General features: G+C 41.9%; 2 protein-coding genes and 1 long non-coding RNA gene across 7 annotated transcripts; 1 reads left to right on the top strand and 2 right to left on the bottom strand.

Moving 5' to 3' along the window:
- Positions 1–40,429: 40,429 nt before the first annotated feature.
- Positions 40,430–72,712, bottom strand: TFAP2B (transcription factor AP-2 beta). Of its 4 annotated transcripts, none has more exons than XM_085057085.1 (9): positions 72,533–72,712; positions 66,981–67,439; positions 61,801–61,861; positions 54,107–54,181; positions 53,623–53,842; positions 50,959–51,077; positions 48,155–48,296; positions 45,907–46,166; positions 40,430–44,517 (listed from the first exon to the last, which is right to left on the bottom strand). In XM_085057085.1, the coding sequence occupies exons 1-9, from the start codon at positions 72,611–72,613 to the stop codon at positions 44,477–44,479; spliced, it is 1,458 nt and encodes a 485-aa protein (XP_084913211.1). In that variant the 5' UTR covers positions 72,614–72,712; the 3' UTR covers positions 40,430–44,476. The 4 variants fall into 4 exon arrangements, with proteins under 4 accessions (XP_084913211.1, XP_084913212.1, XP_084913213.1 ...); XM_085057086.1 differs by lacking the exon at positions 72,533–72,712 and adding an exon at positions 68,720–70,181; XM_085057087.1 differs by lacking the exons at positions 40,430–44,517; positions 54,107–54,181 and having other exon boundaries at positions 44,531–46,166; positions 72,533–72,707.
- On the top strand, positions 58,290–66,276 carry LOC146440420 (uncharacterized). The gene is made up of 3 exons (XR_014851144.1): positions 58,290–58,631; positions 63,429–63,507; positions 64,580–66,276. It is a non-coding gene; the product is annotated as an uncharacterized LOC146440420 (long non-coding RNA).
- A 16,371-nt stretch (positions 72,713–89,083) lies between the features above and the next one.
- TFAP2D (transcription factor AP-2 delta) lies at positions 89,084–142,350 on the bottom strand. Of its 2 annotated transcripts, XM_085057084.1 has the most exons (8): positions 141,604–142,348; positions 140,946–141,443; positions 137,363–137,423; positions 125,773–125,938; positions 122,925–123,043; positions 115,201–115,342; positions 108,823–108,936; positions 89,084–94,372 (listed from the first exon to the last, which is right to left on the bottom strand). In XM_085057084.1, exons 2-8 carry the CDS (start codon positions 141,408–141,410, stop codon positions 94,153–94,155), a joined length of 1,287 nt encoding a protein of 428 aa, XP_084913210.1. In that variant the 5' UTR covers positions 141,411–141,443; positions 141,604–142,348; the 3' UTR covers positions 89,084–94,152. The 2 variants fall into 2 exon arrangements, with proteins under 2 accessions (XP_084913210.1, XP_084913209.1); XM_085057083.1 differs by having other exon boundaries at positions 140,946–142,350.
- Positions 142,351–144,179: the final 1,829 nt, after the last annotated feature.

Raw genomic sequence — 144,179 nt, 5'->3', positions numbered from 1 at the left:
GAAAAGGATGAGTCCCACCAGCTGGATATAACTAGATCTCATGGTCCCAGGATCTCATTTACTCATATTATTATACTGCTTAGGAGCACAACAGGACATCAACCAGGATTCACATTGTCTAAGTTGAGTGTGTAGTTAAGAAACTAGTTTAAACATCTTGTTTAAACTAAGGCGCTCTCTTTAGTCAATGGAGACTGTGTAATAAGTAAAAGCAATTACCATCCTGATAGCAATTCTCCACAGCAAAGAGATTTGTGTGTTGCCTGTAGCACAAATGGAAGATGATGTGCATGCAGGAGGACTTTGGAGAGCAACACAGGGGGTGACCCACAGAGGCAAGAGAAAGCCACCAATGACCAATAACAATGATGTAAATACATTATAAAACAATCTTGCAGCAGTGAACTTACACCAGTAAGTTATTTGGGATCTTACCCCATTCCTGGATCACAGCCTAAGACACCAGAAGTGGCAACATGAAACAAATTACAATTGTGCAATACAAGAAAGCAACAAGGACACAAACAAAACTGCAATGTTAAGGAAATTTTCAGACTGTACCAAATGTATATTCACTGAGAAATAGAAAAATTTTTGTCAAGGCTGAATAAAGTGGATTGAATACATTCAAAAGTTAGATAGTTGGGGATACTAGTTTACAGTGGGCAGTAAGTCCACAATGGGCAGTAAACCTGTTAATCCCAGTTACCATGACCTTTGAGGATTAAAGATGACAGATCTTATGTTGAGAATATGTCAGTCTATGTCCTCAGACTCTCATAGCTCAGAGAAGGTTGGGAACATGATACTAGAGCTCGCATCTGCAACAGGAAAGGAGGTTAATCACAAATCAGAGAACTTTCATAGGGCTGGAGCACTTCTATGGAGACAGGCTGGGTCAGCTGGAGCTGTTCAGCTTGGAGAAGGCTTTGGGATGACCTCATTGTGGCTTTCCAGTACTTTAATAGGCTTATAAAAGAGGGAGAGAGACTTTTTACATGGACAAATAGAGACAGGACAAGGGGGATTGGGTTTAAAACTATTATCTCTCCAAAAAGACTAGAGATTTAGATTAGATGTTAGGAAGAAGTTTTTTACTCAAAGGGTTGTGAGGCAATGGAACAGGTTTCCCAGAGAAGTTGTCTATATCCCATCCCTGGAAGTGTTCAAGGCCAGGCTGTACAGGGCTTGGAGCAACCTGGGATAGTGGGAGATATCCCTGCCCATGGCAGGAGGTTGAATGAGATGGGCTTTAAGGTCTCTTCCAACACAAACCATTCTCTGAGTCTATGTTTGTTTCATCTACTCTTGAAACTTTTCACTGATGGAGATTCCACCCCCTGCCCAGGCAGAGAAAGTTTATCTAATGACTAACTGTGTTGGTTTGAAAACAAACCAGTGGGAGACCACAAGTCCAGACTGAAATTAAAAATAAGTGAAATAATACAAGGAAAAGCACTTACAAAGTCAGATACAAACTGACACCACGTTAGGGTGGTGGTAGCAGTCCAACTGAAGTAGTCCAGTTGAAGCAATGATCCTATGAAGGTCTAGTCTCCAGCTGAAGATCCAGTAGTAGCTCTGGTCCTCTGGGAACCCAGTAGACAGGGCTAGCTCAGGCAGTTCCAAGGCCAGGTTATATCCAGGTGGGAACACCTGGTTCCTCCCTCCTGGGCAGAGCATCTCACAATGGGATGAGATAAGTCCATGAGTCACACGGTGGGTCCCTGATGGCCCATTGTCTGTCAGCTGGGGTGGGTCATTAGCAGGTGATAGCAGCTAATGGCCCACAGCTGGTGGTAATAGAATACTTAACTACATCTATATTGCAACCTAGGACACTAACCTAAATCTTCCTTGCTACAGTTTAAGACTCTTGTTTCCCATTCTGTCCCCAGTGGATATGGAGAGCTAGTTATTTCCTTCATTTTTGCAACAAACTTCTCCTTAGCTGCAGCCCATTTTCCTCTCTCATTTCTATTTTCTTTGCTCATAAAATTTAAAATAATCCTAAAATATGAGATAAAATATTTAATATACACACTGATTCCACAGGCATTATAATAAGCAGGTTATTTGCAAGGGTAAAAATTGTATATGTGAGATTTTGAAGCTGTGTGCTTGCTTTAAATGCATATTTTTAATTTTCATTCAGGATTGTTTGAGTTATGAGGCTTGTTTTAAGACTATTCAGGTCAACTTGTCTTTCCCCCCAACTCTCAAAGGGTTAAGTCCCTGGCTGATAATTCCCTTTGCAAGTCAGAGCCTTCATTACAAGTAGAATCCTTACTTAGAAGAGGACATATTTCATTTTTTAACTGGAGCATATCTAATGATCCGGGGGAAAGCCCTGTCTCGTAACATTTGATGTAGCCTCAGACAAGAAGAGCAAGGTGGCATCAGCCTCTTCCTATTTAGTCATGAGCCAAGGAGCTGCACCAGTGTACAAGTGACACGCAGAACACATGCATCAAAGTAGCAGCTCAATCTGTACGGCAAATAACCCTCTTTCGTGGCTCAGCATGGTTGCTGGCCCTGAGCTGTACTTCCAGTAATTGACATAGTTGCCCAATGCTAGAAAACAAACTCGGAAACTATTCTCATTAGACGTCCCCCTGGTTTGCTACTCCGTTATTGTAAAACCCAAACACTGAGCTTCCTACCAGCGTGGCTCTGTTTTTAATTAGTTCTGATGGCACTGGGCGACGCGCCAAGGAAAAAAATGAACTTCCTGTGATTGAGGCTTGTTGCTCAGTATGTTGCTTCCTCCACACAGAGATTGTTTTCACAACATCTTCTGAAAAGGAGCTACTGACAGAAATAATATAAGTTTTTACTGCTTTTGATTTTTTTTTTATTCTGCCTTCCATGCTTATAAAAGAAGGCTCAAAGTCAAGGTTCCCTAAAGTTCCTGTGCCATTATTTTGCCTTTGTGTGACTCGGCTGATTAAAGACATCCTAGCAGATTAATTTTTCAATAAAATAAGCACAGGCTCCTGTTAAAAAAAATTAAGACCAAGGTCTTTTTATTGGCTTAAATAAATTAATTTGGATATGTTCAGGCATGGGGTGGGGAGGGACTTGAGGCTTATATTCAACAGCATAAGTTGTCACAGTGTGAGTAGGGGTGAGGGAAATGGCAGATAAATGTGATTCAAAAGCAGAATTAGTGTCTCCATGTGGGAATGTGATGAGTCTTAGCAGTCTCCTTCATTTCTTCTTACAAGGCTTCTCAAGCTAATTTAATACGAAAGCTTCAAACACAATCACTTTGTTCCAGTGACTGTAGGTGGGATTCACAGCCAGACAACTACATTTAAAGGTCTCATAAGGGCACGTCTGTGTTTGTGCTGTCCCTGTGTTTGTGCTGTCCCTGATTTGAGTCAGAGAAGATGAAGATGGAGTTGATACCATCACTGAAGTCCAGAGAGCAGCTGACCTGACCAAATGCAGGTAGGTACTTCTTGTGTGAACTGTTTTCTTTCCAGGCTCCATTGACTTGTCTGGACAGGATCTCCACTAAATCACGATAAGTTAGACAGCTGGAGCAGATGAACACATCCAAATTTCTGATTCCTGACTGCAGACCTACATAAGAGTAGGCATCTGCCTTCAGGTGTGTGTAACTGCTCTTCTAGACTCCCATTGAGAACTCTGAAAAGTACTTAACCACCCCCACACAGGTCTCCAGTGCTGTCTGAGATGCCCCCAAGCCCCATCTTGCATCCAGCTGTCTCTCTAGAAGAGCGTGGCTCACCTGTAAGTGCAGGGTTATATCTGTCAATCCCATATGGGTTTCTCAAAGGCCCTTGAACATCTCAAGTGGGCACCAAAAAACTATGTGAAGTCAGATTTGAGCTCTCGATTTTCCATGACAGCAAAGAGAGCTTGGACACCAAGCACACATACAAATTCCCATGCTACAATTATCAAAATGAGACAGTGAAAGCAGGGGAGGAATCTCACCTGCCATGTGACTTTCTCTGGATTGATACTATTTTATTTGACACACTGGTAATCCTTTCATGACTAATTCTGTGCTTTATAAATTTCATTTTAAAAGATGGTTTCGGAGAAAAGAGACAAACTCATCATGAAATCTTCTGAACCTGGTTTGTACAGCTGGATGTCAGCTATGACAGCCTGCTTGCCATTGCTCAACTGCTTTGTGGCAGCCTCATTTTTAGAGATATATAAAGAGATAAAAGGAGCAATCCAGCCAATTCAATTATTATGTCAGTCAAGTCAGAATGAAAACAGAAACAGTGTTTTTCTTTGTCTTCATACTTCTGGAATTACTTGTTTTACTTTTCAAAATAGGAGTATGAGGTACATCAAAGCACATTGATGAGTAAGGATCACTCTGATGGCATTTGGGAGCACAACATGCCAGATTTCAGAAAGGACTGTTATCAAATGGCATCTACAGACCATGCAAATAATTGGAGTAGTAAACAGGATAACTGGTCTTTATACTGTTCTTTAGTTCTGCTTATATTTATTTAATTAATTCCTTTATAGGTAGGAGACAGTGTCTCTGAAATACATCTGTAAATATAAAATATTATCACCACTTCAAGTGAATTTTCTCCTCTGTTAAAAAAAAAAATATATAGAAAAGGATATTGAGACAGGTACAAAACAGTAGAAATTTCTACCAACAAGTATAAGACAGAAAGACTCCAGAGATTCTTGAGCCATGGATCACCAGAGGGAGGAGGAACTCCCTAGGAATTAGTGCCATGAACTTAGCACCTTATACAAATCCTTATATTATATATGAGCACCCTTTATTAAGCTCAGTCAAACACAGGACACTTGACCAGCAGACCTGCTTTGCACTCAGCCCATACTGAGCTGATATTTTCCTCATGTTCCTTGGAAATATTTCCATACCTGATTTTGAGTAATGGCAGCTATAGCTAAGACAACTGATGCTTCCCTGCTGCCTTTGGTTGTTTGGAAAATATTGCCAGTCAGAATTGAATGGAAAACTAAAATCCTTCATCTCAGAGCACTGATTTTGGATTCTGGAGAAGCTTAAGAAGATGGAAAGTCTTGAGAGAAATTTCTTTGAGAAGATTTTTATATGCTTCAGTATTCCAGGTTCTACAAACACCAATACAATTGGTCTATCCACCACATTCCAAAATATGGTTCCACCTTACATGTAAGGTTCATCCTTATAAAAAAGCATGAGCTCAGCTCCCAGCCACTCTTACAGAAGAAAGTTTGAGGTCACAGAATCACGGAATTGTTGAGATTGGAACATCTGGAGATCATCTTGTCCCACACCTCTGTTCAAGCAGTCACCTACAGCAGGCTGCATATTATCAAAACCACTCAAAAACTAGGTGGCTCTGGCTGCGAGCAGTAATGGGACACATTGGCATTCCACATCCAAGGCAAGACTTTGAGTGCAGGAATCTGAGTCACAGCATGGAGTTGCTTCTGGACTCAACACCAGCATGTTGGCTTGTCTTGGCACAAGCACCGAGATGTAACTAAAAACAGATGCGAGGCCAGCTGCTCTTTTCATAGTTTCATTCATTTATGGGCAAAGTTAAGGAAGCTCTCTGGGGTTGGAAAATACAACTTAAGTCCTACCTGGAAAAGCAAATGCAAACTAGGCAGGATACTGATACCTTATTTATCTCAAAAGCTTCTGGCTCTGTGTATGGACAACTGAAGTGCGCCCAGAGGGTTCATAAAATCACAGAATAGCAGAGTTTGGAAGGGATGTCTCAAGATCATCTAACCCAGGCCCCTTGCACAGAGCATGGTCATCTTGAACAGGTTGCTCAGTGCTATGTCCAGTCAGCTTCTGAGAAGAGTTTGCTTTTGTCTTATTTGCCCTCACCCAGGAGCTTTCTCCAACCTGAATAATCCCAGCTCTATTCCTCTATGTGAGAAGAGAACTTTATGAGTTCACATCTTACTATGTGCCATAGCTATGTCTTGAGTTTGGTCTAAACATGAAATCCAGGCAGTGATGGATGGGACACACCAAGGTCCTGATCACCATTGAGCCTGATTTTCTCTCCCAGCATAACTCTGGCCATTATTTACCATTTCTTTATGTTGTGAAATGGTTCCTCAGTTCTACCTAAACTGCAGCTCCAGTCAGGAATCAACCATAATGGTATTTCAAGAGCAGAAGGCTCCAGGGAGACCTTAGAATGACTTCTAACACCTAAAGAAGCTCCAAGAGAGCTGGAGAGGGTCTTTGGACAAGGGCTTGGACTGACAGGATGAGGAGGAATGGCCTTAAACTGAAAGAGAACAGGGCTCGATTAAATATAAGGAAGAAATTTTCCACTGTGAAGGTAGTGAGAATCTGGAACAGATTTCTCAGAGAAGCTTTGGATTTCCCATCCTTGGAAGTGTTCAAGGCCAGGCTGGACAAGGCTTGGAGCAGCCTGGCCTGGTGGAAGGTGTCCCTGCCCATGGCAGGAGGGCTAGTATGAGATGAGCTTGAATATCTCATCCAATCCAAACAATTCTATGGGGTTTTTTTTCTGTATTTTTTAAAGGAAACACTTCTCAGCAAAAGAAATCCAACAAAAAAATCTTTATGAATTTTTGACTAAAATCTCCTGCCTTTGTTCTTTTATTTTTCATTTTCCTACCCAAGTCTTGGCTCATTTTCCTACAAGAATTTCACAGGAAGGCCCTTTCAAATCATGCTTTTTCTTAGTTCACCAAGGACTTTGCTGAAGGGTGGTATTTTGTCTTCCTGATGGTATTTTAGGTGCCTAACCCCAAAAAGCACATAACTCTATCAGCCTTTTTTAATAAATCTCAATTTTCAAATGGTTTTGCAGGAGCTATACAGGCTGGCTGGCTTTACAAGGTTCCCCCCTGACTGAACAGGGTGTCAGAGTCTGCTCCTTAAAACCTGTGCATTTAGACTGAGCTTACACATTTGAAGGCAGAGCAGGGCACAATCTTCAGTGCTGAAATTCCACAGCAGGCACTGGAGTTACACCAGGGATTCATTTGATTCTGTATTTAGATTAACAGTACTTGTATAAATACTGAGTTAGAGCTGATGTCAATCTTTTATGCTAATTGCTAGTTAGACCCATACAAAGACAAGCTTTGCTTGGACCACTTTTGTAAGATTGCTATCTATCTACTGTGGAGAGATTTACATTTGCTTTCCATTAACATTAATAGGAGCTGTCCACATAAATCACTCATCACCCGTAAGAAAAGATAAAGTCCTACTAAGTTCAGAGAACACAGGCTTTCCCAATTGAAAAGTCTATTAATAATAAAACCCCTACCATGTAAATATCTGACATCTGAACTGTATAGTAAATAAAGTGGTCCATGAAGTGATTGCTGCAAGGGGAAGCAATGCTTGGCTAGTTCCAAACCATTTTTAAAATCTCATATAAATCCTCTGGTATTGGTAAAAACATAAATAAAGCAAATAGCTGCAGAGGAATGAGGAGGAGCAGGAGCATAGTAATTTCAATTGTTGTTTTTATTGGCCTTTATTTTGTTCTACGAGGTAGTGACAGATCCAATAAAACACCTTGTTTTACACACAGAGAGGACAAAGATTACTAGAAATGATACAAAAACCTCTTAGCTAATCCAGATGTAACCAGGCATGAGCTCATTTAGGCTGAGAAGTTAAAAGGTGACCAGATGCAATGCTTGCTGCTTTTCTCCTTGTTTCTGCTCCTTACAAAATTGATGCAATTTATCTCACTAGGCCAGGAAAACACAGAGATCACTGGCCAGGACTCCCTGGTACTTGGCACTGGGCCAGCCTCCACTGTGATCTCTGTAACTCCATGATGTGATGACACACAAAAAACAAAAGCAGAATTGTTTTCTCCTTCCTGGTGATGTAAACCCAGATTGATTCTAGTGGAGTTACAATAAAGTATCAGTGAATAATCAAAAGAACCAAGTTTCATCCATTATGTTGCCATCATTTCATCCTCCCTGTAGCACTGAGTGCTGTTTTTCCAAGGAATTCTGTAAATGGGTTGCCAAAAGCTTTTATCCGTATTTTAAAATACATGCACACACCTATTGTTTTGTCTTTCCTTCTGTACTGAAAAGGACAACACAGAGCATTAATTAGAAGTGATTGGTACAGCACTGTGCCATTAAAAGTCACCTATTAGAAAGCAAACTGGACCCAATGTTACATTTTGCAGTTAATGCCTAATCACTTGACACTAATGAAATGAGCAAAGTGAACATTATGGGCATACCTGGTGTGTGAGAGAGGGGAGTAGTTGCTGTTCAGAAAACACCATTTTGCCTGAATTAAAACATCTCATGGGAATATAAATATTTAAAAATATATTTTTTCGGTTTCACAGGTGAGTGTCTAACAAAATTATTCTGGTTATTTATAATTAATTTATTACAGAGAATGCATAGTTTTGGCTTTCTAATGCCAGAATATTCTGTGCCATTGATCATATTTTATTTAGCTTCGAGACATCCCAAATAAACTCCTGCCATGACCCCAAGATCCTGTGGTAGAATGCAAATATCTTCTTAGGAAAGGTAAACAACCTTAAAGAAATAAAATTTTTAGAAGAAGCTGCTTCCCCTGAAAAGCCATCCTGATGGATGCAGTGAGCTCTTGGCTTGAAAACTGAGGTTTCAATATATTCAACCACAAGATCTCTGAATCTAATGTCTCTGTCTGTTTGTTAAATAAGGAGCCTTCCAATGTGGCACTTAACCTCCCTGGAGAGGCAATTGGGGTTGTGCTGATACAGTCCATGAACTGATTTACTCCATTTGGGGTCTGGCCAAGGTTTTACCACTGGCCTTGGTTATTAGGCAGAGAGGAACAATTCCTCTGTCTTAAGGAACACTGTGGCAGCCAAAGGTTAGATTGATTTTGGCTGCCACACAGCAACATCTTTCCACTTTATCAAACGCCTGATAAGCTTGGATTCATGCTTGGTACTCAGTCCAAACATCCAATGGATTGGTGTAGAAAGTTGGTTGGAAAAAAACATCCATATGTGTGAGAACTTAGACAAACTTTGACACCTGCAGGAATGGCGGGGCAAGGTGAGAGTGGAGTGCTGCACTTGGCAAGGAAATGGGAGGAAAAAAGGAAGAATAACAATAAAAACTGGTAAATTCTCACACATTGTGACTTGCAGTGTCATATTCTGGATAAACTTCTGAATTGTATTCGTTATAATTTTAGGGTTTTCTGAGATCTGCACAGATGAGGCATTGCTTGGTTTTTGTCTGTTCAGGACCCATCATAAGGAAATAAAGATGGGCAGGCAGGTAAACAGACAGGCAGATACTGAGAATATCTTTGTGGTCTTCCTTTTAGCACAGTACCACAATGGGATTTATAGCACAGTTGTCAGAGTGCAGAGCCCTAGATGCTATTTATGCAGCTAAATTACAAATTTAAAGAAATCACAGTGTAAATGCAAAGAACGTGGAACTATTCCTCATCTAAGCAGTAATATATTAATGCATTTCTGGTGATGATAATTTAATTAGAAAGCTTTATTTGCTACAGACACAGGTCATTCTTAGGGTGCACAAAAGGATTCAGCAGACCAAAAATAATAAAAATAATAAAAATTATTATTAGAATGAACCTACCAAACCACAAGAGGCTGACAATGAATAAGAAAGCTTTGTCCTGTGAGTGCTAAGAATAACAATAGACAGCACCTTTAGTAAAAGTGCAGCATTGATATTTTACATCTAAACACTTTCAACTGACAATGTTGAGACCTTCCATTAACAATAAACAAAATCCTCCAAAAAAAAAAAATACAGTGATTACACATCTATGTAGACAGACAAGTGTGTTGAAAGAAGAGATGCTGTGATAGAAGAAAATCAAAAAAGAATGGAAATGGCTGATTCTTTCTTTGTGACATATTTTCTCTCTCATCCTTGCATATTTGCATTAAAGTGATTGTGAATAATGTACATTTGACCAGTGCTGTCTGCGGAACTAATGCCTATTAAAGTAATGGGAAGTAGCATATGTTGTGCCTTGGGCAGAGAAAGTCCAATCACCCCCACTGTGTGCAAGTCTCCAACTAAAATGCAGGACAGCCTGGGTTTTATCCTAAATGAACCCAGCAGGGAGAAACAGGACATAGTCTCTCATACCACATTTAAGCTTCTAAAGTGAGGCTTAAAGAGTTAGATTTGGAAAAAAGGGAACTGTAACATCCATCATTTAATTTACTCACGGAGCTAATGTTATTTTATCTTTTCCTGGTGCTAGGAATACAAAGGCTAGCAGTGAGGCAGGGGAAGTGGACATGTATGCAGGTTGTTTCAAGAACTGAGATGCATTTGCTTTATTTGTAACAAGGGAAAGAAAAAAGGAAGGGGGGAAAAGGACAAAAAAGAAAGGAGAGGGGGGAAAAAAACCTTCTCCACTCCTGTTATGCTTTCACATTTTCTGCCAGTGCACTATTTTGTCAGTAATTGTAAAACCGTTTGGGTTTGTTTGGTTTCACTTTTATGTTCCTGCACTGTACTAGAAATGTTCTGCTATTTGAACAGTTTGTAAAGCTTTTTTTGAGTCGTATTACATAATCTTCCCAACGACCTCCAGCATCAAGTTCAGATCTAAAGCAGTCTTTCTTCTACCTGTGTGAACTTGATAGCTGGGGAAAATAAAAAGGCAATTACAGAGCTGTATGAGAATAACAAATTCAGCTGAACCAGGGAAATAAAAATTGCCGAATTGTCATGTTTAGATCTGTAGCAACAAATTTTGCTTCATTACTATCAGTGTTACAAAAAGGAGAGGGGGCAGGGGGTAGAAGGGAAAGGAGGCAAAGCCTTTTTTTTTTTTTTAACATATAGTATTCATAGGAGGACTTCATTTCCCTTTCCCATGAAATGAATCTGTCTTAAATAGAAGTGTATCTCTTAGTGATGTGGAAAAACATTTGCTGCCAATGTAAATCAGGAGCAGTGGCAGTGAAATGAATGGATTGGCATGGGATCCCAATCACAGCAGTGCAAGGTCTGTCTGTCCCATCCAATCCAGGTTAGTGCACAGAAGAGAGACGGAAACTTCCTCTTTTTTTTCAGCATAAAGATAAACTGAGTAGTTAACTTATTTTGTACTCTTGACAGCAGATTATTAGCATGTCTTAAACATTAATTATCACTGGGTAAGAGTCTTGGCGTTGGTACTTTCCACTGTCTCTTCATAGGGTCTAAACTTTAAATTCTGACACCAGCTAGAGTCAAACCATGTCTTAGAGCTACCACTGAAATTCAGGTGCAGATCTGTAGTCTGAAATTCAATTACATGCCAGCTTCAAAATCCAAAGTGAGCTGCTTATTTGCACTTCTGCTCAGTTAGTGACTGTAGACAGAAAATATCTCCATTTTTTCCTATTTATTGCTGATGCTATTTAATGTTAAAAGGTAATGGGTAAATAGAAAAAAAAAAGAGAGAGAATGTATTGCTGAGATAATTACAAGAAGAGGCTATTCTCATTAACAGAGTTTAAATTATATGATTAGACTTCCATTATTTCCCTCACTGTTGCCTAGGAAATGTACACATGACTTTGAAGGAACTATTTTCATTTTATTTCCTCCTTTTTCTTATCTCCCCTGAATAATTCCTTAATACCAGCAATAATAAAAGCCCTATTGAATTGTCAGAGACTCAGCTGTATTCCACCACAGTGAGCATCCTAAATCCACACTCTGTGCCACTCCAAGCACATTTACCCACAAAAACTGGCTGTGTCACCCAAGGCTCCTCTGCCCCTTCCCTTGCTGTTATCATTTGGGACAATGGAATTCCTGGATCCCCAAGCTGTGGAACTTCACTCTGAGCTGCATCCCCAAACTGATCTTGCTAAACGGGAGGAAGGAAGGGAGAAAATGAAAGTTCAGGCAAATCATTCAGATGATTGCTCAGTGAAAAACAACAATAATCACAACAAAAGAGCACAAAACCAACCAACCAAAAGCATGAAAGAGAGGAGGGAGATGTGTGGCTTCAGGTGAAGAGTCTTCACACTGCAATACAGAGAGCAGTTTAGTCAATGAAGAGCAACTGTGAGATCACAGCTCTGACAAACAAATATCTTATTCAAGCATCTGACAGACTGAACAGGTCAATAAAAGTGCTGTTTTACCCTTGACAGGACCTGAAGCACATGCAGCCCTGCCTGGCTGTGTCTAACCCTGGTTACACTCACTGGACCTGATCCTGACCCTGACTCCAGCTCACAGGCTCTCATCCCCATCCCCACAGAGGTGCCTGACTGTCTGGGCTGCAGGCTCCTTCTGCAGAGGTGGGATTCAGTTCAAGATTAAGAGACTCAACTTTGATGTCTCCACGCAGTGTCTAAGCAGGCAAGAGAGGTTTCTGCTCCTATCATCAGTGGAGATATAAACAGCACAGTCAATAAAGTCATGCCAGGCTCATTTTGCCAAGAGATACAGTTTAGCCAGATTATTATTTAAATTCTCCTGGACTCCAAAATGAGATTGGAAGATTCAAATGCTCTGTTTGGAAGATTTCTTGGTCTGTGCTAATTCAGCCAAAACCATTGCTACCCCTGAGTCCTGGCAGTGTTTTATTTCCTGGAATAGATGTTGCTTAGATGTCTGCCTTAAGAGAAGATGAATTGTTCTCCAAGTTCTATTGACTGTGTTAACTAAGAGTTGCATTCAAGTACTCAGCCATAGGTGTCTAGCACCACTTGTGATAATGTAGAATATTCAATCAGAAGAGCTCAGGTCTCTTATATATTCTTTAGGATATACCATAGGATCATAGACTAGTTTGGGTTGGAAGGGGCCTTAAAGACCATCTAGTTCCAATCCCCCTGCCATGGACAGGAAACCTTCCACTCAATCAGGTTTCTCAGTATCTAATCACCTGGAGGTCTTGGATACTTAGTAGTAGCCAGAAAATCAACAGCATCCCAGACTCAGTTGACTCAGTAAAGATTGTCTGGGGATTTAGTCATCTAGGCTAAATTTATACCTGTTATTCAGAAAGGGAATCCCACACTAGAATTCCTGAGTTCACCATTCCCTCCACCACCTAAAGAAGATGGCAATGAAGACACACCAGCTCCTGATGAAGTTGGTGAGAGTAAACTTGCAATGGAAGCTTTGCTGGAGTGAGAAATTCAACACTGTAAAAATTTTTCTCCTTTTACTGCATGGTGAGCAGGGCTTGATCCTTCAGAGCTACTAGTAGTCTGAATCAAATCATTATTTTAAGTTGATATGTTGTCATAGTCAGGTTAGAGACCCACAAGAGGCCATTTGAATACATCCATCTCTTTCTCTTGCTTATTCCCACACAAAACAAATCTAAACATGTTCCTATTCATCTTCTGCAGCTGAAACTAGTAGAGAACAAGCAGCAAAGTCCAGAACCAAAGGTGGATGAAATCTAAATAATTCTAGGCATCAACTTTGACCCACTTAGAGGGCAGCCATCCTTCCCCTGCAGCAGTGGCTGCTCATGCTAGATGCAGACTGTGGCTACTCAAACCCATGATATCATGTTAATGTATCTTAAATAAAAACTTGATTCAGGTATTCAAAGCATAGTATTGAAGACTCTTCTCACTGCAAAAGCCAAGAGGGAGAAGATTTCAAGGGTCCTGAGTGGTGGGAACAAAAGATCACTGGCCTCTCACAAAATTGCATCAGTTTCTATGGGCCTGTGCCATTTCTATATTTGAGTTTAGCCTTGATGCTTTAAGTGGCCTCATTCCCTGGTTTATTTTGACTGTCTCTTTCCAGTCTTTGCTTTTATATACTTACCCACTTCTAGTTCACTTCTCATAATTATGGCTCCACTTTGGGTGGAATGTTTTATCTGCTCCCCTGACACTGGAGCTCAAGCATGAAATAGTCTCTGGGCACCCTCTTTGGTGTGTGTCCTCCTTAAGTGTTTTTCCCAAGTTCTGAGATGAGCTCCCTGCTGTTTGCATTATGTTTCCATCATGTTTGTGTCTTTTCCTCATTCTGTAGACTTTGTAGTTCACATTTAAGAAACTGGGACAGGAAGAAAAAAAGAAGGAGGATGGGTGTGAATCACAGCCTTAAACAAAGAGATGGTTAAGGCAATAAAAAATCCTTCCAATTATCCAGTCTGACTTTACACACACATCTGAAAGTTATGTAACATGAGCGCTTATGATAACCTTCCCCAGACCTATGAAGCAATGTAAAGATGAAAACAAGATTATTAAACCAAGATGAAGGGTTGTGAACCAAATCTGGTTCAAAATTTCTACTCATGCTCAACCCTAACATAACTGAGCTTTCTAAACACCAAATTGACAGGGTTTAGGTGCTTCAATTCCATTCATTATTGCAAAAACTGTTCACAAATGCATACCAAAAGTGGAGACAACCTCAGAGCTGTGTTCACTGAATGAACTCTTGTCATTTTTTGAAGTCAAAGAGACTTTCACCATTAACTTCTTTTCTTTCATGGTGCTTTTTCCACAAGCAATGATATGCTTTTGAAGAAAGGTAACTATTCTGTGACAAACTGAGCTTATAGCTTGGTAGTACTTTTACCCCATGGGAAAATTGTACCTCACTGCTAAAAAGCTTTATAATAAGATGTAGGAGATGGTATAAATAGACTCAGTGATGCCACTAGGTCAGTCAAAAAATAACTGATTCTTTCAAAGATGGCTGGACAGTACCACATCTTGCTTGGTTTTTTTTGGTCTTGTTTATTGCTCATTTCAAAATGCATCTATTTGTCCTGTGAGTGGATGTGTTTGGCAAAGAAATTACCAGCAGCTACCACTGAGCACAGATGTTCATTGTCATCATTGATAGCAACAAATATCATCAGTCCAAAGCAAGATCACTCCTCTAAGGGGAAAGTACATATAGCTATCATTCAAAAACCTCAGCCTCAGATCCTTGATAGTTCAGTAACTCACAGTTTTGCCAGTGGGGTTGATAGAAGTTTCTTTGTTGTGATGGATGTATTTGCCATTACTCACCATACCGGTTCTCCCCTCCCCTCCAGCTGTTTTACTGTGGTACAATATCCAAAACCCATGAATCTTGCAGTATCCTAGCAGCCTGCTCTGTAACATTCCAGCCCGGCAAAATTAGAGCTAATAATTCAAACAAGCTAAAACATCAAATGGGAAAAAGTCAAAGGAGCCTTTTTATTAAAGGCATTGACTACTGGGGAACTGGGAGATAAATGGTGATCCAGCAACCATCCTTGTCAAATCAGAAAGTGTCAATATATTGATTGCCTCATTATCACTGAATTAATTACAGTTGTATCTCTCTAGATATTTCACTTATAGCTGGATATTAGGACTTGCTTTTCTTGACAAAATGATGAGGTTTTTTTTCAAGACTCTCTGAAGTTTGGAGGTGTTTTAGGTTTGGATTTTTTCTTTGGTTTTTTCTTTTTTTTACATCATGAATTGTATGTTTTGCAAAAGGATGGTGACCTGGAAAATTAATCTCTGCTTATCCATGCAAACAGACACAATATCTCTGCAAATTTCCAGTTTGCCAGCTCCTTCTGAGATATTTCTGTGAACCTATAGCTAGAAGAAAAAGGTCCTTGCATCTATTTCACTGCAATCAGTATGACTTAATATTCCACAGTGTGATGGAGTCCAATGACTGTGCCTGTGATGTGCCTGTTGGTAAGCAAGGGACTGCACTGTGAAAGTCAATTTTGACAACTTGATCGAGTGGGTGGTCACAGCTCTATAGAAAAATGGATTTCAATGATCTCCAAATCAAGCACCAACTTCCTGTTTACATATCTACCCAGTAACTACAAGATCAGCTGCCTTTCCAGTTCAGGGATCTACCTGAGATCATTGTCTGAATGGTTCCCATCTAAAGCCAACAGCAAACTGCTCAAAGTCTAGAACAGGCTGCCCAGGGCAGTGGCAGAGTCGCCATCCCTGGAAGGACTTAAAAGATGTGTAGATGTGGCACTTGGGGGCAGGTGGTGAATTTGGCAGTGCTGGAGGAAGGCTTGGACTCAATGACCTTAGAGGTCTTTTTCAGCCTAAACAATTCTATGTTTCTATGAGCTAATAGTGCACTGCATTAAATGTAGCATTTCAGAGCAAAGGCCCCTTGTGAAATAAGGGTTTGTGAGTTCTGCTGTTTTAGCAAATATTTTATTTACTTGGTTAGCATTCTTATGTTTGATAGAGGTGATCAGATGTATCATCTCGCCATTCATTTATTTCCAAGTGCCCTCTTATACATATGTGGAAATAAATTCATGGGAAGAGTAGGCATCTTTACTAATTTATTTCAGGAAAATAACCATAGGTGCAAACCAACTTGGGTGTCTGAATAGACAGGGCAGCTTGTTTTTAAGTAAGCTCTTTTCTCTTTCTGTGATATTACCAAAACATCACTTAGGTATCTTATTTATGTTCATATTTAAAAGTGATTTATTATGTACTTTGATCTTTGAAGGTGTCATAATGAATCCGGAGTAAATGGGATGAAATCTAATATTGGATCATATCTGCAGGTACATCAGAGCAATCGTTAAGAAATCCAATGCTGTTAGACTTTGCAGGCTAATTTATCTTTGTTTTAATGATGCAAAGAAACACGTGGAGAAGATACAAAAATACATTATTTTCCAATGTGGGAAGGTGTAGGACTTCCACAGGTGCTTATCATTTTGATTGTTTTTACACAAGGGATGCAATTAACAGGTGATTAGTACTTTTTTTTTTTCTTTTTTTTTTTATGGCTTGGTGGCTTTTTAAGGTAAAAGTGTTTTCAGTGTTTGATTTCAGGTCCAGAGTGAAAGACAAAAAGATCAAGGGAACAAACATCTTTACTTGATGGGTTCAGCTGTGGAAATCATGCTGCTGAGGCAGAACCAAAGAGAGTCACATTGGTAAAGTGTCTCAAATCACTCCTTAGCTCCACATTCCCTCATCTGGGTTTCATTCACAACTCCTTCCACCTCAAGTAAATTTACAGCTTTTGGAGGCTGAATCCTGTTAAATTGCACCATTGGTAGCTCCTTCACATCAGAAACCATACTTGATCTTAGCTGTGTGCTGCCTGAGTGAACAAACCACAAAGTCTAAATTGAAAAAACATCCCTTTCTTCCCAGTTTTAATGCCGGACAATCCTGCTCACTGGCAGAGGAAGAGAAGGATTATTATCCTTTGAAGGAAGCAGCCTAAGAAAGCATGGCCATACAGTCTGAGAGCAGACAGACGCTTGTTGGCTGTGCTGAATTTGTATCTACAACCTGCATTAGGCATTGTCTGTTACAGTAAGGGAGACACTTCTGAATCCAGATCTTTACAATAACACCTCCCATCACTTTCATCCATCTCTTAATATCCGTGGGTTTTTTTCTTTTTTCATAATAAAGTACAACTTGTAAAATAATAATTATTACCTCACAAGACAGATATGAAGCTTAATTAAATAAAGGCTGATTATCAGACTCTTGGAGCATGTGCAGAGCCTGTTTGCTGTAGCTTTTCTGTTGTTAAGCTTTTCTGCAGATCAAGCCTGGGCTGTACAAGAAGTGATATGAATCATCTGTATCAAAAGAAATATGACTCATTCAAGGCAGAGCCATCCAAGACCACAAATGAGACATTATTTTGATAATGAGAGATTTATAGAGGAGACACAGGGAGAAGGATCTCCTGCTTCTTTTAACCCAACCCCTATTCTAGGCCCCTACACAATCTCCTTAAAAATGTAATAATCTTCACTTGAACATCTTGACTGAGAAGGACTAGCCAGCAATTCATAGAAGATAGAAAGCAGATGAGCCTCCGTCATTTTTACACCTAAACTCAAACCAGACTTCATCAAGTTCCTCTGTTCTTTTACTGCTGGTTGCAAGCTGAGACTGGAAGTGGAAATGCCAAAGCATCCCAAAGATGGGCAGCATTTGTGATGGGATGAGAAGCAGATGTTGAAAAAAATCTCTGAAGAGATGATCTTCTCCCAGAAATATTGGTGTTTTTTGCACAGTTCAAGACCAAGACTTTAATAAACAGGTGTATGCAGCCTCCACTCCCAAAGAGCTCTGTTTAAAGTATCTTTTGGGGCAAATCCAACAGCTCCATAGTCATTGGAAGTATCCTGGAGCATCTCAAAGGGATCAAGTCAGTAACTCAAGTCATCCATGTGCCTTGATTTTTACTGCCCAACTGAAGATAAGTTAAACCCAATAAGTTAAACCTTCCAATGAAGGTGCCCTGCCCACATCAGGGACTTGGAACAAGATAATCCTTAAGGTTCCTTCCAACTCAAAGCCTTATCCAACCTAGCCTTGAACACTTTCAGGGATGGGGATGTATCTGGAGGAACAAACCAAAATCCATACCTCTCCTGTACCAATGCCTTTTTTGTTATATCAAATTGGATGTTGGACCAAAATTCTTAATACATTTTAATTTCCATGGAATTTAATTGACTTATTAGCCTCATCTAGTTCTGAAGTTAACTACACTGAAGATTTTTCAGCTTCTGTGCTGAGAAGATTTAACTGATTGTGAATAAACCATGGTCAAATAGAGAAATCCATTTTATTGTCTCATTTTAAAAAATGAAAGCCATAAGTGGGTTTCATCTTACCTGAGTGTGTTTCAAGTCTTGAGGACTTTAGTCATACTAACACACTTAAAGGTATAGTGAGCACCTGCAATTAAAACTGTAAGTTTCCCAGCTAAAAAAAATAGACTCTTTCAGCAAGTCTTTCATCTCAGCTATGTTAAATTAATATTTTAGGTCTATTGATCTCAGAATTACCTGACTTCCCCACTGCATACAAAGGGAATCCATAACAACCTCCTTAAATTTAGACTTTTAACCTATAAACACCTAAATTCCATCTGAAAAAAGCACTGAGGCATAATTTAACACCTTAACTCTAACCAGAAACCTGGCTGCAACTATCTTCTGACAGAATATTTACAATAAGATATTTGTTCATGGAAAACTACTTTAAAAAAAAGGAAAAAAATTAGGAATGAATGAGTTATGTTGAAAGTTTTATGGGTCTACAAGGAGCCAACAGAACATAACATTTTGACTCAAGAGGTTTTTTTAAGAGCAATCAAACGAAATGGGTATTAAGTGAGGATACTGTAAACACATTCATAAAATATTATTTTTTTCTATGTGTGCATTATCTTTATGTTTGCCATATACCTGAGTATTGGCATTTTTGCCTTGAATTCTTGCAGAATCTCAGACTGCTATATATTGATTGATTAATTAATTAATTATAGCTCAAACTCATTCTCTTGGATAGAAAACTACCCGATGGGTTCCCTGAGGCACAGAGTCCCTTAAAGGAAATATTTTTGCTTCCTGCTTTGCCCCCAGGAAGACACTTTCACAGTGTACCACAGAGCTCAGGCTACAGTTTTTAATCCCAACCCTTTTGAGCAATCACCTGTGGATATCTGAGACTGATGATGGAAAGGTTCATGAAATGAAGAACGACTTCACACTCCACCAAACACATGGGTTTGAAATAAATAAATACTTTACTCCCATTTATTAAAGCCAAGAGGGATTTGGAAACAAATTTAATCTCTTAAACAACTGCAGATTTCTCAGTAGATTTGAGGTGTTTTGTCTCTGGAGGACACATGAAGCTCATCTCACTAACACTTATTAGTGGTGGCACTTGAGTCAGTGTTAAGCACTTGGACCAAACCAGTCTTCCAGTTTCTGTGTATGGATTCAATACAAAAGAAGTAGGAACCTCCAGACAGAGATTCACTCAGTCCTAAAGCAGGTTGCTTGTTGATTAACCAGGACTAGAAGTCTGGTCTATACACAACCAGCATGAAGTGAGCTTAATCCCTTCAGAAACAATCAGCTACTGATATAATGCAAGTCTTACCCAAATTAAATCAGGCTCTTTTAGTACCAAGTCAACCAGACCACTTGTTTCAAGCCCAAATAAACATCTCTAGTAACAACCAAAACCAAATGTGAGAATTACCAACATAAACACTCGTTTCGATGAAAAAATAAATCCCTGTATTCTAAGGGTATTTGGCTTAAATCAAACAACCAGCTAACCTTTGAACCAACACTGGGAAGTTTCCATTCCAATGAGAGCTTTAGGAATCCATGCCAACAACCTACACTCCATCCCCAGTTGGCAGGAGGTTGGCAGGGATACAAAAAAACATGTTAACAATGCTGCTTTTTTTCTATATATACAGTAAACCTTATGTGTATCAACACACTTGTTTAAACAGCTTTTTGAATCTGACTCACAATCTTCATGAATACATAAAAAGTTCCAGATGTTAAAATGTCCCAGGACGTGCATTTTAACCAACTTTGTTCTGCATTTGCAGCCTGACATGCAAAGAGGGCATATTGATTAGAATTACTGGCATACTTACTGCTTCAGCTTTCCTGCTTCCTACTGAGTGGTATTTGCCATGGAATGACTTGTCTTTGTGCTCTTTATTCCTAGCACGCTGCTCTTGGGATCCTGGATGCTTTGGAAATTCCCTTTTCAGCAGCAGCTGGAGAGTTGAAAAGGGAAGAAAGAAAAAATAAACGGGAAAAGCAGTCTGAGACTTCACAGGTGCAATGAGGGTGAGGTTGAGGGGAGGAAGAGATGAGGGTGAGAAGAAAATCTGTTTTCCTTTCTCTGGCTCTACAGGAACTGACCAGATAATGCCCAGGTCTGTGCTCAGCTCAGCTCACCGTTGGCATGTCCATGGCAGAGCCTTTGCACCACTGCAGAGTCACTGTTTACTTTAACTCTTACCCGTTATTAAATTTAAGACTTGGAATCCCCTGTAGCCATTTGCTTTCATTAACAGTGAGCATGTGTGCACAGCCAGAAAATCCAGGGCCTGAGAGAAACACACTGCAGAATGTTACAGCTTCAGCAAAAGCCTCATAGAAGCAAGGTATCTTGGATGATTTGCATGGGAATTATCATAAAAGCTTAGTGGAGCTTAAAATCAGATTTTGTGGCTTTTTCTGACCTTGCTTGCATGGATGTCATGCCAGTGCCACATTTCTGAATTTGGTTTAGCTACTTCTGAACTTGAATAAATGAAGTTTAGGTGGATCTTTTTGAAGTGCCCTAATTATTCTGTTATTAAAAAGGGTGAAGCACTTAGCTCCAGGTCTGTAAAGGGCTGATGGAGCCTGTGCTCCTCTGTACTTGGAGTGACATCTTAGAATGCTATCCAATTCATTTATTGCAAACACCCAAAACAGGCACTACAGAAAGCAGCAGGTTCTCACTCGATGGAGTAACCCAAATGATGGTATTTCAGCTCCCTGATGAGTCAGTTGGCACCATCAGGACTGACAAAGAGCTCTCCAGGGACTATGTGCATGTTTTACTCAGAGACTTTTCAGTGAACAGTGCATACATGATGACAGGAGCAGGAGTCTCCTATCCCAGCGCACAAGCCAGCTGCAAAGCAATTTTCCCTCTTTTTCCCCTGATCCCATAAAATTTGCATTTCTCCCTGCAGAACAGCCTCTGCCTGGTGTTAGGAACGAAGGATAAGTCCCTATTTCCTTCGTTTTCCTCCTTTGCCCCAAATCTCCTGCTATAGACTAGATTTTGATGTGGAAGATGCCTTCTGGGCAAGGCAAACCATGTGTTCTTCAGGACCATGATGTTTTAGCTGAACTCACTCTGGCAGAGTTAGGAACAGCCTGGGCAAGCCTGGCTTGGGCACCTGACACCAGGGACCAGGCACAGCTGACTCAGCAGGGACACACACAGCTCCAGGGACCATTTAGGGATAAATGAGAGGTGGGCAGGGGGGAGGAGCTTCACAAATTTGGCTACAGCTATGAGCGCAGAGTCAGGGGTGGGACAAAATAACCTACATTTGACCTATCAACTCAAGCTTCTGGAGTTTCTGATTAAAATTAAATATAAGTGTGATCTGGCACCCTCTCTCTGCTCTGCTGACAGTGTTGGCTACTTCCCATAGCAGGATATTTAATACTTGGAGAGCTACAGCCATCTATATGCTGAAAACAATTCTGAAGTGCCTTTGCCTCTAACTGAATCCCTCCTCCCTTTATCTCTGAATGATGCTTTATGTGTTTACTTCTTCATCTTCTTCATCTGGCAGTGACAAAATACAGGCATAGGACTGAGGTGTTATCCAAGCGGTTAGAATGTGGCCTTATGCTCCATGAATTTGCCTAATAGTGGCAGCAAAAGGGCAGATGAAGGACAGATGATGGAGGACGCTGTAGCAATATAATTAATGCTGAAGGACTAGAGATGTACTAAAGCTTGAGTAGGTCAAAGCCTTTGGTTTTTTAATATTTAGATCAACAATCTAAAGTAATGAATCTCAAACACTGCAGCAATTTATTTGGGTTGGAAGCGTTAACCACAGGCAGAGTGAATCCACCTCACCTAATTTTAACCATCAGAAAGTCAGACATCTGCCTACACTGTTTAATCAGTTCTTCTTACAGCCAGTGGAGAAAGACACAAACCTCTAGAAATGGCCTGATCCATCCCAGTACAAGAGATGAGCTGCTCTCTGCAGGATCCTGTCTGCTTCCATTGACTATTGAGATGTTCAACACCTTAGACAAGCTTGGATTAGGAATTTGCCTAATTGCAGATAGCCATGTGACATTCTGGGAGACTCATCTACCCCACCAGATATTCAGGATCACTTCAGAAATCTCATTAGTGTTCTTGCAGTAACAAATACTGCTTTTTCATATTTATGCTTCCCAAAAGCAAGTTTTGATTTCAAAGGTATCTCTTTTTCTCCAACGATTCATTGTCATTCTCCTCTTCCCCTGTTTAAACACATGTATGTGTACATGTGTATTCACAAACACATCATATAGGTGGACTAACTGTATCTGCATGTGCAATACAGTGTGCATGTATTTTATGGCATTTGATTTCCTGTGAACAGAGAAATCTGACAAAGTCTCCAAATTTCTGCACTGAATTCCAGGCATAGAATACTTTCTGTATTAACTGTTCATGGAATCATGGAATGGTTTAAGTTGGAAGGGACGTTAAAGCTCATTGAGTTCCAAATTCCCTGCCTTGGGCAGCGACACCTTCCACTTGTATAGGTGGCTCAGACCAGGAGAAACTGCTGGAAATTAAAAGTCTTACCAAATTATTATTAATTTTATATGCTTAAGGGTTCTTTTTAAACCACCTTCTCCCAGGTGCTGTAGTTGGCTTGTTTGGGGATACTTAAGTAGTGTAAAACCTTGAACCTGTCTCATCTCTTCTTCCAAACTGAAGTCAGCTGAGGCTTTTAAAGTTCACACTTAAAATGAACTTCTTGTCTGTTGAGTCTTATAAATGTTCTGATCTACAGCTTGTGCTTCTGACTTACAGACAGTGGCTGTCAGATGCACAGTTTAAATAGTCATCTTTTATCATCATTTGAAACCAGAAAAAAAAAAAACCAACAAACATAAAAAACAAAATTCACACAAAAACAAACAAAACCAAAACACAACCAAAAAAACACCAAAAAAAATACATACAGAGTCTGTTTATATCCTAATAATATCAGATGGCCTTTTTTTTTGCAGAAAAATAAATTACCAGATAAATAGCTTGCTTGGATACTAAACAGATTAGCCCTTCATGCCATTTAAAGGGAGAAAACTACTTTGTAACAGGCAAATTATTTTTATATCTCCTATCTCACCTGGTGCATTTCCCTTCCATTCTACTGATAATCCAAACATACTTTTTGTTAAGAGCAGTTCCAGACCCCATTATTGTTCCAAGTTCTGACATTCACATAGGAAATGAAAAACTGCTCTAACCTTCCTTCCTGCTCATAAAGTCCTGGAAGAGGTGGATAAGACCACAGAATCTTTTGACTTAGGGTAGATTTTTTTTCTGCATTTGCATAAATCCCCCAGGCAAGCAGGAAGAGACAATATTTCAAACCCAATCCCAAATATTTCATTTGGAGCGGTTATCTCATAATTACAGAGCTGCAGCCAATTAGCAAAAATAGAAACTTGTGGAATAATTTTGTGCTGTTAGAGATGGAGGAAGGGATGGGGCTGAAGGGCTTCAACATGTATTATATGCAGATACACAGTTCTGGACTAAACCAGTCAGTCCCACAAAGTGACCAATGATTCCTTTGCCTGGAGGATTCACACACCCTGGACACATTGATCCAAACACCTTTTCCTTGTGAAGACGTGTTTTGTTGTGGTACAACCATTGCTGCCACGGAGATTTAGTAGAACAATGTTATATTGTGGGCAATCTGAGGCACAGGATTTATTTGCCCACACAAAATGCATTGAGAATTTGGAGAGAATATAATTGGCTTTGGGAGGGGATTAATGTCCACATGCAGAACTTCCCTGGCAGCCTGATAACTGCAGGGGGAAAAACCCCCTTTTCTTTAACATCACTTGACCAATAGAATCTGCAACAGCAAGAACCCCCAGCATCATGTGGGCCCAGAACACAGTGAGGTGAAGATGGACCTCTGGATATCTGCAACTCCTGTGGGAAACTACCTTTGAAAACCCCTCAAACTCCCTATTCCCTCACCATCAGATTGGACTTGGTGATTCAAGGTTATTCCTGCTTCATGTCTTATTCTTGAAGGTTTCCAACCCACTCATTTGCTACTCTGTCACATTCTACTTCTGTTTGTGGGACACAGACTGCTTGAGTATTTTACAGGTGAACACTGGAGGCCCTGGTGAGGAGGGGATGGAGCAGGAGGCACTGGAAGAACTTTTCCACCTTCATGATATATTTACCATTTATGAACCAGATATGTCCTGTGGTAGCCCTCTAAATAAACAAACCTTAGAATTTGGACTCTATAATCCTTGTAAATCACTTCCAACTCAGGATATTCTATGATTCCAACCCCTGCAGCATTTTCTGCAAGTGAAAAATTAGGTATGTTTTTTCTCACCTTAAGATCAGACCCTGTCCATGGATATAACATATTTCCATTGTGAAAAAGTAATTAATAGCCTTTTGGCCAAACAAAAATGTAAAGAATTATCTCATACAGTCCAAAAGGTCTCCTCACCACTTCCCAGTCTCAGGAATGAGGAACACAGTCTCAAAGCTGTGTCTACAGCAGGTTACAAACAGAGCTGCCACAAGATCAGGTTCTTCCTATTCTCTGTGCCACACAAGGAGCTCCACTGCAAATTTCTTATAGACACTTACAAAGTCTATGGGGAGAACTTGAAGCACATTTCAGTGCCTAAAGGGACTCCAAGAGAGCTGGAGAGGGACTTTGGACAAGGGCATGGAGTGACAGGACAAGGGGAAATGGCTTCCCACTGACAGAGGGCAGAGTTAGATTAAATATTTTGGAAGAAATTCTTCCCTGTGAGGCTGGTGAGACCCTGGCACAGGTTGCCAAGAGAAGCTGTGGCTGCTCCACCCTTGGAAGTGTCCAAGGCCAACTTGGACAGGGTTAGGAGCAACCTGGGCTAGTGAAAGGTGTTTGGATCAACGTGATCCAAACCCCATGGCAGGAGTTTGGAATGAGATGATCTTTAGTGTCCCTTCCAACACAAACCATCCTGTGATGCCACGACTATGTATTCCTAAATCACATGCATGCAAGCACATGGATCCCAGCTTTGCAGGGAGATTCAGTGTCAAAGAATGAGGAAATTTAACCTTCAGTGTCAGCTCAAGGCCAGCTGGAAGGAACAATCCAAATTATCAATTCTTTCTGTATGAGATCCCTGATGCAGAAGAAGTGCCATGTCACCACTGCTGGCTGTCAATCTCATGTCCCTGTCCCCTTGAAATGAGCTGGACCTCTGGATGTAGCTGGATAAGAGGCAGGGAAAGTCTGTATTTTCTTGGATAGTGCACAGTGTAGGACTAAGTAGGTTCATTCCTGAAATGGGAGTGGATGTGGATGGTCATGTCCAGCCAAACAACATGTCAGAACAGGGAGGTTAAATTGCTCCTGCCCATCAGCTTTCCCAAACTACAGGAAGTCCACCTGGGGGTGTTTCCAGCCTTTCCTACACTGATGGTGTTTCTGCCTGCTGATAAATTGGCCCTGTGTGGTTATCATCAGAATTTGACTTGCTTACTGCCAAAACTTCCTTTTCTTTCCACATGTGTACCACAAGGAAAGTTATTTACACAAAGCTGATAAAATCACATCCTTGAAGGAGATCCTGTGTCACACTGGTTCTAGACTTTCTCAAACAGCACGAGTGGGTGCTTTGCTATGGAAATTTAAAGAATATTCTCTCTTGCATCAAAAGGCCAAAAATGTGACTCAATTACATTACAGTGGACAGCACTGAAGAAATTAAGGCCAGGCCCTGTTTCTACTGAATCAATTATGATTTTGCCCCTGATTCAAATGAAAGCTGAATCAGACTTCATAACTACTTTCCTGAGTACTTTAATAGTCAACCCTGTGTCTTTATAATGCCTGTATTTATATGGCTTATTCATTTAACAACATCCTTTCCCCTTCATTTATGTTACAAATAAACAGAAATTGTTGAGCTGATGCCTAAAAGAAAAAAATAATGTAAATATTTTCTACAGTAACAACTGAAAAATAGGATTCTCCTCTAGCCCTGCATTTGTTAAGGATAAATTGGGTCCAGTAATTTTTATTGCACTCATTATAAAACAGACCACACACCAGTTTCTTTTAGAAATGTTTAATCAGGGTTTTAAAATTATTAGCATGGCTCCTAGGACCTATAGCACCTAGGGATGTTCAGAGGGTATCTATTGAAGGATCTCACCACACTCCCTCCTGATTTGTTAAAAAAAAATACATTTACTGGTGTGATTGCAAAGAGGTGGATATGGCAGCATTGTCTACTGCAGCCTGACACCAGAAGGTGAGATATTGTCTATTTTTGCATCAAAGTCACCCAAATGAAGAATAATCTGCCCCATATGGATACTGATATGACTCGATTGTGCCATTTGGGCCAGATGCCAAGGAAGTGGGGTCTAATAGCTCCAAGCTGTCTGCGGTGGAGGATGGACTTATAACTCCTTATGTTAGAAATATTTGAGTTTCCCACTGTTTGAATATTTACTTTTTTTCCCATCATTTTCTGAAGTCCAGGAAGGCTCACCAGAATGGACAAAACCTGGCATATTTTTCATTTTTCTTGTGAAGCTTTTCTGATGTTTCCACATCTTCAAGCAAAATGACAGTTGGCTAAATGCCATCGTGCTTTTTTTAAAGAAAAAATAGAATGTGAAAGGAAAAAAAAAAAGTGGGTTTAAAAAAAAAAAGGAAGAACAATGAAAATGAGGAAATTAAGATCTAGAATAATATAATTAACAAACAGTGAGAAGATTAGGAAATTATTAAAACAGCCTGTAATTTTTTTCATGTTTCATTTCAAGTTAGTAGAAAGACAGAGGAATCAAGACAGAAAGGCTAAGGAATTCTTACAGCTGACCTGACTGGTTCTTTTCCTCAAATCCAGGTCACACTTCAACTCTTTCTTGTGCACTGCATCGTGTAATTCTGCTACCTGGCAGAGCGATGAGTGAGTTGATGTTGAAAAGCCAAAAAGTTGTTGTTCTATACAAATGCTAAATATTGTTGCTATCATGTGAAAACTGCTGCTCCACCGATTTACACAATGAAAAGGAAGCCTGGTGTGCCTCTGACTGAGGGCACAGCCAGATCAGGCTGAAGTCACACACAAACTGTTGCATAGGTGCTTCAGGACCCTGCCAAAACAGGGTCTATAAATGCAATATATGGTTTCAAACCACGGATCATGGCCAGCCTGTGGAAAACTTGCTCACATTTCAGCCTGCAGGTTAACCAGGGAGACCTGGGGGAAGGAGGGATTCCTGTCCCTATTTCTGGTGTGGCTGCCAGAAGCTCCTGCTGCATTTTACACCTTGGGGAAACCATGGGGAAAGGAAAAACCACCTCACAAATGTTCAGCTGGTGAGTGCATCAGGAAAGCCTCTCCCTCTCTCACTGCCACCATTCACACCCACAGTTACAGTCTCTAATAACCTTTCACATGGCCTGAGAAACGGCCTGGGCAGTTCCTCTCTTTTCCCCATAATAAGAAAGAGCAGAAGAAACTTTGCAGTTTATGGACACAATAATCTCATTAAAGCTTCACCATGGCTTCCAGAAGTTTTAATAAACCAGCTGGTTAATCACAATAATCTCCCTCCCCCCCTCCACTTTATGGAAAGATCCTGTGGTCAGGAAATATAAAACTCTCAACACTTTGACCACAGCAAGGATTACAGCCTCATGCAGTGACACTTTTCCAACTGGAGATCTTGTGTGCTGCACAAACCTCAAACAACCTCATAAACAAGTTTGAAGCAGACCTAACGCCAGGCTTGCCAAGGAGAACATCAAGAGTGATTCTGTTAATGAGGTCTGGCTGGAGCTGAAACACCTCTCCTAAGTGTGTTATTTTTAATCAAGTCATTTCCAACAGGAACCTTTATAGGAGTGTGCACTGATTCATTCCTTAAAATTTGCACTTGAAGGTCCCAGTCTTGGGCCACTGATGTCACTGAAGGCTTTGGCAGTGACAGATGGGTGTTGAAGCAGACATCAAGCTCAGTGACTCAATGCCCACAGCTCAGACCTGAATCTTTGTCCTCAGACACTCATAGCTCACACTAGGCTGGGAACATGATCCAAGAGCTCACCTCTACCGCAGCAAAGGAAGTTAATCACAAATCAGAGAATTATCAAAGAGCTGGAGCACTTCTGTGGAGACAGGCTGAGAGAGTTGGGGTTGTTCACTCAGGAGAAGGGAAAGCTTTGGGATGAGCTCATTGTGGCTTCCAGTATATGAGGGGGTCTTATAAAAGAGGGAGAGAGACTTTTAACATGGGCAGGTAGTGACAGGATAAAGGGAAATTATTTTAAAACTGTTCTCTCTCCTAAAAGATGAGGGATAATAGTGGTATCACTTCCAGCCCATGACGACTTCTATTCAAAATGTAACTGAAGTAAGAGTTGGTATTTCCCAGGAAAAAGGAGATTTGAGGTTAGCATCTTGCTCCACTTGTAAAACTTCAGGCCCTTGTTTCCCAACAAAGCCTCTTAAAGCACCAGGCTACTTAAGGAAAAAAAGAATCTCACCACCTCATAGGGGAATTAAGTGACTGTGAAACCAGGAGTGAGGAAACAGGGGAGTCTGATTTCCCTTTGGACAGCTAGTTTGCCCCCTGGACCTGTCTTTGTATCACAAACAGTGGCAAGTGGTGAATGTGGAGACCACATCCAAAGACCCTCTGCTGCTGGTGGGCACTGTGTGTTCCTCCTGTGGCAGCAGGGCAAAGCCAAACACCTGCAGTGGTGTCAGAACAGAGTGGATGTGGTGACTCTAAAGATACTGTGAAACTTGAGCTCCTGTCTTCCCTATTGGGCCTCAAAAGCTGAATCCTCCTAGGTCAAACAAGCTAAATCCACCTGCACGAAAAAAGCACAGTGCAAGGAAGGAGGAAATTCTGCAGTAGTGATGAGGCTGCTGGTGAAGTGCAATTCTTTATGTCTGAAGACCTGAAAGTGCTTCTCAGCATAAATTACCCAGCAAAAATCATCTTTTTGCCACTTATCTCTGCCTAGTTGTGCAACTTATCAAATGTGTCCTCTCAGTTCATTGAAGGCATTACTAAGTATTTATGTAAATCATAACATCTTCTTTGAGTCCTTGGTGTCTGTAAAGTCTACCAAGAAAAAAAAGCTGTATAAATGATGTTCATCCAGCCCATCTAGATATTCAGGTCAGAGTGATACCAGCCATCCCCTGAAAGTTCTCTCTCTCCATGTAGAGGGAACCTTTTACAATTTATACAGGTGTTTCCTTATAGTCCAGTGAAATCTAGTGAGATTAACTTCAGTCCTTAGAAAACAACCAAAATATGCCTCTTTATCCCAATTTATGAACATTAAAAATGAGGGTTAAAGCAGCTGTTCCAGTGGAGCTGAGAAAATATGGCATTTTTTCCTCATTCCTATGCCATGTCTCTCACTCAGCCATATTGTTTCTCTAAAGGCTTTCTTCTCCCGGAAATTTACTATTTCTGGATAATGGTTCCCAAGTAGTTGCTTAATTAAAGCCCCCATGTAGCCAGTTTTATTCCAGAATTCTGAAATAGCTATTCTGGTAAATTCTGAAGTGTCAAGAAGCCCTAAGGCATGTGAAGAGAAGTGTGTGCCTGTCTCAATGAGAAGCTGTTAAAAGGAAGGTGAAAATAATAGGAAACTTTCGTATATTGGTAAAAGGCAACGAGTGTGTTGCTGGTAGCATCACTTTAAATCATTCTGGCACACAAACAACTGGAGCTGCACAACTAGTTTGGAGGGGGAAAGAAGGACTGAATTAATGCACCTTCTTTTTTGATTCACACATGGTCTTCAAGGTTACAGTTTAGTCACTATTTAAATTAACATTGCAAATAATTTCTTGGAGGCATCTCAGTCTCAGGTCTATGAGCTGTTGATTGCATGTGTTTGATACATGAAAATCAAGCTGTGCTAATTAGTTTTGATTTTACATATAGTTTATGATGTGTTAGCTCCTTGCCTTGATTGGATTAATGCAGCTTTTAGAAACACATGTTATACACGAAAAAAAGGTATTTTCAAATACCTCTGCCACAAATATCCTCTAAAAGTCATTGGAAGTTCCTCGTTTGTGCAAATTTTCCTTCAGTAAACTTGCAAGTCAAACTATATGTTAAAAAAATTTATGCACTGGAAGTATGAACAGGGAAAAAAAAATGTGTGCAGTATTTTATTTGAGCAGGTAGTCGATGTTTTGTAGCCTAGCCCAGCACTGTTCACTATTGGGTCCATTAATTGCATCCACTAATTTTGCAGCCCTTGTTGCTGGCACTGAGAGTCCTCTGCTCACACACCATCCCCATCACACACACAACACACTCAGCCACGCTGACCTTCAGCTTCAATCATGCCCTCCTGCCTGCTCTAACATGAACTCACTCAGACACTTTCACATTGGGTTACGTGCCCAACTCCTGGCACTCACATCCAGTTATGTCCAGAGTGTTACACCCACCCTTAATTACAATCACACCCTCACACTCCCCATTCACTTACACCACCAGTGCTGCCCACCTCCCCCCACGTTCAATTATCATCACATGTGATTAAACCTGCAGTTCTGCACCTTTAATCCTCCACTGGCATTCGCATCCACTTATGCTCAACAGCCCTCCCTGGGATGCACGTCTGCTCGTCACATCCATGCATGCATGGAAACACAGCATTTCTTCCTTCATTCTGACAGTGCAGTGGGTTTGTTTTTTTTTTTTTTATTTTTCCTTTCAGTGGCATAAAGAGCGCCTATTTCTTACTGAGGAACAGAAAGACCTGCTGTTCCTGTGGGTTGTTGCCTTCCCAGAAAATCACCTTGAATCCTTATTTTATACCTCCTGAGGAATGTATGCTGTGGTGGTTTTTGTTTTAGTTCCTGGCGGGACTTTAAATCAAGGCACCATTTTGCAAAATGATGTGGGCTTGAAACAAAAGGCAGTTCCAGCACTGTAGATTGGGGATGTATCTATCTTTCATCTGGAGAGAGTGATGGAGTTTTTTTATGGAGGAATATAATCACCTCCTCAGTCCCCTATTGCATCCATGTGAACGTTATGAAAGCAAATTCCTGATGTTCCCTGACACAAAATCTTTTTTCAGAGACCACAGACCTGGAGGTGTCCAAGGCCAGGTTGGATGGAGCTCCAAACAACATGATCTGGTGGAAGGTTCCCTGTCCATGGCAGGGGAATTGGAACAATAAAACCTTCAAGGCCACTTCCATGATTGGTATTCAAACCATTCCCAAACCATTCCATGATTCCATGCCCTCAACCCCATCATGTCTTTATAAAGACAAGACCCACCCCAGAGGTGTATGAAGCCCAAACAAACATTAACAAGAAATCTGGGACTGGTTTCACCTGATGTATTCAATTCCAGGAACACTAACCAGAGACATGAATCTTAACAAAAAAGTCAGTAAGAAAAGAGGATATAAAAAATGTTGTGTACAGACTCTTTAGAGGCATAAACAGAGAAGTCTCATCTGTACCAACCCATATGCACCCATATGCACACACGTTGCATTATTTTTTCCAGAATTTAAAACCCACAGTCAGTCTGAACCAGACTTAAGAGGAAGCTCTTGAGAATCTGAAGTAATTTCTAAAGGAGGTTTTGATTTAGGAAGATAAGGAAAAGCTCAGTCTAAGAAGCCAAATTTCCAGTTGTATATTCCTGACAGAGACTTGGACCTGGGTTTATATTAATCAAGACAAGATCCCAACAAAATTCACTCCTAGGAGTAGTGGCAGGTGGTGGAGAAAGAATAAAAAAAGAAAAGAAGCAAAATCAAAACCATCCAAATCTAAAAAATAACCCTGCAGGACGAGACAGAGTCTATGGATAAGTGCCTGCCACCACAATAGGATACACATGGCCTGTTCAAAAATGCCTTTGCAGGAAGCCAGGCCACAAATAAAACAAGACATGTGGTGTGGGGTTGAATTGGCCACTTTTTTATTAAATAAACAATTGATCCGCATCAAGTAACTCTAAATCTTTTAGGAGTTCTTTGTTGATCCTGACCAGAACTAATATGTGCAGATAACCTGCACTTGGCATTATGATTATCATTCCCTGCACATCTACCACCCATCAGAAATCCCAGTTCTGTGTGTCTCAGATGGGCAGGACAGCAGAGGGGAGAGAAGACAGGAAGGGACACAAACAGGAGGAACAATCTCTTTTCATCACCCAAACATCTTCAGAACTGTCCAAGTCTGAAGAGATGCAAACCACAGAGGGAGGACACACCAGTGTCAGTGTTTTGGGGGTGGCACCCCCATTCTGTGCCCACTGCTGTGTGTTCTGCCCAGCATTCCAGACTGAAATACTGTGACTGCTCCTGCCATAATTCTTGGCAAAGTCAACAGAAGGCAGTTAGAAAAGTGCAAAGGGCAAAATGCATCCTGCCATCTCCTCATGGAAAAATTAAAAGCCAGATTTTTGCCACAACCTGATGACATTAAAGATATTTCTAACAGAACTATAATACAACACAGAAAAATTAGAAAGTATTTCACAGCAACGTTGTCATAATCAACAAATAGCACAATGGCAACACAGAAAGAACATTTTAACCAAATTCCTTGCAAAACTCTTGTATTTGAAAAAGGTGAGATTCAGGCTCTGCTTCTGTGAATATCCCAGGTTCACTCCTGTGATTACAGTGGCTTCAGATAAGTTATCTTGCTCTAATGTACTTGTATGACTTTTATAAGTCAGAGATATTTTGCCCAACATTTTCCTAAGCTGCTGTTGGCTGCTTGCTCCTCATTCTTTTACAGGACATCATCTTTTAACCACCATTTTTTAAAAAGCCATGCCAAGTGTCACAACTCCACAGTCACCACTCTTATGCGTCCCACAAAAATGGAAGCACTTGGGAAAATACAGTTTGACCCTGATGTAACTGAGAAAACATCTGTGAGTTTCTGCCATGCATAAGGCAAGGATTAGGACCAAAATGGCAAAGATCTGGGTTCAAAAGGGTGAAAAGCATGATGGTGACAGTAAGGATTACAATGAAATCATCTGCTAGTGTCATGAAAAAAAAAATAATATTGTCACTCTAGGAGTTGTATTCTGCTTTTCTGTTGATGATCCATCACTGCCTATTTTGATTTTTCATTAAAATAGGAAAAATACCTTCAGAGTAGTATTTTTCTGGAGGCTTGATCCTGAAAGACCAGACCCAGCCCTGAGGGTCCACCAGGATCTCAGCAGAGTTTCTGTGGCACCACTGGCATCCCAGTACCCAGTTAACCTTCTGTTGAGAGTGTTTTTGTGGATTTGCACCCAAAATGATCCAGATCTGATGTTTGTAGTGGGCTCATTTCCTGTGGAGTAAAGGAAGGGAGAAAAATCGTGCAGCACAACATATCCCATGATTAAAACCAAAACGATGATCACGATAGAGCAGGGAGAGCAATAAAAAAAAGATCTCAATCCACATTTTGGGTTCACACCTCCCAAACAGCTTGTGGGAAAATAGTAACAGCAACAACAATAAACACAGAAGCAACAAAAATGTGGAATCCCAATGCCTGTGCCCACAGTGAGAATAAAAAATGCAAAGCCTGGGCCACCTCGCCTTTAATTTCCTAACTGCTGTTTTGTAAGGCTGTGTCATGCTTCTCAGTTCAAACACGCTTTGGCTCTTTATTATTCATGGGCCTTTTTCTCAGTCAGTGGTGTTGAATAATAAAACAGCCCAGGATCAAATGGGCCAATTCTCCACGCCTGACACCAACTGCTACTGTTCGCTGGGCTCTGCCAAGCGTTGCCTCTGATAATGAGTGGGATTTGGTTAAACAGTAAATTAATGAATAATGAAATATCCAGGTTGATCAGTTAGAGAGCACGCTTGCTTTGCCCCCGGCCAAGTGCTCGGGGCAGAAATTACTCTCAAACGGCACTTGCCTGTGTGCTGGGCTGGATAACTATTTTACAGCCTATTGCTTGACAGGATGTTGGGAAGGGGGCGAGGGGAAGGGGGGAAGTCGGGGAAGCGGAGCGGGCAGGGCAATCTCCTTATCACCCCGCATGGAGGGGAGAAGGGGCCGCTTTGGGGTTGTGCAGACCCCTCTAGAAAGGGGAGAGCGTTGCAGGGTTGAAGGAAGTCGTGATGAAACTGGAAAAAGGATGAACTCCCTCTTAGGTCTTCCTGTCTCTTCTACCTACTACATTATTATTATATCGGTGGTAGCATGACCATCGTCATCACTATTATTATCATTATTATTATTATTATATATTCCTAGTCAGGATTACCGATATCACTGGGGTTAACCCAAACTTCTCCCCTTCCCCATCACTGGCAATTCTCGCCTTCCATCAGCCCTGTCCGAGCGTGCTTCAGAGCGGAGCCATCCCTCCTGGCAGGGCTTGGACCCCAGACTGCAGAAAGAGCCTCCCGGAGCTGTGTGTCAGGTGTTTTTGGCAAATAAAAGAGCATGTGAAAGGCTCTGCCGGCACGGGATGGGGCACAGAGAGAGAGAGACGGAAAAAGCAAGTGCAGAAAGGAGAAAACAGCGCTGAATCCTTCGTTTTAATAACACCGGACCCTTCATTTTCTGCATCGGGAGAAATAAGTAGCTGTGAAATATTTCCCGCAGGTCAGTAACACAAGCACATGTATGTACACAAACACAGGCACGATTTTTACCGCTGGAGAAGGGGGAAAAGCCCTGCTTGATTCTCACACCCGTCATCCGGAATTGCACCCCAGCCCAGGGTGCTTATTTGGGGTGCTTCTATTGCTCTACAGCAGCGAGAAAACCGCTACAATTATCACTTTTTATCCAGAAGGGAAACTCTCTGTAACCAACTCACCCAATTTTTTTTTAATGGTTATTCTTTCCAAACTTTCCAAACAAGCCCAAACTTCCTAAGCCAGAGCAAAGAGGGTGAGGAAAAACAATATACACATCTTAAAAATAAAGAAAGGAGCAGAAAACCCATCTCTTTCCAAAATGCGAATTTTCAGGTCGAGGCTCAGTTACTTTCGCTCGTCTCATGTCACTCCTAAGTTAAAGTTTAAAGAAAGCTGTGAAGCGTAAGGAGAAGGAGGTCTCTGCTCTGCCTCGGCCATCGCCCCCGTCCTCCCCCGGCAGCTGTCGGGAGCAAGGAAAAGCCTCCAGGCTCAGGCTGCGATGGCAAGGTCCCGGGAAAGCAGGGTTGGAGGGGTTTAACGAGAGCCTCCTTCACTTTCTCATCTTCATTCCTCTGTGTTCGCGGCGTTGTGTGAGTTTAGGGATGAACAGGCAGCTCTGGGGCAGGTTAAAGTCTGTATTTACTTTATTTCTCGAGCAGAAGCACCTCTCACGTTCACCTTCTCATCTTAATATCAAAATCCAGAACTTTTCGTTTTCAAGTATTTCACCTCGTTCCTTCTTGCTCGCTGGTTTAAAATGCTTTTTTTATTATTATTATTATTATTCCAGACTATTCCCGTGAAAACCATTTACCCAAAAATATGTTATCTAGCCCCATTTGCAGCTCTTCCACCACCACCCCCACCCTCTTCCCATCATTATCAGTTGTTGTACTGTGATTTTCCATTCAGAGCTGGAAACAGGCTCCCTTTTCCCCAGCCAAAACAGGATCCACTCCGCACTGGAATTAAGAGGAATTTAGGGGTGACCGGGGCTGATCTCGTCCTCATCTTTGCTCACAGCTTTTGGGGAAAACTGAGGTTTTCGGTTAAGGTACTGAAAATTTCACAGGAGCAAAAAAACTGCCAGGTGATGCTTTGTGCTCGGAGATAAACTACTGTTAGCGCTGATTTCAAGAGGCAAAAGATCTTCCCTGATACTTTGACGGATTTTTACACGAAAAATAAATGCCCACGTGCATTTCATTCACATTGGTGTTTTAAACGAGTAAAACTATGGATATAGTTGCAATTGTAGAGAATGATCTTAGTAAATCTCAACACGCACTGATTTATCAGCTGGAAAGAACCAAAGGTTTTTGTTTTGAATGAAATGTTCTTCTGGACCTGAGCAAAGCATCCTCCTCTCATGCCGTCAGCAGATGCAGACGATTTCACTGTGTACTTCACAGGACTAATAATCACCGGCACAGCATTTCCCCACGCTGGGGAACCGTGCAGGTCCTCAGTTTTTGCCTTTGTATTAAAAACACCTTGCAAATGTTAGATTTGGGTCATTTGGGGGGTCTTTTTGGTAGCGGAATGTTTTTATACATTTGTCCCATTCGGAGCCGGAGGGAGTAAAAATATTCTGAAAACTCGGATGAGAAATACACGGGCAACACACATACATTCTTATTTTAGTGTTGTTCAGGGGAAGCTCCGAAGTAATTGCGGTCATTTCGTAATTGCGTGAGGTTCTGGGGTTTTTTCGTGTTTGTATTAAGCAGAGAGCACAGAGACACTCTTAACTCCTAAACCCCCAGAGATTTATCCCTCCCTGCCCCAGGAGGCGTTCACAGGCAGCGGGGGAATTTGGCTGGAAGGGTGATGGGGGCAGCCCTCCCTCCGCCGGGACACCGGGATGTGCGGGAAGCAGCAGAGCCCAGCCCCGAGGGGAGAGCGCCGGGAAGGACCTGCGCCTTGCACCGGCTGGGCTCTGCCGCAAGGGTTAAATTCCGAAAACAAAGACAAGGAGCATTTTTGGTTTTGCCTTAACTCCCAAAAGCCGGTAATGGAACAGACTCTGGAGCTACGCGCAGTTGTGACACAAAGTGTAACACAATGTCCTGTACAGCTGTGCACAGACACAGACACCCTTCCAGGGGGGAAATATGTGTCTATGCCTGTTTATGGGAGAGAGACAGAGAAGACGAAGGAATTCGGTGAATATATTGGTCCTGGGGATTATTTAAGACATTTGACTAGTTCTGTCATAGGGACACCAGATGTTATTTATGAGGTCTCGTATAAATGTGGGCCATACCATGCAGGTGGGGAGGGAAAAATTGGAAAAAAAGCCAAAGGAAGAAAAGAAAGGAGTTCACCCCAAAGGGATGAAAGATAAAACTGATGTTTACAACTATATAAATCACGTTGAAGTTTTGTAATGGAAACTAGAACTACCTGGAGTTTAAAGGAAGAGAATGGGGCAAGGCAAGAGAGGCAGAGGGAGGGAGGGAAGGTCCCTGCTGGTCATGGCTGGGAAAGCAGATGAGAGCCCAGAGGCGTGGGGAGGAGAGGTGGTTTTGGGCTGGGGTACGGCTGGCTGTGCTGGGGTCACTGCGGCTACTGGCTGGTTTTATCCCTAGCTGGGGAAGTTGCTGGAAGAGGAGGAAGACCAGGAGATAGGCAGGTAGGTAGGTAGGTAGGCAGAGAAAAAGAGAGAGACAGAAATAGAGAGAGAGAAAGAGAGAGAAAGAGAAAGAAAGAGAGAGAGAGAAAGAGAAAGAGAGATAGAAAGAGAGAAAGAAAGAGAGAAAGAAAGAAAGAAAGAGAAAGAGAGAGAAAGAGAGGAAGAGAAAGAAAGAAAGAAAGAAAGAAAGAAAGAAAGAAAGAAAGAAAGAAAGAAAGAAAGAAAGAAAGAAAGAGAAAGAAAGAAAGAAAGGAAGAAAGAAAGAGAGAGAAAGAAAAAGAAAGAAAGAAAAGAAAAGAAAGAAAGAATCTGATCTTGTTTGAGATCGCTTGGAAAATGTAGTGAAGAAGGGGAGATCAGGAGGTCAGCAGGAATATTCTTGCTTTCCTAACACCACGTTTCCAGAGCCCAGTGTTCCAGTGTCCGAGCCCAGCCCTGGCTGCAGGGCCAGGGGAGCAGAGGACACCCCAGCCCCGGGGGAGGCAGGACACACCACTGCCTCCCGAAGCAGCGAACTGCACTTTATTAGAAACACATCCATAGATGTGCTTTGCATTTGCAACCTTGACACTGTCGCCGGGAGCCTGGGAATCTCGGGGTGAGCCCTTCCTCGTCTCGTCGGGTCCCGTTTTAAAGGGAGCCCTCGGTTTCCACAAGCCGGTGCTTCCGCTGGGTTACAAGAGAGCTTTTCCCGGTGCACTTGTTTTTGTTTGTTTTTTTTTTTTTTTTTAATCTCCTTTTTACATAACTGTTGCACAGTTCTTGAACAACAGAGAAACTTCCTGGCTACCCCCCTCTCCCTCCAAACAACCTCCCCCCAGACTCCGCTGAGAACGGCGAGGGCTGTTTTGAAAGGTTTCATGCAAAACATGTGCTCTACTAAAAATAATACCATCGGTGCGATTAAAACAAAAGCAAACCAAACAAACTAGAAAAGCGTGGCATGCAGCCTGGCTTTGGGGAATCAGCTCCAGCACCGCTGGTATTCCCAGCCCACCGGCATCCTTGTCCCCACACACCTGCCCACAGCTGGATCAGAGGAACTGAGCAGAAAAGGTTTGGGGTTCCCCACTCCCCGGTAAAAATTAGGAAAGGGAAAGCGGGGGTGATTCCCTTTGCTCTTTCTCTCCACCTCGTTTTCCCCCTGCTCGGACCCCGGGCGCTGCTGTCGCCGTCCCCCCATCCATCCATCCACCCACCCACCCGCCTCCTCCATCCCGGGCCCCACAAACTTGCTCCGGGCGTTTTTGCCATCACACCACGGAGAGAAAGTAGGTCACGGCTGAGTCCAAGCCTGGCTGAAGCCGAGGCAGCCGAGCCTCGAAAGCTTTCCCATAGAACACACTTTGGGCTCGTCGTTTGCAATGTTGTTTGGTTTTGGTTTTTTTTTATTGTGATGAAGATGATGGTTTATTTTGGACACCATGGGCGATCAGCTGAGCCGGCTCCTGTAGTCCAAGCTGGAAGGAGAGGGAGAAGGGAGGTAGTTTGGGAGATGGAGGTGGGGATGGATTTATTTTTTGCTATTCCCCCATCCCCTCCGACAGAAATATTAAGTTGCAAAAACCGATCCACCGCCTGTCAGGGCTCTCCGTCTGCCCTCTCCAACCACCGACCGCTCTCCCTAAAAACCAACAGATAAACCCCAACCCAGAGGAGCCTTCAGAGCGGGTTTTTTACTGGAATAGTTCACCGCAGTAAAAACGAGCCTTTAAACCGGTTTCCCACCCTCAGGGCTCCGTTCGAGCACACGTGTGTGTTTGTTTTCAGGGTGACTGTGCGGACGGTTAAATTGACAGTCCTTTCCAGGAAAAAAAAAAAAAAAAAAAGAAAGAAAAGAAAAAAAGAAAAAAGAAAAACAGGGGAGAAAAAAGAGGTGTTTTCTATAATACCAGTAAAAAAGCAATCAATTAAAAAATCCTGAGGCCCTAATCTGCTCTCCCTCCTCCTTTTCCCGACCGCAGGGCAAACCCCGAGTCACTCCGGAGTGGCTCTGGGTTCGCCCTGGGGATCCGGATCTCCCCTCAGCTCTGCGGCGATTACAAACCTAAATAAAGCCGATTGGGGAACGGAGGGGAAGGGAAGGGGGAAGGTGGAGAAAGAGGTTTTCGTTTGAATATTTCCTTTTGCTAATTGCTGGTGCTGCGAGTGTAGACCCAAAGTAGAAAACAAACCCGCATTGTGAACATGAACATCACCCCCGATCTCTGTAGGAGTATATGTAAATATTCATCTATATACACATAGCCAGGTATTCATAAAGGAAATGTACAGTAACAGTAACACAGCAGTAGGAGCGAAAAAAAGTTTGCTGATATTGCAGGCTTACATAAAATTTTCTTTTAACGACTCATACTTTAGAAAGAAAAAGGAGATTTATTCCTAATTCAGCTGGTTAAAGCAAAATGAAACAAAAGCTCACGTTAACATGACATGAGGTTTATTATAGGTCTGCTTAGAATGAGGAGGTAAGAGTGGGAAAGATATGGACACTTTTGAGTCAGACAGAAATAAAATACCAACATTTCTGAGAAGCAATATTTATTGTCTTTTTTTTTTTTTTTTTTTTTTTTTTTTTTTAGAGACTTGTCCTGAATTTCCCCAAAGCCTAGATTGGGAAAATAAAGACTTCTTGGCATTTTAAGTAAATCCGTCTGCAGAATCAAAGCAGCACCAACATTCAAAAAAACTGAAGAGGAAAATACAACAAAACACAACAATCTCTTTTTTTTTTATTCTTATTCTTATTATTTATGTAAATCAGGTCATCACTGGACAAGAAACCAATTTCTACCCATTACCATAACAGCTTGTCTATAAAGAACAGAAAAGATCAGATAGGATACTATCTAGTCAAGCGGGATTTTTTTTTTGTTGGTTTTATTTTTTCTTTCTTTTTTGTTTGTTTTTTTTATACTTTTCATTTTTAAATTCCCCCACCCATTCACAGAGGTATAGAGTCACAGATAAATAACCCAAAAACTACTTGCTCGCCATATTTACACATTCCCATTAAATTAAGCATAAATAAATATATACAAACTCAATACTGAATGCCTCTCCGCATTTCTTCTCAGGAAGAGTCGATAAACTGATATTTCTCACTGCATGGTCAGATTTTTCAGGAAGAGGAGGTGAAAGGGATCGTTTGGGGCATAAAAGGAGAATTCTCTTTTTTCTGTCATCTTTTCAGTTTCTCATTCGCTTTTTCAGAGCTTTGCATTTGTTTGGGTCTTTTTTCTTTTTTTTTGCCTTTATTTCTCGCTGGCACACAGTGTTTCGTCTCTCTCGAAAAGTTCAGGCGTTTGCCAGTGTGTTTGGGGATGTTTTCTTTTATTTTTTTTTCCCTTTGTATAAGAAAATATACTATTTGTAAAAAGCCTACGGTCTCTCTCACACAGGGAAGCCAGAGGGGAAGGGGAGGTTGGCTGGATCGATCTGGTAAATGCTTACGGCAGCTGAAACAAGCACCAAATTCTCCGAGAAATGCATTAAAACAGAGCCGGACAGGTCTGTGTGATAACCCGGTCAGAAAGAGAGGAGCAGGGGAAGGGAAAAAGCCCTTTGGGCAAAGCTAAAGGTCTTAAAACCATCCTTCCCCCTCTCCCTCCCAGCCCCAAATGCAAATTTGGGGATTTGGGGAGAGATTGGTCTGGGATGCAAAGGGACTATGAACAGCTTCTCACAGAGAATTTCTATTAGGTGGGACAAGACACGACCCGGTTTTAAAGAAACCATTGGGTTATAAAAGGATTCCCATAAAATTAGCTTCTTGTTTCCATCACATCTTGTGTGAATAACAACCAGGGGGGAAAAAAAGTCAGGGAGCATACAAAAATAAAGATCTTTCCAACAGCAAATAAAGAATTGTTATTTAAAAAAAAAAGTGAGTCTAGGAATGAAATAAAATTTACAGCAACCCACCTGTTTGGTTTGAAAACAAACTTTTCACGATCTCTCCTCAAACTTTTCCCTTGAGTTACAAAGCAAAGCTGCCGTGTTAATCCTCCTGTTTATTGATTTATGATCCCGAGGAAACCAAATCTTTTAATAACTCAATTATCAGATAAACATCTGAGGTGCCCCGCCAACAAGTAGTCAGGCTGGGAAAGTGGAGGGGAGCAGGAAAATACCTTCCAGAGGGAGGATGAGTTTTTTGGGGGGACTTCTGATAGGTAGCACTGATAAGAGCCACCAAGCAATGGATAATTCCCTCTGGGACCAACACTGGGCTAGGGGGAAGGACAGAGAGATGTGCTCCTATCCTAAGTTTTGTGCCTGATTGCATTAAATCATAAACCTAGTGCATTTTGTCTCCACACCTTGGGGAGCAAATGGGGGAGGGCATCCCACTGCAGTCAAGGGGGATTTGGCTTTATTTTGCCTGAGCAATGCACAGCCTGGCATTTGCAGTTTGTCTCCCCCAGCTAGAAGGCACGAGGGACAGACTGAAACTTCCCTCAACCTGCTCAAGGTTTAGGTGTTGCTCCAGGTGACCAAACACATGTCTAGGAGAGATTTCAGCAGCAGCAGGATCAGGCCTGTGAGCAGATGAGGTCACACATGGGAGCAGATCTATCCCCAAGAAGCTCCAGAGGTTCCCTCTCCCCATTAACTCACAGTGGTGGTGGGATACTCTCTTCTGCAGTTAAAAGGAACATCCCTTACATTTCCCCAAACAAAAGGAAAGGCCATTCCCAACATTTCCCCAAAGCTGGATGCTCTGGGGTGGCAGGGATTGGGTTCCCATGGCCCTGCATGAGCAACTGGGGAGGTGGAAGCCTGAGAGCTAATTTGGGGTCTCTCCACACCCAAAAAGCCCCACTGGGCTGGGTGATGCTGGAGAGCTGAACCCACAGGCTCCTCACAAATCCTGTTTGCAGAGGTCAGGCAAGGCAACACCCAACACTTGGTGCTCTGCTCCAATAAACAGGATATTCCCATCAGGCAGAGAAGGGAGATGTGCTTTCAGGTGGTGCCATTTGCTCCTCCACAGATACACACACCCCTCTTTCCTTTTCCTATGCACCACTGCTGGGCCACATCCTACACTGGAGCCTGGACTGTCCTTCCCCAGAGGTCTGATGAACTTTGGGGTGGTTGGCAATGGGTGAGATTTGGAGGACTGGGGGCTGCCTGGGGGTTGCTTTCCAATCTGGGGGTCCCCAGCCTGCTGGTGGAGGATCCATGGGTTGACCACCACATCTCCAGTGACATCCACAGGGATGTGCCAATCCCTGCCACAACCAAACCACCAAACCCACTAGAACATGCCAGGGTCTAAGACTGCCTCCAACTCATGCCAACAGCCCATGGAGAAGGCTGCCTGCCTCAGTTCCCCATTTTCTCACAGGAGAGCCCCCACAGCACTCTGCCCCAGAAGAACCAAAGGTCCATGAGCAAGGAGCAGCTTGGTCAGTGCTTCCTGGGGCTGGATGATCCCTGGGTTTCTATTGCCACACATGGGCCCAAATGACAGGTACAGAACAGGAGCTGAGACCTGGCTGCACAAAGATTTGACAAGCAGAGCAGGCCTGCAGCTGTAGATGTGTCTCAGAGAGCTAAGGACACTAAGGATGACAAGAGGATTGTTTGCTCTTTTGTTTGGAGAACATTTCATTGAGGGATGTTGAGAGTATTGCTGAATTATTTCTCCCTCACTGTCCACTTTGGAAGGTATCTCGAAATTAAAAAAGGCTAAGGCTTCTCTCTCTATCTCTCTCTTATTTTGAGTTCAGGTGTGCCTGCTTGGGGTGGTGGGACTGAGTCCTGCAGCTTTCCCAGGAATGCTAGGGTAAGGTCTGACCCCACTGGAGTTTTGCCAGTAACTCCAGGAGATTTACCCACACCCATAACTGTTCTGACATAAGCAAAAAGGATGTGTTGGTGCACGAGCCCTACCCCACTGAGAAACACATGCAATTACCCAACACGGCAGAATCCAAACAGAAATTCATATCCTTACACTTCAGCATTATTTTTACCAGAGAAGACAGAGAAATGTATGTTAAAAAAAAAAAAAAAAGAGAGAGAGGAAAGAAATAAGACTTCCCCTTCACCCCCATCACCCCAAATCATATGCATAAGACATCCTGTCAGACACCAAACCACCAAGAAAAATACTGGAGTTAAGGAGTTTTTTGCCCCCCTTACCACACCGACTTGTTCTAAGGCAAGAGTCACAAGACTTTTTTTTTAAAAGAAAAAAAGCTTTCTAAGAGAAACAGATTTCCTCAGACTGAGCTCAGAAATCAGGATATTCCCTGGCAAACCCTCCCCACTCCCATCACGAGGAGCCAGCTCACATGGCAACTCTTTCCTCCCTGGGTACAAAACCCTAGTGCCAAGCAAGTGCAGTAACATTCAACACAGCTCTTATTTTCTTTGCAACAGTACACCTCGATTTCAACTTATATTTTTATCTCGTTCAAATTATTCCCTTTGAGCTTCTTTAAAGAAGTGAACCTACTGAATTCGGTAACAACTGGCTTTGATTTGAAAAAGCAAAAAAAGCAAAAAATAAAAGTATCAGAATATCAGAATTGTGGATTTTTTTTCTCTGTACCTGATATATTGTGTAGGGATCTCTAGTCCTCTTTGAAGAAGCTCATAAGCCAAGCGGGCAAAGCTTTAGGAAACAGAAGAAAATAAAATAGTGCATACTCCTGAGAAAGAATTACATACTCATATCACTCATTTTTTGTTGTTGTTAACAGTTCTTTAAAAATGGGGGAAGATCTCTCTCACACACACTAGTCAAGGAAATTAAGGACTGAAACATTGGCATAGTTAGGAATATAAAACTCCCTAGAGAAAAAGAGGAGATCTCAGAAAATTAAGAAATCAGATAGCGCTGACATTTTACCAGACCTTACTTCCAAAATTTTGCAACCCATTATAGACAAGGCATTTTACCATCAAAGACAAAATTACTAAATTACAAAGGTATGTTTGCATGCATTAATATGTGTGGCTATGCACACATATTTTCTCTCTCTATATATGTATATATCCACATATATACATATATATCCACAAACATACACAGGATACACACATCCCCCTAGGGAGTCGGGTGTGCACATACACAGATGCACACACAGAGGCACACACGCACCCAGACACACCTGTAAACGCTGGCAATCTAAACAGAGAGTCTGTCTAGACCAGGAAAAAACACAAAATAGTTCTTTGAAAATAGAGTTGGCTGATTCAACTGAGCCAAACGGTGACTCCGAACGTCCCTTCTGGTGGCACCTAAAGTTAAGAGGCTGCCATGAGTGCAGCTGGTGTGGATGGCTTGGCGAGGGGTCTGGGAGCTCCCCTCCTTTCCTAGTCTAGACAGAACCAGGGTGGTGAGATGAGGTGGGAAGAGCTGAGGGGAATGAGGCCATGGGGTTATTCTGGAAGATCGTTTTAGTCTAGGTGGAGACAGGACATTGTTCGAAACAAGAAAAGAATAAAATAAAAAAAACATAATAGCAAGACAGACCGTGCAGCTCAAGAAATCAAAGCACTGACACCAAAAATGTTTCTCCAATTTCTTCCAATAAGTTATTCATTTCTTTCTTTTATTATTATTATTTATTATTATTATATTCCCCCTCCCCCCCACCCATGAATCATTATTTAAAAAATGTGAAAGAACAGAAGTGGGAAAAAAATCCTGGTGGTTGTCTTCACATGTTCCTGGCAAGAGACTCTGAACCACTGGTCTTGCGCCATTGTGCTCCTCTGATCTTAAATTATTGTCTTTCTTTTATTATTATTATTTTTATTTTATTATTATTATTATTATTTTGTCCTACCTAATAGAATTCTTCCAAAGCCCAATCCAGTATTATTAAAGCTAAAATTAAGACGGTTTTGTTTTAAAAGATTATCTCTCTCTTTTCTCCTTTTATTTATTTAACTTTTTTTCTTTTCCTTTCTTTCATTCTAATTTTTTTTCCTCTCTTTCTCTCTCTCTCTCTCTCTCATTTTCTGTGTTTCTCTTCCTTGTCTCCAGTTTTACTACCTGGTCCTTCGCCAGATGTGTGCCTGTTAGCAGTGTTGTTGTTCAAGAACATCTTGTCCATGCCTTTGAGAGCTTCAGTCAGGTAGTTTTGGAGGGCAGTGAGGGCAGCGCAGATAGCCGGAGCCCCAAAGCCGTGAGTGATGAGGCTGAAGTGAGTCAAGCAGCTCTGAATGCCTGGTTCCAAAATAGGGGTGGGCCGGCTGTTCCCAATGGGCGTCCTGTCCTGGGCCAGGAGATCTGTGAATTCTTTACAAAGTTGCCTACAAGGAAGAGAGAAAGGCAAAGAGAGGAAGAGAGGGAGAGAAGAGTGGGTGTTAGGTTCATCCAACAATTCTCTGTGATCCCAAGATGCCAGATGGAACCTTTTTGCCCCCATTTTTTTCCCCTAATGGTTGTTGGGGACAAGCCATGGTGAGCCAGCAGCTCCCTGTCCAGAATTATGTTCTTCAGGGGAAAGGTTTATGCATCTGTAGGATAACACCACCTTTGGATATTGAAATTGCTCCAGGAGCCACAAGGATGCTTCTGAAGCACTGTGAAAACCCAGCCCTGCTTGGTGGCTTCAGAAACAACTAGCTGAAAGGGAGATGTGCCCTGGATCTGCCAAGAACCCATTCTCCTGGAGGTCTGACCCTGCCACAAAGCAGCTTCTGCAAATGCTGTTCCTAAAGGAAAGCAAAACCATGAACTGAGAGCTCCTGGGTGCCACAGGGACCTGGTGCAGGGAAGGGCCAAACTGACACATGCTCTGAGACTGCTCTGTCTGGGCCACCTTACTGAGAAAAATCAGGATTTTGGGACTCCAGCCTGGCTTATTCATGGCATGAAGAGCAAAGCGAGCACTTCCCATTTTATTCTGTGCAGGGCGACACCCCAATTAACACATCAGAGTTGACATCTGGCTCGTGGTTGTTTGCCTGCACCTTTGAAAAATCAGACTTGATTTTTCTAATGAATTCACACACAAACACTTTCTTTTGCATTACTCTGGTCCAAAAGACCTTCAAGTCAACAGGAGCCTGGGCAACAGAGAAACCCTGGGGGCTGGTGGGGTTCCCGCAGGAATCATTTCTTTAAGGATACCCAAAGGAATTGGTTTTTTAAGACAGGTGCCTACCCAGGGACTGGAGATAAAAAAGACCAGAATTTAAAAAAAGAGGAAAGAAACCCTTAAAAAAGACATTCAGCTCTCATCCTCTGAAATTCTCTGAAATTCCCAGTGGGTTAAAGGTTTCAGAGGGTGGGGAAAGATAAAGGTCTACTTCTATGTGTATTATCCATTAAGAAAGTGCAAGAGAGGAAACTTTGAATTTGGAGAACAAACAGTAATGAGTCCAACATTTTACATCTTCAAAGAGCAAAGCAGGGTCTGCGAGCAATTAAAGTTCTGGGACATTAATATCTTCTGACCCTGCGGAAAAGGGCAATCAAATTCCAATCACGTCTAAAAAACATCTGGACAAATTTGAGCAAATGATTTTTCAACCCTCCATATATTTCTTTAAATTACACTGTCATCGGAGGCAAGCCACGTCCCAGCGCATGAAATAAATGAGAGCTGTTTGGGCAGGGATTTTCTTTTCTTCCCCCCCATCCCCTTTTTTTTTTCCTGACAGATGAAGATGTGTGAACACTCAGCACCCACTGCCGAATATCCCAACAAAACCTGAAGCACCTAGGGAGCAGCCTGGGAGGCACAGCCTGGTGTAAATCATCACATCCAGCACACCCACCGAGGATGTCCCAAGGGAGAGAGATGCGTTGGGGTTGCCAAATCGAGAATCATTAGCACTGCATGGTGGTGGGCTTTTATTTTTTTCCTTTTCCCCCCCTTTTTTTTTAATACACTTTTTTTTTTTTTAATCACATGGGAAAGATTGCAATTTGGTAGAAGACAGGTGTGCATGAGCAGCAGGAGGGACAGACAGACGGGCTGTGGAAGCAAAATATAGATTTTTGGTCCACTTTCCATATTTATTTTTTTTAACTGAGGTTGGCTTAGAAGTGATGTACAATAGCTAGGGGAGCATCGCCTACAACCTCTGCAGGGTCTGCTGGCAGGAACTCCACTGCAAAGGGATGCAGAGGTGCTTGGGGCAATACGAGCATCCTTCCTCCCCGCGGGGCTTTTGGAATTTAGAGCCTGGAAATTCCGTTTGCCTTCCAAGAGGGCTCAGAGGAAGAGTTTGAGGAAAGGGAGGATTTTCCCCGGGAAGGACAGAAGGGGATGAGTTAACTTGGCACTCACTTTGTAGCAAGCAGCATGTTTTTCCTGGAGTGGAGGTCGCTGGGGTCCGTGTGCTGTCTGTTCAGGTATTCAGAAACAGCTTTGGCTGGGAACTCCGTTTCACAGATGTACCCAAAATCCCGAGCTAAATGAACGGCCTCACCTGGAGGGAACGAGACTGGGATTAACACCTCCGGGCAGCGCCGGCCCCGGGCTGGGCTGGCTCCGACCCGCCGGGGCACCGGGAGGAGCTCAGCGCTCCCTGCGAGACACCAGCTGCTGTGAGCCGTGTTTGGAAACCTATTAGCATCCCTTCCACCACAGGGACAAGCTCTGTAGCATCCCTTCCACCTTAGGGACAGGCTCCAGTTGGTTTTTTCCCTCCACCAGCCCTGTTTTGGGGACAGAAGTTGATGGGACAGGTTTTGAGCTGATGAGATTTGTCTTTGGCACTCGTGTCGGTTTGTACCCATGCGGCTGCTCGTGCAGAACGGAGGGAAGAGCTTAAACACACCACACACACACACAAAACTTTAAAATTAACTGGGCCAAAGAAATATGTGAGGAGAAACAGGTCAAATCTTGAAAGGCTAAGGACCTAAACTTCTCTTAAGAGCAGAGAAAACATTCCTGATTCAATATTTCAGGTCATTGTCCAAAATTTTACAGATGTGAATATGTTGTTAATATTAATGTTAATTCTTTGAAGGACACTATGTACACATTTTATCCACAGACAGAGCATTTGCATCATTATCACAGTTATTGCCACATCTGTAAAATTATGGAGATAACTGCATTTAGCCCGGTGGCAATTTAACAATCTGCTTTTTTAACTGACCATCGTGAAACAAGAACTCCTGTCTGCCCGGTGGAAAGATAACAACTAATGGCAACTTTTTCTGTGAACAAAATAATTATTATTCTAACTCTAATTCTAATTCACTTTTCCTGCCTGCCTGGTTTCAGGTTTCTTGCCTACAGAGGTTTGTGTCATCCAACTCCTACTGATGTACTTCGTGCCACAAGAAGACAGTAGTTGCAAAAGGGAGGAAAAGAGGAGGAGGGGAAAAAACCCCTCAGACTCTAGAGGGATTCCACCAGATTATAGCTCAGCCCCTCTAGAATAAAGCGTTAAACCCTTTAAAGCGTCGCCCGAGGGACGAGGGGGAAGATTTCCAACACTCAGGTGTGTCTAATAACTCCAGGACCACGTTATTTTTAACTATCAGGAGCTGCTTTCCAACGTCATCTCCTGCTCTCCAATGCTTCTCGCTAATCATCAAACCGGTTAATGAAGGCGAGAGCACCCGGCAGAGCCTGGAGGGGAGGTTCCCGAGCCGGACAAGGTCCTCCCAGGCAGCGTTCGGGCAACTCGGGCCGGGACCGACCGGAGCGTTCCTGCTCCTGGCCATACAGGAGCAGCAACGCTAAAGCCTGGCTGCCGGCAGGGGAAAAAAATAAAAAAAGATAAAACTCCATCAGGTGCAGCTTCATCCAAGAGGAAAGAGCTCTCTGGAGGCAAACTGTTGATTTGTAAGGGAACCAGGGGAGAGGAGGGGAATGTACACCTTGCTGCACACTTGACACAGATTTTAGCATCACCACTCAGCCCCACCGGCTTTTGAAGCTCACACCCGATTCGGGAGGGGCTGCTGCTGTGAACAGGGCGCACGGTGCTCCACACACAGCGCGGGGGTGAAGCTGCACTAACAGGGCGCTCAGGGACACTTGTGCCCCCGAAATCCTTCATATCTCCTATGGCGAGACCCTACATCCATAACCTACACTGAGCCTTGCCTCTCGGCATCCCCTACACGCGGGTACCAGGAGGAGCTCCAGCCTCTCAGCCCCTGGTTTTTGCGAGCCTTCCTTCAGCTCTGCAAGCGGGAAGGTCTTGTCGCTCACAGAACTCAATCAAAAGAGTTGAAAAGTTAATATCTAGCACAAATATTTGTGCTCGCTTATACGCAGAAGAGATAAGTGGATTATTTATACGCCTCTCGGTGTGTATCTGTGTAATGCAGATATATATAATTCATAATTGCATCCATACTATTCCGGTTAGGTTTCTTTTGGAGGAGGTCCAACTTCTCTTAGCATAAACACGCACATAACCCTAAACTTATTAGTGGCTCTAAATTTTCCTTTTCGATACAGTAACAACGAATCAAAGAAACACGCTGACCACCAAAATGACATTAGGTGACTTGGAATTACTTGAAACTTCAGTCTCCCCTTCTCTGTCTCCTTCCTCAGGAATAGCTGGTCTGTGTTCAGCTCCAGCCGCCTTAAGGGAAACCGAGCTCTGCTACTCTTAAAATGTTCTGCTTTCTTACAAAAAAAAAAAAAAAAGGAATTTCGTATTATTTTTCCTCACTGAGCATCTTGTAGAGGCCATAAATCAGCTCGGGAGGAGCGAATTAACGGGAGGATAGAGCAGACCTGGAGTCGGAGATCACAGGGTGGAAATTAATAGCAATGGGGAATGGGACTGCCCTGCAGAACTACACACGCACACAAATGTACACGGATATATCCACATGTACACACACAGACACACTCCCTCAGTCTTGCCGCCAAGAGTGATCAGTGATCCTCCAGCCAGTGGCTTCATTTTTTGGGAATGGGATCCTTAACCATGCCGGTGTTCCTCCTAACCCGCCCTGATTTTCACCTCTGCAAGGTTTTCCCACCTGATCCCGAAAGCTGATGGGTTTTTTGGTTTTTTTTTGTTTGTTTGTTTTTTGTTTTTTTTTTTGGAAATATCAGACAGGAGTTCAGAGAAGGCAGGGGTGTGAAGGGAGCTGCGACCCTCGGCTTACCTTCCACCAGGGAGGTGAGTAAAGTGACATTTGCGGCCTTACGCCTGCCGGCTGGTAAATTCAAACCGATTTTTTCTAGCCTTTCTCGCAAAGATCTCCCCCCGTTTTTCGATTTGGCTCTAGAATTGCAAAGAAATTAACATCGTGATTAACCCCGCAGTGTTCCTGGAAGAAACGTTTAGTCTGTGCAGTCAGCGGAGCCTGGGAGGGTTTTTTCTCGACGTTAAGGACTCCGGGGGTGTTGATTTCTGCTCGGGTTTGCTGAGATTTTCTTAATTTCTCCCAGGGGTAGAAGTGGGGATGAACCCACTTTTCTCCCGATGTTATCCAGGGACATCAAATAACGCCAAACAGCAATAATTAATGGAAAGGTTCTGATCTAAGAGAGCAAATGGGTTCCTATCGTATGACACCAACTTGTATTAAGATGGAATAAAAGGATGGGCAGGAAGGTAAAGGGGGATTTAACCCTCTCTTATTCCAGGCAGGAGCCAGAACAGGACGAGGGGATAAAAAAAACCTGAAAAGTCCGAAAGGAGTGTGTGCGCCTGTGGATAAATTGAAAAGGAGGGAAATATTTATCAGCCCGTTTTGCGCGAGTGTGCTCTTGTGAGAGGAGGCGATGCTGAGAGGAAGAGCTCACCTGAGGCAGGGAGCGTTATAAAGAGGGAATGGATTGCCTGGGGGAAGATTGGAATATCTGTCGGAGGTTACTGATAAGGGCAATAAAAGGACGAGTGAGCTATACGTGGGAAATTCAGAGCTATTGTTCGAACGCCCATACATATGTAAACCCCCAGGGATGAAATCTTGCTACCTGCGAAGTCAGAGAGAGTTTTGGCACCTAAGAGGAGAGTCTATCCCAACTGTTTCTTAGTTCTTAATTAAAATTTGTTTAAGAATTAGCAGTCAGACGTAGCGAAAGGAAACCAGAAACTACACAGAAGCCAGACTGGCTTCCAACTATTTTATATCTAAGTAAATAGGGCTGGATGGCAGAATTACAAGAGAGCAGCATTCTATATTTCATCTGCTCTGAAGCAGAATCTTGTTTAAAATTTAGATTCGAGATAGGAACTGAAGTCAGCAGCAGCCAATGATTATGGCTTAGGCCACCTCCAGAAATCTGCTGAAGTTCGACAATAATGTTTCTTTACCTTGATAATTATATTTTCTACAGAGCATCTCTCAGATGTTCTCCCTGCTCCATTTGCAGCTGTACAGAAGGAGCAGGCAGGTTAGCATCTGTAAGTAAAAATCTCTGCTGCTCTCTCTGGCAGCTGAACAATGATTACAGACATTCACGTGGAACAGCAGCTATTTTGGGAGACCCCAATTCTCACGTGTATATTTGGGTGACTGACCGCATGGCGCAGAACTTCTCCCTCATCTCCAGACACGGAGTCAGAGGACTTGAACTCATCACAGAATTTTTTGAGGGGGAGAGAGGAGAACCCCAAACCCCTACTTCATTTTAAAGCACCTTTCAGCCAGCGTATCCCAGCTGCTGCTGTAGGAGTTGTCAAGATGTTTCTTCCCCTAAGATTAGCAACTTTTAAACATAACCTGAAGTTTGCTCACTGTCAATTCGTATGCATTTGTTTCTGTCTAATAATTATGCTTTTTATTCCTCACACACAGAAAATGAAATCTTGTATCCTCTCAGCCTGAGTGGGTGAACTGCTCCCTCGTACTGCTACCTCATGGCTTCTCCCCTGTTGTGACTGGAAATAGAGCCTCAGCTCACCTTTCCTACAGGGAAGTCATGCTGACAATTCACAGTCCCTCAGACACTGCCAAGAAGAAAAAGCCCTTTATCCCTGGTAGCTTTTCCAGCTAATGGCCTCAGAGCTTAAATTCTTGTTCCTTCTGCATAAAAGCACCTTCTCCACCTCGCTATGATGGAGTGGCAACCGAACCTCAAGGTTATTCCTTGCTCCCCACTTCCTTCAGCACCAACAATGCCAACTATTTTGAGGTCTTCAGCAAAATCCACCAGGACATTAGTGGGTGATTTCCCCGAATATTAAGCAGCAAAGGCCTCCAGACCAACTGTGGGTAATTCCTCTAGCAACTTTCTCTGTGTGAAGCACTAAGTTTCTGACTTTCAGAGCTACCTGTTGGTGGCTTTTCTTCAGTCAGGTACTTGAATACCTTGCAGTTTGCCTATCAGGTCCCTGCCAATTTTAATAGTCTTGTGTGACACCACGTGTCATAATTGACATAATTGCCTGATCATTATTGCTATTTAAAAGCAACCTCGTGGTCGTAGACATGTAGGAAATCCCTAGAAATACATCAGGCTGTGAAATACTTGCAGTTCAGCCTGAAACACACCCATTATGGCATTTTATTTTGTCCCTTTCTAAGAGAGAAGTGTGAGGAGGAGAAAAGATAGAAAGTGTGTGCATGGACAAAGGGAATATCTTTCTGTCTCAGTTCCTTCATTTGTGGCTAAACAAGGCCAAACCTTTCCCTGCTCTCCACACATTCCTCTCAACGTCTGAACACAGCATATTTCCCCCTGATTATCACCAGCATTGCACACACAGGCTCTGACAATAGGATCAATGCCTATTTGAAATCATCTGTGCTGTTGACCAAGGATTTCTGGTGCATGCATGGAGCCCCAGACACATTCACACATTTGCCCCAGCCTCTTACCTTCTAAGTACTCCTCCTAGGAGGGACGCGTTCAGACACTCTGGAGGGGAAAGGCGTCTTTGAACTTCTCCCACAGTTACTTTATACTTTGAAGTTGAGCTAAGCAAAGACAAGCGGCCAGGTACAGAGCAAAACACCTCTCCGGTATTGACTGAAATTCCACCCAGGAAGCCATCTTTATTCATCATCAAAGAAGTAACAGATTTTGGAGGAACCGGAACTGGAGAAAGAAAAGGGGAGGAGGGGAGAGAGAAACCATCACGCCAAGAAGGAGCACAGGATAACCACAGTCTCTCTGACATGCACAGAACAGCAAAATGAAAGGGAATTTTGAGTCTCTGGCTACCTCCAGCAACCTAAAGGGTGCTGCTCCCCCAACCTCTAGGAAACTGCTCCATGAATGATGGATGGAGAGAAGGGTGGTACAGTACAGCCTCTATGCAGGGTTTGATCATTGGGAAATAAAATACATATTGGCAAGCACCTGGCAACTTTCGGGTTTGAGCCTGTGTCTCACCCAGAGCCCCCCGATGCCTTTTGTACAACGGACAGCGCCTTTCTGGAGGGGAAAAAAAGAGGAAAATTTACTTTTTTTTGGCTAATGTTTCCATTACTGCTAAGCTGAGCCAGGAATAAATTCACTACACAAAGGGAGTTGCTGTCTTAAATAAGTATCAAGGCTGGAGGATACAGCAATGAGAAGACAGCTCTGTTATTGCTTTGTGTTTTTATTAAGTCTGGTTTATGAAATAAAATGAGTCTTTTCCTTCAGAAAAATGAACACCAGGAAAAAGATATCTGGTCTAACCATGGTGTTCTCCACTCTGATCATATTGTGCTGTCCGTGAATTAGTAGGAACTCTCCTGCCCCTAAATAAAACTGATTTAGTTACTGTAACACATATTTAAAGGTAGTTATAGGGAAAAGTAAAAAGAGAATGATAAAGTGAAACTGAGCAAAATAAAATCGTGCTGTTCTTTCCAAGATAAAACAAAGTCTTTCTTTTCTCTGAGAAACCAGTGAGGTTATTTTAAGAGTAACCAAGGGGATTATAACGAACAAATTCCTATAATAGCAACCAGACACACTTAGAAATAAACAAAAAAAATTGGTTAAACTAAAACTGAGAGCAATTCCCCCGTGACATGAATTTTGTTTACAAATGAACTTAAATAGCTCCCTCATAATTGTGTGTAACTGTTATGATTTACAGCAGGTGCTCTAATCAATCACCCAATCACTTTAATTTATAGGGAGCCTCGCTGCATTTTCCCAGTTGTTTCATTTCTGCAAGTAATTGATAACAAACCATACTTAAGGTATGTTTTATGCAGGAGTTAATAAGAGCTGACAGCTGCTACTGCTGCTTCCTCTCGGATCCGCGGCAACGCGAGTTTCCCTATAGAAAATATATGCTGAAACTGGGGCTTTTGCTGGTGGGAGAGCCCTGGCAGTCCAGCGGGCATGTTTCAGAGGAGAAGACTAATTGATTACACACCCTCTTCGAGCAGATACTGCTTCACAATCTCCCGTTTCCACTCAATCAATTGCAAAACCAATTCGGCAAATAATAAGGTTCTATTATGCACATATGCCAGCTATTTGGGTAGTTATAATACATGTCAGTTAAGTCATAAAAGCCCTGTTTATTTGCAACATATCTGGAGAATCAAACCATTAGGGTTGAGCGGATATTTAAGTCGTCTGGAGCTGCTAAACAATAAGATCGGGTATCCTAATATATTACCAAGTGCTAACTACTGGGCAATTGCCAATTTTATAACCTCAGTGCATGGAATAGACACAACCGTGTTTCACTGTTTTTATTACAGATCATTTCCTACTGCCAGACCAGACCCCCACAATAAAAGCTCTATAACAGCTAAAAACCAAAAGGCATGTCGATTTTAGATATACATATTGCTTCGTATGCCTTGTATATAGTCTCCAGTATAAACAAATTATTTTGAGTGGCTTGACTTCAGGGAATCGGAAAGTGAAATGGATTCCTATTTCTCTATTATTTTTAGTTAGGCACTTTATGCAGCTCATAAAGGCGGTTTCAAATAGTTTGAGAATGGCTCAGAAACAGTTATAAAAGACTTAGAGGCCCGCTCCTGCTTTCGTTGCTATTATTAGGATTATTTTTTGCCATTGATTCTATAGGAAAAGACTCGTTTGTGTATCAGAAGCAGTACCAGCAGACCAAAAACTTGTATTTATATTTTCCCCCTCATTATACATAAATACATCTCTTATTTCGAGCACAATGATCAATTTGAATGAAACACCAAGTAGGAAAAATAGAAATTAAAAAAAAAAAAAAAAAGTTGGATTAAAGCAATGGCACCAGACAGATTTTCATGACTGGCATTTTTTTTTCCTTGGGACAAACTCACGGGCTCTGCGGTTCAAGCACACCTTTACCGCGGCTATATTTAGTGACCAGTTTATCAGGTCACTGTCCAGTGAACTGAGAAATTAAACAAGAGGCAGCAATTCCACGAACATCTGATCTTAGTCCAAACTCACTAAAGAGAGAAGGACCCGTGCAAAGCTTAAATGTGCCTCACCCCGCTCGCTTTGGCCTTTTGGAGCACTCATTACATTAGTTAACCTTTGAATTATGGATTTTCACGTGCTTGGTTCGGTTTGTTTTTTTTTTTTTTTTTCCCTTGCAAATTGCTTTTGGGAAGCAGGCTGGCTCCCTTCCCTGCTATGCTGAGAGCTCCTCAGCTTCTCTCCCTAGCAGTGTTTCCCTGAAAAGGACGGAATGAATTTACCCATCAGCTGGAGTCTGATAGCTCTGAACCCGTTTGAGAGGCTTGCCGGGCGGTGTAAGCATATCTATTGCGATTTCATAGCTGCAGAGAGATGTATTCTATCTGGGCTCTGTATCTTCTGTAAATTACCTAATGCTGCCTCAAAAAAAGTGTTTGCCACGGAAAGAATTATCTCTATCTATATCATATCTATATGTTTATCATGGCTGGAGCTTTTGAGATTTATAGCCCAGACATCAGCAGAGATAACAGAACGTGGAGCTTTTGTGGGTGAGGAGATCTCCCCGACCCTGAGTGCAGCTGCATGTGTCAAATCCCTGCCCGTATGTAAATAAACCCCAGCGCAGGGTATATTTTTAGCCGATGTCAACTTTCCCAGTTGGTTAGGCATTGCCACAAACTGCTGGAATTATTCAGAATAACACACACATATCCACCAGCGTCCCCACCACTCCTGCTTTCGCTTTATCCCTTTTAGTTCTGCTTCTCCCCAGCAGAAACTGTTCGATTTTCTTTCACTCCCAAACTCTGTTTGCTGTCTGTGCGATCACTCACAAATACATCATTCCCCCTTTCAAAATCTCTGCCTTCTCCCTTCCTTTATACTTCTTTATTTACCTCCTTTGTCTCTCTTCTTCCCCCTCTCCTTTCCCATCTCTTTATCTCTTTTTCCTCCCTCCTTTTTTTTTTTTTTTTTTTTTTTTATCTCTCCTGTGGTTACTTCCAGCCTCTTTGTCATTTCTCCCCCTTCCATTTCTCTTCAGCTTATCAATAAACCGGGAGAGCAACAGTAGCCGCTTGATTTGTTAGTAATTATAAGCATACTGTTCCTGCAAACGGGATCTCTAGATGAGTGAGATCGCTTTAAAACGACAGCAGGAAATGGTGGGGAAATGGAGCATGGCGAAACTCAGCGTGAAGCTTTCAGTTCTTTACATGTTTACAATTTTCTGTGCATATATTAAGTCTTAGGCTTTTTTTTTTTTTTTTGTGGTGGTGGTTTTCTGTTGGGCTGCTCACCACAAACGTGTGCAAATGCGCACGAATGTGAATGCACAAGAGGAAATGGGAGAAAAAAGCTATTCTAATGACAGTAAAAGTAAAGAAATAACAGATTTATGTCCTGCAAACAGCTGTTTAATAAGGGTTTAAGCTATGGATATCATTGCAAAAACCCCGCTGAATGATATGGTAGTCGAACAGTCAATCAAATAATCAGAAGAAGTATTTCTTATATTTCTTACTAAAAAACGTCGTGGACAAATGAATAACTAATCAACTATCAAACTACTTTCATTTGGTTTGTTTTTCTTTTTTTTAATAAAGCCCTACTGGGCTTTTAATGAGTAAAAAGTTCTTTGCCATTCCAACAACAGGACTTTGCTGTGAGTGGTGATTTGGTCTGACACAGTAGCCAAGCCTAAAACGTCCGGGAGCAGCGCCTTACACACTGAAACTAAGAGACCCGGATCTTGTCTTCATTTTAAAGGAGAAATAAGAAAAGTGCGGATTCATCTCCCATTTCCTCCTGTCCTCCTCGTCTCCTCCTCTCCTCCCGCCCCTCTCCTCCACCGCAGTCCCCTGAAAGCCTGGACTAAATTTCAAAATGGAATATATTCCCCCAAAACTGTTTTGCATTCAGTTAAAGGGGAACCTTAGGTTCCGTGGGTAACCCAGGAACCAGCAACTGAAAAAATGGAAGCAACATCTCTTGAGCCTCAGATCCATCACCTGAAAAGCTGAGGCCAGAGTGGTTTTCAGTTAATCATTTATCAGCTACTCAGAGAGGTGGGGAGGAAACTCGTGCTGGATTATTAACGGCTAAAAACAAAAGGTTAAGACACCTCCTTTCGTGTGTTTCCTTAAAACAGGAGGAACAGCAGAGCGTGTTTGCAAGGCCACGGATTAAGGTCTTCAAGTTAAAATGGCCTTTCATGCTAAATCAGATGTGAGTGTGCAGACGATCGTCAGAAACAGCTGAAAGTAAATAAATACATCAGGATAATTTTAAGGTCACTGACTGTGCCCCAGAGTCACAAAAAATTAACTTGGGACTCAGGCCATGTAAGGTTTTGCAGGAAGACAACTTCTTTCACCGTAGAGAGTGCCAAGCTAATTTCAGATGAACATTTGACAAGGGGACCCGATCTTTTATTCCTGACACATGGAAAAGCTTCCCTTCATTTCAGCAAAAATCGAGGGAAAGGCCTCGAAACATGCAGCCGGTAAGCTCTGGAAGCTGAGTTAAATCTGATATTAATGCTCTTGGTGATTATTATCATCTTGATGATTTATCTGTCTCCCTCCCTCCCACTTCCACCACCCAAATCTTAATGGGAGTGGGAGTTAAAGATGATTTTTTAGTGTCTCGTTGGATTTTTAGACTGTTAATGTACCGCATCCTTCTCATTATTAGTTTATTGATTGTTCATTGACCAGCCCCCTTCAAATCGTATTAACCACCCTCTGCCAGTTTAGATTAGGGGAGTTTAAAAAGCACCTTTCATTATTTCAGCGCCACCACCACCACGGTGGAGTTCAGGCTTGGTAGCTTAATGCTCGCTCTAATGGGGCAGCTAAGAGACAAGGGGCCACGGTCCCTGCCTATTGCATTAATAGCTCAAAGGGGGCTAATACAGAAAATTAGCCTTAAACGAGCTCTGGAGATCTCCAAATGAAAGAGCCATTTATCACGCTGGCTACCTTCACTCCACTCGTTTGCTCTCTCTACTGGGAACAACTCATTTCCTCTTAACTAAATTACTTCAGAAATGTCAAGTAAGCTCAGATAGCAAACATAACAAGAGCCTGGCTATATGTAATCTATTGTGGGGGGATCGATACGTGAGATAAATCAATAGCCGTGTATGAATCCCTATATAATTTCCTTAATATTTTGGCAAACCTTTTGCATAGAGAGATAATTCCCTCTGCAGGCCTCAAAGGCCATAAAGGAACAGACACAGCCTGGGTGATATAATTAAGTTTAGGCTTCAAGTCCCCATCACACTTTTCCCACTACTTTGCAATTAGAAAATTTTAGGCAGTGAACTAGGATTGAGTGAATCAGACCCTTGCCTATCTAATATATATCACAGGAGTGTTCCACTGCACAAAAATCAGTCAATACCTATCTGTCTGTCTATCTGTCTGTCTATCTATCTGTGCCATCTGGCTGCAAGAACGACTCGCTGAGTTGAAATAACTTGTTCTTGTTTCAAAGTACATCCTCACAGCTACAAACTGCAGGGAACAAAGCGAAATTGATACTGAACGCTCACTGGGTTGCTCCTTCGCTCGTCCTGATTAAATATTGACTGCCACAAATGTGACCTGCTATTTATTACCCATTTCTTTCCCTCTGCACCCAGGAAACTCGTTGTGCAAAGAAAAAAAGAATACAATTTTCCTTTCTGCTGGAAAGTTTCTTGGAGCTTAGCATTACTTCTAATGTAGAAAATGCTGCTGCAGTGACTTTTAAACAGTTGCAAATTCATCTCAGGCTCTTTTTTAGTAGCCTTGTTTGCTAAGTGCATGTGTCTCCTGTTCATCATGTGTAAACTCAGAGTATCTCTTCTCCTGGCTGCAAATAGGCACATGTAATCCCACCTAGACTGGGTCTCTTTAGGCAGCAGCTGCTCCATCGGAGGCCTCTGCACTGCCCACACATGCACAGCACACCTAAATATACGCCTAATACACATAAAAATCTATACCTACTACGTAATAATTACTGACATTCACATTCTAGTGCCACTCGCGGTCTAATTGCACCACCCGGCACGCACACGGAATGTCTCTGCTGTCCTCGTCAGCTGACACAGGGAGAGACACAGACGTGCGAGTTAAAAAAAAAAAAAAAAAGAAAGAAAAAAAAAAAAAGTATTTTGGATTGTGGATTCTGCGAAAGACCAGCCCGGAACAACCTTAGAAAGGAGACTCTCGACCACAAATCAAGTACCAATTAATCAAATACACCCAAGAGGGAGTGTATGAGGTGTCAAGTGGGGGTGGGGAAGGGGGAGGAGAGTGAGGAAAAAAAAAGTTAAAAATACGACTAGAAACCATCAGGTTACAGACCCTGAGTAGAAACCCCACTAAACATTCAAACTGAACCAAAACAGCAGAAGCAAGCAACCTTTCGGGTTTTTGGGGTTTTTTTCCTTTTTGAGGATAAGTAACTTTCTGTTTCTTAAAAATAAAAGCCAAAACTCTTTGACCTTTGAACCGATAGTCATAAATGGTGCTGTCAAACGGTCTTCAAATTTTAATTTCTCCTCGCTCAAATAACCAGACCTTGATCGTGTGTGTGAAAGAGAGACCGTACATGGAGATTTAACTTAAAAAAAACCCAAACAACCAACAACAAAACAAATAATAAATACATGGAAAGACCTCATGCTGCCTTCAACACATTTAAGATAAACACCGTCCCTGTTATTTTGCTTTACATCCCGGAAGATCTTCGCTATTAAACTATTTGTGTGCGTTTGACAAATAACAAGGTCCTGGAGATAAGTGCCTTTGATAGTAAGCATAAGGGACAGCGTTTTTCAGCCTCATCTCTGGTACTTAAAATTGAATCTAGAAATAGAAACTCCTTAGATAATTAAAGATAGCTTTCCCTCCATTTGCAGCGTGTGATCTGTTTAATGTCTATCAGCATAACACAACACTAATCGCCAAGCATCTTCGAGTGACTGTCAGAGAAATGTAAAAAAATTAAGCAGCTGCAATACGCCCAAAATGAGTTATTGTAATTACATTTAATTAGTTTAATTAGTTAATTATTTTGCTTACAGCTGTACAAGAGACTGCAAACATTTGTTAATATCACATTCGCTTTAACAGTATGGGGTGATTCTGCAGTTACACTAAATCATGGGCGCATATGTAGGAAGATGTAAAAAATGGGTTTGGGGAAGGGGGGAATCTTGGGGGAAGGGGGAATCTCGGAGGGAGCGGGGAATGGGGCTGAGGCTGCCTTTCCATGGGCATCTCTTTCCTCTGCACGTTTGATTCGCCTGGGAAATGCATTGAAGCCCCAAAGGGAATCAACCCCTTCCCCCATTAAAAGCCAAGGGGTCCCCATTGAAGACTATCGGGGTGAGGGGGGTGGAAGGGGGGGCTGTGAAAGCTGCATTGGAGCACGGGGTGCTCCATCAGAGAGCATTTGTGTAATTAAACCCTTTGAAGGGCGGGGGAGGCGGGGATACAAACTTTTCCTTTCGCATGTCTTATCCCCTTCACTCTATCTGCTGATCCAATCAACTATTCATCTCGCTGCCATGGATGTCTGCTTCCCGGAGAAATTCATTGCCCCAAAGTCAAAATATATCATGGAGATATCGCTACACAGTAAAAGTTTGTCTAGCTCGTTGGAATAATCCATACCTTTTTTAATGACAGACTGGTCCAATAAGTTCATACCGCTGTTATTGGCATCTTCAACTGACTGTGGATATAAAAACATCACTATTCAAATTGACTGGATATTAAAGAATCGCGTACATAAATCATGTCATTCCAAACTGGAGTTCCTGTTATTTCCATTTATATTAATTCACTAGGGGAGGAGGGATTTTTTTTACTGTTGTTATTGTTATTATTATTATTGTTGTTGTTATTATTTCCCCAAATCGGCAAGGAAATTAAATTCTTACAAATTACATAGTCTTCTAATAAAACAAAAGGAGGTGTGAAGCATATGGGGTGCAATACTGGTTTTGTTATCTTATAAAACATAGATATCACATAGACTTCTTTGCATTCCATAAAGCTTTATATTTCTTCCTTTGAAAATGTGGCAATTTGGCAACATCTGCAAGATCTATTGCATGACATAAATGAACACGATTAAGGACAACTTAAATGCTCCCTCCCCTTTCCTCCCCCTCCTCCTTTTTCTTTCTTGTTTTTTTTTTTTTGTTTGTTTGTTTAACCCTGCTACATCTTAATAATTCAAGGGCCATTTACTTTTTATATATCATAGTTTACATTATGGACTCTTAATTAAAGCCTGAGCCTTTCGGAGCGCAGTGCAACGCCCACATGGTACAGGGGACGAGCAGAAAAAGAGATTTACAGCCCCCGAGGTTGCTTCCATGTCCTGAATTAGTGGGGACGGGGAGGGAGGAGCGGGAATAGACATTATCAAAAGTATGAACCATCAAATTGATTGCCTAGGAAAAAAAAACGTCTCCCGATTTCAAAGCCTTGTTTTCCCCCATTTTTCCCTCTTTCTTTTCAGCCCGCTGAGGAGCACACCTGTTATTATGGCATTAACTTCTTCAGCAGGGAAGAGAACAAAGACGGACACAGAGGACACAGCAAATGTTGGGTTTCATTTCTCAAAACGAAAGTGGGATATACAAAAAAAAAATACAAAAAAAACCCAAACAAACCAAACAAAATTACGGCTGAATCTGAGTTCTGCGTAGTAAAATTATCTCCGAAAGAGAAAAGATGTCATAAGAACAATATATTGCAGAATTCTGACAGGTTCCGTTTTAGGGTAAATTCTGGTGAAAAGGGGGACCTGTGGGTTTCTTGGCTTTGTTATTTTATTTTTCTCATAACTATTACTAAAGAGTTTGGGGTTTTCATCGTTATTGCATATTTGGGGAGTTGACATATTTTTCCTTCATAAGCAAAACAACTTTACAGCAAAGCAATTATCTCCTTCACTATTATTTTAACTTTATCTTTGCTACGTCGAGAAGCTGAGCTTATCCGGGTCTGGCCCCTTCTCTCTGTCTCTGTGCTCGGCGGAGACATTCCAGATGGAATGTGGTTTAGGAGAAAATTACATCTCCCCAAAATGTGATGGAACAATATTTTCTGTGAGAGATTTCCTTTCATTTTCCTTGAATCCACCCTCAAACGAGCTCACACACGCAGACAGAGCGGTGCCTCATGTGCTGTGTTTGGGCATGGCTGTGTCTCTCTCTCATAATCAATAGGCTACATACCTAAAGGGCACAAAATAAAATTACAAAGTCTTCCCTCCTTTCCCTGAGCAGCTCCCAACGAGGGATGATGAGCGAATCCTGCAGCCTGCTGGAGTGCAGCGTGGCGCACCTCGATGGCACAGAATCGGAGGTAAACCTGAAACATCACCTTCCCTTTTATTTTTTTTTTTTTTCTCTTCCATCTTTCCTCCTCATCTCACCTTCTCTCTGGAGTCGATGGCTGCGCGCACCCTTTATGCGTGTGCGTGCACTCCGCTCGCTCCATCAGCAACGTGGGTTAGTTGTTGTAGTTAATGAGAAGACTCCTGTCTGATTTTCTATCTAATTACGCCCTCCTGCTGGGTTTTTGTACAGGATATTCGCTCAGCATGCTGGCAGTTAATAGTCACAGAGAGGATCGTAAAGATTTAATTAGGACTGCATGCGGAAACGTGGAAAAACAACTCAGACTTTTAATTACTAGACTTCTTTAGTTAAAAGTGATACCAGGGGTTACTTTATAAGAGACTTGGGTGTTTTGGCGCAACTTAACTTTCCGTGTCTCTTGCTAGCACGTAGTAGCAGTGCGAGTGAGGAGGAGGAGGAGGAGGAGGAGCGGAGGTGTGTGTGCAGGGAGGGGAAAGGTGATGAGTTTCCAGATATACTTAGAAAATCTGGAGAGGGCGATTCCCCTCCCTTCCCTCCTCCAATAATCTGATAGCATGAAGCTTCCTAAATATTATTTATGACCAACTTCTTCATCTTCTATGGATACACCTGAGTGAAAACCTTAAAAGCTGAGCTCTTTGTTTTCCCTTCAAAGAGTCTAAAGAATCTGAATTTCCTCCTTCATATTTCATTGTATCTTCTACTACTATAACCCTACTTTTGCCCAGTCGGTAGGGGGAAAAAATAACTGGGTTTGCAATGGTGTATTTTTTTTTTCAGAGTCCCTATTAGATGATGTAAATTTCTTTTTCAATAAGTAGGTCTTGGCTTCTCTGTTCCCTGGCTCTGAAGGTTGTAAATCGCAGATTGAAAATTCCTCTCGAGAGGGGCAGCAATAGCAATACAGTGTGTCCTGTTTACAATAACAGAGCGCTATCGTGTTACAATCACTTAATTCCAGCCCTGGACAATGGCTCACACATGGGCTGGATTTGGTGTTTATAAAATAACCACTGTTTCTTTCTGTCACGCACTCTCTGTCTCCTTTTCCTCAGCCCAGCCCATTCTCATGGCACATATTTGATCAGACATGCATAAGCTACAGCGAAGAGAAACATCTTTATCCTGCTATACATCTAGATACCCGCTCAACTTTTTGGACTACTTAAAAAAAAGGAAAAAAAATTGCATTTTAAACCCTTCCTGGAAATATCTGGTGATGGTGGATAATGAACATACGTCGCCTAAATAAAAATCCTTGTAGCTAGAAAAGATTCCTCGAGTCTAGAATAAATCCATATTAAGTATCAAGAAGGAAAACTGCCCAACTTCATCTGTCACTAGTGAGGGGATAAGAATAGAAAATGCTGAGCGGCAGCAGCGAGTTCTGGGCTGCTTTCCCTCCTGCCTGTGTTAACTTGCAGTTGGACACCTCTTCCTTCACGTGTTTCTCCTTGGGATACCCTCCTCTCCCTCTTCCCCTCCTCCCCCGACCTGGGAACAAACTTTGAGAAATAAAGGGCCTGTTTAATTTCCTGCTGTCTCATCACCCCAAACCAAGATTCCCAGCCCTGCTGGTCCATCGTCTGCCCCATCCTCTCCCCATCCCATCGCACCCCACCCTGGCCCCGGACAGCCCTGGCCAGCGGGTCGCGGGTGGCCACGGGTCGCCCCGCTGCTCTAGGAGAGACACTTTCGGCGAGTGCTGTGCCCTGTCTACACAAGGGATGTTCTGTGGGGAAACGGATGGAGAGCTGCTTTATTTGGGCTCTTCTAGTATTTCTTCTCTTTCTTTCCTTCTTCATGTCTTTCTCTCTTTCTTTCCCTATCTTTTCCCCTCCTTCCCTTCTCTATATTTTCCTCTTTTTCTCTCTCCTTTAGTCCTTTCTGCATTTTATCTTTTTCCTCTCTCTTCCTTATGCCTTTCCTTTACCTTCCATCTCCTCTGTTCCACTCTCTTTCTCACAAAAGCACAACAATTACCGGCTTTTCTTTGGGGAAAGTGTAAATATCCAAGCACAAACAGTACTTATCGCCCATCGGCTGCAGGGAGAAAGGAGGAGAGCGATCCTCTTTCTGCCTTCACAGAGGTAAAACTCGCCTTGACTTGCAAACCAGTTTGTCTGAGCCAGGAATGCGAGACGAGACCTGCGCATCTCGCCCGTGGCGGTCAGGCGCTGCCCCAGGTCGCAAAGCCACCTTGGAAACCCGCAGAAACCAGCGACCCGACGGTCACTGAGCTCGGAGGCAGGAGCAAACCCAAACAGCAAAACCTTTCTATTTCGGAAACATTTCGCCCCAGCAGAGCTCGGGGATTTTCCCGTGCAGCCCTAAGAAAAGCCTCAAGCCAAAGCAATTCATCCCCTCCGCTTCCCTGCAGCCGATTCCTCTCATGTTCAGCAGCATCCTTTTTCACGGCTATTTTTTTTCCTTCCCAGCTCCTCTTTTCTCCTTTCTTTTTCCCTTTCTGTAACTTCGAAGTCGTTATTTCATCCAGTGGTTCATACCTTTATTTATCCCAAGACTAAATACATATACATGTGTGATATATGATAAGGAAATTTTTTGGGGAAAAGGAAAAAAATATAAAAGCGCATGGAGGGGAAGCCCCAAAATTCCGATTAGGAAAGCCTGAGGCAGGATTTGGACCCTGGAGGCTCCAGCCCCCGGCTCGGGGATCCCCACGGGCTAGCCATGCCCTGCTCCAGCAAGGTGCAAACCACCCCAGCACCGAAGCTGTTAAGGGTCTTTCTGTTTTTAGGAAATAACACGTGATGATGAGTTTCGCGTGGGATGGAAGAAAGCTGGGAAATACTGTGCTTTGAGCCCAGCGAAACTCCTTTGTTATCCAAAAGAGGAAATAAAACTACTTAAAATCAGTGCTACCCTACCAAGCACGTTTAACAAATGACGGGGGTGGGGGGACGGACAAGGGACCTGTTCCTGATCACCAGTTATTGCTTTTGGTTTGGGTTTTGTTTATATTTTCCCTCCCTCCCGGATGAAAAATGTAGTAATTCGACAGTTCCATCAAAATCTCTGAACGGCAGGAAATTGGTTGGGGGGGGGGGTGGGGTGGAGGGGAGTGGAAGCTGAGATTGCATGGGAAATAACTGGAATTTGAAAAGCCAGGCTTGAGCTCTGCCAGCTTTTGAAACACGTGGAATATTTGGAGCAGTATGTCTGCCTTCCCCCTGCACTTTGCCGCTTTGCCATGTAGGGGAGAGTTTATAAAACAGAGCTGTGCGTGACAGCAAGGAAATAAATTCTCTTATTAAAAAAAAAAAAATAGAAAAATAGAGGGAGAAGGAGGGGGAGTACCACAGTTACAAACCCAGCGTGGAAAAAGAATGGCAACCCACAGCAATATCGCTGGAAATCCCTCAGTGATCATTCCTAGCCCAGGCATGGGGGCTCCAGCTGCATCGCCCAGGAGAAAGAAACGCGGTGCCTTACCTGGACCTCCTCCATCCCTGGGTGTCCGATGCCATGCAGAGAAAGGCTGTCCCCCATGCCGGAGTCAAGGCCATGGTGAGCTGAGTGCAGGAGGACATCTGGCCTCCTTACTGAGTGGTAGTCCCGCCTGGGGTCCAGTCCCGAGAGCTGGGGCAGGGCGGCCCGAGGCTGTGGCAGCAGTGACCCGGTTTCTGATCCCACCTCTTGCCTCTGCCTCTGTCCCCAGGGGTGCTGCTGGGGCTGATGCAAGGGGTTTAGGGAGTAGGGGTCATTGACATGGGAGTAAGGGTCCTGGCTTTGGTGGTAAGGAAGAGGCTGGTAGGGGGGTGGGAAATAAGGCGGCTGGAAATCCGAGGATGGGGTGTGAGAGAGCGGAGGAGCGCTGGAGTAAGGTCCCTGCGAGACGGATCCCAGCTGGGACAGCCTGGAACTGTGGCTGGGCACTCCATCATGCCGGTCCTACAAGCGGGATGACATACAAACAACAACAAAAAAGAGGATCTTTTTTAACAAAACAAAAAAGTAAAAATAGCGCAAACCCACCCCGAAGCAAAGTAAAATAAAATAAAAGGCAAACGGTAGGAAAGTGGGATTCGGATGTGCCCCCTTCCCTCGCCACTTATTAGAAATGTTCCAGTGTTTTGCACCCACATCGTGTCTATTCCCAGGGACTATGAAGAAGGGGGAAGGGGGTGGGGGGTGTGAGGGAGAATTGCTAAATGTAGTAATTAAAAATGTAGGACTGGCGCTCCAAATACATGTACGATCCGCAATTTCAGACCAGTAATATAATTCCCCATCCACAGCCCCTCAAATCAAACCAAAGGTAAAAAAAAAAAAACCCATAAAAAATTGGAGAGCCCCAAGCCACCCGTCTATCCAGACAACCCACTCCTTCTCCTGCCTAAAGTTTCCCAGCATCTGTTTATTCCCTCTGCTGAAGTCCTGTAACTCAGAATCACCAACCCATTTTCACGTGGAAAAGCCCAAAAAGAAAGTTGCACTCCTCGGAAGACTCCGAGGTGAGAAGTTGTGCATAAAAAAGGACTTGAAAAAAAAAAAAAAAAAAAAAAAGGGAAAAAAAAAAAGAAACCCAAAATGAAAATCACGGGGGATATTTGCTTAAAGGAAGTCTACCCCTTAAAAAATTTAAAAAATTCAAATGAAAATAAAAAGGAAACATCGGTATTGAACAAATCCAGGCGCTACGATTTTCTGCAGCAACTTCCAGCGTCTTTTGTTTCCTTTTCCAATATTATATTCCAGAGAATGGGGTGGGGGTTAATTGTAATGAAAAGTCTTTGGGGTGTGTGGAGGGGACAGGGGGTGGGGGGAGTGTATAGAAGCTTCTGAGAAAAGGTGGGAGAGGAGTTTTGTCCAACTCCAACGTACTGAAGCTGCGAGGCTAAAGTAAACAAGAAAAATATCTATTCCACAAAGTGCAGCTCAAACCCCCACAAGCAATGGCACACATGGTTTAAAAAAAAAAAAAAACAAAACAACAAACCGAGGAAAAAAAGTTCTTTTTCCCCCTGCTCTCCCCCCCAGACTCCCCTAGCTCAAATCGGGAACACACAATGCAAAAAGGAAGAAGCAGCTGCAAGCCTCCTCCAATTATTGTGCTAAATTACCAAGCCAAAGGCGTTTAAAAAGAGAGAGAGAGGGAGAGAGAGACACAACAGATCGAGAGAGAGAGAGAGAGAACATGCAATTCTAGTACAACATGGATCCAAACTCACCATGGCGGAATAGGTGTGGACTAACATCTGGAAATAAAAAAAGTCTTGTAATAGCTAAAAATAAAATAATGGTGATAATACTAATAATTGGAGGGAAAAATATCAAGGAGATCTGCAAAGGGACGTGTTGGACACAGGAGAACAGCTTGAGATATTTCGAAGTCTATCCATCAAAAAAAAAAGGTAAAAAAAAAAAAAAAGACCAATGCCCCCAAAACCGAGCCTGGAAACCTCTATCTACATATATGATTTACCCCTCCCTCTCGGGGCTTTTTTTTCTTCCTTTTTTTTTTTTTTGGTTTTTTTGTTGTTCTTTTTTTTTTTTTTTTTTGCCTTTGAGCTCCCAAATACAATCCTCTTCAACCCAAGGCTAGGCTCAGACTGCTCCGCTACCCCTTCCTCCCTTTCCTTCTCTACACCGCCTCATAATAATTGATATTCATGACTATTAATATTACACGACTACTTTAAAGGGAGAATGCAGGACCAAATGGAGCGTGAAGCTGGCAGCCAGCTCGAGAGCTCCCCTACTATTGTAAATGACGTTCATTCAGTGGAGAATTACTAGATGTAATCAGACGAGGGGGGCTGGCAGAGGCAGAGTTTGGGGAGAGGGAGAGGGGGGAAAAAGTTTCGCGAGGAAGAGGCAGAACTTCAATTAACTCAGAGCAGAGAAGATGCGGAAAGTAGACACTGCTGAGCTGGAGCAAGGAAGTGAGATGAAGCAATGCTAGAGGCAAAGAAGAAGAAGAAGAAGGAGAAGGAGAAAAAAGCATATTTCCTTTTTTAAAAAATATATATTTAATTATACATTCATAATACGAGGAATTGATTGCCTTTGGTGCTTTTGTTCTTGCAGTTTGTTGTTGGGATTTTTAAGCAAATAATGAAGAAAAAAGAGTATTTTCTAATATTTTTCTTTTTTTTGGTTGTTTTTAAAGGAATGGAAGAAGAAACGTGCAGTCACTGTAATACACGTCTATTTACAGCGAAGATTAAGCCCTTCTGGTGCGTGTTACATATCCTATTTATTCGCAATAGCCAAATAAATACTTGAATCTGCATTAAGTTGGGGTCCACTTATTTTTTTTTTGTCTGAATCCTGTTTCTACCGCCCGATATGAAAAAAAAATTATATACGTGCATAGATCTCCCGATTTTCACCCAAATGTGAAATGTATGGAGCGAATTTTAAAGGATAGCAAATTTATAGTTTTGAGGCAAAGCCAGAGGCGATATAAAACCTTTTTGATGTTGCAGGAACCCGTTCAACTGGACTGTCTGCCATTTCTGTTAAAGTTCAACTTACGTTCCTTCCTAAATAGACTCACACTTCCCAGAGCTGCCCCCCCGCACACACACGCACACACACACTTTTGTTTCGAGAACAGATTCAGTTTAAGTGGCTGAGACGCCTCAGCCATCGCGTTGTTAATTATAAATCGGAAAGAAGAGAGAGAATTTTTTTTAAAGAGCTGAAAAACTCTAGATTTCAGTTAAAAAAAAAATCTTTTTTTTTTTTTTTTTTTGGTAAGGCTGCACGTTACAAAACGCCCCGCAGCGCATCCCCAAGTTAGGATACACCCTGCCCGCAGCCAAATCCCACCCAGCCGCTCCCCGAACTCTCCTCTCCCACGGCAATCTACCAACGCGAGTGTCCGTGAATCCACAGCGCCTTAAAATCCCCCTTCAAAAGCAGGGTGGAAAAAAAGCCCTCATCCCCGACCTCGGCAGCCAGGGAGGGGAGATGTTTTGTCGCCTGCTGCTGCGGGCTGAGACAATGGCCGGGCTGTGCCTGGAGATGGGGAGGGAAAAGCAGCGAGGGCTCAGCGGGCTGGGGACACGGGGACACGGGGACACTCACACACACACTCACACACACACACACTCACACACACGTGTGTGCTCGTTCTGTGCTCCTTCTGCAGATGAGGGCTTTTGGCAATGATAATTAGCCTGACGGCAGCTTTTGGGAGTGGAGACATTTCTCCCGTGCGGCCGGCGGGTTCCCTCCCCGCTTCCCTCCATCCCGTCCTGTCTCCGGCCGGGAGCAGCCGGAGCTGTACCTTCCCCGGGTCTGTTTCTCCGCTTTTCCCGGGAGTTTCCCCTCTGTAAGTGCCAACGCGCTCCCGGAGGGGAGGGCTGGGGATGGGGCTGCCCCGACGGCGCTTCCCGGGGGGCTCCGGCCGCTTCCCGACCCACAGCCCCTGCCCGGCTCCTGCCCGTCCCCTCCCCAATGCCCGTCCGCTGCCGAGTCCCCTGTCCCTGCCCAGGAGCGAGTCCCTCTCTAGGTATCCTCTCTCTCCTTGGGTGCCCAGCCCCTGCCTAACCCCTGCCCAGTTCTTGTCGGGTCCTCTGCGGCTGCCCGGTGCCACCGCGGCTCCTGTCCGGTTCCCAGTCCCCTGCCTTGTCTCCCTTCCCTGCTCGATCCCCAGTCCCTGCCCGGTCCCTGCTCAGTGCCCAGTCCTTTCCCGGCCTCTGCTCAGTCCGCGGTCCCTGCCCTGTCCCTGGTCCCTGTTCGATCCTCAACCCCTGCCAGATCCCTGCGCAGCCCCTGCTCTGTCCCTAGTCCCTGCTCAGCGCCCAGTCCCTCCCCGCTCCCTCTCCTGTCCCTGCTCCCTGTCCTGTCCCCGCTCCCTGTCCTGTCCCCGCTCCCTGTCCTGTCCCCGCTCCCTGTCCTGTCCCCTCTTCCCGCTCCCTGCCCGGCCGCCTCCCCACGGAGCAGCTCCGGGGCTGGACGTGGCGGATTGCTCCCTTCTGAAAATCTCCCCCCAGCATCGCAGTGCAAACGCCTCCCACTCAATTAAAAAATAAAAACAATGGAAAAAAAAAAAGTGATTTTGTATAGCTCCATTCCTCACTCAAATATGTATATATTTTTTCTTTTTTTTCCCCCCCGGTTTTGAACAAATCCCGCACGCTGATTTAACTTACAAGAAACACATTCGCGGAGCCCGTTTGGGAAAGATCCAGCTCAGGAAACCGTGCAAAATTAAGAAAGGTTTCACAGTGTTTGAGCAGAGATTTTTTTTTGTTTTTCCTCCCCCCTTGGTTTGCTTTTTGACCTCGAAAATAAGGTCTGGATAAAGCTCACAACTTTTCGTGTCCGCGGACTGCGAGGAGCTGCCTTTGGCTGTATCGGTTCGGGCGTGTGAACTCGCACACGCACGGGAATGCATGTGCCGCTTAATTAATGTCAGTATATGTATACATGCACATCTTATCTGGTGGAATGGAGTTATAAAAAGTCGTAAAAAATATATCCGATTGTGAAAAGAAGAAAAAATGTTGGTAAGAAAAGATCCATATTCAGATTGAGCTGAGCTTGGAATTGCAAAATAAAAAATAAAAGACAGGAATTCATCCAGTCCCTGAATACCGGATTGTGTTTCTCTTCTGTTCTCTCTTTTTTCTTTTTTTTTCTTTTAATTTTCCTCAACATTTGTCCATATTTAATCGAATTATATCTAATTGGAGGTCTAAACAATCAAACTCTTGCCTTTAAGTTGCCTCGTTCCAATCCCCAGATCATTTCTTTGATGTTTTAAATCGCATCAAACAGCTTTTCCATAAAAAAAATAAAAAGTTTAGGTCTTGGCATGCTGGATACAAACACGCAAATAAATAAGCATTTAAGCATTTACTCTCGGTTTCCCGTCTCTATATTCGTGGATGCTGGTGTATGTCTCTATTTCTGCCAGGATGCATATGTAGAGCTATATATGTATTATGTAGCCATGCCTGTATCTATATGCTAGATGTATATTTAAATATACATATACTCTCTCACTCATATGCATATTATATACTCACCTCATAGATATCTTCATACTTGACATTTTCAACCAGTTTCCAGAGCATGATGGCAGGCTGTTCTCTAGGAGGTGAGTGCATTCATGTGAAGAGCAGATGTCTGGATTCTCAGTACTTCTCTGTCTGTAATGATCCATCTATAATTGGAAATGGGGGACAGACACCAAATCCGACGTTCCTCTTCCATCGCAACTTATATCTGTTGTCTGAAACAATAGGCTGCAGAAGCCTACCTCAATCGGATAGTAAAAAACATTATCTGTTACATAGTTACATATAGCTACAGACATATAGGTGACTAGATATAGACATATACACACATATAGAGACTTACATGCAGGCAGATAAAATATATTCATACACGCAGCTGCACGCACACAGATTTACACATACATGCACCTATACACACATATATCTCTGAACAGGCAACTTTTCCCCATGTATAGACACATTAGTTGCCACATCTAGCTATGTAAATTATATATATTCTTCCACATGTAGGCACATGGAGACTACATGTTACATACGCACATGTGCGTACAAACCTGGTCAGTTTATATAGGAGTGCATTTAAATGCATATTTGTGAATCCAGTTATACATTTGCACATATGTATGCTGATATAGAGGGATGAAATATACTTATATGCAGTGCATATATCTGCTATTTTAGTAGATGGATGGATGGATGGATGGATAGATAGACAGATAGATAGATAGAAAGGAGAAATTAAATGAATATTTTTCGATCCTCCCCATGATAAAATAAAGAATAAGTTGCCTCTGCACTAAGTGATTCATCATTTACAACGAGATATGATGCTTTTCCCCACATGCAATATGCTTTTATTTACATGTCCAGAAATTATCCTCTCATATGCAGTTAAACACCAAAACAGCGTCTCATCAAAGCACATTCAAGCAAATCTAAAAGGAGTAAATTTAGATCAATGATTTCCACTGGAAAGCCTTAGACTTCAGGCTTGGACTATATATTTTATCACTTAGAAAGACTTTATATGGGAAAAAAGGAAAGGAAAAAAAAGGAGTTTAGCAAACCCTTCTCTGCACACGTTTGAATAGCGTTTACCACTTTCAGAAAACGATTAAAAATAGAGTTGGATTTGTGCATTTCCCGGGGAGCCCTCGGTTTGGAAGGGGAGAGGAGGAGTTAGACCAGTTTTAACCTTTATTTTTTTTTTCCCCAGGCAAACCTTCCTTCGCATTGTCCGATTTTTTTAACACGTTGCACGGCAAAGAGCCGACGCAGGCAGCAGAGCCCATCTCTGCCTTTGAAAGGAAACAATCGAGCTTTGCAGTGGGCTGCTGCACCAGGAGGGGGAAAAAAATGAGACACAGAGGCAGAGAGACAGAGAGAAAGAAGGTGTTTCTAAATTCAAGGTCCTGTCTCTGGAAATTTCAAGCTCTGCCTATAAGATTCCTACAATTCTTTGTTATTCTGCACGGGATCCTATGGGAAACTGCACACTGTCCTTTGTACTTTCGAAGGTCCTACAGGTAAAGATGCTTATATATATATACATATATGTAATCTCGGAAACGAGGAGAACTTCATCAGGAGACACATTTGCTGGTGTGTGGTTGGCTGGTGGGAAGGGTGGGCTTTGCTTCTCTGCTCTCTTTGGCCTCAAATAAAGGCAGAAAGTATAAATCCATCCCTTTCCCCCTCAGCCTCTGCACCACCCTGCCACCCCTCCCCGTTTCACGGTGTGCATCTTCTTCTAAAACCTCAACCCACAAAAGGCGAGAGGCAAACAGCAGACAGATATTTCAGCAGGAGCTGGAAAACGGTCTTGCTGGAAGTTGATAAAGCAGATAAGAGGTTTTTTTTTCCTCAGCGCAGCCAGCGCTGCACTGAGGAGGAGGAGAAAAAGGGCACATCTTTGAGTGGGTTGGACTGATCATTTCCACTGTGACACTAGGGTGAAAAATGCTGAAAAAGGAGAAAGGATGAGAGCAGTTTGCACGGGGATGTGTGGAGATGGCCATGCAGCCACCCCGACGCACCTCTAGATCTGAATGACCCTCTTAGAAAAATGCCAAGCTCATAAAGGGACAGTTTGCCATCACTTTCGTGAAAGTCTTTGAGTCATGAAGGCTGGCACAGGGCAGAGCGAATGTGCTTCGTGACGGCTAATGCTTCACAATTCTGTGGCACCCTGAATTAAATATGCTCTGCTGGGGGAGGGGAGAGGAGGGGAATGAAAAAAAAAAAAAAGGACACTAAAATAGACTTGATGTCCACCGGCTCTTTGCTAGCATACTGGTATAAACAGTAAATTCTGACTTTTAAACCCCGCTGTTATATTACATTTCCCTTGCATTTGCAACACTTGACAAAAGAACAAATGTTCATTTAGAAAATTAAGGTTCTTCGCTTTTTTAAAAATTTTTTGGGCTCGTTTTGCACCCCCTCCCCCGCAGCTGCCTCCAGTCGAATTCAGCCGCTCCACACAGCAACACTTGCACCGCTTTATCCCTCAAACGTGCCGTGAGCCCTGCGCCCAAAAGGCGACACACGTACTCAAAACTGACCAATACAACCCACACTTTCAAAACTAAATAAACAAAAGGGGAAAACCAGCCGTTTCCCCGCAGTTTAGGTCGCGCTTTTCCAATCCCTTCCAAGGAAAATCCCGTTTTTATTCAGCTGTGAGCTGGGCACTGGCACTGCACCCTCAGCCTGGCAGCTGCGATGGCAAAGGAATATTTTACACTTTTTTTTTTTTAAGGATACCTTTATAAGTAGCCCTGCCCATGGCGGAGGAAACCCCCCGCTTCCCCCGCGCTGGCGGAGCGGCGATGCCCCGCGGGGTTCGGGAGCTCCGCAGCGCAATGATGGGGCGGCGGCGCCCTCTGATGGGGATTCGCTTCCCGCAGCAGCATTCCAAATATCCTCCCCCGCCCTCGCATCCTGGAATGGCTTAGACTGGGAGGGAGCTGAAGGATTCTCATTCCAACCCCGCTTCTCATTCCACCTTCCTCTATCCCAGGGTGCTCCAAGCCCTCTCCAAACTGGCCTTGGACACTTCCAGGGGATCCAGGGGCAGCCACAGCTTCTCTGGGAAACCTGTGCCAGGGTCTCCCCACCTTCTCAGGGAACAATTTCCTCCTAATACACATTTTATTTCTTGCCTCTTTCAATTTAAAGCCATTCCCCTTTGTCCTGTCCCTCCGTCCCTCGTCCCAAGTCCCTCTCCAGCTCTCCTGGAGCTCCTTTAGGCACTGGAAGATGCTTTAAAGTCTCCCCTGAGCCTTCTCTTCTCCAGGCTGAACAACCCCAATGCACAGCAGAAGTGCTCCAGCCCTCTGAGCATCTTCATGGTCTCCTCTGTATTTGCTCCAAGAGGTCCAGGTCCATAACTGGGAGTTATAAACACCCAAATATTCCCTCTGCTAGAAATGATGCTGATATGAATTTTTCCTCCTTTAGGATAAAGTCACAGGTTCTTGTTTACATTGATTTTTAATTAACAGGCCACTTGGTATTTGAAGCTCTTACAAGGCAAGGTTCGAAATCTTACAATCAGAACAAATCTTTTATACCCCACTTTGAAATACAGTCAATATTACTCACTGTAGAGTAGTGAGAATACAGACTAGATTGAATATCCTAATAATCCCAATAATTAGGATCTCCTAATAGCCCCAGAAGGGAGAAAACCTGTAATAAGGTGATGGCCACTTTGTTGACAAATAGAAAAAAATTAATTTTAATTTAATAAATTATGCTGCCTTTATTTCATATACCTTATCAAGAATTATTGTTTGTTGTTGTTTTTTTTTTTTATTTTTAATTTGCCTGCCCCTAATCAAGGTTTTGTTTTAGAAATGGACTTTAAATCCTGCTCTGCCTTCTAAATCTATCATGGATCACTCTAACTAAAAGTCTATCTCCCTCAGTATCCAACTCCCAGCAAATCCGTATTGTTGGCTGGAGTTTAAAATGAATCCGTTTATCCCAGCGCCCTCTGCTGCTCGCTGAGCTCATGGAAAAGGTTTCAGAGTTCTGGCAAAATCCAGAGTTTTTGGACGTGTTTTATACCTTTTCCTATAAACTATCTCATTTTTTTCCCTACGTTTTTCTTCCATATGTTCTCATGTGTACTTCAGAAATCAAGTTTTTTATTAAAAAGCTTATTTTTAACTATAAAGCTGTTAAGTCACAGGGGGAAAATCACATTGCAGGTATCTCAAAATTTACTGTCTGCCTATCAATGAATTTACAAAATCATTGCTTTGGTGAGCACTTAATACCTTTTCTCTGTGAACAATACCAAGACTCTACTCTTAAAAATCCAACTTTCCATGATCTAAATTTCCTGCTACATCTCCAGACATTACCAGGGTTTTTCATAGAATCAGACAACTGGAGGATCACAGAATAATTTGGATTGGAGAGGGACTTTAGAGGACATCTAGTCCAACCCCCAGCCGTGAGCAAGGACATCTTCAACTAGATCAGCTTGCCCAAAGCCCTGTCCAACCTGACCTTGAACATTTCCAGAGGTGGGACATCCACCACCCCTCTGGGTAACCTGTGCCAGTGTTTCACCATCCTTATTGTAAAGTTCCTTCCTTATATCTAATCTGAACCTGTATTTTTTCAGGTTAAAACCCATGCTATAATTGCATGCCCTGCTAAAAATTCTCTCCCCATCATTTTACATTTTCCTGAACCCACCAGGGAGGAGCATCACCAACTCAGCAGCAAGAGAGATACCAGGAGCAGCTTTTAGCAAGCCAGGAAATCTCAGCCATATGTGTTGAGCTCCTGTGGACAGGTCCAAGCTGTCTGCCACATTTAACACCCCCAGCTCCCTCAGTCCTTCCTCACAGGACAGGTTCTCTAGGTCCTCACCAGCTTCATTTCACTTCTCTGGACACCCTCCAGCACCTTCTTTTAGCAAGGGGCCCAAAACCTGAACACACTGATTTTGTCTAATCATGATAAAAACTGAACTCAAATGTCACTCACTTATCCCTGGTATTACTTAGTGACCAATTTTTGATGGCAGTAATCCATCCCAGTTTGTGAAGCCTCACATTGATGGGTCATGTCCAGTTTTCCCCAGTCTAGTTCTCCCAGACCAAGCCTCACACAGCCTGTGAGCTCTTTAGAAATTAAAACCCCTCCAAGTGTTTCCTGCTTTGCTCTACCAAGGAGAACTCTTGGATCCAAGTTTAATTTTATTTGCAATCCATCTGTTTTATCCCTCTGTATTGCCTGTTTATTTTTTCCACAAGAAATCCAGAAGCATGATGCCAACAAGGACCCCAGCTTTGAGGCAATGTGGTGGCATACAGTTTTGGCATCCCCTCTTCAGAGAAGTTCTACAGACCCCAAACTCTGAGGAGCTGGAATGACAATCAGATCTCCCAGGTTAAGAATGAAGAAGGTTTCAGGCCTTTTTTTTCTCATCCCACTATTTTTTAATCTTTATTTTGTTCTGATGCAGGTATTCAGCTTAGGTTGAGTGAACTTCAGCAGTGCTTGGCTCCTTAAGACAGGGAGCACAAAGCCTTGCTCAGGTCATACTGCCCTTCCAGATGAGCTTGGATTGCTCCTCATTGTTGGCTTGTGTTTAGGACCAAAACCTCTTTGAACAGGAATACTGAGAGCCAACTTCACAGCATCCCATGAGCGATGGAAAAAGCAGGAGTTAGGTGATTCAGCATTAAATGGAAGACTTTATGCACAATCTGCTACTTGATGATTTATCCCTTGGAACACAAAGGGGAGGCTGGGAAGTCTCAAGAGCTGCTGTCACTGCTGCATGGTTATCTTGACTCCACTTAAACCTTTGGAAAGTGAATTAATGCTTTCTAACCCTTCTTCCTCCTAGAAGCCAAACAAAACACATAGAAATGTTGCTGAACTTGTTTCCTTGAAAATTTGCAATTGGTCATATGAGGTTATCTTTCAGTTTCTTCAGCTGGGATATGGACCCTCACTGAAACCAGCTTGTTCATCTAAATAAAACATATCCCTTTTTTTCCTCTATTTTTCTCATTCCCTAACAACCTTCCCACGCTTAAATGGAGTCATAAAATCAATAATGGACAAACTGCACCCATTTAAAGGGAGGTCTTAGTTTTATTAAATACTATAAATTACAGGAAGTTAGCAGATTCTATTTTTAGTAGTTTAATTTAGTTCAGCTATATTTATGTGGATACAAATGGTTTGTATGTGATTTAGCCAAAAAATATTATTTTAATTACATTTATGTAGTTTAGGAAATGTAAATGCAAAATAGGAAATGCACTTTTATCATTTTAGGATGTAAGCAGTAGAGCAAATTATCTGTTTAAATTTCATGGCAGGAGAGAGTTAATCAGTTTTAAGGAGAGAGAAGAAAAATTAAGACCTGGCCCATCGTCTGTTTTGAGAATATAATTTTTTTTCCCTCCAGTATCAGCTCCACTCCCCTTCCTTTTTAATTTCTCCACTCTCTTAACTTGCTTTCTAGCAGTAGGCACTCAGATAATATGACCACAGGCAATGCTTTAGGGAGAGAAAATTTCTGGGAACATGAAAAAAGATATAGCAAAGTCAGCAAACTGCATCTACAGGGGAAATGCATTTCAGGTTCACAGAATTGCTCATAATGTATCTGGAGTTACATCATTGCATGGATTGTCCCTTCAGTTTGTTCATGTACTGTATTGTGGCTTTCAGGGACTTTAGCTCAAGTGATAGAGTCCTTCCCTTCCCTTCCCTTCCCTTCCCTTCCCTTCCCTTCCCTTCCCTTCCCTTCCCTTCCCTTCCCTTCCCTCTTGTTTGATTTAGGTTAACTGCATCCTCACTGCTTTCCATGCAATATTTATTCTAGTGATAGAACATGGTATAGTCATAGTGATAGAACATGGTATTAATATTAATATAAACATGCAATTTAAAGTTATAATCCTAAGGTAATTGTATATCATTGCTTTTGTATAATAAATGCAGAAGCACAATAAAAATCAATGTTTCCTGCCTAAAAGGCATAAGAATGAGCAAGTGTAAATGAATAATTTTTAACAGCCCTGAAATTAAACATTTTTTCTCTCCACTATCAAAATGAGAAATTTGAAAATTCAAATTTTAGCTTTTCTCCCACTCCTGGTTTTAAAATGAACATCTAATGATTTGATTTAGCTACCAGAAGAGAACTTACAATGCAAAAAATACAAAAATCTACACTTTGATAAACAGAGTTGTTTACAGAGTTTCAGAATAGTTTTCTAAAGATGTAATGACAGTGCTCCTTAAAAAATGGCTCTCAGAATTACCATTCCATTTTGACAACATTGGTCTTTGTTATTGAGGTTCATTATGGTCAATTTTTTCTCTTACAAGGTAATTGCAAGTTTTTTTCAGGGCCCACGTTTTTCAGCAGCTTTAAACTGAGTTTTCTCACATGCTGGAATCACCAGAGCAGTGTCAGAGTTTCCTGAAGGACCAACCTTTTTTCAGTCTCCTTTTATAAAAAAACACCTCTGATAACTAGAGTTGTTTCTAAGTTTATGACGGATCTGTAAAACTTCAGTGAAAACGTAAGCCAGAAATATCCTTTAGGACATATGGAATATAAATGAAGGGACCTTAATCAGTGTGGTGGAGAGGGGGACTGGACTTCAGGAGAATGGTTCCCTTTCCCAGCCCTACTTGGGTTCTCCCATGTGCATGACCTTGTCCTCACCAGTTTCTTCACTGAAGCTCCATTTTGATTTACCTTTTTCCTTGTTAATCATCATTCACAGAATCCCAGAATCCCAGAATGCTGTGGGTTGGGAGGGACCTTACAAACCATCTCATCCCACCCCGTGCCATGGGCAGGGACACCTTCCACCAGACCAGGCTGTTCCAAGTCCTGTCCAACCTGGCTTTGAACACAATTAAACAAAAAGAACTTAATCACATCCCAGAGGTATGAACATCAGGAAGATGCCTGGCTGACAAAAAATAAAAGGGATCAATGTGGCAGCAGCAAGAACAACACTCACCAAAGGTTCCTATTATGTCAAAATTCCCTATGCCACATAGGACCTCTTGTGCAAATAAAGGATGCTGCTGTTTGGTCATCTTCTCTCATTCCCTAGGGGTTTCCATTTCTGCATCCTCTGAATATGGAATTAGTGTAAATTAGAGCAGCAAATCTATTTTGTGCAAGTCATGAAAATAGCCACAAGACAGACCAGGAACTGTGGGATGATCACAGCTTTGTAGAAACAAAAGCTGCAATTGCTCAATTAATGTAACTCATGCAGAACATGGGCCAGAAAATCTGCATGGAACTGTTGGATGGGCTGCAGTGATCCTGCAGAAGCACTAATAATAACGCTCTCTTGGTTTTACTTTTTAAGGTCATGCACATGAATTCTTTGCCTAACTTAATAAATTGTTCTTTTCTTAATCACTGTGTCTGATAAAGATATATATCTGTTTTCCATTTGGGGTTTTATGGAAGTTGAATCCTTGACCAATAAAATCTGACTGGATGTATCTGTTAACTCTTGCAGTTCCCCATATCACCTTGCTGTTAAGATGAATAAATTAAGCTTTTTTTATGTCTTTCTTTTTATGGCAGATTCTCTTACACTTCACAGAACCACAGAGAGGATGAAGTTGGAAGGGACCTCTGGGGGTCATCTGGTCCATTGTCCCTGGTCAAGCAAGGCCACCCAGAGCTTGTTGCTCAGGACTATGTCTAGATGACTTCTAATAGCTGTGGGGAGGGAAGTCCACAACCTTCCTGGGCAACCTGTGTCAGTGCTTGGCCACCTCCCCAGTAAAAATGTATTTCCTGCTGTTCAGAGAAACCTCCTGTGTATCAGTTGGTGACTTGACCTCTGGTCCTCTCACTGGACACCACTGAGGGGAGCCTGACTCTGTTCTCTTTGCATCCACCATTCAGGGATTTTTATCCATGGATAAAATCCCCCTTGAGCCTTCTCTCCTCTAGGCTAACCTGTCACAGCTTTCTCAGGGAGAGATACTGCAGAATTTAATAATCTCAGTGGCCCTTTGTTGGACTTTCTCCAGTCCATCTATGTCTCTCTTGCAATGAGAAACCTTGAACTGGACATAGGTGTGAGCTCACCAGGGCTGAGTAGAGGGGAATGATCTCCTCCCACCTGCTTCCAACACTCCCAGTGCAGCCCAGGACACCATTTTACCACCTTTTTGTGAAGGACACATTGCTGGCTCACATCCAACTTGTTGTCCACCAGGATCTCAGGTATTTGCTGTAAAGATTCAGCCAATGCTTTGGTGTGACACCAGTGATGCCACATCCCTTTATTCAGCTCAACAACAGCTCCACGAAAAGGATGTGTCCAAAATAAGCTTCATATTCCATGTGCCATTGTTTCATAGCTGTGACAGATACAACATGACCTTTCTGAGTAAATACATTATATCCTTGTTTTTAATTAGACTTGAGACACTCTTGGCCTTCTGCCCTCAAGTTCAAGCTCATCCTTGGCAGATCATCCCCTCTGACCAACAATTCCTTTTCAGAGCTGCTGCTTTCCAGAGCAGTCTCCACCATCTCGCAAGGAAAAAAATAAGTATTTTCTTCTTATATATTCATATTCCTTTTTCATCTGTCAATAAGCTGTCTACTGACACCCAGTTTGTTGAACAATCCAGATCATGGTACATTTTTCCCCTTAACTAGTTCTTTTGCAATCATTTAGTCAAATTATTACAAACATTACCATCAATGATATTATTTATTCTCATCAATGAGGAAATTAACTATTGTCATGGCAGGAACTGAAACTTGAAACTCTGTTAGGAATTGACATGTTTAATCATTATTCTCTCTTCTTCATCCATTTCTGGATCAAATAGATAGATTTATATCTATTTATGGCATTTAGCATTTTGATGGATTGTCATATTTATAGTCAACATCCTTGTGGTGGCAAGTTACATGTGTTCTAGAACTTGATCAAATTTGTCATCTCATTAAAAGGAAGAAAACCAAGTTCATTTGACAGCATTTATTTTCTGTAAACCCATATTGATTAGTGTTAATTATATTATCCTCCTTTAATTTTTTTGTTAATTGAGTCCTCAGTCAGATAATTCATTAGTGGGAACAGAACTGATGCCAGACTGTTAAGTATCTAATTATGTGGATTTTTCTGTTCATATTTTGAAAATTTTAGCAACAAATTAATTTCTATGCTTCACCAAGTTATAAAAAAAAGAAATATTTATTTTCCAGACAGATGATCATTTCTTTGGAAACTCCCAAGTTGTCATATTGGAAGATATTGTGCAACCACAGATGAAAATATCCCTTTGTTTCTATCCATAGCACTTGTTTTTTTCTTTTGAGGCATGAGTTAATAATTGCTGTGAGAGGTTACTGGACCTGCTGGTCTAGTTTGATATCATTACTGCACTGGACAGAAGCCTGCTATTAAAATCTTCCCTTTCCCTTTTTTCTCATTCTTGAAACTTCACAAACCTGGAAATAGTGGCTTTCCATGATTGCAGATGGAGTATTGAAAAAAACCCATGTGTTAGATGTAAGAAGAAAAAAAATCACCTGGAAAGGCCTGAAACATTCCCATTCCTTGTGCCACATTGTCCCCTCAACATGTATTGAGTATGAACTCAGAACAACTGTTTAGAATGATCTGACAGACTCTTTGCAGAGCAGAAACTGAAATGCAGGGAAAAAAAAACCCTTGTGAAAACTCAGTGTGGATAACACACACTTCTAAAATATACAGATATTAGACACTGAAATGAGATCAGTAATTATACATGGAGTGGTGTGTATTCCTCCCAGAGCAGGCTGAGTGCTGTTGAGCTGTGCAGTGGACACAGCTGTGGTTGTAGGACAGGTTTTTAGTCTGCCAGGAGAGGTGTGGGAGCAGCCACCTGGGTTTTGGGGAATGGGAATGTTGGGGAGCCACGAAGGAACAGTAAAATAGAAAACAGCTTGAGCACTGCTCTGCAATCTCTACCAATCTGCCATACTCTTCTAATGCTAGAACAGCTCCTGGAAAGGTGTTGTCTTGGATTAACTAACAGTCTCCCAAGCATGAGGAAAAAGGGGTAGCACACATCAGAGATCTTTCCTATTGTGCAGCTTGGATGCAACCACTTCTTTTGAAGGGGAAAGAGCCATTTATATTGCTTTCCAGACCTCATATTTGTGAGGAATACAAGAAGAAGTGCCAAAAAATAAGGGAAAAAGTATTGCTAATAAACAGAGCTGTCTGGAATAAATCCTGGTCCTATTGAAGTCCATGGGGATTTTATTATTGACTCAGGTAAAGGCTGAATGGGGTCATTAAGATAGCCCCAAGGTACTTGAGTACCAGAAATCAAGGATGTAGTGTGATATTGAAAAATAAAAGGAATTATCTCTCTTTTGGGGTATTCTGTAACTGGGTGAAAGGAGGAAACTAGGAGGTTCTCTTTGGCATTTAAAGGAGATAAAAGAAAGCCCATTGTTCTCCATGGTATGTAATAAACACACTTTATATAATCTTCTTTAAATATTATTCAGTCAATCAGACTTTTGTTCATCATCCCAAGAATTATTAGTCACTAACTTTAGAAGAAAGCTTTAGCATTTTGAAATATAAATGGACTGCCTGTATTATTATTATTATTATTATTATTATTATCAGATAATCTTGACTGACAAACATCATTTTCAGTTGAATAATATAGTTTTTTATTTTTGTCTGCAAGGTGGGACTTTGATCCTGGGGTCATTCAGCAGCTACAGTCAAAGCAGCCTTGCACTTGAACACCTTGGAGCCTGGGGATATTCACCTCCCTGAGGTTTCATCTGATCCTGACAAGACTCCCTGAATTATGGGGCTGACAGATATGACACAGGAGTTGCAGGAGATCCACATCATAATTCTGTTACATTTATTTTAACATGATGAAATGAAAAATGTGCCTTACTCCGAAAGCTGATGAGTGATTGACTTCTGGCTTTGGCTTCATTTTGCTGCTCTCCCCACATGGTCCTTGTTGGTAGTTGCAGTGGCACATTTGTCTGATCTGAATCATGTGCAGATATTTTATGGAATGCTTTTAATGACCTTCCTGAGGGCAGGTTGTCTTTACTGCACTTTGCACAAAGTTCAAGATGATCTGTGTGTCAGGAGTGACTGATAGGAACGTTTTATGTAGTGAAACATAATCAACTACTCAAAAGGAGCAGGTAAGTGACAAGAAGCTGCTTATGAAAGCTGAAGTTAAAGACTCCTGAGAAAGGCTTCCCAGAAGTCACTAAAAGCAGCTGAGATTGGATAGCCAAAATCCATCTTCTATCATCTTAATTCAATGAGTCATGAATAGGATCCAGCTAAAGTTTTGGTACGTAATTAATGATAAAATGTATGCACAGAGCTGAAACGCACTAATAAATAAATATTGAAATATATTCATTGCCCCAAATATTGCTTTTGCTGATAGAAGTATCTGAAGGAGCACATAAATCATCTGGTCCTGCCACCTGTGTGTCTTGCAGAAGACATCACACATCAGGGAAATCACCACATCGTTGGTTATCTGGAGGAAACACCTTTTCAGCACAGTCTAGGCACCATTCCCAGTCTGGTTTGTGGCTGAAGTTTAATTGTACAGATGTGGCCATGCCATGAGGGTTGGCCTCAGGGCCAGAGATCAGTCTAAGCACTGTTTAGCAGCACTAATGAGAAAAAAACCCAAAAGCACAAAACCCCCAACCAACTAATAAACCAAATTATGCAAAACTTCACCTGTGACTGCTTGGTTTCCCAGTGGCATAGTCTTGTTATGAACCCGTTGGTTGCCATGAGGAATATTTTCATATGCTCATTCCTGCTTGTCTATGCAGTGACCATTTCTGAGGTGCTCTGATTACTTTTATTTTTCTCTAGACAACAACCTTGATTCAGCTCAGCAGGTTCATAACAGTGCAGAATCTGGAGCAGAGGCTGCAATACCAGCAAACTGACAGAAATTGGAAACACTGACCAGTCTGGTGGATGAGTTGAACCCTAAAAATGTGAGGACAGCATGGACAGCAGATAAGTTTGCTGCAACTCTTTCTCCAATGGCATCAATTCAGTTCTGAGCTGAACTAGTGATGATTAGAGGTTTCTGTCATTGAATTTTAACTGCAGGTGAGTTTAGTGGGGTTTCTTCCCTTTCTACTTAAAAGTGAGATATTTACTCAAACTCCTTTACAGTCAATGGATCTGCTCTAACCAGCCAATCTAAATGGATACCTGACTTCTAGGTCTAGAATTAGAGACCTGTGCAAAGCTGTGCTTTTGTTTAGGGGTCCAGTGAAAGGCAGATTAAATGGAGCTAAAAACTAATGGTGTAGTAACAAAAAATAGGCAAAGGCCAATGGTAACTCTCTATTCATTTTGCTACAAAATTAAAAGATTGGGTCCATGAAAGCTAATTCTGCTGCCACAGCATACTTGGCTTGTTAATCAGACATGGAAAAAATTTATTTACTTAAAACACTTCATGACACCACAAGCATATTCCCCTGATGCAGTTTTCAAAAGTGGTTTTGCCACACAGCATTTCTAGTTTCTGTTTTAATTGATAGGAATAAAAGGGGAGAAAAATAAACTTTTAATGTGTTTCAAAAATCATAATTTTAGGCTTTTTTCATCATATACCTGTACCTAGTTCATTGTGCAAGATTTTTATCTGTTTGCTCATCTTTCATTTTTATTTTCACATCATAGGCAATTTTCAAGGAAAAGTTTTCATACTCATTTCCCAGATCCAGACTTAACAAATAAGGAGATAATATCCTGGCAAACACCCAGCAGTTTATTCACAGAGCATCCAGTTCTACTGAAATGCTCTCCACTGACCATTCCTAATTTTCTGTGTAATTTTATTACTGGCTTCACACTGCATGTTAATTGGCAAAGGCTCAGTGCTTTGATAACACCTTAATTTATCTGACCATAATGATGGCCCAGAGTGGTTCATTAATATTTGTGCTAAATGCATTAATTAATAGAAAAAAAACCACATGTGAAAAGTAGATAGCTCTGGGTGATAGCAGTAATGGGATCATCCTCCTGCTGTCACATGCCCAGTCTAAGGCTTTGGATCACTGAATTGTTAAGGTTGGAAAAGACTTTTAAGACCATCAAGTCCAACCATCAGCATCATGTTCACCTCCAAACCATGCCCTTGAGTGCCACCTCCACATGCTATTTTTCCCACTTCTCTCAGCTCCACAATGAAAGTTTTCTAAATATCTAATCCAACTCTCCCCTGGTTCCACTTGAAGCCATTTCCTCTCTTCCTGTCACTTATTACCTGGGAGAAGAGACTGACACCCACCTGACTACTATCTTCTTTCAGGCTCTTGTAGAGACCAATAAGGTCTCATCTCAACCTCCTTTTCTCCAAGCTGGACAGCCCCTGTTCTTGTGTGGGAGCCACTGACCCCAAATGTTACTATTGTGCATGGAGACAGCATGGAGATCCTGCAATATACATTTATTCTTGCTGGGAGATGATGCTCAGCACCATTTCAGGTTTCCTTGAGAATCCAAAGTACACTCAAGGGATTGGCAGAGAGACTGAAGCTGTAAGAGCCTGATCATTTTAGAGAAGCAGTGGGAAGTCAGACAGGGTAGACAGGCCCAGCCTCCAAATCTTGACATTTTGAGTTGCTTCAGGAGCTGCATTTCTATATCACTGATTCAAATATCTTTCCATTAAAAAATACCACAACATAAACTCTGCCCAGAGCATAATGCCCTTTCCATTAAGACTTGAAGTTCCCATTAATTTCTTGTTCAAGTCCTTTTATGGGAAGGCAAACCTGAATAGGAGATAAGATTTTGTTAGATTAGGCTTTTGGTGCCTACCTAGAAACTAAACTGTATTTTCCAGGAAAATACAAACACCCAGCCTTTATAACAAGTGAGAGCTTTGCTGTTGAACACAAAAGATAATATTACCATACATACTTGAACAACTCTGCTAATTCCTGGAGTTCAGGACACTCAGTATTTTACAGATTTGATCTTTAAATGCAAATTTGTCCAAGCTCTCTGTATGCAGCTTGCATATAAAATCTGAGGGAGATGTATTTTTCCTATTACTTTTTTCCCTATTACTTTTTTCCCTTTCACCTTGTTGTATGTTGCACTGTCTACAACTGAGAGGCTACTTGTGCACATTGACTTGTATTTTGGCACTGCACCTCTGCAAATCTCAGTGGAATTGTCTTCTTTTTGTTTTAAGGGAGTGAGTGGAAAAATTAACACACCAAAGTGAAGAGAGAGAGGAAAGGCTGCCTCTCATGTGACTGTATTTAAAATACTGATGAATTTGCCACAGTTGCATTTCCTCTGATTTTGGAGAGGAGAACATACAGAATTGATTAGAGGAATTCACTGTAACACCTGGGGAATTGTATTTCCCAAAAGATTACAGGAGCAATATTAATTATTGAGAGTTCATTTGTTAGGGGACAGAGGTGACAGTTGGAAAAAATAAGTTTAAATATGTGGGAACTTCCTCACAAATAATTTCCTTTTCTACCTGAAGTTTCTGCCACTGCAGCTTTGCCTTTGGTGTGTTGTTGTCTAGAATTATTCAGTCAATTTTTAAGAAGCACTGAAACAACACAGAATGAAGAGCTGTCTTTAGGTTCCCAAACTATTTTGAAACTGTATGTCTGGAAAATTGTTTTTAAGAAACATATTTTTATCAGTAAAAACTTTTGGATTCATTTGGTTTGGAAAGTTTGGCTAAACTTCCGAGTTAAAATTGGTTAAGTCATATCTTAAAGAGGATACCACTTACATCTAAAGGCTTTTTTTTTTTTTTTTGACTCTTGTTTCTGCTGGGAAGAGTCAAACTTTGTGCCACAGCACTGGAATCAAAATCTGGAGTGGGAGCAGTGGCAGCTAGCCCAGATGCTTGGCTGAAGTAGGACTTGGAAATGAATTGCTGTGAACTTTCAGGGAGAAGTTTAAATAATTAGTTTGAGACTGTGGAGATGAGGATTTGATTGCCAGCCTTGTCACAACCTTTCCATGCAATTATGGGAAAGACACTTTTGAGGGTGTCTAAATATTAAATATCAAGGGTTAGCAAGTTTTCTGGGGTGGACCCATTATGAATTAATAGACATGGGGACTCCTGCTAGTTTTCCTAATCTAATCTACCACTAATACAATGTAAATCATCCCAACCTGTTTGAATTCCTGCTTTAGGACAATAGAAATTACCTTGCATTAGATCTTCCTCTTTACACACAAACATGAAATCTGATTAATATATTCTAGACAAGAAAACTATTTAATACAGCCACATTTAGGTGGGATAAATCCCAACTTTAATCTCTGTATAAACTGATTTCCTTGCTGTAATATGGGAAAAATATTATCATTTCTCTGCTTTGTATGTCTTACCTGCTGGATGGAAGTTCTAGGTCCTGTAATGCCATAGATCTGGTTCCTGGTCAAGTTTGATTATTCAGAGATGGAAATTATTTTGAAGCACCAGACAGGTCAGGGTTAAATCAACATAGATTTTATTGCCGTGAAATGTTTGATCAAATGTGGTCATTATCTTCATAGACTCATGTAAAACAGGTAGCTTGTATAGGAAATAGAAATATAAAAGATTATGTTCTTCACCACTGAATTATAAATTAAATTAAGTGGAAGGAAAAGAACCAAACCAAAATTCCAAAGCAATAAATAGGACATTGTTTGTTGGTGACCAAGTGCGCACTCACATTTAAATACAATCACAACAGCTGCTGTACAGAACAGAATTAATTGTACAAAATAAAGAAAAGAATAGCAATAAAAAAGACCAGACCCCTCCAAATGACCTTCACCTGGCAAAGGAAAATTACTTTATCTTCCTCCCTCATTCCCCACACAGCTGTATGTGAATTCCTGTTAAACTTGTAATGAGGGCAGAGGCAAAGGATACTTTTATAAATACAGTTCCTGTATAATATATTGATTCTTCCTTGTGTTGCAGGCTTGTGTCTTCTATTTATGCTGTTTCTTCTTGTCCTTAGAAATAAAGAATCAGAGCAGCAGAACTATTTCTCGAAAGGATAAATGAAAGTCAAGTGACCTTGGAATTCACCAGCAGCCCTTTTGGATACCTAAGACATCTAAGACCAAAATTGCTTGTTGGTATTCAGAAACAAACAAACAAACAAACAAACAAAAAAAAAATAGCAGTTAGAGATTGTAAAGTTAAAACTGGCTCTTAGGACAATAAACAGCCCTTGTTGAGCCTGGCTGCAAAATTGTGAGCTGCGCCTGTGCCACTGAGTCACGTCCAAAGGAAGAGATGAACTGGGAAATATTTACACAGAGGTCCAGGATTTGGAAGGACTATACATTGTGCCTGCTTTGTAGCAGATTTTTCTGGTTTTAGGAAAAGTTAAAGAGAAGCTTCAAAGAGCAGATTCCATGTTGATTTGGAGAGCTGAAGTCTTTTCCCAACAATTGTTGGAGTTTATCTCTAAAAAGGAAGCAAATGAAAGGTCTAAATTCCCCCCTTCTGCCAGTTCTCCAAGGCAACAGGATGACAGCTAGAAGGAGTTAGGGTTAAAGATGGCAGCATGAAGGACAAAGTTCTTGACAGTCTTCAGCTGTAGGTGGCAGGGTCATCACTGCTTGTCTGTGGCTCACATACCTCAACTGAGTGAGAACTGTTCCAGTTCTCATCATCTGATAAATGTCTTTCCTACATGTCTGTGGTATAATGGTACTAAAGGAGGGCTGTGTGAACAGAGAACCAAATCTTGGGGCAGAGGAGAGAATTTTACCCCCTCTCTGCCAGACTCACCTTCTATGCTTAGTCAGCACATGAGCTGTTTGTAATCACACCTTGCTCTAGAAAAATAAGCTTGTAGTGAGTCAGTGTGTTTGCTCCATGAGTAATTTGCTAATAAATCCGAGAGTCAGAAGCTGGTCTTTGTGAGCCAAATGTCTCAGGGTTTAGGATAAGGAGTAAGTTCAGGGATGTACTTGAAGTGTTTTGAGGTTGGTGGTGGGAAAGGTGTAATTCATACAGAGCTGAGCACTGGCTGAAGAAAAACTGGATTCAGCTACTCAGACAGCACTTGCGTTATGAATGAATTTTTGGGGTCCAACAATTATAATGACTCATTGTCCTGGCCATGAAAATTTGCATACTTTTCTCTATTCTTTTGATGGTTTTAAAATTCAACAAACACTTCCATGACTTCTTAGAGGAAGATTTTTTTTTTTCTTTTTATGTTCAGATAAATTTCCAAGGGAAAAAAGTAAAAACATATTTGAATCTGACACCAGTGAGCACCCACTAACTTGAAATCATGCACTTCTTTCAGGCTAATCTAGGTCAATAACGTGTTTTGAGATGGCAACATTTCCACAGAGACAAGAACTAAGAAAATAATAAAAGTCCCCAAAACCACAACATGGGAGCATGGGCATGTTCCCATGGACAGCACAGGCATGTAAGTGGATGAGAACCTGGCTGAGATTTTAACAGGAACATCAGTGAATTAATTTCTTAAAATCTCACTGAAAGTTGCAATTTCAAAAACTAAAGGCATTTTGACACCAAACTGCTCTGTATCTGGTTGAGCAGAAAAGGAAATTATAATTATTGTGTTCTCAATAAAATTATTAAGTGTAATTAAAAATAAAAAACAGTCTGTGAATGTCAACAAACTTTCAGCCACATTTAAAAAGGAATTTTGCTTTTAAAATGTGCTTATATACTAAGGGAAAAACCAGAAAGTTTGGCATGGAAATACAAGTAACTTCTTAAAGGTAATAACATATTCCAGTTCAATCATGTTGAATCAGATCAGTATTGAACATTAACAAAAATATACGGGGGTCATTAAGTCAAAAACTAGAAGTTCTGTGGCTTGAAGTGTGCTCAGATTTATTAGTAGATCGAAGGTTAATCCAGGCCAAAAATAATTTGTTGCCTGCAGAGCAGACACTCATAATGATTATGTAACAGCAAAAGACGCAAGTCTTGAAATAAATTATTGTTGGGACTTTGGACTGTATCCTGAATAGGCAAATATTTCATATAAGGCTGTATACATATTATTTTCAATATTAAATATTTTAATTTGATGGTAATAAAATACTGCTTTCCCAACAGTTTCACAGGTTATTCTGCCCAACAATTTATTCTTCCTTCTCCTAAAGGTTGATATTTTAGTGGAGAAAATTGAAAAAGTTTTTAAAATAATTTTTCTTATATTTTTTCCCCATCAAAATCTAATTTAAATTTATCCACATCTTGAAATAGAGGTTCACAATTAAATTGTTTTACAGCACATTTTCATGTGATAAATCTGCATATCTGCCACAGTGAAACTTTTGATTTTTCCCTTTCCTCTCCCTCAGTTTGGGCAATAGAAAAAGCAGAATGAGTTTCCTTTTCATTTTGAATCATGGTTACCTACTTTCACACTCAAGTATTTAATGTTCTAGGACAATTCCACAATGTTTCTGCTGAAGACATCTCTGAGGATCATTCATTTGATTTTAGTGTTTCTCCAGAAGTATTGGAATAAATTAATTAAATTCATTTAATAAAGTTTAATTTTTTGAGGCACTTATCTGATCTTACTGTGTTAAGGAGATGGAGTCCCATGGAGACAGACCTGTTTTCCTCAATGCAGAATGGTGCCTGGATTAAAGCAGGTATCTAAATTGTACACCTACCCTGAGCAAGGACAAGTCTGGCCAAAAGCACAGGATTTTCCCCCCAGATTTCTTTAAATAAGCAAACAGGGACTCCTTATTTTCTAGAGTGTTTTCTCACGGTGATGACTATGACCTTATTGACCTTGAGAGGAACAGCATCAGGCCATCAGCACTCTGTTGCCTTCCATGATTTGAAAAGTGAGGGTGACCTTGTTAATTCAGTTTGATTCCTTGCATCTGGCTGGAAACACCCTCAGCTATTTGTCACAGTCCCTGGATTTAGTCTAAACTGATCATCCAAAGTCTAATGCATGCTAACAATTTCCAGAAAGCTAAAATGTGTATGAGAGCTTTTGTCACCCCCAGTTATCTAGTGCCATCTCTGGGATCCTCCAGCTCTTCCTCCAGGTGAGTCCAGTTCTCCTAAAGCTTTCATGTCATACCTGCCAAAACCCTGTGGCTGTCTTAGATACCTAAAACATCTCAAATGGCTCTAAACATTTACACATGGACAACTATATTAGTTCCTACCATAGAAAGAGTTGAATTGTCCCTTGGAAGAAAAGGTCTGGTTCTGCTGATCTTAAATAGAGTTGAGATGGACAACATCAAGCCCTCCCAGTAATATAATTCCTTCTTAACTTTCTCAATAAAGTGATGTCAGAGAAACAAGATAAAGAATGGAATAAAGGTCTTGTTGAAGAAGGAGTTGGAATGTGACTGGAAAAAGTCCCTTGACTCAAAGAGGTTTTAGCTCAAACTGTGCCTCTCATGCTTTTTGTGTGAGGATGTGTGGTAGGTGCTAAAGTAATATTTCAAAAGTACATTAGCAAGGTTTTTACCACTCAGCTGCTGTGGACTAAGCCAAACGGTCTTATTTGTCATATTGTTTCTATTTTATTTCCAGTGAGTGGATTCTGTTAGACCTCTGCACCTCAGCTGGATTTATAAAGACAATAAAGCTGCAGAAACAAGCTGTTGAAGAAAAGAAAGCATCGTAAAATCAAGGCAACACAAAAGGTGACTCCTATTGCCTGCATTGATTGTGTTGAACAGAGACCCAGGTATGGCAGAGTGCTGTGGGACCAGGGGCTGAGCAAACAGAGGACAGAAGCTCATGCTGTCATTTAAACTGAAGTTCACAGAGGGATCAGGGCTCTTACTGAGACTGTCAAGGTTGGTTTTAGTTTTAGTCTGCCATGCTCTTTTCACACCATGGCTGCTGCTTGAATGGTCAGGACAGATTCTCAACGGGTTCTGGCCTCATTCCAGTGCAGCTTTATTGTACATTCCCATGTACAGAACGGTTCATTTGTCCCATGACCCAAGAATTCCTCTTTTGCCAGATTTCCATTTTGTTTTCCCAATGGTGAGTAGATCAGGCATTTCCGATGGACCGGAGGAAGCCCTTCTTTCCATCTATCCAGCATGCAAGCAAAGTCAGGATGCTGGAACTGTGTGTCCCACAACTGATGCACTGACCCTAACTCTGCTGCCGGAGAAGAAAGTGCTTCAAATTTCATGTGCCACCTCAGCCAAGTCCAGAAGTGCTTATAAAAAACAGTGTTAGTGTATCATTCAGAACAATCAAATACTACGTGCACAAAAAAGCAGTTTAGAGCAACATAAATTTTAAAAAAGTGACAATTTCATCACACAATTACTGTACACTGCTGTTCTTAGGGTTGAATACTTTCCTCTCTCACGCTCTCTTTCTCTCTGTTTTAATCTTTCTTTTTTATTATTTTTTTTCTTTTTTCTTTTTTTTTTTTTCTTTTTTTCCCCCTTCTTTTTTTTTTTTTTGGATTTGGTCCACTGGAGATAAATTGCCCTCAATGATATATATATTTAAAAAAAATATCAGCAGCAAGACTCTCTCGAAATAGATTCTGTTTGATGTAGCTAGTCTGTCTTTTCTGTTTTGCCCTCTTTCACAGCAGCCTCTGAAGTTTTCCGCAGGGGGGCTTTCTCCGAGTTGGCGTGTCCTTGGCCGGATTCCGCCGCTCCTCCGTTTTTGTGCGATGTGTGCTTTTCCAAGTAGTTCAGCATTTCACTGAGAACAGTTTGGAAAGTGCTTAGGGCAGCACATATTGCAGGAGTTCCAAAACCATGAGTGATCAAACTACAAATGGGAAGGAGAGAGGGAAAAAAAAGAGGGAAAGAAATACACACACGCATATAAATATCAATGCTCTCACAAACACTGAGGAGTTTACAGTACGCTCATTTTCTACAGTGAAATTCAAGATTTGCTCCCTAAACTATTTATTACCTGTGGGAGAAACAGAAAATAAAGGAATAGAGCCAAAGAGCAGACTGCGCACAGCTTCAAAGGTTGCTTTTGGTGGAGCCTCAGTTCTGAAACACCATGGGACAGACCCTCAGCGAGTGCACACTGACACAGGGTTGTTCACTTCAGAGAAGCCAAGACAGAATCCATGCCCTCGGCTCTCCAACACTGCTAATTTTCCAGTGTCAGAAAGCCTAGCTCCTCCTTCTCAGGTAAAAAAAAGCAATTCCGTGAATTTTTTACAATTCTAGATCATACTTGGTTGACTTGGTGATCTTGTAGATCTTTTCCAACCTTAATTATTCTACAGCTCTCGAACATAACCTGGGTAATCTATGTGGGTGTATGACTGCATCCATACTAGGGAATTCAGCAATGCCAAGGATACCATCTCCAGCCCCCAGCACAACTGGCATGGTTTGGCCATATCCATGCTGCTAAACTCCTGGACCATCCAACAGGGTGAGATCTGAACTGTCTGTTGGGAACAGACCCTGGTCAATACCCTTAGCCAATACTCATGCCCAAACAATGTCCAAAAAATGTTTCACATAGGACTGGTTTGAGCAGGTTGAATTAATGGCCAATCCCAAATAATTAGTAGCAAAAATAATCCAGTTCCAACTATGTTGTCCTGGTAGTGTTGAATTTACTGGTATAGATTTACCTTTCCTCTAAAGAAAGGGTTTTTTCAACACTGAAATTTTCTTGTCATTGTTCCTGGCTTCCGTCTGCAGATCCAGAAGTGTGCAAATTTCCCACAAGTCCCATCTCTCCAATCTCTTTCTCATCTCTTTGAGGATCATAGAATCACAGAAGGGTTTGGGTTGGAAGGGACCTTAAAGATCATTTCATTCCATTTTCCTGCCATGGGCAGGGACACCTTCCACTATCCCAGGTTGCTCCAAGCCCTGTCCAGCCTGACCTGGGACACTTGCAGGGATCCAGGGGCAGCCACAGCTTCTCTGGGCAGCCTGTGCCAGGGCCTCACTATCCTCACAAGTAAGAATTTCTTCCCAATATTAACTCTGCCTTTTGTGAGTAGGAAGACAGTCCTCCTTGTCCTGTCCCTCCATGACCTTATCCAAAGTCCCTCTATGACCTTATCCAAAGTCCCTCTCCAGCTATCATGGAGCCTGGTAGGGAATGGCTCTAAGGCCCTGGAAGGGCTCTGAGGCCTCCCCAGAGCCTTTTCTTCTCCAGGTTGAGCAATCCCAATCCTTTCCCTGTAGCAGAACTGCTCCAGCCCTCTAGCCATCTTCATGGACTCTGGACTTGTTCCAACAGCTCCATGTCTTTCCTGTGCTGGGGACCACAGAGCTGGATACAGGACTGCAGGATGTCCCAGCTGCCATAGGATATGGGACATGGCACTAGAGACTTCACTAGAGACAAATTGGCTTCAATGCCATTTGCCTAAATATTATGTGTACAGTGTAAGACGATCATGAGAGGGCCGTAGAAACTAAAGTTGTGCTACACATCTTAGTATGAGTAACCAAGCTGTTCTCCTTGTTAGAATGATTCATTTTGACAGGTGGTGTGTGAAAACAAAAACCCCTTCCCAAATCCTCCAGATTTTTAGTTTTCATTGAGAATATGAATTAAAAATTATTTCAAAGGCTGAAATTCCACTGAAGTTTTCAAAAGTGATTTCAGTTATTTTAATTCTGCTCAGGTAAGACAGAAGATGAGAGGAACAGAAGGTAATTTTTGAATTTGTGGGCATTTTTGAGGAATCAGTACTTTGGTTTGGGTGAGGGGAAAATAAACCCACATGACAGTGATTCTGACAAAGAAAAACAACTGTTTCCCATCCCATGCTAGTTAAGATTTTGTCCCTACAGTGACTCTCTGCCTGTCTTGGGCACAACCTCAGTAAATCCTGACCTGATGCAAAGACCCTCTTGAGGGCAGAAATGGGAATATTTCACTTCAGTGACCTGTCTCCTCTGCACTTTGGCTTCTCAGTCTTTCCAGGTCTTTTAGAAAAAATGAAAATGTAGGGACTAAAGGGAAAGCAGTTTTATAGGTCATGAACAACTGATAAGATACTGTAAGTATCAAAAAACCCACATAGGAAAGGTTTCAAGATATTTTTTTGGGTTACTTTTCTGTCTCCTAGACATGGGAAACCCTTTTGATAGGAAAGCTGGTATCCCAGGGAAGACACAAAAAATATGTGAATTTTAACTAAAATTAGTGCTGTATATGGAAATATGTCTCCATTTCAGATTGGGAGTGGCATAGCCTTTTATAAAAATTCTCCAAAAGGCTATTAACAAATAACTCTCATTTAGAGTGTTTATCCATCAGTCTCCAGACACTTTTCAAAGCAGGAATTTATATCTATCCCCAGTTAGTAATGCAAGGAAAATGATTATTAAATATTTACAAGCAATATTTTGCAGACATCAATTAATAATACCACATAAAGTTTGGACTCATGAAGTTTGGACTTGTAGAAATATCTGGGTCTTTATAATTTAGCATTAAAATGAGGTAAACATACCTCATTTTAATTTAATTTTCTTTTTAGGAATGCCTGGCATGCCAGAAATATAAAAATCATCATCACCATTGTAATGTTTTTAATAGTTGTAAAAACTAGACCAGAAGTAGCATATATATGAATATTTTAAGCCCTTTCAAGTCACTTTAGGAGTCAGGTGATTTAATGGTTTTTGTGTTGCATTTCATCATCATTTTTGGTCTTCAGAAGTCCAGAGAAATGAAAATGTGATAGAGTTCACAATAACAGTAAGCAAGAGAAAGGAAATTAAAGGTATCATTGCCAGTTATATTATTGCATGATTTTCACACTGCTTGTGTGATTTTCTGGTTCTTGATTTGGGGAACTGACTATACCAAGACACATAAAAATATTTATGATCTTGCAAGGAAAAGAAACTAGTTTTTCTTTCTATGTATTTTAGAAGCTGGCAATATCTGCATTCATTCATTCATTCATTCATTCATTCATTCATTTCTAGTACATGCAAATCATATAGTCACAGAATAATTTAGGTTGGAAAATCCCACCAAGATCATCAAGTCCAACCACTAACCTTGCACTGCCAAACAAACCACTAAGCCATGTCCCCAAAAGCCACATCCATGTGTTCTTTTAAACACTTTCAAGGATGGTGAACCCACCACTTCCCTAGGCAGCCTGTTCCAATTCCTGACCACCCCTTCAGTGAAGTTTTTCCTAATATCCAATCTAAACCTCTCCTGCCTCAACTCGAGGTTGTTTCCTCTTGTCCTATTGATTGACACTTGGGAAAAAACACAGACCCTCACCTGGCTACAACCTCCTTTCAGGGAATTGTAGAGACTGACAAGGTCAAGTAAATAGTTTAACAAATGATTAAGTGGAAAAGAAAGTTTTTGGCCTGCCATCTTTGAATCTTTCAATTTGTGAACAAAAGCAATAATGCTGTGTTCATTTGATGGCTCAAAACAACCTGAAGAATAAGGTGGGAATATTACCTTGAAAATTCACAAGCATAGTCCCAGAAATTACCTGTAGGAACAAACTTTAATGTCCTGAAATGCTGAACAAGACTGTAGAAAATACCAGAATGGGACAAAATCTGCTACTAATGTGCCTAAGTGTAGGTGTCAACTTGTGGTTGTAAACATCAACAGTGTCAAACTCCCACTACTATCAAAGGGGACTCAGCATATTTTTCTATCTCTAAGAGTCTGCAGTGATTTGAGATGCCACATGACATCTGGGACACCTGCACAGGTTTGATAGATATGATCTAGGACTTAAGTCCAGCCTGATTCTAGATGTTTTAACACTGGCCAGGTTACCCTAGTGTACCTCTAATTCTTTATTCAATACAGTCAGAGAAGTCTGGAGAATGATTTAGCACATTAAATGGATGTGTCTCCTTAATGGCAAGCTGCACCACTCTCCTGGCTACACTGAGAGCTCCATCCTAGATAAAAATGGGATTTGGGTGCTATTTGAGACGTTCTGTGGTACCCAGATACATATGTCACCTGAACAGGTAATAATACAAAGGGGCTAGAAGGGAGAAGGACCCTTTTAAAGCAGCAGTGCATTGATGGAATACCTAATAGCATCTCAAAAGGCTCAGCTATATCTTGCTCTAGATCTTCATTGATTACATTAGAAGCTCAGACATCCAGCTTTCATAAAAACCCCAATATATTTCTACTTTATGCAGAGCAGAATGTGAAACTTCTAGTTTAAAAACTAATGCTCTAAGGAAAAGGATTTTTTGGAGTCAGTAAGGGGTCTATCTCCTTTACAGTTTAGCCTCTTAGTTACCAGTAATCATTAAATATGGCAGCTATCACCAACATAGCCTTGTGTTTCTTATTAAAAATCCAGCTCCTCTTAGTGAAATGATGCTGCAGAGTGTCGTGGTAACTCTACTTTCAGTTCCTGATGAATATATTCTTCTCCACAGACAGGGATATGCAGAACCTATTAATTTTCCCATGAAACTTGTTAAGAGAAACCATTTTATAGAAAATTTTTAACCAGCCCTTCTTGCCAAGCTCCTGTGAGGGTGTATTTTATTAGGCTCATTTTAGGTAATGAGCATAAAAAGGCCGAGAGATATGATCTTCTACTTTATCTTACATTTCTATCAGTAATTCCCCTTGCTCTAATTTTGGTGGTCTCTACTTCTCTACAAGTTAAAGTCTTTGAAAAATCCAAGAAAGTTGGATAATTTCCCTTTGCTGATGAAAGTAAGTTTCAAGTTTGGGAGAAAATCTGATTTTACATTTAAATCAGACATGACAGACAGAAGATTAATGGCAAAGCATTCAAATGTGTTTCCTGAAATTCAAATTTAGCTGCCTGATTTTCCAGGCTAATTGAGCTCACACTGATTGGTTTATTTTTGGTATGTTCCACACCTATGAAAGGAGTTGCTTTCATTATCATACTTTCATTTGGGTTTATAAGCCTAAAATTAAACATGGTGGTTTCATAATGGAGTCTTCTGGGTATTCTCAGCTTTGTAGTGCATTCCACTACAGCTCCTATAAACCAACTTTATTGTTCTGGAAGGCAAGGCTGAAATCTCTGATTCTGGTGTTGGAGAGCTGCAGAAAGAAGCCAATGAATATCAGGCCAACATATTACAAATCCTGGTGCTTAAGGACATCCAGACCTGCCTGTAAATCTGCCCAGTGCTATGATGCAATTATGTCTGCTCATGTTTTAATGATGGCCTTACTTAAAAGTGAAAAGATCCAAGTGTGCCTGAAGGCTTGGAGTCTCGTTTGGCAACCACCTCAAGGACTCCTCCATAGCCCAGGCTGGTGAAGCTCCAACATGAAGTGAAAGAAACAGCTTCCCTCTCAGTGGGGGGAAAAAGAGGCCATCTGCACTGAATGCTTACACCCTCATTTAAAATAAATAAGCACTTTAAAACAATAATAATGAAGACAAAGCAAGCTTGAACTCATTGGTCAGATTTCATCAGAACTTTGAATGAGAAAACTCCTTTGTGATTATCCAAATTGAGCAGCACATAGCAGATGACAGATGGTAAGATCTGATAAGACTTTTGATGGCTGTAAAGGAAATGGTAAAATATTTGTATCTCCTCACTGACACAAGTAATATCTGAATATAGAGGTGACAATATTGACTTGGAGGTGTTTCTGTCGATTTCAAAGTCTGTCCTGTGAAAGTTGCCTAGAGAATTAAATGGTGATTACTTCAGAAGCTCAGAAGTTCTAACCATGGCACAAGTTAGACAGGTAGTCAAGATAAACATTGGAATGTGGGCAGTGTGTGTTACAGGGATCGGTAGTCTGTAGGACCAGAGTAGCAAACAGCACAGAAATTGCCTCCAAAGTTGGCCTTCAGGTTTTCCTTCTGTTTGTAGCCAATCAAGTGTATTAAGGACATGTCCTCCCAAGCAGATGGACCTCCTTTTACCATGTGTAAAAGCAATGGAGAAAGTGGGAGGAGAGTGTTGGAGCTGATGCCCAAATTTCCATGATAATCTATTTCAGATCTATATATTTTAGACCTTTTCCACACTAAGAAGAATTGCCTGGGCAACAGACCTGAAACATCCAAAACTGTGGAGTGTTTCTAAACTACAGACCGAAGATTGAACCACTTGGTGGTCACGTCTTTGCTCTGTGGGAAGGTAAAGAAATGAAAGCATTTCACACAATTTACTACCATCCATAGACCTTTTCCAGTGAGGAAATGTAGCTGAGAAGCCCCAACGCCCTCCTCAAATGAGAAATCCCAAGAATTAACATTTATAAACATGCTCACTACAAAGGACAATCAAATTTGTAACCAATTAATTTGCAAATGAGGGGATGGCATTCCTTTTTCTTTTGGGAAACATGAGAGTGCCTTAAATGCTTTAAGAAATCTTAAGTGCTGTGTTGAAAATTTAAGCAACCTCCCATGATTTTTTCCCTTTTCTGATGAATGTATATTTGTTTTTTCCATGATTATGGAACTTATTTGTTAATGAAGCAGATAAAGAAAAGAAAACAGATTTTCATCTATTTCTTGACTCCATGAGTGGCGAATTTAAGGGAATATGGTATCATAACACTCATGCTAAAAATCTTTACCAATATCAGAAATTAGAAAGGATTTTGTTTATCAGCAGAGCAGGACAAGGTGATTGAGACCTTACTATAAAAAGATCAAAGAAGAAATCCCTTGGAAAGGAAGCAAGGGAAATATCCCAGAAGAAGGCATTCTAATACTTATGGTAAATAAAGAGACAGGGAAAAGAATTAAAAATAAATTTAAAAAAAAAAGGAAAAAAGAATAAAACAATTTGTTGCTCCCTAGTGCCTCAGCAGTAGGTACCAGTGCTGTCCCTCTCACTTAACTAAATCCAAAGACTGAGAGAGCTCCTGGAAATCAGGGAACTCTAGAGGGCACCAGAGGTGTTTCACCATAAACTTCACTGTGCACCAGACTTCTTCCAGTCTGTACTTCCAAGCAGAAGGCTGCTGCTGTGAACCGAGATGAGTGGAATTATGACAGAAGCTGCTCTACCTCCTGATAAGCCAAGAAGTGTAGAAAAAAGAGAGAACAATATATAAAAGGGGGTGAGAACATCTTTGAAGGCAACCCGCAAGTAAGTCTTTGGGCTTGGCTTCTTGTTGCAATTTAAAAAACACGCACAGCTTCAAAACCCATTTCACTGCTCCCTTTTCCCCTTCAGAAGGGAGGATGTTACTTTCTCACTGCTCCCAAGGTCTGAGACTCCGGTTTCTTGTCTGTCACTTTTCGTGTCACCTCGTCAGTGTGATGCCAGGCACTGGCAGGAGGCTGACAGCTCCAGGCTCTGCGAGGAGCTAAGCGACAAAACTCTTGTCTCAAACAGTTCCATGAGAAGGGTGTTTCATATCAGCTGGATGGCTCGACAGAACACAGAATAATCCATGAGGGTGCTGATTGCTTTCATTACCTAACTTTAGTATTCTGAACCTTTTTTTTTTTTTTGTGTCTGTTTTTATAACGTTTCTGCAGTGAAAGAAGTGTCACTCACAAGAAAGTAGTTTTCCCTTTGCCGTTTTTCTGTCTTTATCTTTTATATATAAAATAGAAGATCTGGGTGTGATTTTGCATCTTGATGAAATGTAGCCTTGAAGTTAAAGGATCAAATGCAACTGCAGTAATTGGTGAATACTCTCCTTTCTATATGAGGGATGGCATTAGTAAGGTATCTGAAATTTCCAAACAGCAGAGATTCTTAGAGACACAATTGTCCCAAAAGCAAATGTAGAAGATGTGGCTATACCCACTTCTACAAGTGAAGAAACTGGGGCTAAGAGGATGGTTAATGAGGTCAGGGAGTCTGTATGGATAAACCAAGACACAGACACAGATCCCATGAGAATAATCTCAGCAAGCCTTCTCTTTGAAAGGCTTTTTTGTGTCATGTTTTGGTTTTCCAGCAGAGAATGTGGGTCATTTTTGGTGGGATTTCTGGTAGCTCTAGTTTACATGAAATTTTGGGGAACAAGAAAGAGAGTTCTGCTGAAAATTAAAAAAAAAAAACCAAACAAACAAATCAACAAAGCTGTTTTGTTGCAAGGGCAGGTTAAGAAGGCAAAGACATGAAGACACATCAGTGTAACTTTCAGGCTCCTGGCTGAATCTCAGATATGACAGGAATGGAAGAGAGAAATAAGGACATGTTCTCTCCACTCAACAAGAGAGAAATTTTATCTAAAATAAATGAAAAAAAAGATTACTATGTTATTGCTTTGGATATTTGGCCCAGTTGGAGGGATACCTTAAATGCTGATCTGAGTGGCAGATGAATGTGAAACACGATTCCCTTTACACCCAAAATGACCCTAGATCTCCACATTCACCACACAGGGGAATCACTCTAAGGTTCATCAGCTGAAGCTGGGGAATGGCTTTGGTCACCTTTAGCTGCATTAGCAGACTGAAAATACACAGATTCCTCAGCTCATGAGTGATTTAGCACAGCCTGGCTGCATCTCAATCTGTCAAGCATTTTTACCTGAAAGCAGTGGCCATACCTAAGCTTCCAACTGAGATGAGGCTGACCAGTGACTGGGAATTTTTAAGGACAGAAAGAGGTGGTCTTGGCCAAATGCATTCAAGGAACCACAGAAGCAGTCAAACATTACAAACAATTGTGGTCCAGTGTCCAGGACCAAAGTTACACAGTTTATTAGATTAATTTTCATGTATCTTTTGGGTTGTCTTAATTTCTGCCTGTCTTCATTCCTTTAAAATGTGACAAAAACATTCCCCTCCTTCACAGCAGGGATCTCTACAACTGAGAATGATTGGTTCATCTGGTCTGGTTCTCTGCTCTGGAGTGGGCTAGATGCACTAAACACGTGGGAAGAGCAAAAATATTACAGAGATGAGTGGTATGGAATTATGGGTATTTCCCATCCTGACATACTTGCACAACACTACCAGGAAAAGGATGGGGTTTGATGGTTGTGCTGGTTAGCATGGCTCCAGATCTAGCAGAAGAACATGTTGGCTGCAATGTCACCATTCAGCTCTGCTGCTTTAGAGGCAGAATTATGTTGTTGGGGCTCATCCAAGGCTTTGCCATCTCCCATCACAACTACCTGTGCCATAAAATCTCGGAGTGTGTGTCTCAGAGCTCTTATGTCTCCAGGCAGACTTGTCTTCACCTGCTGCAGGTCATGATTGCCCTGGTTTACTATTTCTGGGCTTTTCTAAAGTGAATTATTCTCAGTGTCTTACATATGTTTTGTTTATATCCAGTTTTTGCAATCTCTAAATATTACAATCTCCCTTTTCCTTTCCATCACCTTGGACAATTGAGCTGTCTCTCAGTTTCAAGGCTATTTTACCTGATCTGAATCCAAACCCAACCAACTTGCAATGCTAAAGAGAGATTCATATAACCTGAAAGGTCCTGAAAAAATAGAGGTGCAACCTTGGCTTTACTGACACCAGTAGGATTTGAAAATGGTTTAAGTTTCATGAGAAGTTAACTCCCCAGGTTTTTCCTTTTCCATACTCAGTTGCATGCACATGTATACAGAATCCTCACATGGTTCTGTGGGATTCTGGGCAAAAACCCCTCTGAATTATAAGTAATAGAAGGCATTTTAAAAGAAACACAGTTTCATCTAAGTATTTTCCCTTTCTCTTCCATTTTCCTTTCTCTTTCTTTTGCTCTTGCTCTCACTCTTTACTCTCCTGATGATCCTTATGCTCTTTCCATTTTGGAAATAGAGGGTGAGAAAAATAGATTCGTCTTATAAAAGCTACAGAAACTTTTGTGCTCTTTTCTAATACTAATACTGTGACTTTGCTCTCTTCTGTAGTAAATTCAAACATGCTTTTCACAGATCAGCCTTTAGAGGACAATAAAAAGACACTCCTGCATCTGGTCAAAAATTCTCAACACTCAGTAATGGAAATTGATTTTTCCAGGGTTTTCTTGTTTGCTCCATGGCTAAATGATGATTCTGTCCTCAGAAACTGAGGGTGGGGTAGCTCAAGTGGTGACTTTCGGGCCAGATACAACCCACAGGACTATTTGTGCTCAAGGTGCTCAAGGCCAGGTTGGATGGGGCTTTGAGCAGCCTGGTCTGGTAGAAGGTGTCACTGCCCACGGCAGAGAGGTTGGAATGAGATGATCTTTAAGGTCTCTTCCAACCTTTCCAGCTCAAAGAAGAGCTGAAGGACAGCTTGGGCAGCCCTACAACATATCAGCTCTTCTTGAACTCAGACTAATGCAATGCTTAGAGATCTGAGCTACCCCAACACTTAGCCCATGAGGTTTGGGATCCAGCCCTGGCAAGGCAAGACTTCCCTAAATCTAAATTTATAGCACAGACAAGGCACCTGATCAGGCTTTAATAAGTGATGGTGCTTCCAGGAATTCTAAATTTGCTCATATATTGGTGATATATATGAGCCACTGTGCCCAGGAATAGTTTGGGGTAGTGCTGGTTAGACCAGGCAGAAAAGAACCCAGAAATTCTGCAAATAAAGAAAAACACAAATAGACAATGCCTGTTCCATGGCATTGTCTACTTTTATCTGCTAATATCGATATATTTGAAGTTATTTGAAGTTATCAATATACCTTCAACAGCCTACTGATAAGTGAAGTTATCAACGTAAATTTTCTGCAGTAAGATCTTCTAAAATGTATTGAAAAGGGAGAAATGTTGAATGAAACAAACATAAAATGACCCTGGCTCAGGTAGTGCACAATATTCACTGCTATGAATTTAAGGGTCTACAGAATTGTCTGTTTGTGATCAAACAATATTGGAAAATCATTCCTCATGGAGCATTGACTTTTCTGAATTCAGGTCAGATGGACATCTCAGAGAGCAGCTGCACAAACAAGGATGTATCAGAGGTGTAGAGGAGTCTATGGGGGATTTTTTTTGCATAAAGTTGTGCAAAATTCAGCCGTTTTCAGGCTCACTGGAAAATCTATTGAAAATTTCCCATTTTGTGCTTTCTGTGTTTTTGAGTTTGGAGTTTGAGCAAACCCAGAACTTCTGACCCCTTCATGGGGACTATCCTGTACTTCAGGTTGGACATGTTTACAGATCTTGATGAATTGGGACTCAGTGGAAAAACTTCAGAGAGAAGTGTGAGCTTGAAGATTTAAAACAGAGGAAATGGGAAAAACTGTTTCTATCTGACCTGTGCGAGTCTGTGAACTCTGGTCTTATTAACATAGAACATCACAAACAAGTGGAGCACACAACTCTACATTGAAGAGCTGTAGGGGAATTTATTCCTAAAGAAAACTCCTTTTACCCCAATGTAATAGATGCTGGATCCCATTCTGCTGTAGATATCAAATGTTATGGCTCTTCAAAAAGTCTTTCACTGTCTTGGAACTTATTTTAATAATAGACATTTGTGTGATTCCTCTGATTTTTTTGTGGTCATAAAAATTCTCTTCAAATTTCTGGCATCATATAATAGAATCCTGGAATGGTTTGAGTTGGAAGGGACATTAAAGACTCTCTAGTTCCCCCATGGCACAGGGCTGGAACAAGATGAGATTTAAGATCCTTTCCAAACAAAATCATTCTATGATTCTATGCTTATGTGATATTTAATCTCAAGAAGACAACTAGTGGTAGGAGGGGTTGAGATTGTGGCTAGCACAGGTTTTTCCCATGAGAAGTTTTCTTGTGTTTTGTAAATAAAGATAAAGTTTGGATGTTGTTGGAACAGTGTCCCAGAACTTGGACAGTGCAGGCCTGGCCAATCAGGCCTGGGGGAAGGCTTCTGACTGACCAATCTGGGTGGCTTTTGAGAACTCTATATATGTGATGAAATCAAAACAATAAAGGTCATTCCTTCTTGCCACTGAGAACTGATGCATTCATTACTCTGCTAGCTGCTCAACAGCGACATCAGATGACCCATCTGTGAAGATTGATGAATTTAGGGGATGGGAATAAAGATTTTTTTGCCTACACTAGATGTAACTGTTCACAGAGTGTCTAGTGTGTACTGGTTGGCTAAGCTCCCATTCAAGGTGGAGATCCAGACCAGAATATTCACCCAGTGGAATTTAGAGAGAAATTCTAGTCACACTGATGTAGATATCTATGCCAGACCTGCTTGATGCAGATTTCTGCTGGAGACCACAGCAGAAGATACACAGCTGGCAGTAGAGGCTCCTACAGACATCTGAGCCGAGTTAGAAGCCCAGGTCAGAAGCTGATCTGACCCCAGCATCTCTGCACTAGATGGAGAAGGAATGTGGTCTCAGCTCCACCTCTGGGTCTGGCAGCACTCATCATTCCCTAAGCACAATCAGAGAAGTCTCTGATTTAAGGCCAGACCTGTGTGAAACCAAAGCCTGTGCTCCTCCAACTGCCCATCTTCAGTCCAACACTTAGTCCTTCCTGCAGACATGAAAGAAAGTACTGAATGACCCAGGAGCTGCCTGCAGAACCTTTGGCCTCCAACCTGCTAAAGTGCAGCAGAGAAAGAAGGATGGGAGCTGTACCAGTTGACAGCTTTTGTAGCTGAAGTCTTCAGCATTTTATCCTGACTGCTATTTCTACTTTAAACACAGGAATCCTTGGGGATTAGCTACCTCATATCACATTTCCTCTGTGTGCATGTAATAGGGAATTATCTCTTTTTCCACTAGCTTAGGTAGCTCATTAAAATCCCTCTGTGAGTATTCTGCATAAATAAGGATATTTCCCTTGATGTGCAGGTGTAGTTGGGTGTTTTGTAGAGTGTGTATAAGTGAAAACATACACACAGCAAGTGCTCTGTGTGTTCATGTGCACAGCACTGCATGAGAATAGGAGTGGGGCTGTCCAGGTGTGCTCAGACACACAGGATGCACACAGATGTGTGTAAGAAGAAACAGGAATGTCAGGAATGTGTTCATTTGTGGACAGGGAACTACCCTTACCTCTCCTTTCACCCTAACAGATGGATGGAAGAATGGGGTGGTGGGTATTTTTGGGATTCCATTCAAAGTCTGAGGGACTGAACATGAGTTACCACAGAACCTCCCTGCTGGGTGCCTCATGCTCTGTCAGAATCTTCATAACTAATAGATGTTGGGACATTGGGACACAGAAGTTATCTGCCCAAACAATGAAAGAAGAGTGGCTTGACTGGTTGTCCTAAGAACATACAGCATCATTTTTAGCCTTTATAGGGCTATGAAACTTGCTTAGTATTATGGTCTGTAAACAACTCTCTGGGACAGTTCTTTGCATGTCAGTTTTTTTCATATATCAGCTAATGGATGGAAAAAATGAACAATTTGTAGCCTCAGCAAGTCCTGCATTCCCCTCTGTGGCCTAAGCAAAGACTGGAGCCCCTCCAGGATGTTTCACCAAACTTGTCTTTGATGACCCCACTATTTCAAAGTGGCCCTCTGGAAGTTCCCACCTCACACTTGAATGTATGTGACACATCATCTAAAGCAAAAACATGAAATTGCACAGCAACTCCTGGGCTATTAAATCTTTCTGACCTCAAAATATCTGTGCACTTTTATCCATAAATAGGCTGAAATTCTGATGGAGTTTGGACTTGGTGTGCATGTACCATGGGGTTTTGTCTTCATAACAACTTCTTAAGCCTTTTTAAACCAGCACATTAAATATTGCTGGGGCATGGTCTCAGAAACTAACTCTAAATATGTCATCAGTCTCTGGCTTTTTAGTGTGAGCCAGCTTTCATTCTCCCAGACTTTTCCAGGGTGTTCGGGAATAAGTGCAGTAAAATTGTTTTAGTATGTAATGTGCTTTGAGGCCAGTCTGCTTTGGAAGCCAAAGAGTTAATGAAATGGTCATGGTAAAGCGTTGTCAAAAGATCTCAGTAGCATAGAGGAGGTTCTGGAGCTATTAAGTTAATTGGGAAGGATGCAGCCTGTTCCTCTCCTCATTTCTACTTTGATTAATTTATATTGGCTCAGAAATTGAGTTTCTATGCCTCTGGACCATCCATTTGTGGCTTGTGATTTGGCTCACATCTGAAGTAAGATGATTTTCTGGCCAGATGGGGAGATTTGGCCAGTAGATGCAGAAAATTACTTATTCAAACTCAGACTGTGGTCCTAGAAGCAGGTTGAGTGCAGCAAACTTGAACTATATTGCTGGGCAAACCTGAACTTTTAATAGGCACAGTTAGCAGGGATTATAGATGTTAATTATTTATTTGCATGTCTTTTAGGTAAGGGAACAAATACCATTAAAACATCACATGCAGTCTAAATCAAAATTACAGCTTTTAGTTTCCACCTTCAAAATCATACCTGAAATGTGTTAAATGTCTCTGGATGTCGAGGTCTAATATTGGAGTTGGTCTGGAGGATCCGAGGGGTGATCTGTCTTGACTTAGAAGGTCTTGGAATTCTTTACATATTTGTCTAAAAGGAAAGTAGAAATCCTAAAATAAGACAGGTGCAATCCTTCCCATAAAGTTGATTCCCAAAACAGTCATCTTACCCTGAGTGTTTCCATTCATAACAGAATTGCTTGGCAATTACAGAAGCTAAAGGCAAAACTACAGAAACTAAAGGCAAAAAAATCCATCCTTTGGCTTCCCTGCCAAAATTCTCAGACCCAACAACATACAGAATCTCTTGAACAGGAAAAGTTCTCCTCTGGAACCGCATCAAAGCTGACATTTTAAACATGATTTTTATCCTGAACAGGACCCAGTTTGGCAGTGTTAAGTCTAGCTCAGCTCACCTACATTGGCAGCAAGGCCTATGGTTAAAGGAAATTATGAACCAGCATTAAATATGCCTGAAATGTGTAAATTATTTTATTATTTACCCTGTGTAAATAAACCAGTATTTGTACATTGGTTTGTGTACATTGTGGGCACTGCTTTATCTGCAAGTTGAAGTCTTGGATATTTTGGATTTGTCTGCTTGACCCCCAGCCCTTAAGACAAATGGACCACAAGGGCTTGTGAAGGAAAGACTTCTTGTAGTGACAATTCAGGGTCAGTTTTGTCCCGTCTCCCATCAACATAGTAGTCCATGTTCTTTATGAAGGATGGATGGTCTTTCTGTTTTCCCTCTCACACTCAGTATTCCCTGAAGCTTCTCAGGATGCCTCAGCACCTGGGGTTAAATTTATTCCCTGGGATTCTTCTATAAAGGACTTAGCACCAGGAAAGACCTAAAAATAAGGCCTTTTCATTCTTGTGGTGTTGTGGTATTGCTGTTTGCAAATTAGCCTGGGAATATTCTACCAATAAACTTTTTAAAACAGAGACCAAATCAGTTCCATTTAGCTCATGTCCTCAGAGTGTTATCTGGACCACAGATGAACAGACATCCTTTACATTCACTTGGTTTATGACACAGTTAATTAAAAAAGGAAAAGGGACATCTCCAAATTAGCGGGTAGTTCTGCATTGCCTGTATTGGGAATGTAGGCACCAACAGGGGGTCAGGAGGGAATGACCACCTCCAGATGATCAGGACACTCAGCTGGGAGCCTGATCCTGGCTGGACTGTCCTCATACTGGTCAGTAGTGAACAGTGCCACCCAGTGAAGTGTGGATTGACAAGGGTCACCCTCACACTTCTGGGCAGTTTGTCATCATCTGATAACATCTGTATAATTGTGCTCCTCTGGTCTCCTAAACCCTGTGGCTTCCTGAGAATGGACCCTGTTGTGGGCTGTCTCACAGAACTTGCCCAGAAGATATTTGGGAGAATTCAATGTACCATTCTAACATTGCAATAACATGGACAATTGCTATCTGATGATCCTGAGTGTGTAGTTTACTTTGTTAGCACAGATACAATCACTGTGCCTGGAGCCTGTTTCTTATGCCAAAGAACATCTCTGTGGTCCATGATTTCTTGTAGGAGACTCACTGCACATCTGGCTCTAGATAAAGTTTGGGTTCTTCATTGTCACCTTATAACTCTTGTCTTTTGGGACAGGGGCACAATGGAAAAAGTGGGTAAATCCAACTTGTTGGTCTTTAGAAGTTCCTTCTCTGCTGAGTTACAAGAAAACTGCTAAACTGGTTTTACCCTTCACTTTATCACTGAGGTACAAGCTGGGGACAGAGATCTTGGATACTACAGCTCTCTCTTGACTAAGAGGAGAAGCAGAAACCTATTTCCTGCTGTGCTGCTGGACCCCATCCAAGCCTGATTTCTCTAAATGCTTGTCATCTGCACGGACCTAGACACCGACTGCTTGAAAAGACAGCATCACCCCAGCCTTTCAGGCAAAGAGAGGTATTCAGCAGAAATGTATGTAAATGCAGCATACAGTTTTAATGAATCAGGTCCTTAGAGGAAAAACAGTTCCTTTCAACAACTGAAAACAGTCAGTCATTTTGGCTTCTAAACAATCCACTATCCCCAGTCGGCCCTGTCAGCACTGCTCTTCTCTCCTTCCTCCAACCTCTACTTTCTACCTGTTGAAAAAGTTCATCTTAAAAGTTCTTTTATTTTAACAAAGGAAAGTGTCAGAACCAAGTGTGCAATTAAGTTCCCTTCTATCTTCACGTGTCAAAAGTCTTTACTGAATGTTGTCAGATTGAAAGAAAAGAAAAAAACTTTTTTATTATACATGAAAACCTGCAAAAGGCAGTAACCTACTTTTTTTTAAGGGGATTTCTAGGCAAAGTGCTGTCTCAGAGCCACCACTACCAGCAAAATATCACCTGGGGTAGTGCCAGGGAGAGGGGTTGGCAGTTTTTTGCTGAGTTGGACTGTGACTTTGAAAAAGCAAAGGAAGATGGTTGTGCTGTCCTAGGGGGTAGAGATTAATAAAAATAGTCCTGATCACTCTTACATGGGAGATATCTAACGATTTGTAATACATGGTCAGATGATCCAGTGTATGACCAGGAAAAGATAAAAAATTCTGTACTGGGTCAGCACAAGAGCCCATTTGGCCCTTGATCCCAACCAGTGGCCAAAGCAAATGCCACATGTGAAGTACAGGAGTGGGGCAAACGTGAGTCCATGACTGCGATTTATTCCAAGTGTTGCAGAGTTGCCAGGTATCCAAGGACTAAATATCAGAGAAACATCATGAGTCAGATGCTGATTATTCTGTGCTGGCTGTAATCAACTCCACAATAAAATTATTATTCACAGTTTTCTGGTTTGGTCTGTGTAAAGGGGGTGTGTATCTGTCCCTCTGATCTCATGGAAGACCATGAACTGTGATATTCTGGGATGGTTCCTGTAGGACACTGAGCCTCTCCATCAGCTGGAATAATTGACAGAGCCTTCAGCAGTGCTGCATCTGTCCAAGCTGAAAACTGGTCAGGTTCTGTTCCCTGCTGTAAAACCTTTCAGGCTCTCCCATGCTCTCCCACTTTTTTTCTATTTCTGTGTGAATTGAATACATGTCCTGAGGGTTAACAGGCCAATATCAATACCCTTTGGGTGAGAATTGTGACAATTCAGCCTTTTTTTGAAGCCTCTTGCTCTGTCCAAACATCTACTTGCCCAGACAATCATCTACTCAGTCAAGGGAAGTAAGGGGAAAGAAAGAGAATAGTAGGAGACTGGCTTCTCCCATTGTTTGTGCCTTTCTTACCATTTCAGCTCTTTTTCAGCCTGTTCCACTCCCATCCTGCTTTGCTGACACTATTGTTCAGCAGTGTACACTGTCTACACAACCCAATCATCTCTTTTTACCATGGTAATTATCAAGCAAAGCTCTCATTCTTCATTGTCTACTCTACAAAATTGTTAGAACAGACCATGATACCATCCTGTTGCATGAATTTGCACTGTCCCAGGCAGGCCCTGAGTTTGCAAATGTGGGAGATCATTTCCAGGAGGTAGCTTTGGAAGATCAGCCAGTTTAACACAACGAATGTGATTTGTCCCATGGTGGAAAACAGTCCTGTTTTTGTTCTCTGTGTTTCTATCAGCATAGCCTTAGACCAGGTAGGGCTGAGCAGGGCAGGGAAAGGAGTCACTTAAGCTCAGTGGCCTCCATGTGTTGGCTGTTGGCATCTAAATCAGCAGTTTTTAGCTTTCCTGGCCATGGACCACAGCTCTGCATGGCAGCTGAACTACTTCCATTCAGGGTGGGTGGATTGCTTGATTACAAGGTATGGATGGTCAAGGAGGTCTGGGAGCTCCTATGGGACACTGGAGGCTTCATCACTGTAGATATTTAGGACTCTGATTAGTCATCCCAAGCAGATTTGTAATACCCAAGACATCCATAACCACTGGGAGATACAGCACAGTAACAAAAAGAGATCTGTGTGCCCCTGGGGCAGCAGCTCATGGTCAAACTGGATAACCCAGTTCAGCTCAAAGAGCAGTGGGTGTCTGTGCTTGGGCAGCTGAATTGAGCCACTGAACTTGGATGTCTGAATCCATAATCAAATTACACCTAGATACGAAAAATTGCTGAAATCGTTTTACTCTCCACTTATTTTTCCTCATCACTTACATACTAGGAATAATGGAAATAACTTTGTTCTTTCCCCTTGATTTTCCTCAAGACCCCACATGTGGAAGATCTCACAAAAGGCATTTCTGTGGGCTTCTGGCTCTGTCCCACAGTGGACAGCAGCAACACAGGCAGACAGAGCTTGTGATGAGTGATCTTACCACCCCAGAATTTCTGTGCTGGTTTTGGTGGCAGCATAACAATCCCCTGCTTTTTCTGTCATCACTCACAAGCCCATGAGGCAGGGTGGTTGTGGAATTGCTGGAATTGCAACCCTAGACCTTAGGTATGGTTGATGAGTAGTTGAAACTCCTGATGATTGTCTAGAATTCTTTGTATCAGACACATGGAAGCACGGCTGGGAGGTGCCATCCTAATATCACTATGCCATGGACCTGTGTCTCCTGAAACACCTGGGCAGGGCTGGGAATCCCTGTTCTGCTGGCAGGCAGGAGAGGGCAGTAGTAACACACACATTGACCCATCTGTCCTCGTTACCAGCACTGACTGCAGTGGGATGTGGCCTTTCTATTACTGGCAGACCTCTCTGAGCAATTTCCTGGTGCTTTTAACTAAGAGGAGAGGGGGGAAAAGTAATTTTGCTCCTGAAAGCAGGATAGCAGCCTACAAGCCCAAAGTTTATGGTTATCAGAGGTAGTGCATGCTCAGGATATCCCATCTCAGTAGTGAAAGAGAGTGAAAAACAAGGTACGGTGTGGTTGGAAAGGGTAGTGAGACTCCTATGTTCCCCTGGGTGGCACAGCCTTTGGGGACAGGACACAACGGTGACTGTGATTTCTCACTAGAGCCTGGGAAAATATGGGGAAGATTTGTATCACTATGGTTGAATTGTGTTCCTTAAATGGGACACATCGTCAGCTAGGTGGCAGAATTTTGATAGGCTACACAGCAATGGGGAGGCACAACTTGCAGAGGGGAGTTGCTTCTGGCCAACTGGTTTATTCTCATGCCTCTGAAACCCCTTGAGCCCTTAAAAGAGATGTGGATATAGGTAAGAATAAGTTAATATTCCACTTACATTATTCCTTTTAATGTACAAGGGAATTAGGAATGTGATAGATGAGGTGTCTCATCACCTTCACAACCAGAGAATTCTCCCCCGAGCCACATGATGATCCTTTTATGACCCCAGGGAAGGATCACAGGCTGTATTCATGGTATTCACAAGCCTGAGATGTTTCAGTGCATCTCATCTCTGGGTCACTGTCAGGGCAAAGTGCTCTGGGTACAAGAGGGACACCAAGGCCAGGAATTCTGGCAAAGCAGAAGGACCCTGGGATACAAAGGACAATCCTGTTGCTGGTCAGGCTTTTCCCCTAGTACAGGGTAATTCCTCCTGTCGGATGTATCACAGCCTGGATGGTTTCCAAACACTTCTATCATGGAGGGGATGATTTGAGAGCTCAGATTTGTGTTCTCAGCTCGACTGCAGCCTCACGTGTGACACTGCAGTGAGCCCAGCCAGAGTGTGAATGTGTTCAAGGTTACCCCATGCAGTCAGACCACACACCTAGGGCAGGTCTACCCTGTTCCACACACACTATTTATTCGTGTTTCCCATGGCTCATGAAGGCTAATTCCTCCCTCATCAAGGCTAATTAACCTAGATGAAATGTTATCCTAACATGATGTTACTGCTCCAGGGAGACGAGTGGCTTGTTTAGAGTGAAGTCTGGTGCCTCTTTATGTCTTTTATGTCTTTAGCAAAGCTCCCCTGCTGTTGTACATTGTTCCAGTGCCTTTGACTTCGGGGGAACTCTTGCAGTTTGCATCCAGAGAGGATCTGTCCTTCTGCAAACCAGCTCTCCCTCAGCAGACTAATGATAATTATCCTACAGTAACCAGTACTTCAGTAGAAGCTCAGATCTGCTCACACACAAACAGGAGACAAAGCCAGTTTCCATCCCATAGATCTTACCATGTAATAATATCCTCTGTTCGCATCCAAACCAAAGCATCTGGGAAGATGTAAGTGCCCCCTTAACCACAGGCAATGGGAGCACAGCCTCTGAAACCCCACTGCAGTAAACAAGGTTTCTCTTTCAGCATCTGTGACGAGGATCTCTCTCACCCGCAGTCAGTGAGCACTGTTGTGATAGCAGTCACCACAATCCCAGCTCCAGACTCCCATTCCTCCCTCCCCCAGCCCCCAGATCCAGCATGGGGAAGTGACAGACCGATTTCTTTTTTCGCTTCCCCTCCCTCCTTACTTTGTCGCTAGGATCATCTTTTTCCTCGCTGTCTGCTCTTTCTGTTCCATGTGCTGTCTGGCAATGTGCTCTCCTACTGCCTTGGCAGGGAACTCTGTTTCACAGGTGTAGCCGAAATCTCTGGCCAAATGTAGTGCTTCCCCTGTGGTCAAACAAAATGGGTCAGTCATTTTTTAAGGTTATCATCATCATCGTCGTCGTTATGTTGTTATTATTACTGTTACTGAATTTATTACACTCTTTAAAAAAATAAAAACCTCAAACAAATCATTTGTGCAGACAATCATTCCCAACTCAGTCACACCTTTCAGCCCATTTGGCCTGTTGGTGTTTAGCCATCAGCTGGTGCCAGCCAGAGGACAGGAAGGATATTCCTCTCATCAGATGGAAAGATGTCCCTCCCACAAGACAATACTGGCCAAGACACTTGGCCCTGCCTTGCCACCAGTGACTACTGGGCAGCTGCTCCAGTTTTGCCAGCTCTGATCATCATCGATATTTAAGGCATGGGAAGGAGCAGAAAGAAGGAATAAATAACTTTGAAGAACTGAGTCAGCCTTTGGTGACACCTCCCTGTGTCTAATGGAAGAAGATCCCTCTGCCTCAGGAAAGAACCATGGAGATAACACATTCCAGAATATTTGCTTAGAGTTTAAGCCAACAATACAAGCTCCCCACGCTAAAGATGAACAGACACCAAAGGAGAGCTCAGTAAATAATTCTGTTTCCAAAAAGATTAAAAACTAAATTGACCAGGCAAAACAGAAAGGGAAGATGATGAAGAAGACAGTTGCCATTTTATAGGTGGTTAAATCAAGGTAAAAGAAGTACCTGGCTCAATCAGGCTTTGTGAGAGGTCTGTGACACCAAGAACTTCTTCTCTACCTCACTGCAGAGACTGAACACCAGAACCCAACTCTGTGCTGGCTGCCAAATGCCTCTGGAAGATCCCAACCCTCTTCACTAGCTTAGAGAACCCAGAATTTTATTTAAGGGTTTACTGAACACTCTGACCTGCACACTGTGACTCTGACAACCTCGGCGTGGGATTTATCTGATCAAAAGCAGCTGCCTGGATTGTGAACATCTGTGCCTAAGTTAGTCTTTCCCTGGTGGGAAACAGGCATTTCCAGATGACACTTGCTCTCATCTCATTGTAGAAAGAAGAAATAGGTCAGCTACCAGAAGCGTATGTTGAAGAACATCTGCACTAGTGACTAACAGAGAAGTGCTCCAGAAGAGTTTTGGAGTTATGGGGTTATGGGTTTTTTATTCTCTTTTTTTTTTTTTTTTCCAGAGTTGTGTGTTTGATTGCCATCAGGAGAGGTGGCACTGGACTCTGGCTCTTTGAAGTCCAAAAGGCTGATGCTGTTAGGAGCGATGCAGGACATGTAGCTCCTCCCTTTGAGAACTTCTGCAGTGGAATTCATCAGATTAAATGTCAATATTGATGTCTGACTTAATACTTTTAAGTCAATGCAGACAAACTAGCACTTGAAGCATGTGTTGCCCCATACAGGAGTAGAAGGCAAAAGGGAATCAGAGGAATTATGGAAAGTTTAGATTAGAAGGGAACTCAGGTAATCACCTTCTGCTGAAAGTGTTGCCTTAGATGACGTTATTCAAGGCTTTTCCAAGCCTAGTCTTGAATATTTCCAATCATGTAGATTCCACAGCTTTTCTGACCAACACAATATAATGTTTAAGTATTAATTTAACTCCATTTAATCATAAAATTAAATCATTAAACACCCAGAAGTGCTGACTTCTCCCCTATTTACTACAGTCTGACGTGAGAAGAGAGATACAACTGCAATGAAGATGGTGAGATGAATTCCATCCTCAGCAAGGCTTGCTTGGCACAGACCTGGCTGAGCCAAGGAAGAGGAGAGCTTCCATGGAAACAGTGGTCCTGTGCCAGGGACAGCATGAGGAGCAAGAGAATGCATTCACTGACCTCTATTTCACCTCCATTCTCTCCCTTTTCAGATTTCATTGTCTTCCATTCTACCACTGGAGTTTGTACTGGAAAAACACCTTTTGAATCCAAACCAAACACTTTACTGTGTTTTTCTGCCCCAATTTATTCAGGTACTGACAAAATCCATGCACCACTCCCAGGCAATCTGTTTGCTGATACCAGCCAGCAACAACTTCTGCAGCTGTAACCAACTTGACAGCAAAAATTGAAGATTATAGTCAAAATCATCTGCCTTCTTTGTGCTCTTTTTTTAAACATGATTTCTAGAATTCCTAAAAAGAATGAAGATGTTAACAAGCAATCGGTATCTCTGAGTTGAAAGGAGAAATGGTCTCCACTTAGTTTACAGTTTCTACAAAAAAAAAATAATTTTCAGCGAAAATAAAATGGATTTCAGTGAAAATAAAATGGATTTCAGTGAAAATAAAATGGATTTCAGTGAGAAGTTAACAGAGAATCAGAATGAATAAGCACAGAGCTGACTGCTTGCTTCATATTTCAAACACCTATCCCAGACTTCTTCATGGGTGAGAAAGGGTACAAATTTAAGCCATAACTTTTGAATTTCTGTGGAGTTGTTTCAATATGTTTATTTCACATACGCTTTTACTCTTCTGTAAATAAAGACTTACAGAGAAAATCAGTTGCAGAAGAGCACCAGGTTTTTCTTTTCAACTAAATTCCATTAAAATACTTGATAGGTTTTTCTTCATTCCAGCACGGAAAGAAAATAAAAGTCAAACCCTTTGAAGCTGTCATCAGGTGTAATTGCAATTCTCCAGACAGCTTCATCATGGTCCCAGTCAGTCCCAGTCACAATACAATGAGTGTAGACAGCAAAGAATTTAAACATTTAGCCATTGGAAAAGTCTTGGTTTCTTCAAGAGAGCAGAGCTTTCTGTGATGAAATGTGGGCATTCATTTAACATGATCAACAAATATGTGACTGAAATGTGAATGTTTTCACTCGCTGTTAGAAATAGGGGAATGAAAATGTGAATTGTGATTCAAGCTTATAGTTATAAAGATGATTTGTATTATTTGCTAGGGCTGAGAAAATGATACAAAACTGTTCTGGACATCTGAGAAAATTATTTAAAATTTTAAAACCTGTCTGGAGCTGGGATTGTGATTGTGCTAGGATGTTAATAGTATATGAAGTTACAAAACCATGAGCAAAAAGAAACAAAAATAATTATTTCTTTGTGGATATAGATAGGTAAAAATGTAGATACAAATTTAATTATTGTTTTTAATGAAATAATAATTAAGATATTTTAAATTCAAATAGAAAAATATTTTTTGCTGGAAATGGAAAGCTGATGTACACCACGAATGCACATTAGTGTTATGCACATTTATTCATATAATCATACATATGTTGTAAGGAGTAGGCATCCAGAATTATAACTACAAATTCTAAATCAAAATAAAAATTTGTACATGAGAACACCCTGCAGAATATAATTTTTCATATCTCATTGTTGAGCAAAGATGTCATTTTAAACCAGGACCAAAGGATGATTTGATATTTAGAAGTGGATTGTGAAATACTTATTTTTTTTGTGAATACAGGTCCCTTGGATTGCTGCATAGTAGGATTACGTCTGCTTGGTGGGGAAAAGTAGTTTATACAAAATGTCATAGAATATGTTCTTTCTTTCCTACAGCATAATTTAGACAAACATTTACTTTGGAAGAAATTGTGTAAATGTTGTAAATGTGGATGAACTGACCTTTTTTCTTTTACCTTAGACTTGCCATCTTCTGCCTAGTTGTTATTTACATCAGGGCACGAATCATAATAAAGGTAGAAAACCCTAAAATCCCTGACTTTTGTAGTTAGTTGCCTTCAGTTTCAATCTAAATTCAATCTAAAATCCAATTTCCCTGTGTGAGATATCCCCAGCTCTTTCCTCCTGCAGAGACAAAGAGCAGGTGTTGGGAACCTTGGACTCTTCTTACACCCATCACACAGCTCTGCAGCTCAGCAGATCTGCCTCTTCTCCGCAATTTGACAATTGACCAGAGAGCTTTGCACGATGGAAAAGGACATTCTGGAGCTGAATTGGCACAGACAGCCCTGGTGGGGAGATCAGCCGAGTACCTTGAGAGGTTTCTGTGGGCAAGGAGGGTTTTAGGGTCCCCCGGGGCCGGGAGGAGGGAGAGCTGCTCCTGTGTGGAGTGAAGGCAGGAGCTGTGTCCCCAGGAGAGGGACATCGGCATCTGAACCTCCCACTCTCTCCTCGCCTGTGCCTCCTCCGGATGCTCTACCCGGCAGAGATGTTACTCAGGGGGAGGAGGGACAGGCGGGAGGTGGAAGGAAAGTTTATTCTATTTGTGGGGTGAGAAGGGAGGAGGAACAAGTGGAAGGATATTTAAACAAAGGCTGGTGGGGGAGAAGTGTGACAGTTGAGAGCACGATGAAAAAAGCAACCACTGACCTATTTTTCTCAAGAGTTTTGGTCCCCAAATGATGAATGCCATTAATTCTGTGTCTAGGCAATTTAGTGTCTTAATCAGGTTTGACAGGAAAACAAACTCTAGATATGTTTGTAAGTTTTTCCTTTTTTTTTAATCTGATGATTTAAAAATCGTTCATGCACTGCTTTTACCTGCATCTGCAATCACATTTATGTTTTTTCTCTGCCTTATAAATGACCCATTCAAACAGAAGGGGACTTCTGCCCTCTTTTTACATCCTTTCTTGCTTCCACTGGAGAGGCTTTTGACTCTTCTGAGCCCGCAGTAAAGCTTAGCCTTGGAAATACTGGTATTTAGTGGAGGAGCCTTTGTTTTACAGCTAAGATGTAGGAATTTTCCTTTTGGAGCTCGTGAGAAAAGTGACCTTTCCCTCCATCTAGTCCAGGCACTAGAGGGCATCCCTCGCCTACCGGTTGCACAAAGATGTGTCCCCAAGCTGCTCAGGAGAGTCCTGCAAAGCTGACTTCATTCCCCTGTCCGCCTTTCCACCCTTGTGCTGATTTATGTGGATGACAAAAAGAACAGAACTGATCTGTCAAGCGATTCCTACTTTGGGCCACAGACATCCCTATCAAAGACGTTAAAGATGCAACCTGACCAAACCGACAGTAAACATCCAGCAGTGAGGCTGAACTCCAAGAGAAAGAAATTTTCAGAAAAAAGGAAGCCACAGAATAATTTTCATGAAATCTGGACCTTCATGTTATGGCCACAGCCTGGAAATAATTTGCAGTTCCTCATTGAGCTTAACAGAACTCCCCAAAGCTCAATGATTTTAGTATGTTTTAGAGGAAGAGAAGTATTAGTTACGCCAGACACTTTTGACATGGTTTTGATCAATAAATATAATAATCATGCAACTAATCTGCCTTATCTTACATCACACAGATATTCAAGAGGCTGGGCACACTCCTATCTTGCAGCGATATTAAAACCTCAAAAAACTGAAGATTGTAAAGACCTATAATGATAATAATAAATTTAGAACCATCTAAAGAAGCCAAGAGTGACACAATCCTGGGTCCTTATGAGAGGTACACAGCGGACCTGATATTTTAGAGATTTAACAAGACTAACAAATTATGATTTCAATTTCTATATTGACATCACATAGAAAAAGCTAACAATTTGCATTCTCTATGGATTCTCTTACACACAGTATAAACCTGTGTCCTTCCATTTTTGCCTCATCTAGCAGCAGGAACCATTGAAGGATGAGTTTCCTTGAAAAAATTGTGCTAAAAGTTAGTTCCACCTGGAAGGAATATCTGCGTGCCCAAAGACAGAGCAGCTTAGACCAGAAAGAATTCAGTGAGCACTGCCAAGTTTGTTAAAGGATTTAACCAAGGATTGGTTAAACAGACAGAAAATGAACTTCACTTTGTTTTCTGTTCGAATGTTAACATGGTGGTGCCATTCCCAAAAATTCCAGCAGATAATTCATAAATAAAATATATGAATAGATAATTCATAAATAAAATTTATAATTAACATATCCAGGCAAAAAGGTCTCTGCCAAAGTGAGCTTTGCCACCTCAGTATTCATCTTTAGGACTTACAGCAAGGCAGTCCAAGAGCAGAAGCAACACAATAGGCTTGGTATCAGGTTTGCTACTGGCTTTGAAAAAAGTGCAAGGAGGTAAACACAGCTCCAGGGAATCAGGAATCGAATCCTGACTTAGAGTAAAGGGACTCAGCCATCCATCCCAGGCTGGCAGTTGTCAGAGAGCCACCTTCCTCCCAGTATCTTCTGATGAATGAGTAAATGGCCACACAGAACCCCAGAATCATGGAACTGTCTGGGTTGGAAGGGACCCTAAAATTCATCTCATTCCAACCCCCTGTAATGATCAGGGACACCTTCCACTATCCAAGGTTGCTCCAAGCCCCATCCAGCCTGGCCCTAAACACTTCCAGGGATCCAGGGGCAGCCACAGCTTCTCTGGACAACCTGTGCCAATGCCTCAAAAGGAAGAATTTCATCCTAATATCCAATCTAAATCTCCCCTTTTTGAGATTTCAGCTTGAAGCCATTGCTCTGTTTTCTAATAAAAACCACAGCTGTATTTATTCTTCCTTGACCAGAGATGCCTGAAGGACTGTGAGAGTGGAAACAGCCCTTGCTCCTCCCCCCTGGTCCCTTTTCTAAGACTGTCATTCCAGTAGAGCTTTCTCTTGCAAGCAGGTGTGATTTGGACACACCTATATTTCAAAGCAGCCCTGCTGTAGTTCTTTGGCTCAGTAGCCCAGAAAATCTCACTTCCTTGTCATAGGCATGGAAAGCCTCCAGTGCTGAGGATTCAATGCTATTTCTGCCTTGAAGAGTCTCTATCCTTTGAGATGATAAAAAGCTCAGTAGACAAGGTCCTGAGCAAGCTCTTCTAATTGACCCTGCTTTGAGCAGGAGGATTGGCCTGGGAGATCACCAGAGGTGTCTTCCAGCCTCAACCCTTCTGTAATTCCCTAATTCTGTGGTAATACGTGCTGAGACCTCAGCCTACCTGCCTAGATCTGGATGGACCTTTCAGGTTATGACTGTAGAAGGTATTGACCTTTAGGATGAGCTGAGTTCTCTCAGCATCAAGGAGGAGGGATCTGAAATTCCCAGAGCTGCTTCTTGCAGCCAGACAACAAACTGGGTACTTAGTGGATTCACCCAGAATAGAAGACATGCAGGTAGAGTTTCTTCCTTTTGCCTGAGGGGTTTGAACCTGCATCTCCCAGCTGAAGGTTTGAAGAGCCTGGCAGTATTTGGTGAATGATATTTAAACAACAAATAAAGGCCAAGATAGCATCTCCTGGGCCTGTCTAGATATTATCTGAAAACAGATTTCATTCATTTATGTGTGTGGGGAAAAGGCTTGTCTAAATATTATGCTTTCTTATGGGAGGAAAAAAAAAATCATCACATTTTTGGATCAGCTCCAGGAAACTTGCAAGTTTAAAAAAATAAAGGAGGATAAACAAACCTACTTATAGAGTTGGTATAAGACATTCATCTCTCTCACAAGAACACTTGGATGATTTGTAAGCAGAAATCAATGCTGAGGAAACTGCAGGACCAAGCCACTTGCTGGGGGCCAAGAAATCTCAGAGTGAACTTCCATTTTGCCACTCACTCTGTCTGTGGCTTTAGGCAAGTCAAGTTGCCTTCTAGGAAATACAGATTATGGAATTTAACCCTATGGCTCAAAAAGGGTTGCATACAATGAAACATTTCAATTATGGTTATATTCTATTGCAATATTAGAGAACCTACCTTCTACCAAGGAAGTCAAGAGGGTGACATTTGCTGCTTTTCTTCTTCCTGCAGGCAAATTCAGTCCCAGTCTGTCTAATTTTTCTCGCAAGCAGCGTCCTCCATTCTTGGATTTTGCTCTATCATGAGAGAACAGCAGGAAAGAGAGACACTTGTCATTATTCTATATATTTTCCCCATGATAATGTAAGCCTAGAAGTTGTACACACTTTATTGACAAATATGTGGGGTAATGCCTGCCATAGCGACATCAATGGGATATATTTCAGAGCCATGTTCTTAATGTCCTGCTTGCTCTAGGTGATTCTTTAACATTGTTTTTTTTGGCAGAGTTAAATATTTTAATGCCTGTCAGGGGGGCATCAGATCTTCAGGCAGCTTTCTACCCAGTGGAGCCCAGTATCCTGATTTGTGCACAGAGCCTGGGATTACAGTGGCTAAATATAAATATTGACAGTGCAAACACTTATATCTGATTTAGCCAAGTTAGGCTCCAAAGACAAATTAGAGAGAAACGTGACCTTCTAGAATTAGATTAAATAGATACCAGCAATGAGTGAACTTTACTCATCTGGCTTTTCTGAAGCTTAAAAGAAGCCACAAAACTGCTTAAATGTTGATGTCTGTGTGGAACCCAGATCTAACCATCCCTCTGTAATTTATGTAGAGATTCAGGTACTCAGAAATGTTGTCTACAAAGCCAAAAGCTCGCAAGGAAGGAGGACAAGGCTATAGGAAATGTTGAAGCTAAAATTTCAGCCCTCATTGGTTATCTGTGCCCCTATGGCAAACACCTACATCCCTTTGTTCTCACAAAATGGGTCCTGGTGTGTCCCAGTGCTGCTGTTCTGCAGCACCTCAGTGTTTGAAGTATTTGAGACATATCCACTTCTGTAGCAGACGTAGGTTCAAATTCTTCCTCAGCCTGAAAGAATTTAAACCTGGGTCTTTCAGACAGGTGCAGCAGCCAGCTGACAGCAAATAACTTATGTTAAAATGCTTAAACAATGAATAAAGCAGTGACTGGAACCCAGCTATCTCCCATCCCAAATCAATGACCTGTCCATTAATTAGATAAGAGTCTACACCTTTGCTTTTTGTACAACAAATATGTAATTAACCCCAAATGAGATTGAGAGACCCTCAGCTTAGAAAAAAGTAATCGCTGAATAGTAAAAAGAATTAACTAAATAGTCTGAGGTTCAGATTCAAGTTCCTTCAGGTAGGGGAAGGAAGCAAACATAGAACACCACCATCAGAATATCCGTTTTTATGCATTAAGAAATACCACAACTTTGGCCACGTTGTTTGTCAGGAAATGTCTTCTAAGAGGAATTTTTTCCTTATTCTGAAGAACACTTTATTCCCAAGGCAAGCTGTTTGGGAAAATAGGTGACCAGTGACTGTTGACAGGATGCAAAACCAGCCATTCCAGGTCTCAGGCAAACAATCAATGAGATTTTGTTTTCCTACATCTTTCCTGGTCAAATAGAGAGTGTTTGAGCCTGTTCTCTAGCTGTGAAACCCTCAGTTACAAACTGACCAAATCTGTTCAATTGCACCTTCTGATTCATAAAACAGAATTAGCACATCCAAACTGCAGGCAGGGAGATGTCCCTGGCTTTTGCAATCTCCTGAACTGTGTCCAGGGTTAATTTGGGAGAGGAGATGTTTAGTCTGGGTCAAAAACCTACGGGGATCATTCAAGCATTTTAACAGAGGAGAGAAGTGAGGCCCCACATTCAAGTTGATGCCCTTGAATTCTTACTCAGAACCTTGCAATGTACTGATGAAATCTGCACCATGAGTATTTACAATGAAAAATAGCTGAAGGTTTCTCCAGGATGAAGCAAATAGAGGGGAAAATTTTGGTGGATGTAGATTTTGGATTTCAGTGCCTACAGAGGCAGTTAAATGGGGCTTATACCTTGAAAACAATTTATAATCTATAGTCATTACTCTCCAAGATGGCTCAAGACAGCTCTTGAATGCCTGCATCTCTCAGGCTGGTTAAAATGACTTTCAGTATAAGCACGAGGATCAGTGTGGCCTTCAGTGCCAGCAGTGAAATAGCCGATGACTTTCCAGCTAGTTTTGATCAAAGGATGCTCAGGCAGCTGATGCCATCTGAGCTGACGCCTCAGGGACACCACGACTTAGATATGCCTGGCTGAATTACACTTGTCTCATAGTTTTCCTCTTGCAATGTGAGGCACAGTCTGCCCCTTTCCTTCTTTCTGTTCCTGCTCTCTGCAGGTGTCTGCTCTGGTCAGTGAAGGGTCAGAGGCAAAACTTTACCTGATTATTCGCTTCTCCTCCAGTATCTCACAATGAGAAAAGGAAAACCAGCTTATTCTGTCTTTTCTGTGCTCAAAAGGCATGCAAAGAAAGGAAGAAAAAGGCATCTCTACACCCCTATGTTTTATATATATATTTTTTTTTTTGTGAGGGCTGTAACTATACTTGGTAGAATAATTCTATACTTGATAGAATAATTCACTTTGAGATAGTTTCTCAGCAAGAAGTCAGATTTGTAGCTCTGGTGAAATTTTCCACACATTGAAGGTCCTTTTTTTCTTCACTCAAAACAAGACAAAGCAACATCTATCCATGTATGATGAGTAACTAAACAGAGGAGGTAAAAAAATCCCAGTTTGATGAAAAGTGTAAACTTCCTAATTTATTGAAAATTCTCCAGCGCTCCCTCCCAATCCATCTGCTTCTGCTTACCCTAAGTGTGACCAGCTATCCAAGTAGAGAGAAAGAATAAAGCAAATTTGTTGGAAAAAAAAAAAATTGCAGCAATTACAGCATGGTCTAGGAGTTGTTATCCTCACCTTCAACTTACCTTCTCAAAATACCTCCTAGGAGGGAAGCGTTGAGGCATTCTGGTGGTGAAAGGCGCCTCTTCACCTCTGCAATGGTCACTTTGTACTTGGAAGTGGAGCTGAGCAGAGACAAGCGACCAGGAACAGAGCAGAACAGGTCGGTGGGGTTGACAACACAAGTGCCACCTACAGAAAAAGGAAATATTGCAGTGAGGGAAAGCTCATCTTCTGTGTTTCGACAAACTCAACCGTGAAGAACAATTCTGTTGTTTACTTGTGGTTGGTTTTCTTTGGGTTTGTTTTTTCTTGGAGCGTGTGTGGTTTGGTTTTTTATAATATTATTGTTTTAAGAAAAATGAATGTGTTGAAATTTCAGTGTGGGAAGAGTGAATTATTAGATCTCATATGTTTTACAGTCAAAGTGCATCACTGTGGTTATTTGATAGCATTTGATTTCATGGTCTGAAAAAATTACCTGTTATCACTAAGGTCTCTATCATCTAGTGTGATTAACAAAATAAGATGAACCCTCACTCACAATTTGAAAAAACACAGTTTGTGAAAAATTTAGGACGTTGTTACTAATGAGAAATGTTAATTTTAACTCTCATAGCAGTATTTAGGATTATGGAGATGTAAGAACACGATGGGTTTGCAGTGATTTGCAGCAAGAACAGCTTTCCACACCTTTGAACTCATAAATTCCCTCCAAAGTCAGGTCAAATCCTCAGCTGATATTAACGATTGAAATCTATTGAGCTCCATCAGTTTATCTCAGGTTAGTTCTGCAATTGTTTGTTTCTTCAGAGTGGCAATTACTTGGCCTGGGTCTAAAACTGCTGAATGATCACCAAATCTTTCAGTCAAGGCTGTGATCAATAACTCCTCAGGCAAAACTGAGCTTTTAACTTAAAGTTAATATGAGACAGAGAGAAAACTTTCTCTACAACTGATCCAAGAGAGTAGAACAAATTCCGAGGAAAAAAAAAGAAATAATCTTAAGGACTAACACATATTCTATCACCAAGCACAAAACACTTCTCTTTGACCTGCCTTCTTCAACCTGACTACAATAAAAAATTCTGTGGAAGAAATAAATCTTACCACTGCATGCACTATTCTTCCCTGGGGGAAAGATGAGAAAAAAAAAAAGAGCTGCATATGACAGTGATATAAGATATAATATAATTCAATGCACTACTAGAAGGAGTTCAGATGGTTTATGCGAGGATGATGTTATAAAGACCTTCTCAGAAAGGAATTAATCTCCGCTCATCATTCATGCTTAAAAAAAGCATACTGTACCTTTTAAGATGCCCTGATAATTACTATTTTTCCTGTGAATACCTTAATCTTTTTTAACTACAAGAGCTCACTTTGTTATGCTTAAAAATTTTAGTTTCTAACCTGAATTCTATACTGAGAATAGAATAGAATAGAATAGAATGGAATAGAATAAAATAGAATAGAATAGATTTTTTTTAAAAAAAGCTCACTTTAGGTAAGGTCCTACACCTTTTTCTATCATCTTACACATGCACTCCCTCTGAAAATTAAGGTGACTCTGTTCCACTTCTCACAGAGACAGACTGAAGGGTGAACCTTCATTAAATGCAGACTATTGCTTGCTTACATAAGGCAAACAGAATTTCTTTCCAAATATTTCAGCTCTTGAAGGTATATTTAAACATTTGTGCTGACAGCAACACCAGAAAAGAACATCTCTTGGTATCAATCCCAGATGGGTGAGATCCCAACTCAGAACAGCAGGGTATTTTATGACTTCTAATTATGTTCCAGGGCAGATATTAGTGTCCACTTCTTAGACAGGATATAGAGACAAATCGTGCATCACCAAAATACAGACACATCAAGGGCACTGATGCACATTTTTACGCAGCTCAAAGTTACAATTAATGAGCTCATCCACTCAAGCACAGAAATCTGGCGCCACACGCCTGAAATAATTTTGGGTCTGTGTTGTTTTGGTGTTTGGGTTTTCTTTGGTGGATTTTTTTTTTTTTTACAGAAACCTGTAAATATTTTTCAAGCAACGTTTTTAAACTTCTGGTCTGTCAGGTACATTTGTGAAGAGTGTTAACACTGAGTAGATCTGTTTGTTTGGCATCTGCCACACAATGCACATACACACGTGAATATATATATACGTGTCAAGAAAACAGTAGCACTGTGTACATATTTATTTACTTCAATGAGTCTGTAGATTTTATAACGAGTGAGACTGTACTGAAATCAGTGTCATATTAAAGTTCATCTCCTTGCCAGGTTAAGCTAGTATGTGCACCCTTTATGCCAGATAAATAATTGTTCCTTTAATCCAAAAACCTGTTACCCTGCAGCTGCTCCTACCCTAACCAGAATTTACTGCAACACTCCTCATTACTATTTGGTAGAAAGTTGCTTACAGCCTAAAATGTTTTAAAATATCATGCCTATGTGATCTAAAACAAAGCAATTCCAGGTAAACCAGGTGTGGGTTAAAAGTAAAAGAAAACAGCAGGTCTAGGTCATTTGCTTTCCAGAAACATGGGGAACAAGTAGCAAATTACAAGAAGGTAAAATCTATTGCAATAATTATTTCACTATATTAATTATTCATTGACACAGCAACAGAGAGCGGTGTGGTGCTTCCTAGATGAAGATATGTCTTTGTCACAAATAGTCTCCATTTTTGAAGGCATGAATTTCCTACCCCAAACACCACCTTGGAGAGGAGATGGATTAAATCCTGGCCTTTACACCATGTGGTAAACAGAAAAAGGGATGGAGTGCTGCTGGAAAGAGAGAGGAAAGGAGAAGGGCAACCACACAGGAAGAAGAAGGATTAAGTTTCTTGCCAAACACACATGCTTCAGTGTATTCCTTCCTTCTGATCATGTGTCAGAGTGGACAAATGATTTTGTGAAGCAGCTCAATATTAAGACCACAGCATAATATATAAATAAACAGCAGTGGCAACAACCAGCTTTTTTTCCCCATCAACACAATGTCACTGTAGGTGCTGTTGGAAAAGTAAATCTGCACTTAGTGGTTGAGCCAGTCTTGTCATAACAAAGTATTTGAGAGGTGTTATGCTAAGACACCAGCAGGAGAAGCAGAAAAAATGTCCTCAAAAATATAGTGGAAAAAATGCCTTTTGTGAGTTTAGGAGTTCAACCTGGATATCCCTATTCCTCTTACCAGTTTTTACTGGCTTTGGAAATTTTTACAGACTAGTTTCTGGTGCAATGATACATAAGACCCCCTCAGCTCATCAAATGAAGAGCCCCACGTGCAGGAACAGCAAAATAATGTGTCTGAGGTGTGCATGAAGAAGGGAAAGCTGTGGCCATTGCACCCTGACTGGTTATCCATGGCATTCATCCTACAGCAAAGCCAGGAAAAGGAAAAGGAGAGCAGTCAGTCTGTGAGATAACTATAGGATCATCCAGCTGATTGCCTCAGCAATGTTGTGCTCTGACTACCATGTGAAATGGGACTGTGAATGTTAAGAAGACTCTTTTTAGTACAACTGTTTATTCCCATAGGGAAGTGATTATGTGGTCTGGTCTGACCTCATCTGTGCCATAAGATAATATTTTGGAGATGATTGTAAACGGTGATGGTTTTGCTCTTACAGCCACAGAGGTCTGAAAACACAGGCAGGACAAGATTTAGATGAAGGGAGAATTATGTTTTATATTGGAACTGATAGGTTAGGAAAAAAAAAAGAAGGGAAGCTTTCAGGCACTCAATCCCTTCTTTAGGGCTTCTCTTTCATCCAACTCTATTCAAATACTTCTTTATTCATGACAGAGTTTTATTCTCTGATCTGTCATCTTTATGTTGATTTCAATAAATGTGGTTGGTCACAAGATAAAAATGGGTGGGAAAGAGAGAAGCTTTGTGCAGCTGACCTCATCTATGAGAAAGACTGAGGACCCAAAACTGCCATATACTGAATCTCCAAATCACCTCAAGAGATTATATATAACCTGATCTAATTAAAAATATTCCTGCTCATTGCAAAATGTTGGACTAGATGACCTTTAAAGGTCTCTTCCAACACAAAATATTCTATGATTCTAATCTATGATTATTTTTAAGTGGCCTGAGGGAGAGGAATGACAAAAGACTGAGCTCATTTTTGTTAGTCTACTTTGGAGGCCCAATCCTTTTCTTTCTCAGTGACTGATTCATGTTCAACACAATGTCCTCCTTCCCGAGAACTCTGCTTTTTCTTTGTTTCCCAAGCCTAATAAGAACAAAAGTTAGGCTATGTAATACTGGAAAAGGTAATCTAAGCAAATATCGGGAGAGTATTTTCCCTTCCTTATTCCTGTCTCCCCATCAAATAGCACATGTCAGTACAAAATGCCAACACAAGCTGATGATGGGTTGTGCAGATGACAGCAGAGAGAACAGAGCCATGCTCTAACCCACCAGTCTTGTCAACACAATGAAAATCCCAATAATGCACGTGGTGAGGAGAGTTTGGTCTGTTTGGGTTGTAGGTTCTCTTTGTACAGATGAAGAGAACAATAGGGTGGCTGGAGGGTGGTGGTTTAGTCTGGTTTATTTACTCGGGCACCTGCTGAAATGCAAAGCTCCCTTACACCATCCGAGTTAAATATTTGTGTATCCTTTCATTGATAAAACCAATATTCTGGTATATTTTTTATACTTTCCGTAAGCAATGTTTTTGTTTTATCAGGAATGAGGGGGAGAAATATCTGTCAATGTTACTAGATGGATTTTACACTTTAAATACAATTTTTTAAAATGTGTGTCTATAATTTTGTACAGATACACACATCTTTACACTCTGCAAGGTCATTTTTAATTTGTTAATTATAACAGCCACAATATGATGAGTATTTTATATTCATTCAAGGCAACATAGTCCCTTTCTCCAAGATATTCACCTGTAAATGTCATGCACCTATATGAGGAAACATCATAATACACTGGTGACAATGCTGCAGAAGTGCTGCTTATTTTTTTTCCAGGATATACACATTTGTGTACTTGTGTACGTTAAGTATAAGCACGCCTGAATGTTGACAAATTGATCTTATATAAAATATTAATACCACACTATGCTTTTTATTAGTCTATTATTTATATCTGCAGGTGCTGTTTTTGGGAGTCTCCAGCTTACAATATATTTTCTGCCCTGTGCTGAAATTCTGGCAAGTTTACAATACATTACAAAATGAAGACATTAGAATCTGACTCTCCTTAGATTCTTCTTCCCCTATCATACAGCAAATGTAAGAAAACATTTCTCAGTACAGAGTTTATCAGTACTGTTTAATCCCATTTCCATTTCCAAGAGGTTTGTAAGCAATTTAAAATGTTCTCCAAATTATCCTCACATGACCCAGTCATTAATACCAGGAGCTAAATATTCAAAACTCTAAAACTCGTCTACATTTGTCAGGAAAATTGAGAAGTACAGGGTTAGGGGTTTTTTTTCCCAGTTATTCTTTTGGTTTCATTTAAGTTAACAAAGTTTGCATCATGTTAGTAGCCACATAAACTAGCTGATTCCATGAACAGAAACAATTCCGAGATGTGCCTCACTGCAACATTCCTGCCAAGAAAACAAAGACATGCCTGCATGCAGATAACATGGGCAGTTTTTAAATATAAACCAAAAGATTCAGTAAGAGTGGGGGTATCACCAGCAGTTTTTAAGACCACCCTCTTACCTACACTGCGTTTTAAGGATATTAAGAGCAGTAAGAGTTTTAAGCGTAAACAATGTTAAAAAAATAGCTTGGGAAAAGCAAGGTGGAAAACAGAATAATACAAATAAGGGGGATTTTTACAGGAAACCAACTTTAAAGATTGCATGAACATGTAAAAGAATCTCATGCACCCAGGACCAGCCCTCCATTATCGAAGTGTATCAGCAGGATATCTCACACAGGAGAACTTCTACAGCTCCCGGGCTGAGGGAGAAGATCCAAATCAGACCCAAAAGAAAAGACATCTGCTTCATTCCTCTTTCCTATAGGCAAGCCATAGGAACTAATCAGCACTTTCCAATGCCTCTCCAGGCTCTCTTTGCACCAGTGGCTTGGGAAAACCGCTGAGCACTGCTGGCCAGTGCCTGTGACCCTGTGCTGGCTCCTGCAGGACCAAGGCTTGGGCAGGCTGTGTGTGGTGTGGGTTGTGTGTGTGAAGGTGTGGTGAAGGTTTGAGGCTGTGCCCGAGGTGCCCCACGAATGGGGCAGAGCGAGTGGTGTTGAAGAGGGAATCTGTCTCAGGAGCCACTGGCTGGTTTTGTGTCGTGTGTGTGTTGTGTGTATGTTGTGTGTGTGTTGTGTGTCCACTTGTCATGTGCTTCTACACACTTTTCTTTCAGTGTGTGTGGTGGATTTTATGGGATTCCAAGGGCAGCCCATGCACATCCCGTGTGCACCAAAATTTCTCCAAAATTTCTGCCGAGGCAGGCAAAGCTGGGACGGTGCACATCACGACAGCTCACAGCTCGAAATGGAGCAAAGTAAGGTAGAAAAGATACAATACATAACTTCTACCCCAGCAGGAATGGGGAGAAGCACAGAGTCCCAAAATGGGTGGGAACCCAGTCCAGGGACTTTCCATCACCTTACTGTCCACAGCCAGAAAATACCCTTTTTGTAGGTCATCAGGGAAAACAAACAAACAAACGACCCAAAAAAAAAAAGAAAATCCCCCCAAACCAAGCAAACCTCAGACAAACAAAACCTCACCGAAAGATCAAACCCAAAGAAAACAAACCATCAAGCAAACAAACAAAAAAAGCTCTCAAAACCCAGCCTAATCTCTTCACCAAAGTTCTCCCAAAGGTCTGACCGAGGCCAGGAGAGGAGAATGATGCTGGCCCCAATCCCTCCCGGCCCGACAGAGTGTCCGGGCAGAGCCCGTCAAACCCGCTGCTCAACCCGCTCTGTCCCCTTCCCCAGCCCCAAACTCCTGGCGAGCTGGAAGTCGCCGAATGATTTGGCTTTAGTCGGCTGGAGATTATCTCAGCTGGAGCCGCGAAAGCCATTAATTAAGCCAGCTATTTAGGATTTTAATGCGATTTAAATTGGCCCTTGGAACAGAAAAGGAAAGAAGAGAAAAGAAGAAGACAACAGCACTAATGACAGCGCGTTAAGATCTGAACACAATGATGGGCTATTACAGCAGTCCCGAGGCTCTTGTAAGGTTCAGAAGAGCCGGGAAAAGGGAAGGAAGAGGCCAACAAAGGGAAGACAAGGAGGTGATCTGCCCTACCCTCGGTGGGCTCCAGGCTCAGCCGCAGGGATGGATCCCCGTCCGGCTCACCGAGTCCTGGAGCTGCCGGGTGGCTTTAGGGACCTGGAGGGGACACGGCCGGGCTCTGGAGGGGTGCTGGGGGCAGTGAGGGTCTTTAGGCAATACTCAGGGAATAGAGGAGGACAAGACTGGCCAGGGAACCCCAGTCGGTTTGCCAGAGCAGGGGACAGCAAGGTGAAGGGACATGTCTTGAAGGTGTTTTTCAAACCAAGTTTTTCTTTGGTTCTATAGTTCTGTGTCCCAAGTGCCCATTTCTTCACCCGCGGTGCCTGGTGAGGTGGTAACACCCCAGCACCCTAATTTTTCCTCTTTGGTTTCCACAGAGAACAGCACGGGAGAAGATTCTCCTGGGGCGAGGTGCAAAGTCCTCAGCCCCTGCCTTCACCCGCCTCCTCCAACCTCCTGCCCAGAGCCTCATCCCTAATGACTGAGTCCTTAGGAGGTAGTTTCGAGTGTCAAAAATTAAAATTAGAATGGGGGAGAGGATCAAGACTCAGAGAGTGCCTTTCAAATGAGAGGTGATACCACGACTAAGTACATAAAAGGCAGAGGCGAAAAAGGGGAGCGTCTTTCTCCAGATTTTATTGGTAGACTTTATGGTGACTGATGCTTGAGCTTTTAAGATGAGGGTGCTTATTTTCTTTTATTCTTTCTTTCTTTCTTTTTTCTTCGTCTTTTTCTTCCTTTTTTTTTTAATCAAATAAGATCTGAGGTTTGTTCCTAGCCATGCACTAATGCATTCGGATGTCAGTCACCTCTAAGCGATTTGACAAACTCAAGATCTCTTAAAACGTACAGAGTTCAGATCATATTAATTCCCCAAAAATGTTTTGATTCAAAGTAGTTTGTATTTTATGTTGCCAAGGGCAATCGAAAAAGAGCTATTGCCGATAGGTTGGCCCTTCTCTCTTCATGGCCCAGAGGCGATAGCAGTATTTAAGCTTCTGAAATTAGCCTGGGGCAGGAACGATGGATGATCACAAAGCGAAACAAGAGCTTTTTTTGGAGTTTGCCATCTCGATTTCATAAAACGATGCAGGCCAAATGTCACCGTGTTGTCTTTTTAATCCAAATATATGGAGGTGAGGACATCAAGCCTGCATACACTTCATGTCCAAGGGATGGGGAAGGGATGGGTGTGGAAGGGGGCTTGGATGGCATTTTAAAAAGAAGTATGTAGGTCCTCCCTCCCTTCTCCCCCCCCCAAAAAAAAAAAAAATCAAAAAGAGAGAAAGAAAGGAAAAGAGAAAGGGAAAAATCAAACGGGAATCAGGTTATTCTGCTTTTAAAATGGCAACCTAGAGAGGAATTAAAAGGGAATGGTATGTAATAAAAGCCTGAGACGATTAATAAGAAAGTATAAGAGGGGAGGGATTTTTTTAATGATTAAAAAACACAGACGACTCCTGTAAATAGAAGCTTCATTTCTTCAAGTGATTTCTTTTGAAACGAGCGATCTGAATATTCAACTTTAAGGCAAAGCTCCACTCTGTATGTACAACATTAATATGATCTCTGCAGAATTTGGTACTCAGAAATATTAACATATCAAAGCCGCTGCCTGAGGCTAGAGAAGCTATCGATACACGAGCAGTAGGAAAAGTAAAGATTATTGGTTCTGATGGTTAGAGCAGGGAAGCTCCGGGCTAAATCCTGCACACCATTAACTGAAAGTGATAGCATGGGGATCTCTGCCCTGGAATCGGTGGCAAATATTTTCTCTAGCTAGTAATTAGCTCGCCAGCACCTAAGCCTTGCAAAAATCTCTTACTTTCCGAGCCTCATTAAAAGCAAACACCAAATCACTGCACTAAACAATCTAGAAAGCAGCTGGTATGTGCAATGGCAGCCAGAGCTGGAAGCAGGGAAGAGCCATGTTTGTGATGTTTGTCATTCCCATCAGTATTATTACCTGGACTGCAAACCATGACATTTTTTAGGGATTGTTTTTTGGTTTTTTTTTTTTTAGAGAGGACTAGGGAATGGTGTGCTCCTCTGGGAAAGTACTGGGAAGTTTTCTCTTTCTTTCTTTCTTTCTTTCTTTCTTTCTTTCTTTCTTTCTTTCTTTCTTTCTTTCTTTCTTTCTTTCTTTCCCTCTTTCTTTCCCTCTTTCATTCTTTCTCTCTCTCTTTTCCTTCCTTCCTTCCTTCCTTCCTTCCTTCCTTCCTTCCTTCCTTCCTTCCTTCCTTCCTTCCTTCCTTCCTTCCTTCCTTCCTTCCTTCCCCCCCTTTTACTCCTGCTACTGCATCTAAAACACTCAAATGCAACCTTGTACAAAATATATGTATATATTAGTGACAAAAAATAAAATAAAAAGTCTGACACGAGATGTTTAAAATATTAGGGAAGCCACTCTCGAGTTAATATATTCTTATTGATCTATTACTAGAAAAGGAGTGTGATTTATTCATACGGGATACTGTATAGCGCTTAGGCGCAGGATGTTTTGATTACTGCTAACACCTATCGCTTTTTTTGAAGTCGGACAAAATATTTATTATGTATTTTTAATATACATTTGAAACTTATACTCTTGCCTTTGATATCTTCCCAGAATATGCCAAGAAACAGATAGCAGTGCAGGAGTAGTTCAGCACTTAAATCAGGGTTCAGAAGACCTTGCATTTTCATGCTGGATTTCTTTTAGTATCAATCTTTAAATCCTTGAATAATTTGATCTCTTTAAGAAGAGAGAGAGAGAGGGGAAGAGAGAGACACCACTACCATCATCTGCACAGGTAATTGGAGTCTCCTTAAGAGGAGCTGGAGAGCTGAATAAACTGGAGTTGAGCTGAGCTGGGCTTTGAGCCGCCCTTCAACTGGGAAATGAGAACCGCCGTCAAACACGACAGACACAGACCCCAGCTGATGGGGACTCTGCCTGCCTCTCTTTCAGCTAACGATCTCCGCTTCTCGGAGGTCAGCTCTCGGAGCAAACCCGAAAGAATTAGCTCTCTTCCTAGGGATAATTATCCTTCTTCCTAGGGATAATTAGAACACGCTGAAATCCGAGAGACAAGGACTTGGGCAGGCGCAGGCAGCGGCGGCGGGGCAGGAGTTTGCTAGCTCCTCTGCCCAGCGTCCCGCCAGCGGTGCCAGGGGAGGGGACAGGAGATTTGGAGTCCCACCGAGTCCCCGAGCCCCTGTCCCTGTCCCTGTCCGGAGCCTTGGCTCCCCGCGGCGGCCAGGCGGGGCAGGGCGGAGCGGGGCGGCCGAGGGGAGCTGTCCCTTCAGCACCACCGCGACACCGCTGTCGCCTCCCCGTCCCGCCGCTCCCTCCGCCCGCTCTGCACAGCGCCGGGACAAGGTCCGGCCTGAGTCGCTGCAGGGACAGAGCCCCGCGCAAAGTCCCCTCCCCGGGGACAGAGGTGTGAGAGCCCTCTCCGCATCCCCGCCCACCACAGGGTGCGGGACTGGTGTTCCAGCAAGAAATAATTTTGGTTCAGTGGGACTAAAGTTTGTCTAGGAAAGAGATGGCTGAAAGCAGCTCCCTGCCGCAATAGTATCACGTCACCCAAAATGTTTCCTAAATATCTGTTTTTCTTGGTGGTTGTAAAGAATAAGGGGATAACAGCACAAGGAATGTGCAGTGTGAGAGGCTGAGTCGCCAAGTGTCCTCTCCCCGACTGCATTACGTGGTTAAATAGGGAACGAAAGGATGTGTTTAGGCTTGTAAGGAAAATGTGTTCCTACATTAGGCCTTTAGACCAGTGTTGTTTCTCGTCAGGGGAAATGACGATAATAACAAACTCCCCGGGACATTCAGATTTTGCAAATGCTGTAGAGACGCGTATTTAACACGAGTTCCAAACCTCTCCTCTAACTTTGATGTTCGATATTTACATTGACAGATGGTTATCAAATGAAGTGACACTCAAAAGCGACTTCCACACCGGTCTGTAGCGCTACCGAAACCACATTTCCAAAAAAACTCCTTCTTTTCCTCACACGAGATCAAACTGCCGATTTAACAGCCCGGCGCCAGGGAACACGTTTCTCAAACTATCAGGGATCATCCCGATTAAACGGGGAATGTTACACGGAGTCAGGAAAACTCTGAATTCAGCGGGAGTATCCGAGAGCTACGGAGGAACAGATCGTTTGTAAAGTGCAAATGGACTGCGAAATGTGAAGTGCTCTCAGCGAGTTTGAACGTACTTCTGACAAACGGCAAATTACCACTTTTTCGGCAGTAAATCCAAACTACGCTAAACAGTGAGGGAGGGAAAGACGGGGAGAGATGGAGAGGGATGCATGTTTACAAAAAACTGATAGACGCAAGTATTTGTAACCTCTTACCTCTTCTTATCACACCTCCTTGCCCGTTGAGTACAAGTCCACACTGGGCCTCCACTGAGCTCTTAAGTAATGAGGGGAAAACAAGGAAAGAAAGGAAAGAAAGAAATCAGACACAGAAACCCACGGAGAGATCACACAGCTTTTGCTTTGTTACATGACTCTCTCAGGAACGCTAGCTAAGGTGAACTGGAAAAACACAGCTACTTTCAGCGAACCCGAGTGAAATCCCCCCTCCATCCTGCCATCTGCCTCTACCCCACCAAACGCAGAACAATTTTCCTCTAGCTGCCATTTAAATACGAATTTATCCTGAACTGGGAACTTAGACCTGCAGTTACAGGGCAGGATAGACAGACAAACAAGTACTTTTGAGAGAAGTGTGTTCCCGCTCTACAGTTCCACTCACAAATGTAAAAATATCCTTTAGTGATTTGGTGTGTTTAGCGGTATATTTATATTCGGGCACACAGCTGAATTCACAGTTTTGCGACACGCATGGACCGACTTGGAAAGTGTGCACAGAAGTAGACAAAGAGCACAAACAACAGCTGACCTATTGGGCTTTGCCCGCTCCACAGAGTCGAGAGGGTGTTGTAACAATGCGTGTGTCCGCACATAGGTGGGGATGAATATGCATCTGTGCGCGCACACACACACACAGCCACCCTTGTGTGAGCGTGGGGTGAAGAACCATCAAAAAACCTGCCTAGGGCTTCTGCTGCACGTCCGAAGAGATCTCACTTCTTTATTCTCCCGTTACAAGGCTGATTATTTGGGGATCTTCGCCCTCCTTAATAAATATTTTTATTGGAGTGATAAAAGACTTGAAAGGGTTGGGTTTTCTTTGGGTTTTTCCTTATGTTGGGGTTAAAAAAACACAACAAACCAAACCTAAATCTTTGCCCAGTGGAAATGTGTTAAAGACGCATTTTCCTCTACAAACAAACGAGGTATTGGACATGAAAGAGGCCTTTAAGGGTGTTAACCTATTCAACAGCCCGTGAAGAGTTAAGTAAATGCGGAGAGAGTCGGTGCATAATAAAAACCCCACTTTACAAAACAATCTTTACAGTCCTGGCTCTCTCCCCCACTTTCACCATATTGGCGCTGGCCCTGTAAGACCTTCCTTTTCAAGGCCCTTTTTTATTTTAAGTGTTCTGCCTTAAAGTGATTATGAAATCAATATGAAAAAAACTTGGCGACTGAGCATAAATTAAAGCGGTGATGGGAAAAGGTGTGACAGTTTTCTTTGTTGCCCATGGAAAATCTTTTTAGGGCACTGAAAGATGCCACTCCAGCTCCAAGACTGTTTGCATCTGTTAGGCTGACTTAAACCGCCCTCGAAACTATTGGACATTCACTTAAAATTCTGTGCAGGGAAAAGTATATTTACATTTGTTGCATTTGAAATGAGGCATATGCTGATGAACGTTTTAAAAAGAAAGACTAAGGAGAAAGGGGAAGACTGGTTAGACCACAATTTTGGTTTAGAAGTATTTCTGTGCAGTCCTGTTTCTTCTCGCCACCAAAACGCTTCCCTCTAAGCCCGAAGTGATATTCGCGAGAGCCCAACTTTGTTCTGAATCATCTAAGTCCTAACAACAAACAGTTATATTTTCAACTTCTCACTGCTCAGGCTTTTTGATACCTCTGCACACTCCCTCTTGTGTTCGGAAAAAGAGGGAGGAGGAAAAATAAGGAAAAGTCTAAGTACAAAGACCTGAGTATTTTATTTGCTAATAAATTGTGATCGAAAAATTAATATTTTCCTAAGAAAAGCTGTTGATTTTCTTCTTGGTTAAATAAATAAGAAGAGACTGTGCCTCTAGCAGCTTAACCAACCTTTTTTTTCCTTTTTTTTTTTTTTAAAGGGAAACATGTTGTTTGGTCGGATGACATTGCATAAATGACCAGTTGAATGGCACTAAGTCGAAAATTGGATAAACTATGGTGCTTTTTTGCCCAGGACTTAGGCATTGTCTGCTGTCTTGCAAACGTTCCTAATCCCCTCTTTTGAAAAATACAAGGCTTTGTGCCTGCCAAAGAAAAAAAATTTGTACAGATACAAAAAAATCAGCAGCAGACGTGGTTATAAAAAGGAGTAAATAGGTTTTAGTTGGGGTTGAGCAGTGAATGGCAGATTTTTTTTTTTTTTTGAGGGAGGTAACATAAGGAGATCCTTGTGAAAAATGTAAACAAAAAAAATGGCCAGAGAGGATAAAATTATATAGTGAATTTTAGTGGCGAAAACTAGGTTTAAATAGCTAGGGTTTCCCCATCTGAGGTACAAAAGATAACATTCTTTGTTGTTTGGTTTATTTTCCTCCTAGAAAAAAAAGGGGGGGAAAAAAAGATTTCTTTTCCCTTGTATAAATAGATATTTTTGGATGATTTTTTTTCGTGCCTTGATTTTAAGGCAAGAAAATAAACATTCTTAATTTTATAAACTTCGGGTTGATTTTTCCCCCCAAGCCTTTGACCGCTACATCTTTTTGGAAAGACCAACATAATCAGCTTTGTATGCCAGGGAGAGAGGGATGGGGGAAAAGTAAGTACAGTAAATACGGTCCCGTTTTGTCTCTCCCTGCTGATGGTGAAGCCCTGAGTTCTTCAGCTCGTCGGGAGAAGAAGGAAGGTTTGCTTTTGATTTGGGGCACATTTCGTAATGGGGGTTAAATACAGGACGGCGTTGTTTGCAGTTTTGGAAACCAATTTCCTTTAAGCAACCGGCTCAGTTTAGCGGAGGTGAATTTTTAGCGCGTGGGAAAGAATTTCTGAGCGGATAAAGCTGAGCTTTTGGTACATAGAAATAGAAATTTTTAATGGGTTCAGGTGTCGGTTAGGGTGGAGTCGATGAATGATTAGATAGCTAGACAGCTGAATTTAGCTTTATCTGATTTATCTCTCACCCTATTAACACCTACATCACATTTTGCGAGGCATTTTTATCATTCTGACTTTCTGACCAACATTTATTCCCGTTTATCTCTTTCCTCCCTCATATCTGGGAAGGTTTGCCTTTGTACGTCTGTCGGAAAGCAGATTTATTTCCTGCCCTGCCTTTTTTCTCTTTTCCTGCTCCATGCTTTCCTTAAATCATTTGCCTGCTCTGTCGCTGCGGAGTGTTCCGTGCGCCGAAAGCAAGGGAAAGTTTAGGAAAAACAAGAAGAAGGACTTGGTCTGGTTTTGTTTGGGTTCTGTGAGGCTGGCACACGCACTCTCACCCCGAAATCTCCGGGGGACCCCCACGGTCTGAGCCATCACAGAGACACAACCCACGCGGCAAAGGCAGGAGCGAGGTTATTTCTGTTTAATTTGTTTATTTGGCCAAAGAAGATAATTTGTTTGTTTGAGGGGTTTTTTTGTTTTTTTCTTTTTTTTTTCCTCCCCTTCCACATATTTTTCGTGCTGCTACTAATCTGGAGAGGACTGGTTCTGGGTCGGATTTGGGATGAATCTTCCCTCCTTTGTATGAGCTATTCCGAGCAGAGGAAAATGGGGGTGGGGGAGTTGGGGGTGGGGGGGTCCAGGGCAGGGGGAGGGGAGAGGAAAGTACCTCGAAAGGAGATCGCATGCTATTTACCTGCAAATCGTCTGCTCCCGAGGCTGCAAGCCCGAGGCTTGGTCCTGGCAGGAGTCTTTGATCTGGATGCATCCCATATTGGGATCCATGGCTCATAAGAGACAGGTCGTGGCGGCGGTAAGCATCTAAGCACCCCAGCTCTCTCCTCTGCTCGTCCAAGCAAGAGGACTTGAGTGCCCGCGCATTGTGCAGGTTGATAAAATCAGTGGGTTCTCCATGGTGGATCTGCTGGTAATATTGCTGGGAGTGGTGGAGAGAGTTCAAGGAGTAAGCGTCGGGGTTGACTGCCGGGTGGCTGTGTTGGAACTCGTAGTGGAAGGACTGGTGGTGCAGTGGGGTGTACTGGTGGTTAGTGGAGAAGTACGGGGAGGCGAACTCGGTGCCCGTGGTAGAGTAAGTGAGAGGAGATGAGGAGGAATAGGCGACGGTCGAGTTGGCCACAGACTCCAGGCATCCAAGCTGCATCAAACGGTAACTGTTTGATCCGTCATGACGTATCTGAAAGGAAGAAGTGAAAAGAAGACCCCAAAACTGGAGGTTTGTCATTGAAAACCCCGGGTACGGTTCTTCCAAGCACGCTGTCCTGCATAGCTTCTCCCCCTGCAGAAGCGTCTAAGCCTGCGAGCGGCAACCCCAGCAACAAAAGATCCTTTCCTACCTTGGGCTGGTGCCATAAAGATCTGTTCAAAAAATCATAAACAGCCCAGCCTGCCCTTAATACTGTCAAGCGAAAAGAGTCCACGCACTGAAATAAAAACTATCTGTCTGTCTGTCTATCTATCTATCCATCTATCCATCCATCTATCTATCTATCTATCCATCCACCTCCTGATCACAGCTGTAATATCTGGGGCTGACATAAAAAAAAGTCATCAAACAGAGGAAACTACCGAGAATACACACAAGTCCCGTCCCTATGTTAAAGTGTTGCACATTGAGAAAGCTTTACCGCCTGCTTGCCTTCCTTTCTTCCTTCCCTTCCTTCCCTTCCTTCTCTTCCTCCCCTTCCCTTCTTTTTTTTTTTTTTTTGAACCCCTATTTTTCTTTCTTTTTAAAATAACGAATCAGATCCAAAATTCCCCCCCTCTTTTCCCTGCGTTTCGAAAGAAAGGAGAGTCCTGCTTTTTAGCGAGAACTCCCCATTCCTGGCGAGCTGGTGGTGATTTCTCTCCACTTCATTATATTATTAGGGGTATTATTCTGATTTTCGTTCTGGCAACGGTTTTAACGTGGTAATGAGTTGCCCTTGCTGGCGACAGATGTCATAACGAATTTTCTCTCTATACTTCTTTAAGTTATCTCTGAAGCCGGATTATAATTAAACGTAACGGTCCAATATGGATTTTAAAAAAATGGAAACAACCACACAGGCACATACACACACACATATGCACACACACGCACACACACATCCACACACACGCGCGCACACACACACACACACTCACACACACAAAATACCTCTGCATCGTGGACGAGACCTGGAAAGGTAGTTGACATTTTTTGGTTCTCCGGAAAAAAAAAAAAAAAAAAAGGAAAGAGGAAAAACCCCAACTCTGGATAAAACTCCCCTCTCCAAATTAAAAAAAAAAAAAAAGGAAAAATTTGAAAAATCCAAAGTTCATGTATTTCCCCAATTTTTTTTAGAAAAAATCTCTACAGACAGAGAGAATTTGCAATGTATCTGCATAGATCAGATCTCTCGCTTTTCCATGCACCTCCTTAAAAACCTGTAGGAACAAAATTTTCCCTCTGCACAAAAGCTGCTCCCTGGATCAGATTTTGTACTTGCTGGGTATTTCTTTGGCTGATGTCGTAGGTCCCTTGGTAATATAGAAGTTTTGAAAATTAAGCATCAGCACTGAGAACTGGGAGGACAATAGATAGAGGAGCTTCATCCCAGGAGACAAGGAATAAATATTGTATCTTCGCCTAATAAGGAACTGTAGGTTCTTTCAACATTTTTATACATTTTTTCCTCCACTCTTTAGAATGCTTTTTCTTACCCAGGCTAATATGGGAACTAATCTGATCGAAGGGGGTATTTTGTGTACATTTTATTGGGAAGACATAAAGCTAATATATATAAATATATATTATTAAACCATCCTTTTCAATAGGTAAGTGCTCCTTCCTGTTGATTATATTGCTTTTAAATACTGACCAGAATCTAAGATTGCACATTTGTATGTGTGTCTGTTTAACTGTATTTTTTTTCCTAAATGAAAACTATGTGGTTTGTTTTGGTTTGGGTTCTTTTTTTTTTTTTTTTACCCTTTCATTTACATCGAATTTAAGTCCACCCCACACTCCAACCTGCTTTTAAAGCTGCCTAATATGTTATCTTTCAGGCTTCTTTAAATAGCATTTTCAAACATAAAACTAGGGTGAGACCACAAAGTATCACCGCAGTGACATATGATATTATGGAATTATACAGAAAATACATATAGATCTACGGAATTACATCTGTACTAGGAGAAAGAAAAAGCAGGGAAGGGGACGTAAGAGCTAAAGACCACTGATAGCTGGTTCGACATTTCCAAGTGCCGATATATTTTGGAGATGGGAACGCACGGAGGCTGCGTAGCCCCGGGTTGCAAAGCTGAAGGGGTACGTGATTTATTTATTTAGTGACACCGGTCCGAGGAGCTGCCACTCGGGGAATCAGTCCTGCCTGCCTGCTCGGCGCCCTCCTGTCCCTCTGCCCCCAGGTAGAGGCTCTCCAGCCCCGCAGTGACTGCGGGCTCCGCCCGGGGAGCGCCCGGGGGGGCAGCCCGCTGCCGGGCGAGCTCGGGGCGGCGGGGGGGGACTCACACACCCTCCGCGAAGATGCCAGCCCAAATGGCATTTCCCGGCGGGGAGGCTCTGCTGATGGCTAGCTTCCACCCGTGATAAGCCTGGAGATAGGAGAGGGTGTAACTTGCTTTTAATTGCCATTTAATTTGGGTCGCGTTTAAGCGTTTAAGCTGCGAAGGTGTCTTAATAATAAGCCGGAGGCGAAGAGGCATGTGGCTCCCTGCCTCGCTCTTTCCTCTTTATTTATTTATTTTTTTTTTAAGGTCCAGGTTTTGGGAGGGTTTATTGGTATCTCTTCATGCAGGCTAACAGGAGCTGTCACTCAGCCCTCTTTTCTTCCTACAAATGGACAAAGGCACACGACTGGAATGGAAATGCATTGTCTGAGATGGGAAAGTGCGGGTATCCCGGCGGGCGGGGGGGCAGCGGGAACAC

This window comes from Lichenostomus cassidix, chromosome 3 (assembly GCF_008360975.1).
Source record: "Lichenostomus cassidix isolate B80296 chromosome 3, HeHo_3.0, whole genome shotgun sequence".
Lineage (NCBI taxonomy): Eukaryota > Metazoa > Chordata > Aves > Passeriformes > Meliphagidae > Lichenostomus > Lichenostomus cassidix.
Note: the sequence above shows the minus strand (reverse complement) of the source record. Positions and strands in the feature narration are given on the sequence as shown.

Bases quoted from the DNA above. Each gene is read 5' to 3' on its own strand.
- TFAP2B (XM_085057085.1), bottom strand. From the start codon at position 72,613: ATGCACTCACCTCCTAGAGAACAGCCTGCCATCATGCTCTGGAAACTG. The intron at 61,862-66,980 runs GTAAGGCACCGC...TTATATCCACAG, and splicing joins CAGGGATGGAGGAGGTCCAG to TCAGTTGAAGATGCCAATAA. The intron at 53,843-54,106 runs GTGCTTGCCAAT...TTCTTTCTCCAG, and splicing joins TCAAACCCGAAAGTTGCCAG to TTCCGGTTCCTCCAAAATCT.
- TFAP2D (XM_085057083.1), bottom strand. From the start codon at position 141,491: ATGACAAACCTCCAGTTTTGGGGTCTTCTTTTCACTTCTTCCTTTCAG. The intron at 125,939-137,362 runs GTAAGAGGTTAC...CTTTTTCTGTAG, and splicing joins AGGAGGTGTGATAAGAAGAG to GTGGCACTTGTGTTGTCAAC. The intron at 108,937-115,200 runs GTAAGGAGGGAG...CTTTCCTTTTAG, and splicing joins AAGATGATCCTAGCGACAAA to ACAAATATGTAAAGAATTCC.